The sequence below is a fragment of the Haliotis asinina genome, chromosome 3 (assembly GCF_037392515.1).
Source record: "Haliotis asinina isolate JCU_RB_2024 chromosome 3, JCU_Hal_asi_v2, whole genome shotgun sequence".
NCBI lineage: Eukaryota > Metazoa > Mollusca > Gastropoda > Lepetellida > Haliotidae > Haliotis > Haliotis asinina.
In genome coordinates, this window is record NC_090282.1 from 6,991,371 (window position 1) to 7,113,266 (window position 121,896).

General features: G+C 40.9%; 5 protein-coding genes across 5 annotated transcripts; 2 read left to right on the forward strand and 3 right to left on the reverse strand.

The window, feature by feature from the left end:
* Nucleotides 1-8,434: 8,434 nt before the first annotated feature.
* Nucleotides 8,435-20,565, reverse strand: LOC137277385 (methyl-CpG-binding domain protein 2-like). Its single transcript, XM_067809090.1, has 6 exons — nt 20,233-20,565; nt 17,451-17,608; nt 16,093-16,235; nt 14,165-14,258; nt 10,328-10,574; nt 8,435-9,731 (listed from the first exon to the last, which is right to left on the reverse strand). The coding sequence occupies exons 1-6, from the start codon at nt 20,346-20,348 to the stop codon at nt 9,728-9,730; spliced, it is 762 nt and encodes a 253-aa protein (XP_067665191.1). The 5' UTR covers nt 20,349-20,565; the 3' UTR covers nt 8,435-9,727.
* Nucleotides 20,543-29,989, forward strand: LOC137277386 (telomere repeats-binding bouquet formation protein 2-like). The gene is made up of 11 exons (XM_067809091.1): nt 20,543-20,641; nt 20,816-20,948; nt 21,379-21,460; nt 22,152-22,291; nt 22,472-22,527; nt 22,709-22,760; nt 22,862-22,914; nt 24,236-24,296; nt 24,529-24,566; nt 25,241-25,331; nt 28,729-29,989. Exons 2-11 carry the CDS (start codon nt 20,855-20,857, stop codon nt 28,821-28,823), a joined length of 762 nt encoding a protein of 253 aa, XP_067665192.1. The 5' UTR covers nt 20,543-20,641; nt 20,816-20,854; the 3' UTR covers nt 28,824-29,989.
* A 10,042-nt stretch (nt 29,990-40,031) lies between these two features.
* Nucleotides 40,032-61,179, reverse strand: LOC137277387 (uncharacterized). Its single transcript, XM_067809093.1, has 3 exons — nt 60,886-61,179; nt 44,992-45,152; nt 40,032-44,098 (listed from the first exon to the last, which is right to left on the reverse strand). The coding sequence occupies exons 1-3, from the start codon at nt 60,932-60,934 to the stop codon at nt 40,814-40,816; spliced, it is 3,495 nt and encodes a 1,164-aa protein (XP_067665194.1). The 5' UTR covers nt 60,935-61,179; the 3' UTR covers nt 40,032-40,813.
* Nucleotides 61,180-68,690: 7,511 nt separating this feature from the next.
* On the forward strand, nt 68,691-72,153 carry LOC137279177 (uncharacterized; the record flags this gene model as incomplete). Its single annotated transcript, XM_067811665.1, has 3 exons — nt 68,691-68,790; nt 70,094-70,385; nt 71,905-72,153. Coding segments are annotated over 3 exons (633 nt in total), but the record flags the coding sequence as incomplete, so codon positions are not given.
* A 3,427-nt stretch (nt 72,154-75,580) lies between these two features.
* On the reverse strand, nt 75,581-120,863 carry LOC137277405 (tyrosine-protein kinase JAK2-like). The gene is made up of 17 exons (XM_067809114.1): nt 120,556-120,863; nt 112,421-113,316; nt 112,047-112,154; nt 110,709-110,872; nt 103,980-104,269; nt 102,513-102,653; nt 101,650-101,756; nt 99,758-99,973; nt 98,446-98,597; nt 89,513-89,663; nt 88,133-88,316; nt 87,322-87,438; nt 81,648-81,724; nt 80,011-80,218; nt 79,392-79,513; nt 78,777-78,946; nt 75,581-78,168 (listed from the first exon to the last, which is right to left on the reverse strand). The coding sequence occupies exons 2-17, from the start codon at nt 113,312-113,314 to the stop codon at nt 77,838-77,840; spliced, it is 3,432 nt and encodes a 1,143-aa protein (XP_067665215.1). The 5' UTR covers nt 113,315-113,316; nt 120,556-120,863; the 3' UTR covers nt 75,581-77,837.
* Nucleotides 120,864-121,896: the final 1,033 nt, after the last annotated feature.

The following is a 121,896-nucleotide window of genomic DNA, read 5'->3' on the forward strand; positions in this document are numbered from 1 at the left end:
TCCTTAATTTCCTAAAGTCACAAACATCGGAAGCTTGCCGAGGAAACTTTACTTTTATCAAAGAGTGTTGATGCAACTGATTACAGTAGACACGAGGGTGAGATTCTATTCGTGCCATTATTATACTATGTTTACCACACTCTTGCCTAAATATCGGTAATTCTCTCGCCCACGCTCGGGAAATACCAACATGTAGGCACTCGTGTCGTACACAAAATATGACATGGGCATTTATGTTATACCCTTTACATACAATGAGGAAATTGTGGCGAGTCGTAATACAATGAAAGCAAATGAGTCTTCAGCTGTCGTTTGAAACAATGAAAGTCAAATGCTGTTTTAATGGTGATAGGGAGAGAGTTTCAGAGTAGAGGGACAGAAAAGGGTTTCGTTTAAAACGTTTGCAGTTTGAAACAAGGCACAGCGTGTAAGTTCAGATCATGAGAATCTTTCTGGAGTATAACGGGTAAAAAGTTCTTGTTGGAATTTCTCGACATTCGGTATTGAAGCATTTCTGCACAAAACATATTAAGTTATGGCCAATTCTTGATTTAACAGGAAGCCTGTGCAGGCTTTTCATGACAGGTGTTATGTGGGAGAGCTTAGAAGTTCTGCTTATGATTTTGCTGCATTTGGGACATTTTGTTATTCTGAATACCAAAAAGGAGGTTATTGAAATAATCAAGTCTTCCTATAACACGTCTCTAAACAAGATTGTGTGCTGCATCATGGGTGATAAGGAGACGTACCGTATTCTGCCAATAGCTCACAGATGGAAAAATATATTCCGATGAGTTGATAAACGTGGATGTCCATCGCCAGTTGTGAGTCAACTAAAGTCCGAGTCCACTAGTTCTATCCTTACGTCTGCTATAAAAACTGTAATGTTTTTGCATTGTGCCTGGATCAAACAACCATGACTTTAATTTTGTAAACTTTCACTTTAGTGTGTTGTTTGTCATGTTTGTTAGTTATATCCGCGACATCGGTCGTGTGTGCTCTGAAAAGAAGTGGACCAAGTACAGATCCCGGAGGTACACAACAAAGGACCAAGGTGGTTCGTGATTGGTATGGATGTCAGGAGGATCGCAATTTTCTGTGCAAAGGTTGCTCCTCTAGGTACACAAGAAACTTAGGTTGTGTGATATTTCAGTGTGTGTCAACACTATACCCGTTCTCGTGGGTCTCACCAACGCCAAGCTGACATGATGTGATGTAAATGTGCCACTGATGAATGTGCCGTTAAACTCACGCAATCGTGTATTATATTTTGTTCACATGTGTACACATTGGTGCTATGAAAGAAGTGTGCGATGCAATGGTAAAAGTATTTTTCTCCGTATATGAAATGTTTAAATGATATTCTTCGAGCGAATGAGAGAGTTTAGTTTTACGCCGCACTCAGCAATATTCAAGCTATATTGCGACAATCTGTAAGTAATCGAACAGACAATCCAGTGATGAACATAATGAGCACAAATGTTCATAAACGGGAACTGACGACATGTGTCAACCAAGTCAGCGACCCTGACCACCCGATCCCGTTAGTCGCCTCTTGCGACACGCATGGGTTACTGAAGGGTTACTGACATTCTAATATTCTTCGGGTACCAGGTGGAAGATATGCTTATCTGAGCAGTTCCGGCCTAATGACCCCGGTGCGATGATACCAGTTTCGTGATAACGTCTCTTAATGGTCTTTACATATTAAGTATTGATGAGTGTGCGTGCGTATGAATTTCCGTGGAATGTCGCCCTAGACAACCGTGTCCTTAAGTCCCAGTGTTATAATGGAGCACTGAGTGGCAGCCTCCGAGTGAGAGTCCACGTCGGTATCAGTGCCCAGAGTGCAGGGCAGCTATGGCGATTCTCATGACGTACTGGCTGACAGATACATGTATTCCGACCAGGGACCAGTAACCGCAAGCAGAAAATCCAGATGAATCATGTCACAGATGAAGGATTACAAACGCATCTCCAATTGTTTAAGCGTCCTCAGCACCTGTTTGTGTGATGGGTGGGTTTATTCTTCCGGCACAAATGTAAAACAAAATTGAAACAGGTGTTGATTGTGACTTACATCTTGTGTACGTTTTTCCAGCATGTAGACGACGTGTGCCCTGACATGGAAATCAATAGTAGAGTGCCAGGTGTCTTTCTTTTGAAAGTCATTATACCTGTGATTTATTTTGCTCTTATATACCTTTGATAGTTCGACAAATATACCACCATAGGAAAAAAAACCAAATGTGGATGTTTCAGCTGTAATGTGGAGCCTGGCCAGGACATAGATGCATACAGAACCCCAAACATCATCCGACCAAACGTTTTGCCAAATTTATTTCATCTTAATTTTAGTTATGTTTTCATTTTTTATATGTTAGTTAGACCTGGTTCGTAGCCAGTGTTCAAGAAAATTTGGTTCCAGATCCTGTATTTGATACAAATAACATGTCGTCAAATCGGGACGAGGTTCTTGTGCGTATTTAATGAAAATGACAATGCACGTGCATCCCGATGTGTCATCCCTGTAAGAAAAGCCTCCAATCATGCACCGAATCCTTCACTGTTCGACAGTAACGGCATGCCAAGATCATCAAGGGAACAGAGGGACCAAGCTTTAGGGAGACGGAATGCTGGCCAGAATGCAAAACATGTTGAAAATCATTTTTCTATTCATGTTCGAACAATATACAGCTTGCGGCAAGGGGTCCAAGCCACTGGACGCACAGCCGACCGGGTGGAGGACCACCTGTGATAATGTTGAGATAATATCGGCAGATTGTCCGTCATCACCTACAAAATCGTCTCGCTAGGGCTAAGGAAACTGCACGGACAGCCATCGGCAATCACCAGAGACCAATCAACGCCGACACGGTGAAAAGGCGTTTGAGACAGGGAAACGTCAGATGTCGCAGTCCTTACCGGGGTCCGATGCTCGCTGTACGACATCGTCGTGCTCGTCTCCACACATCATCGGAATTGGTGTCGACGAAAGCCGGTACTGCGTTTCGACGGCTGATGGCAGAGTGGGAGTGCGGCGACGACGCGGGGAGCGTTTTGTAGATGATAGTGTCCTGGAAAGAGAATCGTTGGGAGGTCCTAGCATAATGACGTGGGGTGCTATTGCTCTCAATCACAAACCAGGCCAAATGGTGTTCCAGAATATTGGCCCTGGTGGAGGAAATGATGTGACATCTTGCCCGCTACATTGATTAAGCCTGAGGCCCTTCGTCGTGCCACATTTTGGTCGTCATGGAAACCACGTCTTCAAGCAAGACAACACGCGTGAGCAACTAGAGACCTTGACTTCAATGGCCTGCCTTCAGTCCCGACATGAACCCGACAGAACACTTGTGGGGCGAGATTCAGAGGAGGCTCATTCATGTGCGACCCAGGCCGATAACTGCAGCTGAACTCTCCCAGTTGTATCACCGAGTCTGGGCACAAGTTCCTATGACCTTCATCAACCGTTTCATCCACACCATGTACAGACGATGCAACCTTCAAGGAGGCCATACACTGACTTTCGGATCGCACTGTCGCACCACCTGTCGTCATGTTGCAATTGCAACTGACGTCTGTAAGTATTGATGATCAAACATATCAATTTTGAAATCTTTCGGACAATTATTATGTTATTTACATGCGTTTGAATTAAACTGATTAACAGTTTCAAAACGGGAGAGACGGTTTCAGTGCTTCAGTGTCCACAGTATACCTCAAAGTAAATAACATAGATAAGGTATTGGAAAGTGTATGGCATTTATTGTTAGAATATTGGTAATTTTACCGTTGTCCGCATTCAAGAGGTTTATCTCACAAATAACAGCACATCCCTAAATATGCTTGTATAATACCCATGTTTTGGCGATAGAACTGTCATCCATGTTTGAAGAAAAATAAACGGATAATCTGCGATTAAAACGACACTGGAGTTTCCTCTTGTCTCCAAGTATATATTCTTGTACACGCAATGTACAAGAAGTGGACGATTTCTAGGAGAACTGAATTTTTTTTTTTAAAAAAAAAAAAAAAAGCTCTTTATTGACGATTTGTAGTTCTTGTCCCAGAACCTAAAATCAAGAAGCACTTCTTACACTTCTGGACTGAAAGTAGCCTGATAACTTGGCATTCTATGACGTAAAATACCGAGTTTCTATCACAGTAATGTCACAGACTGTACTGCCTCACATTCACTGCATTTATCATTAATTATCGAATGATCCTAAAATCATTTCTTGTAGTTCATGCTAGTACGGTTAATAATTTGCCATGACAAAGGAATAAGAAATCCACTATGAACCATCAAAACCGGGAACAGTGTCTCGCGATGTCGAGAATATCGAGAAGGATGAGAGTGTTGCTTAATGTCTTTTGATACTGCGGACTGCTTGTGCTTATGTCATATATAGTTTTCAGCTATTTACATAAAATGTTACAACACTTATTATTTGGAAGTCCATGTGTGATCATCATTATGTACAATAATGTGTAGTTCACAACCATCATCAAAACCACCATGAACATTGACTACATTGTCTTCTGATAATATTTTTTTTGTACGGACTACGTGAGTGAAGCATTGAGAATGAGGTTTTACACTATCTATTTGTATGTGTTCCATATCGAGAGTAAATGATATTGTGTCTTGCAATGACTTGAAGGTACTCATTAACAAATGTTTACATTCTTTAAGACTGACTGGGTGAGTTAGTTTTACGCCGCTTTTAGCAATATCAATATCACAAGAACGTGATCGTGAGAACTGTGAACGTGAGAACTGTACATGATGCACCCAAATTGCCCTTTGAGTTCACAAAGAAATCATTATCTTATGACTTGTTCATTTGGACTTATTTCAAAGACCACATTGTGGTACTTTAGGGTTTTTTATCTTGATGTTTTACTGAATTTCATTATCAAATGACTTTCATTACAAATTATGATAAAATTATGTCTGTGTTATTGTTAGATTTATTCAAGTAAATTATATAGAAAATTAATGCAAGAAGGCATTATGTGTTCTCTAGGAAGATAAGAATCTTTAATATCACAAATTTTGGGGATAGATGGAAGTGTCAGATCTATCTTTGAAAACACAAAATGGCAAGGGATATGGGATAATGATTCTATTCGTTTAGTTCCCGGTAGTGATGTACTTGACTACAGTGAATCTGTCCTCAAATTATCAAATAGTCTCATATATAGTGAATGGGGTAGGCATCCTGCCATTATTACAAGCTGTAAGACCTTTGGAATGTGGCAGGTCACATAAGCAACACATAAGCAACGGTCGTGTCATATATAAAAACAACAGTCATGTCACATATAAGCAAGTCATGTCACATGTAAGCAACAGTCATGTCACACATAAACAACAGTCAATGTATATGCAGCAGTCATGTCACAGATGAGCAACAGTAATGTCACATACATGCAACAGCAGTGTCACACATTCAACAGTCATGTCACACATATGCAACACTCATGTCACATACATGTATGTGCAACATACATGTCACATGGCCTTGACATCATACGCAGCTGAAATGAGTGTGTCTTTGATTTATTACAAAACTAAGAAAGTCATTCATTAATTTCCATAGAAATTCTCCTTTCCCTCACCAAGCTCTTCAAATAGTACTATGCTCCAGTTTCCACCTTTGCAACATCGAATTTTATAAAGTAGAGAATCTGGCATGCAAAGTGATGATCCATTCAGCATAATATTTGCGTTTACAAACCCCCAAAAGTAAGAGAAAATGCTATTAGTGTTGAGGTTTGCTGCAAAATGGATCAAGCAAAGTGTTACTGTTATCTTTGATTCTGTCACATACAGTGTCAGTGAAAGATCCGGTTGCCACAGTGACGACCCCATGAAACATTATTTCGTACCACAATATTTATTTTGGCAACACTTGGTTTAATATAATAGTGACTCTCAGCCCTGGACTATTGTAATTGGTCTTTTTTGTGTTGACATACCAACAATTTATGAGGAAATATTCAAGTTTTGTCCGTATTTGCTACAAAACTGACGTGACCTTGATTTTGACCTTGAAGGTGTTTACGTTTATGCGCACATGATTATCACATAGAACAGGATATCATTAACAGCAGTAAACATTCTGGAAAAGCAATATTTTGTTACATAAAGGGATGATATAAGGCATTCTGTGGTACAATTAAAAATGCATGGTAACCATGGCTTACACTCTGAATGGTACATGCCCTAACAATTACAAGAATGAAATGTACTTTGTCAGAAAGCTCAGTCTTTGAGATGTCTTATGATACCATATACATCGTTCTCTGTGCAGTCCATACTAAGCAGTTAATAGGTTAAAAATGGAATTTCAAGCAAGAATAGCAACAAAGGGGGTTACTGTCACACTGACCTTGTTGTTTTGCATAGTTCGGTGGAGCCGTACTTGGATCATCACATGCATTCTCAAAAATCATAAAATCACCATTTCTAATGAAGATATATTTTTTTATATATAGCTGTCATGCTTTCTGAAAAATAGCATGGTTACCACCAAAATGACATTGCCTGACACATTCAAGCATGGCAACGTTGGTTTTGGAAAACTTGAGATTCAATGCTTTCCAGCAGTACCACATCCATCTTCTATTTTTTTATAATACATAAATAATACATATATATATATACATTATAAAAGGGTGTAAATAAATATGGATGGAAACATCAGCAAGTTTCCACCCTTGATAAACACGTCAAACAGATTGACGTAAACTACGTAAGATCCTTGAAATACAAAAGCTAAACGAACTATACGTATGTACCAAAGGCGATATGTTCTTAGTTCACCAAGATACTGTCACTAAATGCAGATTGTTAAGTTAGCTGCACTTGTTAGCTGCGACTGTTGTTCAAACTGCTCTATTGACAGGTATTATCCATTTGATCTGTAACAATTATGTGAGCAGGGTCGTGGGTAGTCTAGGGGACAGGTGCATGCAAACTTCACATGCAATATCTAGACAGTAAACTGAATGTAATAATAATACAACCATTGTATATTAATGCTTTGACTGAACAAAACATGCGTTTTGCATGTATACATGTCTAAACACATAACACTCCAATATATGGCCAACTTGTGCACAGTTAGTGCATAAGGAACACCCTCTAGACAAACACACGTAGTGTTGGTAAGGAGTGGGGTGTGTAAGATTTAACTCAGATGGAGATCGCATTACTAACATGTTCATGAGAAACTCCAATGGGATGAGTAATATCAAACAAGCTTGACATGGACCACTAGGTCCGTAATAGACAGCTCTGGTTGGATGACCTACGTGAGCCATATTTGCCCTCGTCTAGTCATCATCATGGTTACATGTCAAACATATCACGGAATGCCAGCGAGTAAAGTGAGTGAGTGAGTTTAGTTTTACGTCGCACTCAGCAATATTACAGCTATATGGCGACGGTCTGTAAATAATCGAGTCTGGACCAGACAATCAAGTGATCAACAACATGAGCATCGATCTGCGCAATTGGGAACCGATGACATGTGTCAACCAAGTCAGCTAGTCTGACCACCCGATCCCGTTAGTCGCCTCTTACGACAAGCATAGTCACCTTTTATGGCAAGCATGGGTTGCTGAAGGCCTATTCTACCCCGGGACCGCCAGCGAGTAAAGATTTTTAAGCCCAACCAAATCAGTCATGTGTATTCACACAGTAGCTATCACGAAAAAAACCAAACCCAGACAGATTAAGTTTGAATTTCAGGTTAAACTAGAAATAATTTATTGCTGTCGAACCAATTACAAAACGTGTATATTTTCCAACAAAAACTGCTTCTCTTCAAACTTAGAACTATGTCTTTTGGAGGGACCCGTTGCTCCCTCTGCATGAAGGCCGGTAGTTGTGACTTCCAAATAGGTTTACACATAAAAAGTCACAAGGACAACAGGAAAGTGCAAACCTGCCAGCGTTATTTTGAACATTTCTACGTGGAGTGATTGCCAATAGCGTAATAAGATCATGTACATGGAGTGTGTGTGTTCCACCCAGCTGTAATGCAACAGCGACTGGCTTATCAATGAATTTCAATGCTTCATGAATAGTAATACAGCAGGGATCTAACAACAAGCTCACACTGTAGTCTTGGGATTATATCCTCAGTGCATTGTGCCTTGAACAACTGAATAAAGTGTCATGTTGTTGCTTGTAACATATGCTGCTGTCCTAATTTTGTACCACTGGCCATGGCTAACCCTGAATATGTATGATTGTTGTGTGATTTGTGTGTGATTGTTTTGTAATGCCACACTCTGCACCAGTCCAGGTGTGAATCCATGTCATGAAAGTAACTCTCAGCTACAGTCAAGAACATGAAAGGTTTCCATGGCTTTATTTAAAATCATCATGGATGCTAACATTGAATAGGCACAAACAAAGACCATATTTTCAAGTTTTATTCATATTTTTGGTACAGTCGCAGGTAGATCATCTACACACTAAACTACAAACATCTACAAACATAATATAGTAAATGTCTTAACACTGAAACATCACATAACTTGACGACACTGTACAGTTGACTGAGAATGAACTTGTCTCACTGAAAGGACACTCACTATCACTATATACTACTCAAAACAAGTTCTAGAACACCCAAAATTAAATGGCTGTGTTGCAATACCCATATGAAACATCAGGTATTCCTTAACTTCTTGTGAGTAGCATATCTTACCAGTAACTATGGTTACACCTCATTTACTCCTCATTGTATTTCTACCATCCTGGTATTATAGCTGGGCATATTCAGGTTATCAACCTACTGTAGTCACAATCACATATTAAAATCCCATTACCAAATAACTGGCACTCAATCTGTACATAAAAATAATATTACTAAACTGTTAAGGTAGGCATTTTAAAGCAGATTATTCAAATTTTCAGTACAAACCAGTGTCGCCAGTGACTCCTTAAACAAAGTGTTGAAATAGTCAATCATCTCTCCAGCATGTGTATCACACAGATGACATTATGTCATGTATACTGTTGTACCCCCAGCGTGCTGATGTACATTTATACTGCGTCCCAGTCCCACAGACAATGAGCAACAGTAAATTAAACACTAAACTGATCCAGGGTTATGGAATGCAAACACAGCACATTGCTGATGGTGAGCATGACATCATGAAACATGTTGATGAAATATAAATAGGTACCCTTTTCTGATGCTCTTACACAACACTGTGGATCAGCTGGAAGCTCAATGCCCAAAAGTGTATTGATTCTGGTAACAAGGAAATGATGAAGGATGGGTGACTATGATGGTGATAATTCCTTGGAAAAACAATTATTCAAACCATTAGAAGGTCACACCGAACAATTAGCACTTGATCAATAGCCAAAGTATGCATTATGTTCAATGTATCTTCTGGGTTAGTTCAATATTCCTGGTTTCACTGGTATCACCATCTCAACTGGTACCTTATATGGTATTTGCCATGGTTGAACATGCTGAAAGCAGTTGATGTACTGTATACCAGATGAAAGCCTTCAGCATCTCAACTCATGACAAAGACATGCTTGTGTTGCAGAGCTAGATCACTGGAAATATTACCGAGATGAAGATGAAGATGAAGAAAACATCTGTCTGTCATTCAGCCCATACATGCAATGGTCCTATGCATGATGAAATCAGTAACATAATGAATGAGTCCATGGTGAATCTACAGATTACCTGGAAAAGTAAACAACAGTGACTGATTACAAAGTTAAATATGTGAACGATTCTACTTAGAACAGTATCTTTAATCTCTTATAGTGACTGAGAACCTTTGTACCACCTGCCTCACTCTGACAGAGACGATTCAAACCCCAGATCGAACACAGTCAGTTATGAACCAGTACTATACATAGAAAGTGGAAACCCAAATATAGTTTGTGTTTAGGAGACAAGCACTGGCTGTCCAGCATCAATTTCAGAAATTAAGCATTATGTAAGTAGTATCACTAATAGTGTTCAAACCCATCATGCAAGGTGAGAAGCATTACCTATCCAGCATCATTTTCAGAAACGAAGTAGTATCTAAGTAATATCTCTCCAATTCATCAAGCATTACCCCTAATACGAGGAGACAAGTATTACCTATCCAGCATCAATTTCAGAAAGGAAGTAGTATCTAAGTAGTATCTCTCCAATTCATCAAGCATTACCCCTAATACGAGGAGACAAGTATTACCTATCCAGCATCATTTTCAGAAACGAAGTAGTATCTAAGTAGTATCTCTCCAATTCATCAAGCATTACCCATAATACAAGGTAAGAAGCATTACCTGTCTAGCATCATGACGTCCTGCAGCTTCCTGCGAGCATCATTGACACGAGCCTCTTGGCGACGTATATCCTCCTCATGGATCACCATTTGCTGGATGTGTGGCTGTGAGGTGTCAATGTTCACACCGGGGTTCTTCTGCATGGCTGACTTGCTGGCATTCTGTCCTGTGATAGGGACACTGCTCAGGTGGAGGGCTGCAGAAATACTCTGGAACACATTCTCTGTTGTCATCTCCGGCCCACAGCCTGAAAAAAGAGAGGAATCCAGTACTTTAATAATGCAAGAGACACCTGCAGAAACCTGTGCATCTGTATCCAGGGATGACGATGGTTACAGTGAGAGAGAAAAGAGAAATTGAGTGTGGGGGTTTGGGGGGAGGGAGTGGGTGTGGTGGGTAGGTAGGTGTGTCATAGGGACTCAGGTTTAGACGAGTCATGAGAATGACCACATCATGACCAAATCCAGGGGGGAAGTCTCATCCCTGCACATCTGGTCCAATGATAACCAAACTTACTGTGTTCATATCAGGGATGAGAATGGGCATGAGAGAAAAGGAATAGGAAAATGGGCTGGGCATCTTTGGGTTCTCGTCAAATGAAACAATACAACATACAGATCATTAATGACACCAGCACAATCAAATACACAGAATTCCGTGGATTTGTAGAAAAGTCTCATCCCTGTCACTTTTTCTCACCTGTTATCCAGAATACTGAGCTATTTGTTAGGGTGAGTGAGTGAGTTTGGTTTTTATGCCGTTTATTTCCAATATTGCAGCAACAACGCGATGGGGTACACCTGAAATGGGCTTCATACATTGGGGAATTGAGCCTGGGTCTTCAACGTCATGATCTAATGCCTTAACCACTTGACTACCGTTCCTTAATTTTAGAAGAAGACACATGAAACAGGAAGGGGGAATGAGAACTTCCTGACAAGTAGACAACATAACATGCAAACCATCCATCCTTCTGAGACGTAGGGGAAGGATGGCAATACATGGATGCACAACTTCTTTGTAGTTTGTTCATCTATATATTGTGATCCTTCCTTACTGCCCCTACTTCCACATGCCTTGTAAAAAATTCCTCTGAAGAAGGACTCATTCCTGATAGTTAAATGTATGCATTATAACTCAGCTCACACAAACATGTCTAGCTGTACTCAGCGCAGGTCTTGACTATTATCACTTCACTTGACATGAATAGAAGTAAGTGAGTGAGTGAGTGAGTGAGTGAGTGAGTGAGTGAGTGAGAGTGAGTGAGTGAGTGAGTGAGTGAGTGAGTGAGTGAGTGAGTGAGTGAGTGAGACTGAGTTAGTTTAGTTTTACGCCGCACTCAGCAATATTCCAGCTATATGGTGGCGGTCTGTAAATAACCAGACAGTCCTCAAATATAGTTCATGAAACAGTACTGGAAACTGGATAAGGATTAAGTTGCATTACCTTTCAAACTAAAAGTGCACTTTATTTAAATGTATAAGGTGATTAATGAATTAATTAAAATAATAGGGATAAGAAGCATGATAAGACTGTAGATAATATTCTATGAAAGCACAATTGTGAGTGAGTGAGTGAGAGTGAATGAGTGAGTGAGTGACTTTAGTTTTACGCCGCACTCAGCAATATTCCAGGTATATGGTTGCGGGCTGTAAATAATTGAGTCTGGACCAGACAATCCAGTGATCAACAACATAAGCATCAATCTGCGCAACTGAGAACCCATGACATGTGTCAACCAAGTCAGTGAGCCTGACCACCCGATCCCGTTAGTTGCCAAGCACAGTTGCTTTTTATGGCAAGCACGGGTTGCTGAAAGCCTATTCTACCCTGGAACAGAATACCTGAAGACACATTCAATCCAGTCATTGCAATCATAAATCTCGAGTCCAAAAGTGTCTACAAAGGAATGGGATCATACTCAGCTATCAACAATATTCTGGTTATATTAGTGAGGACTAACCACTGATTCCTGGAACCATTTGTGATCAAAACAAATCATGTTGTATGAGCCTAATCAAACCTAGAAGCCCAATGGCTGTGAAGCAACTGAGGACCTTGCAGTATCCAAATTTGCCATGTCAACCTGACATGGAATCTACATTATATATACCTGACATGGAACCCACACAATGTCTACTTTACATGGAATGCACACAATGTCTACCTGATTTGGAATCCACAATATCTGCCTGACCTAGAATCTACAATGTCTACTTGACATGGAACGCATACAATGTCAACCTGACCTGGAATCCACACAATGTCTACCTGACATGGAATAGACACAATGTCTACCTGACATAGAATCCAGAATATTTAACTATCATAGAGTACAATTCTCACCCGATTTAGTGTTGGAAAAAGTATGAACACCATACCTTTTTGATATGAAAGGATAGTAACGAAAGGTGTCTGCATGCGATTAGCAGAGGCCATGACCTTTTCAATTACTCAAGGGCAGCTAATCTTAGTTTTTACGCAAGATGGGAGTGGTTTCCCTTCGCAGATTATGCTGTTGCCGTAAAATCTGCCACACACAAATACAATGCATGTTTTGTTGTGACAGAACAGATGTCCACATATTTCTTTTCGGTTAATGATTTTGTCTTAGTTTATCACTGAAATAATCTACAGTTGTATAACATACAAAATTATGTTTTTTCCTACTTGAAAAAATTGAATTTGACGAGAGACAAGAGTTTTAATCTATGCATTTTAAATATAATGCAAGTATTCTTCAAACGGGAAAAATATACATGCTGGAGTATGTGAAATTTGCGTAAAACATTTTTTTAACAAAACGAAAAAACAATTATCAACAAAATAGCATTAAGTAATTAATATACTGTGGATGAGCATTCAACAACACATACAACACACACGAAATAAAAACATTTTCATATTTCCCTGTCATGAATTTTTCACAACACTCCCATAGTCATGCCACACTTTCATATCTTTACAAATCTAATGCTTGTGGAATATATTTGGGATTTACTCCAAATAACACCGACCTGATGCCAAACTATGTTCAACGGACAGCCACTGACAAATCATGATACATTTAGGTGTTATATCATAAGGAAATTTTATGTATGTGTTATCTTTTAATTTCATGATTATTAGGTCAATAACTCAAGACCCAATTTGTTCATGTATTTGTATTTCAATATTTGCATAAAACATGATATTTCTGTGATTGCAGTATCATATTTTTAGTTAAAAAAAAAATGAGAGAATAACCCCTGAGGTACGTGTACGAGTCATTATACATGTTACCTTCCACATTATCGCTTCCTTCTTCAACGCTATCATTTCCTTCAAAGATTTGTGGGTTGGGTTTTTTGGGGTTGTTTGTATGCAGTAACCAGTTCCACGTTTTACTTGCGCACTTGAAGACAACTGTAGACAGGAGTTGAGTTTAAGAAATGCTCTGTGCAAGTGGGCCCTGGAATCCACACACTATCTACCTGACATTGAACTGACACACTCTGTACCTGACATGGAATCCACACAATATCTACCTGACATGGAATCCACACAATATCTACCTGACATGGACTCCACACAATGTCTACTGTCATGGAACCCACACAGTGTCTAGCTGACATGGAATCCACACAATGGCTACCTGTCATGGACTCCACACAATGTCTACTGTCATGGAACCCACACAGTGTCTAGCTGACATGGAATCCACACAATGTCTACCTGTCATGGAACCCACACAGTGTCTAGCTGACATGGAATCCACACAATGTCCACCTGTCATGGAACCCTCACAATGTCTACCTGACATGGAATACACACAGGGTCTATCTGACCTATACTGACCTTGCATATTCTTTGGCAGGTCCATGCTGAGATTGTCACTCTCTTCCACAAGATCACAGGCAGGTTGGGTCTGAAGGCGTTTTTCCCAGAACAGCTGAAAATAAGTAGTAATTTTGCATGTATACATGAAATATTGCACTGAGGTTGCAGACATTTTTATGTTTTTGGAAATGACAGTTTTCAAGCTCTGTACCTCAGCATCTTGTGATGGTTGTGCCACATGTGTCTACCTTGACTTGCAAAGTCAATAAATTTAGAGGTCCACACTTGCAAAGAGAGGGTCCTGTAAAGTATGGAAGCAGTGTCGTGCAGTGAACTGTCAGATAATCACTACAGAGCCTGGAATGAATCAACGGTGGGGGAAATAACTGACACAGGTATATCCTCTATGTAGGTACAATTTTGGTATTTCTGTGAATGGGTTTTCTGAGTCTTTTCTCTAAATTTGTGTCTACTGGATGCAAATTTGTCTTGCGCAAAACCCTGGTCAACGTATCACCGGGGTTACACTGGGATGTTGTCTCAGCCGATGTGTCAGTGTTTTGAGGCTGTTGATATGTCATTGACATGCTAACAGGGTGCAGCTAATATGTCAGTGGGTAAATTGGTCTTTGATATGTTAACTTGCTGTTCCTTTTAATTTTTAAAAACGGAAAAGGAAACCCAAGTTCTGTGGATGGTCAGGTTGTTTACTGCAATGAGAGCAACGTTTTGATATCTACATGAATACAGTCTAAAATGCCTCTCAAGGAAACTGAGGTTTTGTCTTCATTACGCATATCTCATGCTAGACCTTCACAAAAACACTTTTAATGTCCATGGATATGTCCTTTCAAATGAAATACTTACATAGTAGTCATGATATTCATAATCTCATTCAAATGAATCCAAACCACAGGGCCTAGTATGGCTTAGGAGTGTTAGAAAGACATATGAGTGTATAGACACTTCCCTAGGACTACAAGAAAGGAAGGGGATATAACGACCAATTGGAGGGATGGTTTCTTTGTTACATCCCTTTCCCTTTTCATAGTAATAGAGTAGGTTCTGTACACCTATTTGTCTTTCTAACAATGTTTCCAAGCCCTTGTGATCCATACTACTGTTTCTCTTCCAGACATGCATTAGCAAGTGAAGTTATCTCCCTTAGTTTGACACTGGTGGTTTAATGAAGCTTCCTGAGGCAAGGGAGTTAACTGTAAATAGTCAGCCAAACTACAATCTTGTGGCCTGAAATGGGCACCATCAGTGGCGGGCAAACTTATGTTTGTCAGAATTTGCTTCAAACAAAATGGTGGCACCTGGTTCGATTAATTATCAAGACATATTTTCCAATTAAAATGGTTATTTTTACGCAGAATACATCAAATCATTTGAGCATCCAGATAAAGACATGACAATATATGTCAATGTTCAGTTGGAAGTTCACAAGTTCTGCAAATCTTATCATAAACTGAAAATTTGCACATCAGTGGCCATGTTGTTTATGTTCAGTTCACTCCCTTGCCGCGGGAAAATAGGTTGTCAAGTTCAATTACTGCACAAAGTATCCAAAAGGAAATCAATATACTGACTCAGGCAGTCTTTGTTTTCAGTACATGACAGAGTAACCACACATGACACATCAAACCACTGATTTCCACTCTCTTGGCAGAATAGATACCAGAAAACCTGTATTGAACTGCAGTCTTAGAAAGTAAAGATTGTATTGTCCCTGCTGGTTGGACATAGGGGTCTAAGATTGAGGACTCCACTTCCACAAGGAACATTTTAGCTATATCTTCTGATGGTAAACTCATTTCATTGATACAGATCTCAAATACACCGAATCCATCCTTATGTACCTACAGCACTAAAGGTAATAATGACAAGCAGTTTGGTCACATATCTTGCTTTATTGGCTAAAGCTTATTGTCTGCTGCCAATACCTGCTTGGGTGGGTCCTGTGGTCCATGCTTTAACTCTGTCTTGGTCTGGCTTTCTGGTCTGTTCCTGATTACTGTCACCGGTTGCTTGAAAATTGAAGCTGTCTGTCGGATTGGCAGCACCAAGCTCGCATCATGACGAAGCCCTACAAGTACAAGATTTCTACCTGGAATAAAAACTGGCTTTAATCTTCATGTTCCTCTGAAATCATTTGGTATAATACCTCAAATATATTTCATGAAAGAGTACTGAAACTGGATAAGGATTTAGTTGCATTACCTTTCAAACTAAAAGTGCACTTTATTTAAATGTATAAGATGATTAATGAATTAATTAAAATATTAGGGATAAGCATGATAAGACAGTATATATTCTATGAAAGCACAAACAAAAGTGAGTGAATGAGTGAGTGAGTTGATTTTACGCCGCACTCAGCAATATTCCAGCTATATGGTAGCGGTCTGTAAATGTTTGAGTCTGGACCAGACAATTCAGTGAGCAACAACATGAGAATCGATCTGTGCAATTGGGAACAGATGACATGTGTCAACCAAGTCAGCGAGCCTGACCACCCAATCCCATAGTCGCCTCTTATAGAGAGCATGGGTTATCAAAAGACTATTCTACCCTAGAATGTTATGGGCCAGCATAAATAAGACTGATTAGTAGGATTAATGTAATTAGTACAGGATTTCAACAGGTATTGTGTCAATACCACTATGAACAGTCCTATTGTGTTGTCTATTCTACTAAAGCATTTGTACAGACAGCAAAGAGCTTTTGTAGGATGAAGCATAAAGATATTATTAACATGCCTGCAATAGGGACAACCTGGAACTTAGTTTAAAATTCTTCCAGGTTTACCAAGTCTACTCCAACCGTTGATACATGAATTTAATTTCTCAGACAAATAAACTCTTTGACTGTCAAATTTACAAACACCAGTATCATGCAAAAGAAACTATCAATCCAAAAGAATGTTGTTTCTGTTACTTTTCCAATGAATCATCCAGTAACAATTTCAGTGATGAGCATCTGTCTCTGGATATTTGGATTGATTTTCTTCTGTCTGAGAAAGTGTTTACCAATGTAAGAATTCCATGTTGAATTCAGTTGAATAAAGGAATGAACTAACATGATTTCTGTTGACGAAAATTTAAATTGAATGGTAAATTTAAAATCAAAGTAAATACATAGTTTCCATTAATAGGTCAAGAAATTTTATATGATATCATAAATGTTGTTGAGCATATCAGCCATTGTGGTAAGTCAGTCAGGCTAGGAACTGGTAGACACTACTTTGGACTACTAAAAGATAAATGAAAACAACCCAAACCATGAAGGTGTATTTTTCACAAACCTCTGGCAAAGTCATATGATGATCCCTTCATACGCTTACTTTTGCGAACAGCACTATAGATAATCCGCCCTGTGCGGAAATCAAATGCACTCAAGTCAAGCGCATCACCAATTATACGTGCCAACTGAGGTTTGCTTCTAATCTTTTTGCCATCTGGGCTGAAATATAAAGTAAGCATGACATAATGGGAGATCAATCATGAACCAGCACATGATATATACCAGCATTAGCTAGAGATATTGGTTATTCACATCTGAATACAAAAGCTGACATATAGACTGCTATTCTTGCATCTATACCACCTGCAAAATGGAGGTTTGCCACCTAGCCTATTCATGTCAGCACTCCAGGTATGCTATAGCTTATCCCAGTCAAGAGGTTTGCCACCTAAGTCCGTTTATTTGAATATCACATTTACAAGCAAATCTATTTGAATATTACACACAATACTTGAATAGTCCTCAGATCTCAAAACCTGTTAACTACTAGTATTTTATTTTAATCAACTCCTAACTGTGTAACTTTTTCTGATCATATTCCCCAAATACAGAGATAGATTCTCTGGTCAATGGTTGGCATCAGACTCAACACTATACATTTCATGTGTCACATTGTCAGATTCAGAATGTATGAGGGGGCATTGTCGACACAGGTTATGCAGATAAGTAACCCTGTTATGCTTCTGTAGACATAAATGTACCCTAAACAACATAAAAACGTGTCAACAGGGTGGGGGTTGACATCTGGAGTTAATGATAATTGTTTGCTAAATACAAAAAGCTTTAGAACAGCTGCCATACCATGAGTATCAATATATTTTAATACATTTTGTCAATATATACAGTCAGGCCGTGTTAGTCCGGACCCCTACAATCCGATTCCCGCGATATCCGAACAATAACTAGCTGTAACCAATCTTGTTTACTATGTAAACTCCTTACCAGCTGATTCAATAATCCGGTGCTTCACTCTCCGTATCCGGACGTTAATCAACGGTAACAGATTAGCTAATTACACATAGTTTTGCTTCATTAATCCGGCGGTACATCAAAAAGGTTCGGATAATCCCTTCAAACCATGAGTCCCATTCAGTGGTATTTGTTAAGTGACACTTCCGAAGTGAAGATGTTGTTAGTTTGTGATTTTGATCAAATAGTAGGTCTCACTTTTGGTTAGTTGGAGTAATACCTGTCATGCTTACTTCCTGTATAAAACTCTGTGTCAAAATGAAATCAGCTGACGCTTGTCAATCATAATTCCAAGTCCCACCCCTAGGGGGTAAAAGATGTGAAATTACTGCCGCACAAAAAAAGAGAAATTTGACAGACAGATGCAATCACGTGTTTGACACTTTGTGACAATGCTGCCAGTCACAAAAGTGTGCCAATGTCAAACTGACCCACGTGAAAGTTAATTTCTTGCCCCCAAACACCACATCGCACATTCAGCCAATGGATGCTTGCATCATGAGAACTTTCAAGGCCCACTACAAGAAATATCTCGTCAAACATTTCATCCAGTGTGCCGACCAGCCACAGACGCTTAATCTCCGAGAAGCACTGAGAAAACTGCCTGGTCCGAAGTTAAAAGTTCCACTATTCAGAACTGTTACCGTCATGTAGATTTCTTTCACAAGTGAGTTTTGTTACGTGTATGTATAATATATCCAGACATGATTGCATGCATTGATTGGTTATTATATGAATATTCAAGTTGTTATGTCTACAAGTGAGTGAGTGAGTGAGTTTGGTTTACGCCGCTTTTAGCATTATTCCAGCAATATCACGGCAGGGGACACCAGAAAAATGGGCCTCACACATTGTACCCATGTGGGGAATCGCACCCGGGTCTTCGGCGCGACGAGCGAACGCTTTAACCACTAGGCTACCCCACCGCCCCTTGTTATGTCTACAAACTCTAATAAAGTCTTTTGAAACTAACAATGTATACGCTTGTATGTTTATGCACTGCCATGTCAAAAGGAAGTAACTGTAGTTGTGTTCATAAAAGTTTGTTTCAGTAGTCCGTACGTTTCACTATCAAAACGTTTTTGATGAGAAACAGAAGTGTCCGGATTAACGCGGCCTGACTGTACATATTTAACACATATATATTGTCAATATATACAATGAGCGTCACATAACATTGTTGCCAATTATTCAGAAATTGAGAGCATGTACAGTGAGTGAATGAGTGAGTGAGTGAGTTTAGTTTTACACTACACTCAGCAAAATTCCAGCTATATGGTAGCAGTCTGTAAATAATCGAGTCTGGACCAGACAATCCAGAGATCAACAACACGATCTGCGCAATTGGGATCCGATGACATGTGTCAACCAAGTCAGTCAGTCTGACCACCTGATCCTGTTAGTCGCCTCTTATCACTAATCACAGGTCAGAGCATGTACAGAGGGCATCTGTGTTACTGAATAGACTGTTGATTGAACATTATCACTGAATTTCAGTTAGCAGCAAATGACGACACGATTCTATGCAAGACCTCCATCTTGTTTATCATCAATGGTCATAGGCGCCATGCATTTTTACACTTCAACTAGGCTATATGGCTGTGTATTTACAATGTGATAATATAGGAATAAAAAGTATACAACTACTCCCCGTGGCCCAATTTGTTACTGAATACAATTCACTGAATTTCATCTAAATGTACGGGCTAATAACGCTGACAGGTACAGATGCTCAGAATAGCAAAGAACGAAAACTGAGGGTATTACAATGAACCTTGACCGCTTGAGTAATTTCAGCGCTATGCGATAGCTACCTATAGTAATACACGTCTGTTTTGCCAGCTGAAAGCCCAGATTTACGGACAACCTCCTCTCTTTTCCATCCTGCTGGAAGGCCACCAGTTTCAGGAACTCTTCTCTTCGGTTCCATTGTTCGTCACTGAAAACCGGAAATAACCATCGAACACCTGCCTGGCGGAACTATTTTAACACTGTATAGTTCGTAAAATACCGTCTTTTGAAACATTTTTAAAGAGCTTAAAACTAAATATAACGTTAGGATTCATTACAACAATGTTATAGTCACTTAGACACACACTGGTGATAGTGACTCGTGATTTACTTAAATATACATTCTTCCGCCACACGGAAGTAAACACAGAAGGCGTCTGCTCGCGGTATTTTTGAATACGTTATTGATAATATCGTTACCATGTGGTCCAGGTACACATATATCGATAAGGCATTCACTTTGTACTTTACATATATTTCGTTATGTGATATTCAGTAATTTGGCCGTTTCACTGGAACCAGGCATTAGATTTTATGCTACTGACACAGAATCTGTCCTGTTTTCGATCGTTGTGCGTTGGCTCTCAAGTCAAAGTGTATTCCCAGTTACAGAGTTGCCTGACATACACCACCTGTCAACGTCTGATGCGCCAGTTGGGAGGGCCAGTTGATATCATGTTTCATGGAAAGACAGCTTGGTTTTCTTCGAGTGTGCCCACGAAGAGAATTCGACTTTGGAGTAAGTGTAAAGAATTCTCTCACAAATGTAGCGATGCAGGACAGGGGGTCCTGATTATAATAACTGGAGGTGTTCTACTTTTAGAAGTCAGTGGTTTTGTGGATTCTAGATTTATGCCACTTTAAATAGCTCAGTTACTATTATCAGCAAAGGTATTATTGCGGCAAGAGTAAAAACCTAACAAACCTCTATGCATTAACCTGCGACCTTGTATTTACAATGCTTATGCTGTTTTATTACTGAACAATATACCCTCTCAGGACCCTCAACTATTATTCTCAGATGTTGTCTCTTTGGAGTGCCTGTGTTTTGTCATTGACATGAATGGACAATTTTAAACTCCCAGTTTGTAACATTTTTTTCCACCAGATATTACTCTTTAATGAACATTTACCTAGAAAATGTCTGAGAAATATGTGTATTATTTCAGAGCAGCATGATGGAAAAGAAGTTTCTTTTGAAAAGGCACAATTTGTGTTCAGTGATGAATGCCAGGTTGCTGATACAAGAAAGTAAGTGAATAAAACATTATGATTTAAGCTATGTACAATTCTTGAATCTGTTTTATAATAATGATACTTCATATCAGTGTTTGCCTTAGACATGAAACTTTAGGAGTCATTATGACTCCCTGGTGTCATGGGAGTCGTGGACATGTTTTTTGGAAGTCAACTTCAGTATGGAAAAATTGTGCTTCAAATATGCATGTAATCTGCGTCAAGGCAAACACTGTGCACAAGCCTGCTCATACCGGTCCTGACTCAATTTGTTCAAGAATCTGATTGCCATGTTAGTTGAATTCAAAAGGACATTGATGGCTACTGCCCATCCTTTATTCCTGTATAGTTGTATAAACATGCTGAACATATTTCACAGATCATAATGAGATATGCAAAACTCTTTCCTGAAAGTGACATCATAACATTTACTGTAGCATGTGTGTGTTTCCTTTTGATACATTGTCTTAAAATCAGTAGTAAAGTTCCAAATATCAGTGACACAGAAACACTGATAGGTGTCAGTGTTTATTGATACATTAAACTGTTGACTATATATCAACATGAAACTAAGCATTCCTTTTCTGATGTTATAAAGGTTTTGTTCTGCCTTTTTGACAATGGATAGATAATCATGTATTTCAATCTCTACTGAAGAGAGCATTCATATTTCTGATATTCCTACTTCGTGGTACTGTTTGAACAGGTTGTATGACAGCAGTGCCTACATCAATGAGCATCTGGCCATTTTTCACTCTTCCTACATCTCAGAGTGTGTCAAGAAGGAAGACATGAAGAAGGTGGTTTTGGGAGACTACTTTCTGCCACCTCTTGAAGTAATGGAAGGTAACTATCACATACCCAGTGTTTTGACATGTCCAAATTCCAATATATCTTGTGTTCTAACATAGAAACCAGATAGAAACTGTACAATAAACACTTGTTCATAGTGAATATTATCTTACTAACCACTACATTATAAATATTAGCAGCATGTTAAGGATTGTTTGGTTTCATTATTTTCAGTAATCCGAGGCCAAACCAAATTAGCATGGGAAAACCATTCAGCAGAGCATCTTGAGGTGAGGTGCATCGCATTCCTCCATTTTTAAACAGAATGCCACAATATATTACATTTAATATCCAGAAACAAATATTTTTGGTGCAGTGATTGTTTTCATATCTCTAAAGTTTCAACAGAATATCATTAATGTTCTGTATTCTTATTTGTTAAATCTGTCTGTACGTGTCTGTCTCTTCCAGGACTCAGATGAAGAATCGGTCTCTGAGGCAAGAGAGGGAGATCAATTGACAGGTACATGTAGGTCTTGGCTCATCATTGCACATGTTAGTGAAGCAAGGAATGCATGCTTTATTGAGATATCACTGACTGAACTAAATGTGTTATTTTTTCAGGTCCAGCACGTGCCAGTTCATCAAAATCAAGCAAGTCAATAGCTGATGCACAGGTGAGTAGACAAAGCACTCTCAGGTGATTCTCCATCAGGCAGTCTCTGAATATTTTCATTTTGAATCTGTTTTATTGTGAACCCATATTTCTTTTCAATTCCGAAAGGTACTAAAACTAATGAAAGTTGAGATGTGCACCGATGTTGTCTGAAAAAGACAGTTTGGTCATTTCCTTGTCGTACAGAGCTGCAATAAAATGACACAGGTGTAAGTGGATTTCAGAGGGTAATTTGAGTGTGTAATGTTACTTACATTAAATATATCATTTTCATGGTTTGGAGGATAGTGTGTCTGGAGTGTTGAAGGTCAGTGATTCTCTGTCTGCATTACACCTAAAGATGTTGAAAGAGTTGGTACCTTGCTCAATACTCAAATAGGATAAAGCAAGGACTAGTTGACTGAGAGTTAGTGCACTGTGTCTGATTGGTGGAATGCCTTTCATACTGTAGCATGGTATTGTCGTGAATTAACACTATAAACTGGCAACAGTCCAGCCCAGTAGTACAACACACAGAGACATACTTCTCACCATGTAAGTGTAATAATGTTGAGGACTATTTAGAAGCCATTCAACTTAACTAATTTCCGCAAAATATATTATGTCAAGAAAAACACAAAGGACTGAAAATCTGAAAGATGATACACTTCACGGTAAAAAATGTTTTCTTGAAAAATATACAAACGACCCATGTATCTTGTACAGCAAACAACACAAATATAATGCTTTTTTCTGGTTCACATTGTTTAGTCTCATCATATACTTTCTTGTTCTAGTGAGTGAGTGAGTGAGTTTAGTTTTACGCCACACTCAGCAATATCCCAGCTATATGGCGGCGGTCTGTAAATAATCGAATCTGGACCAGACAATCCAGTGACCAACAACATGAGCATCGATCTGCACAACTGGGAACTGATGACATGTGTCAACCAAGTCAGCAAGCCTGACCACCCAATCCCGTTAGTCGCCTCTTTCTTATTCTAATCTTAATGTAGCAATACCCTCTAAAACCAATTTATTGGTCTCAGTTTGATTGTATGAAGATTTATTCATATTTACATGGGTAAATTACAGCGTAAAAGAAGCAAAAATTATGAATATTGGTTCAAGTCCCAGATGCATCCAGGTTGAAGTTTACATTTGTGAGCACCACACCCATTCTCATGTCTCAGACCTTTATCATTTCACACTAATCTGCAACATGAGGACTGAAATATTTTTCAAAGTGCCATGAAGACCAACTCACACAGTCACTCAATATTACGCTTGCATTTGGTGGCTGTCTGATCTTTCATTATGTAACCCATTTCATTATGTTTCAGATGAATACAGCTGATGAAAGCTCTCTAGAGGCAAACAGTAGACATTATTCAAAGCCTGAAAGTAAGTCAGAAGTGCACTATCCATTTGAAACATTAACAAATTTCAGTCATTGGATAATAAAATAAAATTGTTTTATAGTAGTTCTTCCAAACTTTCAGAAATCTGAAATCAAATTTAAAATGTAATATTGATGACCAAACAGATTACTTTAAGAAACACATTTGGACACCATGTACAGTCATGTAATAAAATGTATACTTTCACCACATAGGGTAAACCCTCTTTGTTTCAGGTAGCTTGAGAGGAAATGCAAGTCAGGCAAGTGACAAGGTAATTCATATACTCAGTGTTTCTACTCCTTTTCAGTAATCATGCTTGGTATGCAAACAGATTATTTGAAGTAAAAAATGTCAGTTATGGCAAATTCTTGTTGACAGGAAAACACCAGGCTCTCAAGATGTGACCGAGTAGTAATAATTGATGAGTAAATTTGAAACAGGTTTGATGATATATATATTACTGAAATGAAGTTGTAAAGTTACTGTGTTACAGTTACCTCCCTTGGAGTGAAGACCTTGCCATTCTTGTATATAAAGTTTGTAGTGCCTTGTGCTAATGGTCCCAGTGTATTTGTTCATGCCTTAATGTGGGACAGTATTCATAAGAAAATATCACTTGACTTTAATAATGAAGTCATTGTAATTGTGTACATTTCTAGTCATTCACTCATGTGTTGTGAAATTTGACCATATTTGTAGAGTTAATTCTTGAAACTACTTCATATTTTTACTATCAATTAGCCTTGATTTCAATATATTGTGGTGGCTCATAAACATGTCTAAATGCAAAGAGTCAGAAAAGTAGATGAACAAGAATGATAATTATGTTGACTGTCAAGTCTTTGAAGCGTTGTCCTGATTATCGTAAGCATTTTGAACAGAGATCACAAGCTTTGATACTGAGTAGATATGGTATTCAGTTGTTCTTTTAAAATTTTGTTGCAGTCACTAAATGACAACTCAACTCAAAGGAGGAGTCCAAGACAAATTTCGAAAAAGTCAAGTTCAGCAAACATGGGAAATAGCAATGAACTAAGTGAGCATTCCATAAATAGAAAAACAAAACATCACACGTGAATCTAATGGTCAAAAGTTACATCTCTAACCGGTTTAAGTGACTTTCACACTTACAATGAATGGTATCCTCTGAAAATGCAGATGTGTTAAAAGAACACTCGTTATGACTGGTTGCATCTGTGATTAGTAGGCTGTACCCTTGTTTAAGAAAAATGGTATCACCCATGTAAAGTGTTTTGACAATGTAGCAAGTGATCCTTTAATTCATCAATGTTTATTTAATAAATAATATTTAAAAGTTGTAAAATAATTTTCATCCTCGTGATATGATAAAAATAATATTTTACCAGAAAGATGGGATACATTTTCTAAAGATTTATTAAATCCTACATCACATGATGATCAGGAGTGGGATTCTTATATCAGAAACTGTATTACCAAACATAGTCATGAACATTGTACTGATTGGATACATGATGAACTGTCGTATGATATGACAACTGCAGAAATTATATCTTGGTAGATGATGCTAAACTGAATAAATCACCAGGAGATGATGGTATCCCAACAGAATCTTTAAAGAAAACTAAGGATATGATTGCACCTTACTTTGCTTTATGTTTTTCATAAGTACTGTGGTCATTTCCCACCTATATACCTATAAAAAGTTAACAAACCTGGTAACTATAGGACCATATTGTTATTGAACACTTTGTGTTAATTATTTACATCTATCATTAGCAAGATAATCCTTGGAGTCTTTGAATGGCATTTAGAAGTGATACACATAAAGACACAATTTTATGGAAGACAACTTCTTTATTGTGAAGAGTCACGATGTTTCGATTGACGTTTCACCTGATGAAGAAGTAAGAATATATAGTGACACACAATGAAAACGCAGAACCCATTTCATACTAGGAAAAAAATGACAAACCGTATCATTTGCAAACAAGTTTTAATACAGTCATACAAAAAATTTATTTGTCTTTCCTTTGCATGTTAAGAGGATGACAAGTTGCACACTGATGACGTAACCCGTCAAGTTTAACACACAGACCCCTTTATCAAAGTCAGTAGCAAGTATGAGACCCTTGAGATTGTAAGCAAGCACGGAGTCGTTGTGGCATGGACTGGCACAAACTTGATGCTTGAGGAATGTTCTGCCACTCCTGCTGTAGAGCAAGGGCCAATCGTTTGGTTGACGTTGACATTGATGGACGCGACGTCCAAGTTCATCCCACAAATGTTCAAAGGGATTTAAATCTGGTGAAACAGCTGGCCATCGAAGGACTTGTATCTGTGCTTGTTAGAGAAAGTCTCTGGTAAGACGCGCAGTGTTGGGACGGGCATTATCTTGCATTAATATCAAGGGCATTTGCTGATATCCATGGTTGTTCAGAAGCGGTTGAAGAACAGGCCTTAAAATCCTGTCGACATAACGCTGTGCTGTCAGTGTACCTAATCACAATCAGATGGCTCCGAAATCTGGCATTGATTGTAGCCCAAACCATTGCACTTCCTCTACCAAAGCGATTTCTCTCAATAACACATCCATCTAGATAACGTTCGTGTTGCCGTCTGTATACACATCGACGTCCGTCGGCAAAGGATAGACAGAACCTTGACTCATCAGAGTAGACACACTGGTTGAAGAATCTGGGTGGCATAAGGCGATGTTGTTGAGCCAACTGCAGTCTGGCAGCCCGATGACGTGTCATGATGTTTCCACGGTGTGGCCTAGGACATCTCATATCCACAACTCGCAGACGTCTTATCACTTGCCGTCCGTTACGTCCTGCTGTGGTACGAGCTGTGTTTGCTGCTGTCTGAAAGCGGTTCCGTTGATGTGCTCGTCGGAAGTGTCGGTCTTGACGTGGTGTCGTAACCGGAAGTCGGCCTAGTCGTGGACGGTCACAAACACTTCCTGTTTGCTGATGACATTGCTGGAGTCTGTGGACAGTCGATGGATGCACTTCCGAGAGGCAGGCAACCTAGCTCTGTGATGTTCCAGCCAACAGCATCCCAGTGGCTTGATTCCTCTGTGGTTCGTTGAGCCGTGGCATTTTGTGACTGGTAGTGAAACAATCAAATCATGATGCCTTTTATGCGTCCAAAACTCCACTTTGCTCATGCATCATTTACATGTCACGGTAACCATGCACCCCGTAAGATCCAAGAAAACTGCCAGAGTTGTGTTTTGTCGAATTATCCCGTTGCCAGGAACATTAAATGGGTTCAAACCCAAATCTTATGGTTTCATTTGGCGACCTTACATCAAGTTATCTAAGTGTGATAACTGAATTCATTATGTAAAATAATTTTGAAAATGACCAAACGGGTTTTGCGTTTTCATTGTGTGTCAGTATACTTTGAAACGTCGTGACTCTTCACAATAAAGAAGTTGTCATCCATGAAACTTGTGTCTTTAAGATAATCCTTTGTCAAGAATTAGAGTGTAATTGGTGAATACCAAGAGGGGTTTAGAAAACATCATTAAACAGTTGACAGTATATTCATTCTTCAATTGATTGTTTCAAGACAGGGTTAACCTAAATGAATTACTTTATCTTCTTTAAGAAATGGTGTCCATGGAAACTATTTTGTGTTCTTCAACATCAGTATGCTGTAGTTGTTGGCGAAGGGAGAAAACTATCAGAATATTTTGATTGTTCCACTTAGTCCCTGTTCTCCATATTTATCAAAGTGTGGACCAGACCATTCATTAACTTGGGGTGACCAGTCTGGCCCAGTTAGTTGTGTGCTGTTTTTATCTGTGTTTTGGGAGGTCTGTGTTATGGGAGTGAATCCAATGAATGCATCCTTGAAATCTCCAGGGTTTGTACTTCTTTAAACCTACATGAAACCCAAGATCCATGAATGGGGTTTTCACAACCTTAAATTACCTGCCCTTATTATCATTAACATATTCTGGCCACATAAACATCTACATAATGGGAAAGGACAAGTGGAGGGAGGTAACATGTATATTCTAGGGACTAAATGCACCAACACTTTAATGGACAATGAAGACGTTGTGTCCATAATAATGATTTCTGAGGGCTTTCCTTTGAATTTCAGTCAGTTTTATTTTTTGTTGTAATTTTGAATATCTCACAAACTCAGACACAATCAGGGACTGTTGTTTTGAATATTGCCATCTGTGCGCTGAGACTGGTTTGTAACTCGCTTTGTGATTGGTACACTACACCTAGCAGAACCATTAGTAGCCACTGGGAGGATACTGTGAATGGGATGTATACAGTTATTATTGCATATCACGTACACTTCATGCTATTAGTGTTTCTAGTGCATGTGGGTGCTATATGGTCTCCCAAAGAGGTATGTTTTATTGTCATTTACCAGAATAAGACCTCATCTGCTCCATTCCATAAGTGCAATACTTTCCTTTTCAGATGTAGTGCATATTGACAATCTGCCAAAGGTGACAGGTGCTCTGGAGCCGTTTTATCCGGGTCAGAATGGATGTGTTGTTTTCATGAAGCCATGATGAAAATGAGACGCATCTTACATCCAGATTAGGAATCTGAATAATCATGACAATCTTGATTACTGAAATGTTTAGATTGTAAGCAAACACATTTTAAAGGTGTAAATGAGTTTGAGCAGTAAAATACGATTTATTGATATATTTCCATGCATGTTTTCTTCCAGGAAAGTTGACTTTCTGTAAGGGTATGTAATGTAATGTATCTCCAGTTTTTTATGTTTTATGTATGTTTGTCTGCTTACTTCAACACAGCATCTCAAGGGGTATCCTAAGTAAACCCTAGAACTGCAAAAATCATTTAAGTGACTTTGCTTTCATCAGGATTGTTACCAACTGTTATCATTTCATTAGAACATACAATACTTTTGGATGAAATCTAATACTCAGGATTCATTTGCATGATAGATAACGTTCATGAGTTTGTCTAGAGAATTCAGTTTCAAGCCCTTAACATTTCCATTTTGTTAAGCGTAACAAAATGTGAAATGTCCGTCCTCTCATGAGTTGAGCTTGATCTCACTTTTAAAAATGTGGAGTGTACAGACTTGGGGCACAGCACTCATCTGACTGGCATATATCACAATGCATCGCCACAGTGAAATGCTATTACTCAGTCATGTTACCAGTCAAATATAATGATCGGGGGAAAATGTTGTGGTAAGCAAATCATAGTTATAGCATTGATAACATCCATTTTTGTTATGTTGAGTCTCATGGCAGGGTTCATGTGGACTGAGGGATTGCATTTGTTGTTTTGCACAACATGGTTGTCACCTTCATGTGGATTAATCTTCACTTTGGGCAGATTCATTATTCTCTCTGGTGCTTTATATTTCATGTAAGTTTGGATGTCAAGGCTGAGAAACATAACAACAGATCAGCAGATTTTTTATTGAAGGAAAGTGACGAGATAAAAATGAACTGTCAATTTATATATTTTATTCCATTTCATTACATCACAATGTCAAAACTATGAGAGATTACTTGTTTGCTATGAAATATCAGATCAGTTTAATTAAACAGGCTTCTTGTACCTTATACTTTGGCTTGATGTGAGAAACATGTCCATTTTCAAAGAGTCAAAGCTGCTTAGTATTGCATCACTCATGATTCATATTATTGTTTGTATACGTGTTTGTCATTAAATGTTTTGCATTATTTAGTGATATAGATTTTATGAGTGTAATCATTTGCTCCATAAAGGCATTTCAAAGAGAGACAGGCAATGTTAATTAAGCTTTAACCCAGTTTGACAGTCCAGACTGACTGTCAGCAGCTTATCTTTAACACACTGACTGCCTCTCGTGAGTATACTGATAGTATTGATTCTGGTAAGGGCAAATTCGACCAGAATTGACACAAGTGTACAGTCCATTTGTGTCAAAATCTCTCCAATGAATTGCACTCTAACTCCAAAACAATAATCGTAAATGACTCAAACTAATGCCAAAGTAAATAGGAACAACACACCAATTCTTCAGAATTTTGTTATAACTTTTGTCAACATAATATAGCAATTGTTTAACAAACCATGATTAGTTTCATTTGATCCTGCAAGATTGGATCACTATCTGTCGACTCTGGAAAAACGTTAGTAAAACCCACTCAAGCACATCCATTCGTCGTGCTAATGACGTTAGTGCCAAATCAGATTTTCCATGTGCAGTCGATTACGTGATTTTCACAACGAAGTTTTCTTTAGTTGCACGTGTGCATTGGCCTCAAGAATTGAAAAAACACTTTTAAACCACAGTTCTAACAGTACTTTAAACGCCACAATTGTCAAATGTGCAACGAGAATGTGCCGTTGGCATGTTGCAAGTGGGAAGATCCGTTGTTGACATTGAAAGAGCAATGGGATGCAGCCGTCATGAAAAGTATGACTTGCGAGGTCGTCTACAACAAACTGGCACCACTTCTGATCGCCAAGGCGTGATGTCACGAGCAGAAGACCATCAAATCATCCTTTGAGACCAACGTGACAGATTTCTGCCGGCTACATGAGATGTTTAGAGATCGACTGTCCTCACAGACCATTCGAAATTGGTTGCGGGCTGCCAATCTCCATTCGAATTTTTATTCTTGCTACTTGACATTCTGTATACCCATGTTTTGGAACGGCAGTGTAGCCTAATGGAACTGATTGTGGCACTGTCACACTGTATCGAGTACATCGCACAGATCTCAGCAATACAATAATAACAATTGGACCAACTTACCATCTCTTGTTCTTCCATAGTGCCCTGAAGAAAGAATGTGAAGTTTCTTTTTTGACTTGATATACCAGGCAGCAGACATGCTGAGGCCAACATTGCATCTTGTGAGGAGTTGATGTTCCAAGTGTGATACTGAATGAATATTGCTGAGGAATGCATGAAATCTCATTCACCTCATCACAAAATGTCATGACCAGATTGTCAACACATTATTTAGGGCTAGCAGGTTATGAGGAAAATAACAAATTTGGAGAGAAAATAACTGGTCCATTTAGATTTTCACTTCATTTCCAGAGACATGGACCTGTTACCATCTCTAAGTGTCAACTACACCTAGTTTCATTTTCTAGTAGATGTAAATCCAAAAGGGAACTTCTCGCATGTGTCATGGCATTATATCATTCCACTTGCACATAGTAAATGTGAGGTCAGACATGGGGTGGGAACTTCTTTAGCGACTCGGAAATGAAAGTTATGAAAGAAATTATGTTGGCTGCAACAAACATTGTAACCGACCTTAGTACAAATTGTATGAGCTTAATATAATATGTCACTTATGAACATGGAGAGCTTACTTGCATCAAGGAAATCATAAATTGTAATATTTCATACTTGTTTTTCTGCAAGATATCAACTGTAGCAGTGTTCGCATTAATACAGAGACCTGCAATTTTTCTACAAAAATATATTAATCAAAACAAGCAAAAAATATTGTGCGTGTTTTGGACGCATAAATTCTGATCTACTTAATTTTAAAAAGTACCTTAAAACAGCAACATATCAGAAAAACCATTGAATTTTGAAATGATTCAGGATTGTAATGGAAATTGGGACTACATAATTATAATTTCATTTCTGCACACACTCCTACAAAACCTACTGCAAACACTGTACTCATCAAGGATAATGCACAAGTAAATGGACACTTATTGCAATTACAAAAAGGTGAAGCTGGCAAATATTATTATTTATAAGTTATCTGATATGATAGCTGCTTAACACTGCGCTCAGCAATATTCAAATAAGGTATTTGAAAGATATTGTTCACTTGAAGACATCTAACCTACAACAAACTGTATACTGTGATGCAAAATGCAGGCCAAAAGTTTGAATAAATAAATGAAAATGAAAGTGAATAGAAATATGCTACTTGGAAATGTCATGAAGTACATTCATAATACAGTAGAAGCTTTAACCTGGTGCTGCCATGTTTGTGCTGCACACATTTCTTCCTACATCACATGCATTTTCTGTTATTATACTTCTGTAGCTGGTATGTTCATAATGCAGGAGCTCACAATTTGCAGAACGTCTTGTTAACAAAGTGTCAGTCACACTAATGAAAAATACCTCATTAAACAGAATCTGACACATTCATATAAACCTTTATGACAGCCTTGATAGCTGAGTGACCCTTGACCCCAAATAATAGTGATAGGTGATTGACAACATAGCTTCGGGCAACGTCTATAACAATGTAAGTGACAACAAAACATGATATTGGGAATAGTGTTTATTACAATGTATGTTGGAGATATAACAATTGTTTACATAACAAGGTATGTGTATCAGCTGTTTACCCGAGTTAAAAAGCTTCAGTCAGAATATAACAAACAGCCTTATATATCTCACTAAAATGGCTCTAACAAAAGCAACCGAGGCTGAACCAAAGAGATCTACATGGACTCACTGTGCTCATACTGCAGGATCACACAGATGTTTCTTTGTTTAGGAATGGACAGTTCTGTTGTCTATACTGATCCTTAATCAGGTTTCAAGTGTCTAGTCAAGATGGGAACTGATAATAAGACCAACATGGACCTGTGTACACCAAAACTGATCACTGGCCATAGTCAAAATGCCTCACTCCATACCAGCGTATTTCCTTTACGTTATCATTTTGGAAAAATTCATGTTGAGATTGAAATGTAAAACATGTGATTGTGTTCAGAGAAATAAATCTCAAATCAACCTGAAAATATTTACTTTTCAGGTGATAATGAGTAGCAAGAGAACAAGACAAAACATTTGATTATTTACTCTTGAGGTGGTCTTTGATTGTAATCTGATTCCTGCAGTACAAATTCAGATTGAGATTCACTAGTTAGGGACCTTGTTCTTATCCAAAATCATGATGGCAAAAGAGTGAAATGAGGCATATGTTTGTAAATACGGATACTGTGATGATAGCTTAAAGCCAAATGTCAAAAACATCCAGAACAATGCATTGTGAAAATAATTAGACAAGATCCCTGCAAGTATGGTGATGTCTCTAGTGTAGCCAGCACCATAAGATCATATTAAAGCATGTATACTACTTCTATCACAGATAACAGAGAAATGTTTACACAAATATCAGCTAAACATATATAACAAATGTTCATAATGACTATTTTACAAGTATAAAATAGATTACAAAATGAAACTAAAATCCATAAGAAAGTAAAAAAACATATAGTTTTTATATGCCAGGATAAACAAGTATGCTGTTTTACACCTAACTATTGTATATACAAGCAGTGATACCTTGTGACCAACTGATACTGATAAATCAGGGCAGCAAAGTAAAATTACATACATCATCCTTGACATTATTGTTTCAGAGTACAAAAATGATACTGTCAATTATGGTGCTAAATTCCACATAAATAACAGTGCATAAAGCCGGGCTGTGAAACAGCTGTGGCAGAGTCATATAATCATGTTCAGAGTGATAATTATATAGACAGAAAAGGTAAGTTTGGAAGAAAGAATGGAACTTAGCAGATTCCAATTAATGAATGCTTCAGATAAACCACAAATGCCAATGTTACAGCAATGTAACAGGTACACTATCATGAGGAAAGTGTATAAAGTTGCATGTCAGATTAGTGAGTATTTCAAAACCAACTTCATTCCCAATTCAGGACTCATACCATAATTATTCTATAAAAATGTTCACCATAATTGTAAGTTTTGGGTAATTCAAGAAATCATGAACTAAATTCAACATGTTCATACTTTAAACAATGAAAAATTTTCAAACATTTTTTTGTTCATTACAACACACTTATCATTAGATAATTTTGGGACATCTTAACCATCAGAAAAAATGTAAAACGGAATGTTTCTGATTTTGTTCTTTAAGTAATTATGGTATGGTTCATCAATTTAGTGAGATGATGTTTCCACATCAGCAAGAAATGTATTCATTTGCAAGGGAAGACAAGTGAAAGGCAAACAATATGAGTGACATCTTGTTACTGTATGTCACAAAGTTTCTGGGCTACAATATACAATAAACAAGAACTTGTCATCCATATTATTTTCCTTTCACTTCCAATTCAACTTCTGAATGCCTGTCAAGAATCTCAAGGGAAAACAAAATGATAATAGGAAGTGTTTAGAAACAGAGTAAAACCTATGTGACCTTTAACAATATTGATGTGATTACTGTGTAGCCTCTTATGTCACCAACCTCAAGGCCAATATGTACATAAATGTACTTGCTGTGTGGGTTCTGACATCATTGACCTAAAGGCCACTATGTACATAGACATGATTACTGTGCAGCCACTATGTCACCGACCCAGTATGTATATAGATGTACTTGCTGTGTGGGTTCTGACATCATTGACCTAAAGGCCACTATGTACATAGACATGATTACTGTGCAGCCACTATGTCACCGACCCAGTATGTATATAGATGTACTTGCTGTGTGGGTTCTGACATCATCGACCTGAAGGCCACTATGTACATAGACATGATTACTGTGCAGCCACTATGTCACCGACCCAGTATGTATATAGATGTACTTGCTGTGTGGGTTCTGATATCATCGACCTGAAGGCCACTATGTACATAGACATGATTACTGTGCAGCCACTATGTCACCGACCCAGTATGTATATAGATGTACTTGCTGTGTGGGTTCTGATATCATCGACCTAAAGGCCACTATGTACATAGACATGATTACTGTGCAGCCACTATGTCACCGACCCAGTATGTATATAGATGTACTTGCTGTGTGGGTTCTGACATCATTGACCTAAAGGCCACTATGTACATAGACATGATTACTGTGCAGCCACTATGTCACCGACCCAGTATGTATATAGATGTACTTGCTGTGTGGGTTCTGACATCATCGACCTGAAGGCCACTATGTACATAGATGTGCCTGCTGTCTTGCCTCTAATGTTGGCAGCCTGAAGGCCACAATGGCCATAGATGTGCCTACTATGTGGAAGCCTGTAGAACTAGGGAGAACTATTGACAACCATAAACATCTGGTTACCTTCCACCGGGAATGCTAGTAAACTTTGTGATTCCTTAAACTCAGTTCTAAACACAAATATGCCTTCTACTCTGGAAGCCAACCAACATGGATAATCCAAACTGTATACACTTCTAAATATACCGAAGCTTTGATACAACCTTGCAACAAGTTAATAACACAAAATGCATATTTCAGGAACTAACATTGTCACATTTGTTCCTCCTCAGTACACTGAATGTACACCATCCATGACATAAGAGTTGGAGAGGAAGAGGAGTGGCACAATCATCGGATCATTATGCCCAGTTTTATTCCTGTATAGGTTTAGCGTAGGCTTGAGGCCTATTCACAGTTTTCACTGTCATATGATGGAAATATTGCTAACAGAGGCCCTCACAAATTACATATTTAATTCTTATGACTGGAACGCATCAGATCATTACAATATATGTAATAACTTTGTACAAAAGCATATCACAATGATCATGGTGTTCACATATATTCATATCATCTCAGTTCTAATTGAGAAATGACATTCTTCCACATCCCATTACACACCAGCGTACATGTCAGCCCGTGACTTTGCATCCTGAGAGAGCCTGTCAGACATGAAGTGATCCAGTAACTACTCAGACCAACAAAAAAATCAATTGCAGACTTAACTACTGCACCAAGAGCTCTCTGCCAATACACTACCACAGAATCAAATAATGATTTTCTCCATGTTCTGGTTGGTAGCTTCATTTCAAACAGGTTCCAGCATGAGCATAGGACAGTGGGACAGAATAAATACAATTGTCTTAAGTGAGAAGTAATGAATTATGTTTTCTGTGAATATCAATGGAACCTACCACAGAAGTCGTACACGCTGCCTTTTCACGCCTATAGATAAAGTTGTCTGAAAGAAGTGGTCAAAGGGTTTAGCTATGATTACAATGATGCTTCTGTAAGGTGAAATTCTTAAAGTCATCATATATGTATCTATCCCCAGGCCATACAATAAATACCAGATTTTACAAGCTGACCTTTCACATCCTGAAATTTTGTGTACCTGTTCGTGACATGAAACAAGGATCCCTGAATTTATCTATATATCTTGCTCACATGACACAACATGCATGTGGCACATTTCCACACAAGCTCGTAGCAAACATGGTTTTGATTGATAATTCAATGTCAAGGACAAAAGTGTAAACCTGAATTTACATGATCACAAGAGATAACAAGTACATAAATCACCACTAATTACTTTCTCCAGCAATTAACATACTGCTTCTCAAAGGATATGATCCATTCTGGGTTGCAAAATAAATGATCAGCACATTTTCACAAAGACGGGTTTAGAGATCGCAGAAGTCTTCTAAGCCATGAACCTCTCTATGCCAGCACAATCATGCCCAGTCAAGCATGGACAATTCTTTCGTCATGACACCTTCAAAGGGACATGCTGAATTATTCATGATTTTGAAAAAAAATAATGAGTATTTCATGATTTTGAGGAGTTTATATTGACATAGATAGCAAGCCTGGAAGCAGACAATGATCACAGCTGCGTCAGTGTAAGGCAGGTAGTGTGTTGCATTTACCAACATGCATGCCTAGACTACTTCACAGAAGTATCAATGTGCAACTCTGAATTTGTATGTGTGAGGTTAGAATATCCAAGGTATAGTCTTCACTGGTATCCTGGTATCCTCATGTTTTATTTTTTGCATAGATGAAAAAATATTCAATTGATATATAACATCTTTTCGCACATATTTTTGATAAAACAAATACATGTATTTCAAGAGTGCCATTTCAAAAGGCTTGCCTCAAATTAACCCTGCTAACTTAGATTCTAAACTTCTCAGTTTTGGAATATTCACGAACAAATGTGATAGACTAGTCTCTACACGTCTAAACTTAATATTTAAAATAGCAATAAAAATGAATACACTAGACATAACATTTGATTGACAGTCACCTGTCACTGTTTATGACAATGTTAAGATCAACTAACATGTATACCTGAGACATCAGTGATCAACCACAAGATCATGAATAATGCCCTGGACTGGAGACATAGAGATTCCTGTCAAATGTATTCAGCTACTTCAACAAAACAAATGTTACAAGCCTGGACTAATATTTAAGTGGTCACATATGAGAGCAGATAACATCCATACAGAACCATATTTTAGTCCTTGAAACGGAAATACTCCATACATGCAACTGACCTTGCAAGAGGAGATTGCATATGTCAATAATAGACTGATAATGGTGGCAGGAACAGAGACATGACATTTGAATTGGCTGAGGCAAGTGTAAGCACTCACATTTATGTGAAGGCAGTATCACAACAACAGATACATCTGAGATGTGTATCATTGACATTCTGTGTGTGCAACAGCAATATCCATAACATTAAATCAATAATCACTTGGCAATATTAAAAAAGTAGCTTTACAAGGATTGGGCCACTGTAAATTCTTCTTAAGAATCTCATATGTTGTTACCAAGGAATATTTGTGTGTAGTATTGGTACAGTAATATGCGTGTTCAGTGAGGAAGTCATTATTGCTGAATCTGTCAGTTAGAACCTGTAAGGAAAACACTACATGTAACCAGGACCATTTTTGACTGACTGCGCTCATGACCAATAAGAAAATGTGAAAAATAAATAAAAAAATGTCATTTATCACTTTTATTAAAAACTATCCATCTCCACTCAAAAACATTTTGAACAGTTCCCTAAATAAATGTAATCAAGCACAGGCAGGATTCAGACATCTTCGCACTACTCACTTGTCTTACCTGAATGTAAGAAAGGTTTCAAATGTGTAAGATAAATGATGTGCAACCTTGGTGTATCTCAAGCAATGTTTTCTTTAAACTCTAACTTGTGAGGACCTTGTCTAACCTGTTTGTTGCTTTCTTGCCTCCATGTACGTCGGCCAAGACATGCTGAGCCTAGACCAGTATGTTGAGAGGGATAGGATGCCATGCAGAGGTTAATTTCATAGTCTGCTGGTCAAGCCCTCAACACAACTGTTGTTTAGTCCACATACTATCAAAGTGTTACCTTGTATCCAGTGTCGGAATATAATTAATACAGAGCTGAAGCATAGTTGAACAGAACCAAACACCTCCGTCAAAAGCCCCTTTGGACAAATGCCCCATAGCGAGAAAATACAAGACAGAAGCCCCACATGAAATTCTCTCAAGGTGGTCTTGAGTAGGGTGTGGGCTTAATTAAGACACATAAGAGTTGTTTTGTTTTCAAGGATGGTTGTGAGGAAGAAAGATTAATAAATATAGTTAGTGTTAAGAGGGTCTTCTGATTGTTTCATTCAATTAAATGTTCAGTGTTAAAAAGATCTGCTCAATGGGCAATGTCAAGACTGTGAACTCTGTTGTAATTGGTGACTTTGAGATGGCCACCTTGAGAGCAGTTAAGTCTGTATTTGGGAATCATGTGAAGACCCAATGTTGTTTCTACCATTTTACCCAGAGCAGCTGGTGGAAAATACAAGAAATGGAACTTGTCACACTGTACAAGGAGAACAACCACACACTGTAAGATTAGGGTAAGATGCAATAAAGACTGTATTAAGAATATATGATGTGACAAGTATTAGTAACAGGTTTGATCTGGCAAGTAGTGCTGCTCAGAAAATGTGTGTTCAAATGCTACATTCATTTTTTATATTACAATATAGATATATCTTGAGTTAAACCTGAATGGTTTTCGTAATATTATCTGGGGCTTTTGTCATGTTAACAAAAGCACACATGTTTGATCATCGGGTTGCACTCAAAGGCACCAGTTTTTGCTGTATGTAGCTGCATGCTGTATGTAGCTGCATGCTGTATGTAGCTGCACCCCTTAGCATCGCAGGTTGCCATGTTGGTTTAAACTCAGTTAACCAACAGTCACGGTTCAACAAAGCGAGCATTGTCCTATGACATTCACAAGTGTATATGAACACATGTGATTTACTATCTACCTAGCACTGATATCACTTTGATTAGGGTTCTTGGCACCACCCTATAAGCCAAAACCAAAGAAGTAACCATTTACAGTCTGCATTCCTCTGAGACTGTCAAACACTGCCACACTGTGATATAAATACCACAGAAGGTCACAATAAATCATACGATTTCATCCCAAACCAACTCACTTCTCACAAATCACTGCCTCACAACACCCAGCTGCTCTTAACTACCAACAGGTGGAGCAACTTACTAAATACGCCCCTTTACTTGATACATATATTCCTACCATATTTGAAAGTAAATGTTCACAAATGCCCTCAAAGGTTGTCATGAGAACAGGATAGCTCTGTGCATGGATTTGCAGCCTATGTGATCGTAACAGCACGTACAAATTCATCTGTAAAAACTGGCTTGATATTCTATATGCCATCCCTCATTTCAAACTAATCAGTCTGTTTCCTGTGACACTATCAAAGACAGGTTCCCCTTCCAGTTTAAATGTGAACGTGTAACTGATGTGACATCCTGTGTGTAAGGCAGGGCAGTCAGCCTGGTCCCCTTCTGTATGAAGTGTCCTACCCTGCTGATTAGCTCTACTACATCCCATATGTCAGTGTCAGACTTCACCACCTAACCATGCATCATCTACATCCAAGCCCAGTTTAAAAGCGGTCTACATCATACACTTGTATTCACATGATGGTTTTAGCTGACTCATCTTCTGTACACAAGAATGGCTACATGGGGATCTATAAATTAGTTCTTTTAATCATATTCCCTACCATTTATGATGCTATGATATCTTAAAGACTACAAGATCATGATTCTTCATTTGAAGATTCACATGCATCTATATTCCATGTGAGATAATGATTTGTTAACAATACAGAAATGTTCTAGCAATATAACAGCAGCTTCTACATAACTGAGTTCGGGTCAGGTCAGATGTACCGATGGTTCATGCTTTCAACAACTGTCCTCACAAACAAGTCCTAGAGAGTGACCACCAAATAAGTTCCATGTTATGACAAGCCGTGCATGTGATATATTCTAACCACTCTGATCATAGAAGTCATGGTCATAGCTCACATTTCACCAACAATCCTTTGTTGTGGGTGAACAGATCAGCACATATCACTGTTGAAACAATAGACATATGGTGCAAGGTTTAACATATGATGTCACTTTTGTAGAGTTTCACATCTGCACACCTGAGTTTCTCGAATCAGTTTGGTTTCATAACGACATGTCTCTGTAGCAGTAAATTCATCCACAGCACCATCCAGTGAAAAAGTTGTCTACAATGTTTGGCCAGAACGATAGTGGAGCCAGTCTTCTCACTTTACAGCTCACATCTGAGATCTGTGGGCTTTCCAGCATTGAATTATCTAAAGAATATCAGAGGTTGGAACTAGTCCTGTAATTGTCTACATTGTACCCACATAACCAACAGCCCTTTGGGTATCCCCATTGATTTGTTACATGTGACATCAGCTGTTATTGTTGACATTATGTCTTCACATACAATGCTTCTAGTACCCTGTTCCTTCTGACAACTCAGGGAGGCTCTGGTCCTCATACCAAATCTTCTCATGGATGAAGATGGTTGATATGACTCTCTCAATAGCCACCAAGGTCATGATGCACAGACAAAGACAGTGGTTGTCTATTGCTAAGTTATACTCTGGGTCAAGAGTGGCCGCAGTGCCGAAGCTGATAGCTGCCTCCTCAAACAGTCCTAGTTCCATCAATGCATAGCCTAACACTGACCACATGAACGGAATGTCTGAATCATACACATCCTTCATGAGCTGGATGATCCACTTCTCAGCAAGTTTTGGTTGCCGTAGCATCACATGTGACAAGACAAGGATGTATTTGCCAAGGCATCTGGAGGGCATCACAACCTCCTCTTGTGCATCAACCTCATCCTGCAGAGGTTCTGGCAAGGTAACCTTCTCCAAACCTCCAAAGACAATATCATCAGACTTTCTCTGAGCCTTGAGAGCATCCTCCAAGTACATGATGGCATCCTCATAGTTTCCTTGACTGTATAGGAAGTTGGCATACTTGACACAAACACTCTGGTTCATGTTGATAGCTATAGCATCTTGGAAGTACTGTTCAGCCTTCAGAATAAGCTCCAACTCCTGCTCTATGGATTCACAGATGCAGGCCTTTACATAACACATTGTGGCTAGGTTGCCCAACATTGAACACAGTTCAGGACCTACTTCTCCACCATGCAGTTCTTTGCTTATCTCTATACTTTCTTTATATGAGTCAATTGCTTTGTCCACATCCCCAGCAAAGGAATGCATCTGCCCCAGCTGGTACAGAGTTGAGACAAGATCCCCCTTGATGTCCTCTCCCAGGACATCCTGGATGTCCCGTGCTTGTTCCAGATAGTGCACAGCATTCTGATACTGGTTCATGCTAATGTGGGCATCAGCAGATCGACTGAGGAGCTGGTTGTGAAGAGCCATGTCATCTGAAGATGTGGTCATCTCATCCGTAGTCTCAGGCTCTGATAATTGCATGTTCTCATGGTTTCCAAAGTCAAGAGCTTCATTGTAGTATGTCAGAGCAGTCTTGTAGTCATACTGTGCAAAGTAGCAGTCACCCAGAATCTGGAGGATTCTCATACATTGCCTCTTTTCACCATTCTTGCTCTCTTGCATTAATGCTCGGCCTATATTCAGATATTTAATAGCCTTGTGTTGCAAATTTAAAACATTATAAGAGTTACCCAGTATATAGAGATTTTGACAAATCAACCAAAACTTTTCCTTTTTCAACTCAGGAATTTTCTCACCATACATATTCCAAAACACTTCAAAAGCCTGGTAGCACATAGATACGCACTTGTGATATGACTTCATCTTGTAGTAACAAATGCCCAAGAGGGAGTGAAGAAGTCCTTGGAAGAAAGTTTCAGATTCTACTCTGTAAGAGTATTGTGCCTGTCTGATCATCCTGTAGGCCAGTTCAAACACAGAGGCAGCCCTTGGATACACATGAAGCATGAAAGTAGATACACCTAACATACACAGCACATGAGCATTCTGTAACACAGTGTCTTTACCATGAGCACTGGATGATCTCAAGTACCCCATGGATCTCTCATATGAATCTAAAGAATCATTATAGTTTTTTACCACAAAGTGACAGTCCCCAAGCTTCCTGAGAGCCTTTGCCAGGTACTCGATGTTAGACTCATCATTGTTCTCTAGAACCATCAGAGCTTCTGTGTAGCAGGTGATGGCCTCATTGATGCTGTTCATGTCCTCAGCTGATACTGTTTCATCTGACTTTTTGCTTTCAGGACTTGAGTCAGCACTATCAGATTCATCTGATGCTTCTTTCTCAAAGAACTCACTCATGGCAGCGATGATATGCTTATGCAAAGCATCTTCATGAAGAACTTTGGCAACGTGGGCATTGCCCAGATCAATGAGAACAAGGGCCACTTCGCGGTGAGCATCACGTTCTTGGAGATCCCGAAATATCTGCAGAGCCCTCTCCAGGTGAACCATGCCCTTTGAAGCATCTCCTTGGCGAAGACACAGAATGCCTATGTTCTGTAGTAACTGGGCACTGAACCTAAGAAGTCGGACTGTTCCATCCTGAATGTCATCTACAATCTGAAGAATCTCCTCACACAACATTTCAGCCTTCTGGTACTCGTCTTCATGCAGCAGCTTTGCAACAACTTTATGGAACACTTTGGCAATGACCAGCTTGATTGGTTGCTCTTGAAGTGGGGACACAAAATCTTTCTTAACAATTGGTTCTGGTAATATTGCTTCCTGAGATGTGGCTCCGAGGACATCATTGTCCTCTGAAGGTTCAGTAGCTAGCTGCAAGATTCCACTAATTTCACAGTTCTTCCTTTCTTCAAGAAAAAAGTCCCAACCATTTTTGTCAACATCACTGGCTGCTAGTTCATAACTTAGTGAATGTTCCTTCACAGCAGTGTCAACTTTTGCTTCAGTGTCTACATCGACATGGTCACTGTACTCTGCATCACTGCCGTCTGTTAAAGTATCAAGGCTTAGTCTCTGAGAAGAACTTCTGTCAAAGTCCAACAAGGAGCCTCGGAAGTGCAACACTTCATCTAAAATCTCTTGAACATTTTTATTATACAATCGTCTCTTGCAATATAATTGTAGTCTTTTGAACCAATTTGCATTCCCAATAGACATGGCTTCACTGAGAGGAGCTTCATGCAGACTCTCCAAGCTGAAAGACTGTGTCAGGAAGCCAGACTGATATGGTTTGATGCCCAAACCAAGTAAACTGGAAAGTGGAAACTTTGTTGATGTAGTAGGTGTGAGAGATCCCATAACATTCTGGGTATGATAAGGATCCACAACCCTCCAGTTTTCCCGGAGCCAGTTGTGGATGGTTCTGGCTAGCACATCTTCAAGGCCCCGCACTCTGTTTATTGCCCAGTCCCGCTTTGACTGGTACCAGTCCATCCATTGGTTGTCTTGTTCCAAGTCTATCTCAGTAATACACATCTCTATTGTCTCTTGCAACAAGGTTGTAGCATGAACACACAGCCACTGCCACTCTAATGGACTCTGTCGGCTAGTCCGACTTCTCCTGGTACAGGTTTCAGCAAGACCAATAAAAATTTCAATCTTGGATCGGTAGTTCTCCTCCGGTGTGTCTTCCAGTCTCTGGTATGCCTTGAGGAAGAGCCTCTCGGCCTCCACAAGGTTCAGAGACTCCAGCTGTGCCAGGGCCTTGTCCAGGACTTCCCTTGTATTCAGGCCCTGTTCCTTGTCCTCTTCCATCTCGGCCTCTACAACCTGCAAAAAGAGGCACATCTATGAATGCACTGTACTCCACATCACAATACACATTATACACATGTTACTAGTTACACATGTTCGACACTATCTGCTTTTGTGCCTGACAGAAATATCACAGTCACTGTAGTTGAAATAGAAACATTGCTACCATGTACAGAGTCATGCTACCTCTAATACCAACCACACAAAGAATATTATGTAGCCTCATATAAGAATGTTGAGTTTTGATTGGTCCACATAAAATACCATGTACATCCATCACAATCCGCCAGCGGGAGTATACGACTTTAATACTCCTGCTGCAAAAGGCATATACTCCCACTACACCTAGGTGACGACACGACAAGTGAGAAAATTGTGCATCGACAAGCCTTTAGTAACGTGCATTGCACTGAGGTCAAACGATCAGCTGGTGTCAACATGGCAGCAAGTCGATTCGATGCGTGTTGTTTTGATTTAGTGAAAACATTCAGCTAGATAAATGCGCTATCACAACGTGTCGAGGGAAATACGGGGTTTTATCAGTCCCGAATAAGGTTGTATTCCCTGAACTGGAGTAAGGTTGTATTACAGCAGAATACAACTTTACTCGGGACTGATAAAACCCCATATTTCCCTCGACACGATGTGATAATTTATATTCTTGCCTACGATTTTGGTCATCCCTACAGTCTGAGATTGCTAATCAGCAATACAAATGAGTTTGTTTTGATAAATGTAACTTTATCACAGACATATAACTAATTTTAATTCATTAGTTAAAATATGTAACCCAAATGACAGAGTGTAAGCTGTGACCTTATAGATCTTATACAAGTGTCTAACACTGACTAGTCTGATATGACACACAGAACTGCTCCAGCAAATGGAAACAGTTACTTAAACCTCACCTTCTCCACATCATCCTTGGCTGCATTTTCCCGAGTATCATCCTGTTGTATCTTCTCCTCTCCACCACCACCAGTGCCGCCAGACTTGATGGCATCCAACACAGACTCCAGTGAACGACCACCAGTCAGGATAAAACCTGATAGATCATTCTCCTTCCAACCTGAAACACAAGGAAAAGTCATGAGGAACAAACCAACAAAAGATAGGATTCACAACTACCTCAGCATTCAGAGGCACATGACACCTCAGTAAATGAGGCACACAACCACCTTAATACAAGAGTGAGTTAGTGACTTGAGTTTTACAACTCACCAATATTCCAGCAACATGACATCAGTCTGTTAGTAATCAAGTTTTGACCAGACAATCCAGTGATCTATATCATAAGCATAGATCTGCACAATTGGGAACCGATGATATGTTTCAACCATTAATTTAGTCTGTGAGCCTGATCACATGATCACTTCATCCCATTAGTCACCTCTTATGACAAGCATGGGTTACTGAAGACCAGTTACCTTCATGGGTAAAAGACAGGAGACACAAACCCAATTAATGACATGATTCACACCACCTCAAGCCATGAGAGACTAACACCGGAAGAAATGGACACAACCACCTGATGACATAAGGAACATAACCAGATCTGTGAATGTAGGACAAATGTATTTCAGGACATAGGGGTCACAGTCACCCGAAGACATGCAGGATCAGGATTACGGAAACCATGTAAACAGGACAGCATGAGGTACCTTAATTCATGAGGAAAACCCCTACTTCTGCCGGTCACTGACACTGACAAGACAATTCATATATTACATCTGCACGACAAGGTAAAGCTGAGGCATGTTTGTATCAAGTCTGACAAGCACAAGACTTTCACAATCTACTTTTCATTGCAACCTACCTAACAGGATGGAGGGCTACGTGTGCCACACACACTCCACAGGCATTACAAGCATTTCGCTAGCTACAGGCAAGACTTCCAAATGCCTTATGGTTGGCAATGAATAAATTTCTACAATTTTTGCCTTCATCTCCAAGTGTGCATGACAGTATAGAAAACAAAAATTGTCCTTTCATAAGATTTGATAAAAAAAGTAGCTCAGCATGAAATTTTGAAATTGGTATTATCTCTGCAGGGATTTTGAGGTAGCTGTTAGTTGCTACAATCTAACATGGCATAACTGTGTTCACCCAGCTTACACCACTGCAACTAATTGTGTTTACCCAAGCACACATCACCATGACTTATTGTCTACCCCATCTACATATTGCTGCAACATATTGCGTTTACCCCAGCGCATGTCACTGTAATTTATTGTGTTTACCCAGCATGTTACTGTAGCTTGTTGTCTTCATCCTAACACATGTTGCTGTAACTTTATTCAAGCACACATCGATGTAGCATATTGCATACCCCAGGTAACTTCTTATATTTACACAAGCACATGTCCCTGTTACTTATTGTGTCTACCCATGCATACTGTGTTTACCCCAGCAATGTCATTGTAACTTATTCAGTTTAGCCCAGTACATACTGATGTAACATATTCCATTTACCCTAGCATGGGGCATGGTGGGCGAGCTGGTTAAGGCGCCAGGCTAGTGATCCAGCGAGGATCCAGCTCACCTGTGACCAGGTGTAAAAACCTTGGAGTCATCTTTGTGTGCAGACTCTTTCAGTGTTGTCACAACCCCCAGTACACAACACTGTGTCTGTTGGTATATGACCAGATGGTGGCCACATGAACACGTGCAAACACCCAGTTGTGGGTACAGCAACTATGTGTCCCAGTCCACCCAGCTGTGAATGGGTACCCCGTTGAGATGAGAGAGCCTCAATAAACTTGGTGCGCCAAGTGGCAGAAAGAGCTGTATACTCCCCAAGGAGTTGAGATTGAAATATGATGTGCTGTTGAGATTGACATCCAGTGATCGAGGGAAAAATGCCAGCGCCTTGAGCATGCACTAGTGAGTGGACATATGCTATATAAACATCCTATACCTAGCAATGTCGTTGTAACTTATTCAGTTTAGTCCAGTACTAATGATGTAACATATTCCTTTACTCCAGCCATTGTCACTATAACTTATTGTGTCTACACTCGCACATATCGCTGTAACTTGTTGTTTAACCGAACATGTCACTGTAACCCCCCCCCAGATGTCACTGTAACTTATTGTCTAACCTAGATGTCACTGTAAGTACTATGTTTACCCAAGTGAGTATGTGGGAAGGTGTGATGTGAACTCTGCCCTGGATGCCGAGGTGCGTCTACATAACGTGAGTGTGCTCCCAGCAGTCAGCTCATGTTCCAACAAGCTGCAACCCATGTCTGCCCCAACCTGTCAGCCTGTCTCCCTGCAGCTCCACTTTTCTCATTCCTTCAAATCTGTTATCTTAGCTATATGTGAAACCCTCAGTCATGGTTATTGTTTGTTTTTATGCTTGAAACATATTTATTCATGAAGTCATGAATGGATTGGTCAGCAAGCTCCGAGGAACTTAATTGAAGGCCATTCCCATAAACAAATACGAATACAAGTAAATGCAGAAACAGAGGGAACATTGTCTTCTTTATCAGCAGTCAAGATAAGGATACTGCATGCACATTGATTTATTTGTTTGACAGTCAAAAATAGTATTTGTGAAACATCAAATCAATCAGATCTTATGGTGTAATCATGAATAGATTTTGATAATTTGTGTAGATCACTGCTGGTGAGGGATGTTTTTATCACTACTAAAATATATTAATTCTCCTGAAATGTTTCGTATTCTCCAGTTTGATATTTTCGAAAGCTGTAAATACCTGCTAAAGCAGGTACACTCAGCTGGGTAGAGTAGGGGTCACTTCATATTCTTGTGCATGATACATACTACAACAAACAGTGAAACCAATCACTCTTGACACTATTTATATACCGGTAGGCGTTTTGACTAACTCAAGTCAGTGAAATACTCCAATCTGATAGACAGGGTGATAGAACATTCCAAATGTATCTAACAGGTGTTTCTTCCGGTACTGGTGTAAACCAACTTGTGAGTAAATCATTTAGGAAAATAACGTAAAGCAGTTCAATCTAAACAGGCCTTTACAACCAAGTTTCTGGAGGAATTGCATTGGAACTACATAGTATGTAATTACATCTTAAAACATCACTTATTTCAAGATTGATATCACACAATAAAGACCTTACAATCCTGTATACTATATTAGGAGATGGAAATATGCATTACGCTCACCAAAGACTTACATGATAACATTTCTATTCGTAATATATAATATAAATGATAAAGTAACATGCACTGCAAATAGTCTCTACTTCTGTGACAAAGTCATTAGAAAATAGTAGGCCAATATCTGCCTGAAGGGGCACTGACCTGCACAGAACACGCCCCACTTGACCCCAGCCACTCTCACCTTACACAAACCATATAGATCATGCAGATTACACAGCAATATAAATGTGATTATCTACTGTGGCTAACAAAGAAATGAAGTGTTCTGACAACACTTGCCCCTGACACAAGAGACAGCAGATTGAGTTACAGACTGTAAACCCTGTGCAAACACTCACCTACACAAGGCCAGATAATGCAGTCAACAATCCCTACATGCCAGTAACTCAATTATATTCCCATCAATGTATACAAACCAAGGGACAGTCGTCAATGTTTGGGTTTATGTTTGGCAAAACAGGAGACAAAAAGGTGCTATAAGAACAAAACTTTCTGTGAGGCAGATGCAAAAATTCATATTCTGAAGACATTAACAATGATAAAGGATGGTGACAAATCTCTGTCCAATGTAACCCAGTAAGTATCTACAATGTTTTCAATGTGAATTTCACTCATTTCATATTTTCATATCATGGCATGTGTATTCATCTTGGGTCATGAAAGTTAGAATCTCGTAATAAATTCAAGCATTTAAGCACATAACAAGGAGCTCCCTGATTAGCTCACGTGGCTGCATGTGACTGTTAATAGTCTCATGTGACATCAGCTGGAAGTTAAACACTAACTTTTAGATCGATCATTTTGACAATCTAATGATCAATCATGAAAATTCAACAAATTCCCAACACTAACTTTTAGTCAAAATGATGTGATAGGGATGAAGTGCTCAAAGGTATTTATGATAATACAATCAATATATCAACACCTAACATAGCTGAGGATGTATCACCATGGACACCAATCAAGGGCTTCACACTTATACATACCTGTAGAATTACATCTAAGTTTGTGGCATGACTAGTTCACAAGACAACCCCCAATACAAACATTAACAACCACTATCTCAGGTTTATTAAACACTTTTTACAGTAAATGTCACAATGTTATACACAGCCCAAGTCTGAAGCATAAAAACAATGTTTTTGCATGGTAGATTTTAACTGAAATGCTGCAACTGTATATTTCATCACCAATCAATGTAAAAGCTCAGCTCTGCTCAAAAGCATCTGTATTGTAGACCTTATGCCCACCAAGAACTTGGCACAATATTTGAGCTCCATAAATCTTGGTAAAGAAAACAATTCTCTGCTAATCTGTATCCTTCACAACATATTTAGGAGATTAAGCATATTTTAAGTACAGATCTTTTCCTCCATTATGTTTATGGAGAATTCGTCTAGTATCAGCAAGAGAACTTAATGCGTTCAGTTAAAGTGTTCAAGTCTTGGTGGAAGTCGACATTCAGCATTATCACTTATGACTGATACAAAATTTCTAATAGACAAAAACAGTGACAGATATCAACAACACCATACATCATTAATTACTGAGATCAAGCAGCTGGCCAATGGTTGAAGCACAGCAAACATGTAACAGAGATTCTAGGTGTTATGAACTGTAACTGTATAAAAGATTTAGGTACAGTCCAACCTGTTGAGTTGAATCACTAGGGATCAAGTAATAAATTTGACATATCGATATACTCATGACACAGGTACGTCTATGAGGGAAGAAAAAAGATGATCGAACATCGTTTCAAAATATAGCACAGCAGTACATCAGGTGACACAGATAATGAAAACATATAGTGTATAAATATGGACTCATTTGAGTACCAGCACAATGAAATACAAAATAGATGTGCCGCTTAAAGTACATGAACAAAATCTATCGGCAATAGACAGACATACATGGCACTAATGTGCCTTTTGAACTCAGGGGTCAATGACGGGAGGGTGTGAGCCATGCTGATTTGTTCACTGGATCAGTTACCTACTTCTCATTGACTGACTTCAGCTCATGTATATAAGACTGCTGTTGTTTGAATCTCATGGGACCGAATTTCGTTCTCAAGTCATCGTGTGTATTTATGAGACGAATTTGTGTAACGGGAAATCAAATGATGATAACTGTAACAGGAAATGGTCGGGACCAACATGTACATGCATTATACTGGAGATGCCGGCATTTTACTCATCGGAATTTCACTGTATTATAGAGCACAGCTGAATGAGGGATTCTAGGTGTTATAGATTATAGCTGTACAAAAAATTCTAGGTGGTATATTACCAGTAGATAATAGCTGTGTGAGGGATTTAGGTGCTCTAGATTACAGTCCTATGGGGATTCTAGGTGATATAAATTATAGCCCTATGGGGGATTCTAGGTGACATAAATCATAGTTCTATGGGGGATTCTAGGTGATATAGACTATAGCCCTATGGGGGATTCTAGGTGATATAAATTATAGTCCTATGGGGGATTCTAGGTGATATAGACTATAGCCCTATGGGGGATTCTAGGTGACATAAATCATAGTTCTATGGGGGATTCTAGGTGATATAGACTATAGCCCTATGGGGAATTCTAGGTGATATAGATTATAGCCCTATGGGGGATTCTAGGTATATAGATTATAGCCCTATGGGGGATTCTAGGTGATATAACTTATAGCCTTATGGGGGATTCTTGGTGATATAACTTATAGCCTTATGGGGGATTCTAGGTGATATAGATTTTAGCCCTATGATTGATTTAGGTGTTATAGATCACAGCTGTATGATGGATTTTAGATGTTATAGATTATAACTGTATAAGGGATTCTAGGTATTATATACTTTTGAAAGATGATTGGTGTGTGGCATGTAAAATTGTAAAACAAACAACTAGAAACAAACACTAACAAATGTCAAAACTAATGTTCTAAGTGATTTCTTGACCTTCTTGAAAAAACATCAAAATCAAGAATAGAAACCCATGCACAAGTATGGGGCTACTGCGTTGTGCACGTGCATATCATGCGTTGTGTTTAGGAATGGTAACAGAGGGAAATGGTGGTGCGTTTGTAAAATGTCTGTCCTTGAAATGTTTGTTAACATTTACACTTATGAAGAGCATAGATTACAGCTGTATGAGGGATTCCAGGGGTAAAGGATTAGAGCCCAATGCATGATTCTAGGTGTTATAGATTACAGCTGTATGAGGGATTCCAGGGGTAAAGGATTAGAGCCCAATGCATGATTCTAGGTGTTATAGATTACAGCTGTATGAGGGATTCCAGGTATAAAGGATTAGAGCCCAATGCATGATTCTAGGTGTTATAGATTACAGCTGTATGAGGGATTCCAGGTATAAAGGATTAGAGCCCAATGCATGATTCTAGGTGTTATAGATTACAGCTGTATGAGGGATTCCAGGGGTAAAGGATTAGAGCCCAATGCATGATTCTAGGTGTTATAGATTACAGCTGTATGAGGGATTCCAGGGGTAAAGGATTAGAGCCCAATGCATGATTCTAGGTGTTATAGATTATAGCTGTGTGAGGGATTCCAGGTATAAAGGATTAGAGGCCAATGCATGATTCTAGGTGTTATAGATTATAGCTGTGTGAGGGATTCCAGGTATAAAGGATTAGAGCCCAATGCATGATTCTAGGTGTTATAGATTATAGCTGTGTGAGGGATTCCAGGTATAAAGGATTAGAGCCCAATGCATGATTCTAGGTGTTATAGATTATAGCTGTGTGACGTATTCTACATGTTATAGATTATACTTGTGTGAGGGGACTATAGTTGTATAATAACTGGGTGAAGGGCTATAGTTGGGGGAGGATTTGTAGAGGTTTCTGATTATAGTTGTGTGATTTATGAGAACTGTTAAGGCCTGTCATAGAGGGTGTGAACATGTACTTCAGCTCACATACTTCTTGTGATGTATGAATGCATGGTGTCTCGGGGACATGTTCTACACCCTGCTATATACTAATGTTGCACTGGCTGTTTGATGAGATATTACAACACTGTTTGAGAGCCATAAGTAAAGATGTACTGCTATATTCCGTATACTGCCGTTATCAAAACTGTGAGCTCTTTGCCTTTAAGGTCACATGCAACGTAAAAGGAAACTTTGCAGATTCCAATACAATTTGGTACGTACTTACTGAAACAAACCATCAAATATGCCAATATGCCAATTCAACCTACAAACAATTCGAAAAAACGATTCACTAATTTTCCTCCTGTGCTGGGGAGAACAAGTGGTTTTAAAAGCTATGCTGCACTGTGCTCATGACGTATGCACTGTGAATAGGTTCGCAGAGCTTGAAACAAAATGCCTGCCCAGAGGAGCATGAGGTCATGAGCAGTAGCCTAATCTTGGTTGTGTACACAGACAAGTAAATAATCTACTCATTACATAAGAAAAAATGTTGATTGTGATAAGCAGACTCTGTCACACAGAAAACACAATGCCCAATTTATTGACACCTATATGTCTTCCTGTCTGCTAAATGGACCTTCAGCAACCCATGCTTGCCATAAGATGGGACTAACGGGATCAGGTGGTCAGGTTCACTGACTTGGTTGACACATGTCATCGGTTCCCGACTGCGCAAATTGATGCTCATGCTGTTGATCACTGGATTGTCTGGTCCAGACTCAATTATTTACAGACCACTACCATATAGCTGGAATATTGCTGAGTGCGGTGTAAAACTAAACTCACTCACTGCTAAATGGCAATATGCAATGCACAATTTCAATTACTGACCACATGCAATCAGAGTGAGTGAGTGAGTTTAGTTTTACGTCGCACTTAGCAATATTCCAGCTATATGGCGACGGTCTGTAAATAATCGAGTCTGGACCAGACAATCCAGTGATCAATAACATGAGCATCGATCTGCGCAATGGGGAACCGATGACATGTGTCAACCAAGTCAGCTAGTCTGACCACCCGATCCCGTTAGTCGCCTCTTACGACAAGCATAGTCACCTTTTATGGCAAGCATGGAATTAACACATCAGGTTTAAAAGCCATAAACAAAGAACCAGTTTAGCTTATCAGCAAATGAACCAAAGGCCAATGAAAAGGCTTCATTACACTTGAGTGCACACCCACAGGTTCTGACTGGGTTTGGTATCACGGCTGATTCGTTTTGAGGGAGGTTAACCCAAGCACAAAATATTGCACTTTTGATTTACGATTATATGGTTATGATTTTGTTTACTTGTTTTTCTTAGTTAGCAATGCATTTTATACATCATGAATAAGTGATAACTGTGTTTTAAACATGTTTGATTTTTTGGTTGCATGTGACCTTCAACTAACACAGCTATATGCAGTGCCCTGGCATTTCACTGTACCGGATGCCTGCTTTGATTACCTCAGACATCCAAACTCTCACTCCCATATATTATGCTGGAGAGACTAGACCATGATCGACAGACAGGTGACACCCAGTATACGCCAGCCCCTGAAACACTAAGCATTCAAGCCGCTGAAACGCTGTAATCCAGTCCCTGGTACCCTATGTAATCCAGCCCCTGAAACACCATGTATTCAGTTTGCTGAAATGCTGTAATCCAGCGCCTGATACCCTCTGCAATCCAGTCCCTGGTAACCCGTGTAATCCATGAGAGCTCATCTAATACCACTGTTTCTATTCTTTAAAATAGAACAAAAAAGGTCTGCTATCAATTCACACTTCACTTCATCGTTAGCTATGGCCACATTTGTTGAAGGCCATATTATACTGGCGGACACATAATAGAACACTCATCCTTGAAGTAACAGAAACTTCATACATCTTCAGCCAAGACTTTATGTTTTCAGGTCATATTACAAATCTACAGTGGAAAAAACATTCTTTTATCCTTGCTTACAGCAACTTGATTAAAATGGTAATCAAGCTGCAAGTTGTGGGTAAACTTTTTTATGGAGGTGGGCTGGTGTAAGAATGTTTCTGAACTACAGCTCCCCACATGCCAGCTGTGTTGTGTCGACCTGGGCTAGAAATATGGCTGCCTGGCAACCAGAGCATGACGCCATCCAGGGGACGTCACAGCAGGCTGCAGACAATATACGAGTCATTATGACACCTTCGTACACAGATGAAACATACTGGTTCTAATGTCAAACTGTTAGGACCTAAGTTCTGAAAAAAATTGTGTCATTAAAATGTCTGTCATGATCTGTGCACAAACTATCCAAATGGTTGTGTTGATGTTCATATAGGTCTAACTCTTCCCAACAAAGGGGAGTACTCTGTTCATACAGACATATTACTGACACCATAGTCACATGTGAAAGGTCTATGGGCTGCGTATGAATAGTGTCAACAAGTCGGCTGAGCTGAAAGGATTAGTTGTATCAGTGACCATTGACAAAGTCGGGTCTAACTCAAAGGTGATATTCACTAGCCCACATAACCCTTTCAACAATGTATTACTTCAGCCAACAGTACTGGAAACAAATTGGTTAAAGGAGTTTTGTTCCGCAACAAGTCCCTGGCCTCATTCTACAAAATGATCGTACTGCTAAGATGATCGCAACTCCTAAAGTCACCATGTAGAATGTGGCCCTTCTTTGTGGGGATGTGTCATTCTCCGAAATCACAAAATATGGTGCCACAATGTCACATTGTGAGGTCAGGTGTTTATAACATCTGAAGTGAAGTGAGGTCGTTTTCTGGTGCGTGTGCATGTGCGTGCATGCATGGGTGTGTGGGTTGAGTGCATCAGGAGTTGCGTGACTATGTCTACCATTCCCAACAACACTGCCAGTGTTACCTTGCTAGTCTGACAACTTCCTGCTGAACACTCCTTGCAATATGCCCTAAATGTAGACTGGCTGACAAGGTAACAAATACACCTTAGCTAAAGTAAATCACATCTGTTTCTTGTTATAGTTTAACAGTGAGTTTAAGACCAAAAAAATGATATAAAAACACAATATTACAAAAAAAACCTGTACATGAATGCAGTCAGTTAGTGTTCTAAAGGCAATTCCCCTTTCTTACAAATAGCACAACTTGTAAGACTGGAGATCTTTATACTTTTTTTCTCATTGTTTCTAATTTCCTCTAACTTCAAATATTACCTTCTTGGGCACTAGTTTTACATTTTCACTATAACTATCACTGATTACCCTTACAGAAATAACCCCCAGTGGTGACATGTCAACATTTTGAAGATACATTTTAGCATGTAACCTGATAGCAACTACCTTAACTACTACAAAGAAGGGGAGAACTAACATTACACTGGGTCATCAGTCAATGGCATCAAGACACTGTGAGTTACCTACACCTCAGTGCACCAGTGAATCGTCCTATAAACATCTGACGTAACACTAGCTATTTGATTCTCCAGCCTTGAGGCTAGATGGTTGATTACTTCCTGAGTGAAATCAATAAGAAATCTGAACTGTTGGATCACATTATAAAACATACGCTCATCGTTTCAGGCAATTCCAGGGTTTCTGATCCTGTGCATGTCCAGCTGTCATCTGACACAGACTGCCATGAATATTGTTCAGCACTAGTATGACTGTTCAGCACTAGTATGACTGTTCAGCACTAGTACAATGTGTGGAAGTACAATGGGTTGGTGGAAAATGATCATAACAATGGAAGGATCAGTGTTAAGCCAGATATTTGTCAATTACCAAGCAAAAGAATTACCAGTTGTAGCAAATGAACATTGCATGGTGAGCTGAAACAACTCCATTTACTAAACAATGACTGTACATCTTTTCATATTTAAAAAATGAAACACAACAGTACAGGTGCTGATTGGGTTACATATGACATCACGGGAACCATGGTGTCTGTATATACATGTCACAATGAAATATGCATACTGAACAATTAACCTTATGAAGACAAACTGTCTGATTAAAGGGTGGCAAGTGGGTTGATCAGGTTACAATGACACGGCAGAAGGAAGGTCTCCTTGTTCCTGTGGACAGGGCAGACCTAGCAGTGAATCTGAACTAACATTCACCAGTCTGATGGGATCAAGGTTCTTACTGTGCATTCCCTGGGAAATAAATACTGACCTATAGGAACACACTTGGACTAAATGAATCACTATCACCATGGCAACATCATTCCCTGAGAAACATGATTTTCAGAGGACTACAAATTTAGAATTTTATGAGATAGGAAGACCTGCAGCTCTGTTGAAGCATTTATATAACAAGGCAAGGTGCAGTTACTCACGCCAACATGATGCCTGCACACCAGAGTCTGACATGGACAGATTGATTTTTTCAAATGCCGAGGCAGAAACCATTGGTAAATGATGGGATGACAGAGCATCTCGACCAACACAAACCTGCCAGAGGAAATACTGGGGCACGACGTGGGGCACCGTCATTGACACACTTGGGTTGAATAAAGAGCTTTACTTGCTATGGATATCACTAACATTTTGAAAACAAACCTGATGCAAGGCACAAACATAAGCTTGCCCTGACCACAACCATCTGTTCCGTTAAGACCTCGAAGGAATCTTTAGTGGACAGCTTTGCTCAGTTCTGTTTCCTCTGTTACCACAATGTTAAACATTAACAGCCACCTCCACCATGACATCACTACCCTACAGCAACATTGTACAACAACTATGCACATGTACATACACTGTCCTCATTGCTGTGTGATATCATATTTACATGGATAATGAATTACATAAGCTATAGTATACTGTGTCATATTTCCTGCTAAAAACATTAAAGACACCAATTACTCAACCAGATACCCACTGGGCAAACAATACTGAGGTTTAGAGGCACCATGTGGCGATGGGATGTCACAATATGTAAGGAAACCAGCAAAGAATAACAAAACTGTGAAATATTACACACTTTACACAGAACTAGCTACACAAAGTACAAGAGACAGACCCAATAAAATGTGCATCCTGATAATTCACTTGGGTTCAATGGCAAGTTTTTCAAAGCATGTAATCAATAGAACTAAATAGTAATAAAATTATGCAAAATCTCAAAGTTTGACTATGACATTGCTATCAAGCGGTGGGCGAGCTGTCTAAGGCGCCAGGCTACTAATCCATGGGAGCTTGGAGGTGCCGGGATCGAGCCAGATGAAGAGTTGTATGCTCCCCAGGGAGTTGAGATTGAAAATACGATGTGCCATTGTCATGGACATCCAATGATCGAGGGGGAAAAGCGCCCTTGAGCCGCTGAACTAAATGAACATCAGCGCTATACAAATATCTAGTTGTATTGTATTGTAAGATCATGGCTGTCCAAATTTTGAGTAAAATGAGAAATTTGACATTTTCAGAAATACATGTTTTCTGGGATGGGGAGGGTATGTCTTAGAAATTCAGGAATTATGTTACTTATCCTTTTGTTAGAGAAACCTTTGTGGTACAAATTCTGAACACATAGCCTAATCTCAATATTCTATGGGGATTAACTCCCAACGTTCCATGTTTTCATCATCTATGTTAAATCATGTAGCTGGCACTGGATGGGACCTAACATCTGTAACATGCTGGCACTGGATGGGACCTGACATCTGTAACATGCTGGCACTGGATGGGACCTGACATCTGTAACATGCTGGCACTGGATGGGACCTAACATCTGTAACATGCTGGCACTGGATGGGACCTGACATCTGTAACATGCTGGCACTGGATGGGACCTGACATCTGTAACATGCTGGCACTGGATGGGACCTGACGTCTGTAACATGCTGGCACTGGATGGGACCCGACATCTGTAACATGCTGGCGGTGGATGGGACCTGACATCTGTAACATGCTGGCACTGGATGGGACCTGACATCTGTAACATGCTGGCACTGGATGGGACCTGACATCTGTAACATGCTGGCACTGGATGGGACCTGACATCTGTAACATGCCGGCACTGGATGGGACCTGACATCTGTAACATGCTGGCACTGGATGGGACCTGACATCTGTAACATGCCGGCACTGGATGGGACCTGACATCTGTAACATGCCGGCACTGGATGGGACCTGACATCTGTAACATGCCGGCACTGGATGGGACCTGACATCTGTAACATGCTGGCACTGGATGGGACCTGACATCTGTAACATGCCGGCACTGGATGGGACCTGACATCTGTAACATGCTGGCAGTGGATGGGACCTGACATCTGTAACATGCTGGCACTGGATGGGACCTGACATCTGTAACATGCTGACTTCTGCATTACCTGCCACAGTGGTGTTGGACAACTGTTCTTCCAGTGGCTGAAGGAATGAGCATCAATCAATACCACTGGGACACAATGGGACAAAATCCGCCATGTCACCAACCTGACAACCTGATCCACTTAGTTTATTCAAACATGAAAATGTCAATACGAATTATTATGAGGATACTTTTTCATATGTTCCTTCTTCACTATTCCCAAAGGTCTCCATTAAACAAAGCTATCTGGGAGACAAAATCATACAATCATACTGAACCTATATTCAATTTTCTTATAAGATAAGAAGAGCTGTTACAGCCCCAAACCATTTGAACAGTCACTGTGGGTGACAGCACCTACTGAATATGCTAAAAGCTCCAGACACAAGTATCAGAGGGACTAGTTACATGTACTTCCACTGCAGTCTTACATTTACCCTTGTGGTGCTGTATGAGAGTAGGAACAGAGATATTCAGAGTATGTGAGTGCTGAGGAGCTAAAGCCCCAAAGGACACACTAAGAAATACATCTTTTTGTTGCACCTTGTGACAGTGATCACCTTAATGAAGGGACCTACATTTCTGAATTACACTTGCTTACTATACTGTGCATAGTGGAATGCCACCTTCCCTGAGAAATACCGACTCCAACTTCAACTTGAACACAAGCAGAATTTCTGCAACTGTGCAGTACTAGAGGTGTTTTATAATAACCTACAAGAACAGACGAAGGCAATTACAACATTTCATCAAAGCTTCAAGTCATAAAGTACCATCATGTACCTCCACACTTTCACAATGATGCAGAAAAGTCTTCATACCAAGCAATTACCTAAGTCTCCAGATTGTATAACTTCCAGGATGACCTTGAACTTTCATCAAAATCATCAACTCAATATGTATCAGAATTTGTGGAGATACATGCAAACATATAGTTCCATGCCTGTACAGGCAACTGATTCTGTAACTGACCATGACATAACCACAATGAGTTTACAAAACCTGTCCACTGCTACACCCAATTTTGTGGACATTCCATTACAGGCGAAACACATTCAAAAAGTTAGACCTATATAATTAGCTAATAAGAAGACAATGTTAGACAACCAAAATGTACCTGTCTTGAACTTTACTGCTCCAGTGTGATTTTCACTTCAGAAAATCCTTTACAAAATATTCTCTCTTCAAATCTGAACAATCGCACACCCTTACTAGCTATAAGATGGCCTGACTGTGGGATTATTTGCCACTGGTCATGTCAGCTTGAAATACTCAGCAACTAATATGTCATGTGTTTGGGAAACAGATCCAGTCAGAGCATGTACAATTTCTTTCTATGTATATCCATATTTTCTGTATGTAAACAATAGCAACAGACACTGTGTACTGAGACATACAAAGCAAGAAGTGATTTTTAACTATTTATAAAAAATATACTCCATACCAAAATCAACATGTCTGCAAAATATAATGTGTATACAAAAGCTACAAAGTTGAGTGTGTTGTAACAGCTATGGTAAGGACAGTGTCACTGCGAGTGTAGAGACAAATATACATTGATCTACAGCAGCTGACATCTTGTGTCTGTCTTTAATAAAATCGTTTGAACTGTGTACATCTCACAGTAACACATAAGAACGTCTAGACACCTCATCAGTGTCTTATGACCCATGGAAATACACCATCATCCTTCCATGTCTTTGGTGTGAGAGGTTACATTACAGATAGGCAGACAGTTCAAGGTATGAATGGCCACAGGATATCTAGCACACAGATATTTCAAAAGCTGACATCACTCAGACCTATAACAAACCAGCAAGGGTTTTGAATTATCAAATAATATTAGCTGAGCATAATGTAAGCAAGTGCTCAAAATGCTTACACACATCTGTTCATTTGTAAATCCTATATACAGCCTAAGGAGAGGGCACTTGTTGGCTTTCAGTTAAGTCATGAAGTCTCGCCTTGGTCATGCATGAGAGACTTAATTCATAGTTCACACCAACAGAACCATTGACCTGGAAACCCAGTGATTACATTGACCTGAAATATTTTCATCTCGTACCATCTGATACGTATATATTGCACTAGTCAATAATAATTTGCATGAAAAGTTACACCGGTTGTTCTGTTGCTTTCTGTGTTCATGAAAATAACGTTTCTTTCTGGCTAATTAAGCACGGCCAGGAACGGTCATCGACGATCAGAGAGCACTTAACGATTCGCTGCGTATTCCTCCTTAATAACCACTGTCAACATATCTGTATACAAAACATCCCAGTTAGGATGTTACTGGTTGTATCCAATCTATCAATACGGGATTGTGATCTAACAAGATCGATACATGGTAAGGTTCTCTGTCCTCGATGTATGCGGGCATGCGCCTAACATAGGGGGTTCATCGGCTGATTTATATGCAGAAAAAGATCAAAGTCGCCGCTAATATACATACCTGTGTCAGGTGTAGTACGAAACAACTCCCCAGGCCGACGTGTTGTCATTTCGGACACATTTGCACTTAAAAATCACTAGATTTTGAGCTCAGGTGTTCCTCTGTTCAATGTTTCACATGGGTTAGATTTACACAAGCAACACACTAAAGTCTGCTGGTCATGTTGGTGGATATGGGCCACAGAAATCCAACCGCTCCTTGATACCATCCCACAGTACAATGTAAGCTCTTCACATATACTCCCACATACAGCGATTTCCACTCTTCGTAATGTCAACATTTGAATCGGCCTGTTCTACTTGTCAGACCAACCTTGGCGAGGTCGGAGGTACCTGCACCTTCGGTAACCCTCGGCACTTTACGTCGCCGGGATGGAATCAGTGAGACTGCGTTTTGGGGGACTGAACATATCAGTGTTTATTTGAACTAACGCATTTCTAGCTCGCCCCTCGGGTCTAAAATATTAAATGCTAAAGTCACATAATTAGATTTTGTTCACAAATGTGTACATGCAGCGTTTGGAAATCAGAGTGTATTATGTCGAAATTCTACTATTCCCAGATTAAATTCAGAAATGCTAAGGGATAGTTCATTATTTACTTGATTTCGATTGTGATTTATGACGATCATTTTAAGGGGCAAAGCCATTTTGTTCCGGGGAGGTTGAGGGTCAGAATGTTGTCAATAAAAATAATCATAAAATATTCTTAAAAATAACGGTCGGGTAATTGATTTTGTATATGACAAGCATGGGAGGCACTGACTTTATACTTATATTGTTGGTGGGTGTTGTTCACATTGTCTATGATACTCCATGAAAATCACAGTCAGAGAGAGAACGGGGAGATTGTGTGTGCGGTGTGAGAGAGAGAGTGTGTGTCTCGATGGGGGGATGATGGACATGGACAGTATTTCCGGTAAATGTGAGAGGCAATCGACGAACATTGACGTTCATTTTTTTCCCCTCTGAGAAGCCCGAACACGAGCACTGTTGTGAGCAGGCCGATGATAGGCATTTATCGCCATGATTCTGGGATTCAAACCTACGATCAGCAAATCTGTTCAGGGTTATTGAATGTCGACTTTTTACACCAGGAAAATATACTCCACTTGGCGACTGGACAAAAATCTTCAATACCGGTTAACATTTCGGTGGTTCATGTCGCCCAAACGCAACATGGTTGAGCTCGGCGTGACCTGTCTGTCGCTTCACCTGCAATGCGGAATGTAAAGATACAAGGGAGAGCACTCGTAACTGTTATGTCGGATTGAGAATGATGGATGCGAATTCAAAATAAAAATTTGAAAAATCAAATCTGTGATGAATAAAAGACTATTGGTTAAGTTACTGTTATTAAATCGCTTAGCACATACGAAAGATATTTGGATAATATTTCAGTCTCATAATAAAAAAAATATTATTCAGATGTATGAACAGGCGGAATGGACCTTAGGTAATCGGTTAATGTAAACTACGGACTTGCCTAGTTCGTGTATTTCAGCCTTACAGTACATGGCTGGGATTATGTCAGAGAAAAGTATACTTCAACGCCTTTATGTTATGAACACCGACATTTTTCAGTTTGGATTGACTGAGTTCTCGTTCGGTTTTTAATGTGATGTTTTTAGTACTAAACATTTGTTTAACTCAGTTTTCATTCAGGTGCACATGATCAGAATGTAGGATCGTTGTGGCTATCAACATCAGGGTTCTTACGGACCTACAGTAGCTTCAGCTCGAAACGTGTATACAGTAAATGTTGCATTCGTTTAGAGATAGTGGAACTACTCATTGTTCCTACCCTCTTTAGCGGCATATATTATAATCTTGCGATTTTTCACGTACGTCCATGTGTAACGCGTCTCCCAATAGAGCTGGATGGTGATAGGCTTTGGAAACAGACGAGGATATTTAGACATGTCACCACGCTAGCTGCACAAACACATGGATATAAATAATTGTGAATAACGTTTTCTTAGTCACGGTAGTCGTGTGATATTCAGGTTAATGAAATGTTACAAACATGCACAATTTTACTGTATTTGGAGACATTATACGGTGTACTCTGTTACAAGATGAACATAACCAAGAATGGTAAACAACGTTTGAGATGAGACTTGTATTCATATTCTTACGAATATACGTACATGTAATAATCAATATGAATTATGTAAAAATTACACAACACACACTAATACAGGCAGTTTACATATCTATTATGGCACAGTATAACAATTCTTACAACTGAACATGAACTTTACAAAACATTGATTGAGTATCAGGGATCCATTCACAAGGATGTCTTACTAACAACCAGTAACGTGGCGTCAACCAGTAACGTATCTTTTACCTCCAAGGACAATCGATACGCACTCGCTCTTCGCACCCTCCCACCGCTCTCCTACCTCTTTCACACTCCTTCATCCCCCCCACCCTCCACCACTCTCCCCCCCTCTCTCTCTCTATCTGCCTCTCTCTCCCACTCTCTCTGTGTCTCTCTGTTCTTCATTAAGCTGACATTGTAATTATCATGAAACTGTGCTGATACGACATCCACGGAAGTGTAACTCTGTAACACTGGGTTGAACATGTCTTGGTGAGAAACGCCTAAAATCCTCTATTTGTTTTTATTTCAGCAAATAACCCAGGCAACACTACTGCATGAGTAACGGGTGTTTGCATGGATAGGAGATATACCCAGTTTACGTTGAATGCGCCATATAAGTTGTCCATGACGATGTGGGCGTGTAATGGGCTTTTGGTATAAGCTGAACAAGCTAAACTATTCCACGTAAAAAGTATTATAGAATAATCCCCTTCGGGAGATGAAACTTCGTGTAAAATGTAACGCCGTGCAGGTGTGCCTCATGTTGATCAAATTTCATGTAGTATATGAAGCTGTACAGGACCGCAGGTGCGTCTCCAGTGTATTAAACCTCGTGCAGTATATAGAGCTGTGCAGGTGTGTCTCCTGTGTATTAAACCTCGTGCAGTATATAGAGCTGTACAGGTGTGTCTCCTGTGTATTAAACCTCGTGCAGTGTATAGAACTGTGCAGGTGTGTCTCCTGTGTATTAAACCTCGTGCAGTATATAGAGCCGTACAGGTGTGTCTCCTTTTTATCAAACCTCGTGCAGTATATAGAGCTGTACAGGTGCGTCTCCTGTGTATTAAACCTCGTGCAGTATATAGAGCTGTGCAGGTGTGTCTCCTGTGTATTAAACCTCGTGCAGTATATAGAGCTGTACAGGTGTGTCTCCTGTGTATTAAACCTCGTGCAGTATATAGAACTGTGCAGGTGTGTCTCCTGTGTATTAAACCTCGTGCAGTATATAGAGCCGTACAGGTGTGTCTCCTTTTTATCAAACCTCGTGCAGTATATAGAGCTGTACAGGTGTGCCTCCTTTTCATCAAACCTCGTGCAGTATATAGAGCTGTGCAGGTGCTTCTCCTGTGTATTAAACCTCGTGCAGTATATAGAGCTGTGCAGGTGTGTCGCCTTTTCATCAAACCTCGTGCAGTATATAGAACTGTACAGGCGTGTGTCCTGTGTATTAAACCTCGTGCAGTATATAGAGCTGTGCAGGTGTGTCTCCTTTTTATCAAACCTCGTGCAGTATATAGAGCTGTGCAGGTGTGTCTCCTGTGTATTAAACCTCGTGCAGTATATAGAGCTGTGCAGGTGTGTCGCCTTTTCATCAAACCTCGTGCAGTATATAGAACTGTGCAGGTGGGTCTCCTGTGTATTAAACCTCGTGCAGTATATAGAGCTTTGCAGGTGTGTCTCCTGCGTATCAAACCTCGTGCAGTATATAGAGCTGTGCAGGTGTGTCTCCTTTTTATCAAACCTCGTGCAGTATATAGAGCTGTGCATGTGCGTCTCCTGTGTATTAAACCTCGTGCAGTATATAGAACTGTGCAGGTGTGTCTCCTGTGTATTAAACCTCGTGCAGTATATAGAGCTGTACAGGTGTGTCTCCTTTTTATCAAACCTCGTGCAGTATATAGAGCTGTGCAGGTGCGTCTCCTTTTTATCAAACCTCGTGCAGTATATAGAGCTTTGCAGGTGTGTCTCCTTTTTATCAAACCTCGTGCAGTATATAGAGTTGTGCAGGCGTGTGTCCTTTTTATGAAACCTCGTGTGGGTTGTAGAGATGTACAGATGTGTATCCTGCCTCATTCTCAAAAAGCTGTATTAGTCCCTGTGTTTAGAGATGCATATTTCTTGGTTTTAAAACCTATTAATTATGCAGGGCAATCTCGTCTCCTTGTTTTACATTTAACTTTCATTTTAACCTGTGCTATTTGCTTCTCCACGAGCAGTTGCAACGCTACACAGAGTATATCCTCCGTGTGTCAACTTTCTGCCACGGAAGTAGATGTGAGCAGTGAGACAGTGGCACGCTTGTGCGGAAACATATCATGGATATGTTTGTGACGCTGAACTCAACTGAAATAACTTGAACACTTCAGAAGCACTGGTAGTAGTAGGAGGAACAGCCGTAGTCGTAGTAGTATTGATGGTGGTGGTGGTGGTTGTAGTAGTAATGGTGGTAGTATTTTACAATTGTACTTCCTATCCATGGTAAAACAATTATACCTTTAACTACACTATGGGTCACACGCAGTGTATATATATTAACACCATTCGTTATTTACGGGACGTAAGATTGTGATTGCACGAGGGTTATTACACACAGACAGTGGTGAGAGTTACCCAACAGTGCCGGTTTCCAGGAATTAGCGGCCAGACAATGCCCACTGTATAAAACCTTGGCCATGATCTTCTGCATGTTAGCCGCTCCGATGAATCGCTTCTCTTGCTGCTCTGCCGTGCATGTCACTTAGACCTATGTTAGGTCACAACTATACAATCAGAGGATATTGGGTAACGATATACGACTTGCCCTTTAATTCCTTAGTGTATGGTGCGGTATATAACCGGACACAAGTGTAACAACTGCCACTTTACTGATGTATCCAAGGAAGGACTTGTGTCCCACAGTACATACTCTCGTACCGGTATTACGGGTCCACGGAGAGTCAGAACAAGTAGTTGTCGCTGTACAAGAATGTTTGAGGTATTTTTAATTCTTTTGGTGTGAATATTATCCTACTTTTAATGACAGGCTGAGCGGGTTGATTCAGTGCCGGCTAGCCACCAAGACCTGTTTGACGAGTGATGATCCTCGCGTCCTTGTCTGTTGGCGGCGGATCTGAGCTCAAACAGAAACTTGTGGTCGTTGGCTATTTTTATAATCCAATTTTAAATTTGTACCTAATAGTCGACAACGGTTCTTTTCATGACGTCATGTTTGTTCCCAAGCAACCGTGTATTTGAAAAGTAGACTACGTAAACAACTGATGCTATGTTTTCCTTTTCTATGGGATTCAAAAGCTTTTTCAAGTTGTGACTGCTCGCTGAATAGGCATGAATATGTGTATTTGTGTGAATAAGAATGTTCAACCGACCACACTCAAATACATGTTGGAACATTGGTCTGTTCTTTAACGCCACACTCAGCAACATTCCAGCTATATGGCGGTATGTTGGAACATTGGTCTGTTGTTTAACCCCACACTCAGTAACACTCCAGCTATATGGCGGTATGTTGGAACAATTCTTGTATCTAACAGTTTTGCACAGCCCTTATATAGATAAACATAAACACCCATCACACTGACAATAGGGTAATGTATTTGTACATACAATACGTGTCACGATGTCGGTTTACAATATTGCCGGATAGCTGTCCTCTTCAGCCGCACCAGGATCCGAGGACTCTACATTAGACTATCACATACACCCTTAACCTGTTTTACACCACGATAAGCTCTCTTACAGCATATCACCGCGACCATTTGGGCATCCAGTGTAGTGGGTGATAGCATGAGCGAGGATCATCCTCGTCAAAGTGTGACGACATACAGTGGAGGTAGTGACATGGTGTCTCATGTTAGTCTGCACTTAAATGGCAGGCATGTTTATTTGGATAAATTCTGATACGACATCCTGACTCCACCATAGAATGTGGTTTGGTCGCACCATACGTTCACCGAAGTGGTAAACGGATGCCAGGTGTATCACTGTGGGAGTTTCCTTGTCTATAGAGGTTCCATTATAATGTTCCTTCCCCAGTAGATTTTATATGGCGTTGCCTGGTGAAACATTATTTCTATCAAAATTAATGCATGCTGTTTCATGACCTGGTGAATGGAAGCTAGTGAATATTGTGTGAGTAAACTGTGACACAGCCGGTGTCTCAACAATACCATGCCCCGACATCTGTGTTAGTGGTAGGCACAGGCGGCACATGAAATGCACGTGTCGACGTCACAGAATGTGTGCTTTGTACAATACAACACGGATATTTGATGTAGATCTACAACGACCATAATATACACGTATGTAAATAAACAAGTCCTCTATAAGTACATGACTACAGCTCTTACAGGCATGGGACATTTGATGAGGAATTTCTGATACGAGAAATAAAATAAAATAAATAATGCTAATAAAGATAAAAAAAAATGATATTATATTTGGTTTCGGTAAAGCTGCTCTGTCACTATAACATCATGTTATTTTGAGGGGTGTGCTATGCTGATAATGAGGGGCGATTGAATGATGGAGGGTTTCACACGGGGATTCGTTTGCCACTGTTCAAGTTATCGACTGAACCGACTTCTACAATGAACTCTGTGTTTATTTAATGTCTCTGTCTTATGGCCCAGTTGTTTTTTAAACATATCTCAATGCACCAGGGCAGCAAAAGGATCAACAGTATTTTCTTTTGTCTACATTCAAGTTTCCAGACAAGTACGTTGTAGTACATTTGTCCCTTTTATTACTGGACACCTCTATGCTGAAATTGTGCTGAACGCGCGGTATTTCATGCCCCGCTGTCTTCAGTGTATAACTAATTATTCTGCTTTGCTTGCCTTTTCTGTTCCGTGAAATTATGAAAACAGTAATGCACAACATGCGTTTTCTGTAACTTGTGTCAAGAATCTGCGCATTTATCAGCTGTAACTTGTGTCAATAATCTGCGCATTTATCATTTGTAACTTGTGTCAAGAATCTGCGCATATATCATTTGTAACTTGTGTCAAGAATCTGCGCATGTATCAGCTGTAACTTGTGTCAATAATCTACTTACTTCTCAGCTGTAACTTGAGTCAATAATATACCTATTTAACTTGAGTTTCCCTGACTGCATATATTCACGATATCGGAGAGGTCACACTCTAACATTATCCCGCCGTGTGCATCTGTCTGTGCCCATGGTCTTCCTTGCCTTTATCTATCTCGGAATCTATGCAGGTGACCCATGACATGCACGTCCCACCCAGATCTCCATGGTTCGCTTGATATGAACCTCATCGAAAGCAATGAACAATGGAACAATTGTCTTGATGCTGAGAGGAAATTACTGAAAATACATCATCCAGACTAACCTACGTACCTATCCTGATGTTTAAAGCCAGAACAGAGGCGTTTGTAATACATACGAGGTACTAGTTTCATATATTAGTCCCTTACACCCAGTTGTGTTGAACCTTGTTTCGATTTGTGGAAGTCGCGGTGGCTGAGTGGGGTGGAAGTTGCGGTGGCTGAGCGGGCCAGGCGGCTGACTTTGTGTGCTGGCGATTAGGTGCCTGACTCTGAGGGTGCGGGTTCGAATTCGATGGAGCTCCAATAAGTATTAGAATTTGTACTTTACAAAGAAAGTGTAATCCCAAATATGACATATGTTACGTTTGACCACTTTCTAAATGGCATTGTGTAATCATAACCTTGTTTCAGCCCAGGGCAGCAGCTGATGCCTCCATGTATCCAAATGTCGGGTCGGAAGAGGACGTCAGTGCCGAGACCATCACACAGGCATTGGTAGACCGAGCAGGTGAGTCTCGCCCTGGGAGCGAGTGAATAAGTTAGGTAAATGTCACTTTCCTATATCACGCAGCGTCATGTTACAGTATGACGAACGAGCGACGCCGGTAGCAAACGTTTGACTCTGTCATAAAACGCAGCGACGACCCGGGTTTTGGGGTTTCTATAATAATCACTGAGTAGCCCTTCTGCTGATGCTGAGAAATCTTAAAGTAAAGGACGTTTGTAGCATGTGGTCTGGGACTGTCGGAAATAGAAAAAAAAACTTTTTTTGTATTATTTGTCTCTACAATTTATGTAGTTGATATGCGAAAGTGTAACATATCTGTTAAAATAAGTTCGGCCTAACTAGAGTTCCAGTGGTAGAGGGATATGAAACGGGAAAAAGACCTTACTGGGGAGAGATTAGTGCATGCAGAAATGAGCAATGAGTATTTTTCTAAAGTTCAAAGCATCTTATTTTCTAACAGACCATGACCTCATGCAAATTAGTGTTCGCTGATATTGTATTACAAAGGGGACTTTTTAAATGCAATTTCAATTGTGAAATTAGATTTATATTTATTATAAAGGATAGCTGAAGAAAAATACTAACTTTCCTTCTTTCATGCTGAAAAAAAATAATGATAATGATAATCCCACACGGGAATTAAAGTAGGGAAGTACACGGCGTGTCCTAACATATGTAACAATATCCAGTCCTGTCGAGTTTTCGGTGGTCATGCCACCTATATATTTTGAATCATTTAATACGATGCTTTTCTATGGGTGTCAGGTATCATACTCTTTTCCATATCTTAACATGAACGTCATGAAAGAAAGGGACGAAAGACGTTAATCAGTAAATGAGATAAAAGCGATAAACCTCCAGTAGGAGGCGCATACATTTCATGCCAGGTAAGTCGACTTCCCCTCGTCATACCTGACTGAACGCCCTAACTGCCATCTCTTGTCTGATCTATTGCATTTCATATTTCAACTAGTCATGTTTTTATGTTTTGTTACGAGTAAACATGCTTTTCTGGATATCCTCTTACGCATTCCACTGAATGTCCAGTTAAGCTAAAGTGAGTTATTTTGCAGTTGTGTAAATTTGAGAGATACAGAGTAACAGTCTAAACACGTTTTTCACTATTTCCGACAGTACTTTAATAGTAACATCCATACCTCTCGGGTCATCGGAATGAACACATGCGGCAGCAGGCCCTTGTCATCTCTGGTCTACTTGAAATACTTAGTTTATCTAAAGTAAAACTGCTTGAGGAACTTTGTTGACCAGATTTGAAATGTATGTCATATTTTGCTTTTCATAGAATCAAGGCTATCCAATGGACGTCGCACGCGAGCGTCATCATGTTACCCTCCCAACAGGATAATAGACGTGGACCTGGGTTCTCCATCATGTAACCGTAGAGACATGGTCAAGTCTGCCCAGCCAGCCCGGATAGCCGTCACTGACCACTTGCCCAACAGCTCCGGAAGGCCGGGAGGGTTTGACGCCCTGACTCGAACGTCGGTGCCCGTGCCGCATCTGTTTGATGAAATGACGGACGAAAGGGAGTTTAGTAGAGTTGACATCAGCCAGTGGGAAAACCAGGTTAAAAAGTACGTCATTTAGCTGGCGTAAATGAAGTAACCAGGGAACGAGTGAGGGAGGGAAAGAGGGAGGAAGACTTAACGCCACTGGGAAAAGTGCTATAGATGCCCGACGTTAGGTAACTGTGGAAGAAAAGCCATACGTGATACAGGTCCTTGTTTGGCCACACTAAGCAGTCTTCTACCTATATGTCGGCGATGAAACATACGTTATGTTTGGGATTACACAGAGAATACAGATTCTAATTTAGCAGATTTGAGTGTTGAGTCCATTCCGGCATTCGAACCCACATTCACAGAGCCAGACACCCAATAGCCTGTACACAACATAAAATAACATAACATAACATAACATATTTTAGCAGAACATAACATATTTTACATTTGACCACTTTCTGAATGGTATTGTGTATTCACAGATTTCGACATGAGAGCCATGCCAAGTTACTCTTATCAGAGGGGTACACTAAGTCCGAAAACTACACTACCAATTGTCCGGAATCCCGGAATCGACGTAACCCCCAAAGAGTACTAGAATCTGTACTTTACTGAGAAGTGTAATAAGAAATATAACGTATGTTGTAGGTGTCGGCGAACTGAAGATGGTTGTGTCTGTACTTCCCTATTTAATATTATAAGTTTCCCACCATCGTTGTACAACAACCAGTCAACCATGTAGCCGAGTCTCGCCATTTGTGCGTCTCTCACGACCTAAACTCCCCATGGGCTAGCGCAGTTTGTGGATGTAACAGATTGTGAAATCAGTCGTTTCGTGAAATGACTCAAATTTCAGTCATTTCGTTAAAATGACTATGAGGGTCATCCATCTCGCGTCATTTTGTGTAACAGCAGTCAATATACTCGGTCATTTCAGGAAAATTTAATTCTTCTATACCGAGTGGATACATCCTGGTTCCCGGGCCTCAATATTAATGAGACCCCCGGGAACCAGGATGGAGTGGATAGGGCTTTGTGGGGTGTGGGCTGATCTGGACACAAGTGTTACACAAACACGTGTACATGCGTAAAAGTCACGCTGTAGTGCAATAGTCACGCTGAAGTCACTGCCACAATAATTTTGACGAAAGTGATGTTGAAATGATGCGATTCACGTTTGTAGATTTAGTTATTTATTGAAATTTCATGAAATGACAGAAACATATTGATTGTTGTACAGAACAACGCGAAATGGCCGACCCTCATGGTCATTTCATGAACTGACAGAATTTTTTCATTTCACGAAATGACTGATTTCACAATCTGACAGTGACGTATATATTCATAATGTGCCTCAAAACCGCAATCGGCGCGAATGTGAGATTCAAACCGAAGATCAGCACATCAGATCTAAATGACACAACTTCGCATGTCATTGTTGACCATATTGATACTGAAAGGCATTTCAGACAGCAACATTAGCTATTTGCTTTCTTCTTAAGCACTGGTCAAGTGTATCCTACATACTGGCCCAACTTTTTCAACTGTCATTTCAACTGTCTTCCTGATATAGCTTTTTTTATGTGTTCAGAGTGGTTCCGAGACGTCCTGTATTTGCCCTGACATACGACTCCGGACCTGCAAACCTATACGGCTGGGACATCAACGACGACTTCATCACCGACTCCAAGTGTCACTTCTATCACAGTAAGAAGCATCAACGTGATCGCAACTTCGTCATCAACCCGGAATGGGTGTCTGAGAGTGTGTCTCTGAAAAGTGGACCGAAAGCCTACAGGACATGTCCAATCAGATATGGTTGGTGCTCCTGAGGACGAGATCTTATGAGGACTGGATCCCAAACCCCCATCCGAACAATAATGTATGAGTTCATCAAACCCATCATTTCTTTCAGAAGACCGTGTAAAACAGTGAGCTCTCGTGGGTGACGACAACATGATGGTGGCTCACGCCGACCACCATTTCTATTGTTGATTTAGTGTTCCCTGTAGACTATGACATTTACCATGTCCAACACAGGTGTGGGTGTTACCGTTGTGGGGAACTGTTACTACCCCGATAACAGGCCACATATCGCCTATTTGAAAACCGTCTTTTGGTCCCTTGCACAGCAAAGGGCCAAGTCAGAATGCTTTGACATATATTTACAAATAAACAAGAGTTTGAGATACTAGTATCTGATGATCTTTTTCAGGAAGGTCATCACTTCCGTGTGGGTGTTGTTTCATGCCAATCAAGTGGTTGATATTGTGATGGCCATCACGAAGATTGAGAAATTATTTTTTTTCCAGTTAAATTGCAAAATTCATAAGATACAAAAGCTTGTAAATGATTAGTCATTACGAGATATCTTTTTATGTATTTTCCTTTTGTAATTTTTATAGTTAATGGCAGTGCAGAAATTATTACCATAATTATCATGTAATTAGTTTTGCGAGTATATACTAATATTATTGGCAACCTCGTTTTCACGTAATTCAGTGTTTTGAAATCTCTTTTTGGTAAGAAATCTGTCAAAGATCGTAGCATGTTGTTTTAAGCATTATAATGTATTGCCATTCGTAAAATATCATAAGCTATTGCCATCACATTACGCTATTGGTTTAGAACACAGTTGTACTTTGTAAGAGTCAATGTCAACAACGTCGCCTGTCAAAACGATCTTGTTTACATTTTCAAGCACTTTTGAATTGACCACACTTTTTTATATTTCCTTGTTCTAAGCATCCAGTTTCGAAAACTGACTATCAGATATGGATTAATCTTACCTTGTCCTTCGACAAACTGTGACATAATCCCTGTGACACTTGTTAATTAACCATTCTTTGGTGAATTTGTGATCTGGGCCGAGCTAGACGTGTTTCGGTGACGCCCGCCATTTTAACTTTGTGACAGCCAGCCTATGTCGCAATGGGGTTACCGCTACTTTTGACTCAGATTAGTGTTTTGCATTATAAGTTTACGTAATCTTGTGAATTACGAACAGATGAACCCAGAATTGTATTTGATGATATGTCAACGGGAACTATGTGGTTCCCACTGTTGTATTCATACGCGATGTTCAGCATCATTATTTATGAACATGTTTTCTATAAATACGACTTCCAGTGCTACTGTCAAATTGTATGAGCGACTGAGTCATGTTGTTAAACATCGTATGTGTCAGATAAGCCCCAATTGCCTCCTGACATCTGTAGTCTTCCTCTTTGAATTGTCCATCATAGTTCCCAGTCGACGTCGCTCGCTGTTATTGCGTTCCCCTGAGCAGGCAGTAAGGACGTAGCAGGACGTAGAGAGACGCAATAGTTGATCTCATGATATTGGAGGGCATTTAATGAATTAATTACGTGTAATTAATTGGTGGGTAAAAATAGTCATTTTCGTATCAGATTACCTTCTGAGGTAATGCGTCTTCCCTTTTATTTCAGTGGTTTCATGTTGTGAAAGTAGATCCCTCAAAAGAATAAGGACGTAACGGGACGTAATATCTCGTGATTTGATTGGTCTAGAACTGACATGTGACCATTTTCTCGCACCTATAAATACGATGCGATCCAGTTTGGGTCATTCTGGCTTCGGCAGTCTACATGTCAGTCTCAAACTAAGGGCAGATAATTCAGCCCGAAAGTTCCCCTTGTCCTTACAATTATAATAGCTGATGCTATAAATAGACTGCACTTTTCGAACACAGACACAAATTATTATCTTAATAACCATCGAGTTATTCAGATTACCAAATAATTAAGCCATCACTATAGCTACATAACAGTGACTACCACTGAAGCCATAGGTCATACTTTTATTGCCTTAACACTGGTCCATGCACATAAACCTTAAGCTTGAGAGGGATCTACTTAGTGAAAAAGAGCATTGTGCTGAACTACATTTAAACCCATGAATAAAAAGCTATTTATTCAATGAAAAGAAGTGTTTGACTCTTCCTGAAAACAAGACTGACAAGGTTTATTGAGAGTTTGAGTCCCGGCCGCCACAATATTAAAACTAAGGCTATAGGGGTCATGCCAGGAAACAATAAAAGTCACCGAGCCTGACCACCAGATTCATGTGTCCTCTTGAGACAAGGACGTGCTGTTGGAGTACTGTCATCCATCTGGAACCACATCCTGATCCCCCGTGGAAAACGTATGCTCCTTCTTGGCCAATGGCACCAAAGTTATGACAAAGTCTTGCTCACGGTTACCTTCCCAGTTCTCTTTTGGAAAAAGCAATTAGCAAATATTTTGATTATGGAATATTAATCAATGTGTTTTCCCACGAGACGCCATCTATATTGCGACAAACGCGAAAACGTTGTTAACATATGTCTAGATTAACAAAGTCGGGGTCAGAATGGATGAGGTTGTCTGCCCGGCTACATGGTTCAAACGGTCCAAGAAAACATGGTTCGTGGTTCGTGCGGTGCACATGAAGTGTTTAAGTAACAAATCTGCTGAAACCTACAGCAGATGTACAGTAGTGATGTGGCTTGCAACCCCTGGTCGCGGTGGGTGAGCTAGCTGGGGCGCCAGGCCAGTGATCTAGTGAGGTTGAGGCGTCAGGATCGAGCCCACCTGTGACCGGGTGAAAAAACCTTGGAGTCAACTTTGTGTGTTGACTCTTTCAGTATTCCTTGTACAGCACACAACTCTATGCACTTAAAAAACCCACGAGTCCGTTGGTATATGACCACATGGTGGCCACATGAATACATGCAAACACTTTAGTTGCAAGTACAGCAACGTGCAGTAAACTTGGAAGTAGACTAGGCGTCCCTTTCCAGCCAGCTGTGGACTAGGTACCTCATTCAGATGAGAGAACCACAACAAACTCAGTGCGCCTAGTGGAAGGAAGAGCTATGTACTCACCAAGGAGTTGAAATTGCTAATACCATACAATGAGATTGACATCCAGTTATCAAGGGAAACAAATGCCAGCACCTAGAGCAAGCACTAGCTGCATGGATATATGCACTATGTAAATGTCTATTTATGAGGAAATGCTTATTTATTTTATGAACACTGGATAAAGCATACAACTCAGCAAGGACAACTTTCAGTACTGCAGAGGACCGCTCTGCTTGTGACTCCTTCCTCTCCCTGAGTGAGTGAGTGAGTGAGTGAGTTAGCATGAGGAGATAATGAGTCCCACTACCAGTACACATTTTTCTATCTGCAGTATTATGGAACACTAGGCACTATTTCTGTAAAACAAGGCATAAGTTGTGACATAAAAAGAAACGATCAGAGACAGTTTTCACAAGAGTAATGTTTATTAGCTCAAATATATATAGCACCAGCAATGCTAATCCTCATCTCCATCCTAGCACTTGAACCACAGTCACTGATGTGACAAAAGAACACATCCCTTTGAAGCTAAATGTAATTACAATCAACTATGTCATATTTCACTGAAAAATGGTGATACAGGCATCTCAAATTTCTCATCACTTGATTTCTGAATTTTAAAAGCAGAATAACTGGATACATAATAACTACCTGTTGAATAGTTTGACACATTTAACAGACAGCTTGTCAGTTTAGTCGTGCACGAGCGTTGCAGGTTGTTGTTCACTATGTAACCATGAACATCTGATCAGTATGTCCTCCTCCCTACTCACAGAACTAAAACACATGTTTTGAAACCATGATTAAATTGACATTAATGTTGATTTAAAATGAACTTACAATTCTTATTTATTTCATAACTTTCATTGTTGGGATGAGAAGGTGGAAATCATCAATTTATTAAGTAGATGCTTTGTACTTTGATTTGCCATCTAAAGTGCATGTCACACAGATGCAATGACCTCCGTATATAAACTCTAGAGTTTTGAAATCTTTGAAACTGGAATAAAATGATATATTTTAAGAGGACATATAATATATATCATAACCTTAAACCAGCCACAAATAATAACTCCATAGAAAATACAGACAGAGAATAAATAATACCGACAAAAGTACTAAGGTTAAGTACCAAAAAGGTTAGAGGCTGTAATTTTGCATCAACTCTTTGTTCATATGCTGATACGTAAGATGAGAGTTATCTTTGCAATAAATTACATATTCTCTGATGGCAAAGTAAGGCAAATTATCTCCCAGTTAAGTTGACAAAAATGCAAGGCAACGAAAAAATAAACAATTCTAGTCTTGTGAGTGCATATGTGAGTTGAAATTTAAGGTAACACTGGCATGATGTCAGCCACATACTGACATAGCCACATCCTTCTCTTGTGAACATGCATTAACAAGGACCTGATGGGCTCCTTGTTAAAACAAGCATGTTATCACCTGATGGGTTCTCCAAAAAACATGGATGATGTGCTATGACTCTGCCCCAATGGGGACTTGTGATATGCAGAGATTCACAGGAAGCACCTGCATGAAGTGGAAACCCAGCCGCAGAGTATTCACCTCAGACAAACCAGAAACAATTCCATCATACCACATTCAACAAGTTACAGATACATGCAATCATTATATTTGGATGGACCAATGTTGAAAACTTAACATTACTAACAAACAACAACTACATAATCATATTTAACAGTAAATATTTACACAGCATATATCTAACTTCAAAACAGTTTACAATACACATGGCATGTATACTATCAAATTTCTTCATCAGATGTCTCACTTACACAGATGTGACCTTAAGTCTTAAATGAAAACAAACTGAGAGCTGGACACCGGACACTTGCCAAATATCTACACACGAGAACAATCTAAAAAGGATGAGTTAGCTTAACGGCAGTACAACAACTCTCGACAATCTGACATTCAGACAGGTTGAGTCAGGTGACAACAGTTCATGGTTTCTGATTGATCAGAAGCTCTCAACAATAAAACATTCAGACAGTATGAGTTTGGTGATAAAACAATTTTATACTGCCCTCTTTAGAACGATGAACTGATAACATATTTTGTCATCACTGATAACCTTTAAACTGAGGTGAGACACCTTGAATCATTAAAAATCAACTTTAGCGTACACAACAAGTACAAACAAGCTGTGAGCAAGTGACGCAGGATGAAAAGATTCAAGGACATGACAAAACTCAACACATAATAACAAAAAGCAATATCACAAATCAAGTTCCTTTTGTTTCACACTAGGCCCTGATGCCACAATCAGAACCCTTGCCAACTTTCCACTCTCTCTTAAATACTTACAAGGATACAAGGAATGAACTGAATAAACCGTGTGATAATCTGTCTTCCATATCTACACAAATTATGCTGCTTATCGAGAAGTCAGATGAATTAGTGAAGATTCCTGTTTTTCCGAGGGCAGTTCTCCAGATAACATGTTACCACCTCTGTCACCTTACCCCATTCCCTGTTGTAAGATGGAAGACAGAAGATGGTCTCAACACAGTATGTGCCTCTTGGTACCAGTAACATGAGCACCATGGAAACTATCCACTACTTCACACAATGTACAGAATGTAAGAAATGATGCACAAACCTTATGACAGATTTTGCATAAATCCAATTTTACTTATGCCAGCCTTCTGCCTGAGTCTTCACAATTTCTTCGCAGTTCATACACCATTTTCACAATTTCGTCAAAATCTGGCCTTAAGTCTGGATCAAACTGCCAGCACTTGTCTTTCATTAACTGGTAGAACCCATCAACACAGTGAGACGGCTCTTGCAATCTCTTTTGTCTCTGCATATTTACGAACAGCTCTTGCATTATAATCTTCTCATCACTTTCCACCAGGTGAGGCTTCTTTCCCAGGCTGAAGATCTCCCACAAGAGGATACCATAGCTCCACACATCACCCTTGGTGCTGAACCGACGTTGACTGAGAGCCTCAGGGGAACACCTGAGGTACACAGAGTGAGTGAGTGAGTGAGTGAGTGAGTGAGTGAGTGAGCAAGCGAGATTGGCTTAAAGTTGCTTAAATCAGTACACTAGTTTATCTACAGGTAAACAGGTAGCAGATCATTGCTGTGAGACCAATTATCATAGATATGGCGCTAACAACGAAATGAGAACAATAACTGGAACATCTCAGATTCAAACCGAGTGTAGGCAGGCACAAGCACACCACAGAAACTGCCCATATGGGCACAATGTGTGAAGCCCATTTCTGTGACCCCCACTGTGTATAACAGACACCTCCCAATGTACAGGCAATGTGTGTAACAAATACCTACCAATGTACCAGCAATGAGTGTAACAGACACCTACCAATGTACAGGCAATGTGTGTAACAGACGCCTACCAATGTACAGGCAAAGCGTGTAACAGATGCCTACCGATGCACAGGCAATGTGTGTAAACAGATACCTACCAATGTACAGGCAATGCGTGTAACAGATGCCTACCAATGTACAGGCAATGTGTGTAACAGATGCCTACCAATGTACAGGCAATGTGTGTAACAGATGCCTACCAATGCACAGGCAATGTGTGTAAACAGATACCTACCAATGTACAGGCAATGGTTTTTCCATTGATCCCTTGTAGTAGTCCTTGTCTCTGAGAAGCCGTGACAAACCGAAGTCAGTAATTTTAGGTGTCTTGTCCTGGGTCAGGAGGATGTTGCGGGCAGCCAGATCTCGGTGAACAATCTTCATAGAATGGAGATACTGCATGCCCTGCAAGTGATAATAATGTCATCAAGGTATGCATGAAAAGTTAAACTGGCCCTAATCAAGTGAACATTTTCATCATTTACCTCCAAACTGCCAAACTGCCATGTACATGACAGCATCAGTGAGTACATGTCACCTATTCTAGGCTAGATATAATGGCTACAATTACAGTAATGATAACAACAAATATTGCCCACTATTTTTATTCACCAGGTGCATTGTCTTGAGGAAAGCTTCAAATGTTAATGTTTAAGGTCTTGAACATTGTGAAGCAATTTCTAAGACGTTATGTAACTCCCAGTAAAATGTTGTTGTGTTGAAATTCTTAGTTTCAAGTGTGATACTAGGCTACCCCACTGCTCCAAAATAGAAGCATGCTTGATAGAGATGCAAGTTCAAATACTAGTAACAGCTCCCAAATCAAGTTGTATCTCCTACAAAGTCTTACCTCTGCAATACCTACAGTAAAGTTGCAAAGGGTTATGGGGTTGGGATGACCATTCCTCAATGTATGAAGATAAGAACTAAGTGCTCCGCGTTCCACAAACTCCATCACCAGCAGCTGCTTGGCTACATACACAACAGGCAATACATCAGATGTACTGTTCTGAAGAAATCAGGACTACACAGTATTGTAGAACACATGTATTCCCAGACTTATACACATTTAGACATGGAACTAGAACCGATGTTTCATATACAATGCAGTGTGTTTGATTGAAAACCGATTACACAACCTTACCTGCAAACCCAAACTAGATAACTCTTATCAAGTTTATCAAGGAATGCATTTGTACCTTGTATGTATCTCTGCAGATACAATCAGCCTTGTACAGTGCACCTCATCTAAATAGGATCAATAATTTGGTTACTAGCCCAAACAATCAAAATGGGGTTCACTTGCATCAAGTCACAGCCTTACTGCACAGCCTAACTGTAAATCATCTGCATGGAGCTAATTCAGAAGCTTGTACATTCCATAATCTTGACACCTTTTTGTACCTCCACCTTCTTTGTATCAGAGTTGGTACATACCAAAAATGTGTGACAGTTGAAAATGTACTTACGTGAGCTACAAACTCCTTCTACGCGCACAATATTTTTGTGGCACAGCTTAGATGCAATCTGAATTTCTTGCATGAAATCCAATTTGTCGCTTGCAGAGTAAAATTTCTTTATTTCCTTGACAGCCACAAATTTAAAGTTTAGTGGCTTCTGTCCCTTATTGCAGGTTTTCTCATACAACTTGGCCTTCCTCACCAAGCCATAGTAACCCTGTTGGTGTAGAGATCAGTCAGTCACATTGCAAGTTCAAGACCAAGACACGGAAAGGCAAGCCTGTCAGGTGGCACATCAAAATGGCATACCGTCATACCGTCTGAAAACCCTTATTATGTTTCAAATAAACATATATATTTATCGACAGAATTAGAATTATAAACTATTTTTCTCAATTTCAATGAAAAAGAAAAATATTCTCGGACATGTTCTATAGCAACGGGTCCACATCAAAGGTGTCAAAGAGCAAAGTAATGACGTTTCAAGGAAAGAAATAAACAAATTAAATGACAACTAAGTTCCATAAGGTGATCATTTTGTTCGTAACCTGTTATTTCCAAGGAAAGATCACTCTGAATTTTGAAAGATGGCTACTCCTAGCAATATATAATACAACATGAAAGTTACTTTATGTAAGTTTCTTATGTCGTATACAAATATCATTTACAAGATGATTTTATAATCAAGATAATAATAATATTATTAATAATGAAAATCAATATGTACAAAGAAACTTTTTTGACTCAATTTGTAACTACTCGCATCTTTCCATGAATTACGTTATTCGTCATGTCCGGAAAAAATGTATTTGACTCATTCCACATGTTACTATGAGTGGTTTGATACGTTTGCCATGAGTCTTCTTGTAGGTCATGGACAAAGGTGAATAGTCATGAATATTAAAACAGATTAAAGTGAAAAAGCATCATTAGAAACCAATTTCTATGCAATAAAATCTCTTCTTACAAGTGAAAGACAATCCTGTTACTCAGTGTTGTTCATACAAAACACTAAAAAAATAGGTATTTCCCGCTGATGTTTGGATATCACCTAGTACTAATTTTCAGATTAGGTAAAAATGAAAATATAAAAGAAAAAGGTAAAGGGATATTGTGACAAGTTACAAATGGAAATCAGAGTCTCTTGGAACTCGGTGTCATGCCTGTAAAAGCTTCTGGTTGACAGGAGTTGAAACAGCTGAACCATGAGTTATAATTTCACAATATACTGCCATACACACTGCAATACCTCCACACATATCACAATAGAAATAATTTGGCCATATCAAACTTAAGTATTAACAATAGTTCCTGCTTAAAACCACACACAGCAATATCCCAGGTAAAACAAAACCTTCCAGGTTTACAAAAAGCATGTCAGTTACGATTTGGATGTCAAGCTAAAAATGTTCAATGAGAATCATGCAAGGAAAGGGAAACTCTTCTTTAGGTACAGGAGCTGAGTTTTTTTACATGGTTCAGTACGTAATAGATTCTACTTATCATTTGAAGCTGAATATAGATTAATGAAAGTAAAGCAGCTACACCTGTGCTCGTTATCACATTACAGTAAGAGTTAAGGAGGCATACTTCTTGTTTTCAGAACATGGACAGATGACAAGCAGATAAGGCAAAAGACCACTTACGGTACCCAGCTTCCCTTTAGCAGTTTCATCAACTTCAAGGCGATCAGAGTGGATGACTGTGTCACTATTGTCCGCAACTGAAGTATGGAGGATACATACATTAACACCTTCAAAGTCACTCCAAAACAAACCTATCGGAAAGAGATCAGTTTATTCATCCTAGTTGAGCTGTAAAGACTGAAATGAGGCAGACATAGGACATCCACCACCTAAAATCTTAAACACTGAACAGGATACAGATTGACTGTCTCACAAACCATCACATGTGATCAGGGACGATCTGTATGATCACTGTGGTCTACAGCCGTATGGTCACTGTGGTCTCCTACAGCTGTATGGTCACTGTGGTCTACAGCTGTATGGTCACCGTGGTCTCCTACAGCCGTATGGTCACTGTGGTCTACAGCCGTATGGTCACTGTTGTCTCCTACAGCTGTATGGTCACTGTGGTCTACAGCTGTATGGTAACCGTGGTCTCCTACAGCCGTATGGTCACTGTGGTCTACAGCCGTATGGTCACTGTGGTCTACAGCTGTATGGTCACTGTGGTCTACAGCCGTATGGTCACTGTGGTCTCCTACAGCTGTATGGTCACTGTGGTCTAAAGTTGTATGGTCACTGTGACCTACAGATGTACAATTGCTATTGCCTGCAACAACTGGATGATCACTGTGGTCTCCTACAACTGGATGATCACTGTGGTCTCCTACGCCTGGACGATCACTGTGGTCTCCTATAGCTGTATGGTCACTGTGGTCTAAAGTTGTATGGTCACTGTGACCTACAGATGTACAATTGCTATTGCCTGCAACAACTGGATGATCACTGTGGTCTCCTACAACTGGATGATCACTGTGGTCTCCTACGCCTGGACGATCACTGTGGTCTCCTATAGCTGTATGGTCACTGTGGTCTAAAGTTGTATGGTCACTGTGACCTACAGATGTACAATTGCTATTGCCTGCAACAACTGGACGATCACTGTGGTCTACTACAACTGGATGATCACTGTGGTCTCCTACGCCTGGACGATCACTGTGGCCTCGTACAGCTGTATGATCACTGTGGCCTCCTACACCTTTATGATTACTGTGACCTCCTGCAGATGTACGATCACTGTGACCTCCTACAGCTGTACGATCACTGTGACCTCATACAGCTATGCCATCACTGTGGTCTCCTACACCTGTACGATCACTGTGGCCTCTTACAGTCGGATGATCACTGTGGCCTCTTACAGCTGTATGATCACTGTGGCCTCCTACAGATGTACGATCACTGTGACCTCCTGCAGATGTACGATCACTGTGGCCTCCTATGCCTGGATGATCACTGTGGCCTCCTACAGCTGGATGATCACTGTGACCTCCTGCAGATGTATGATCACTGTGGTCTCCTACAGCTGTACGATCACAGTGGTCTAGTACAACTGGATGATCACTGTGGCCTCCTACAGCTGTACGGTCACTGTGACCTCCTACAGTTGGATGATCACTGTGGCCTCCTACAGCTGTATGATCACTGTGGCCTCCTACAGCTGTACGGTCACTGTGACCTCCTACAGTTGGATGATCACTGTGGCCTCCTACAGCTGTATGATAACTGTGGCATCCTACAGCTGTACGGTCACTGTGACCTCCTACAGTTGGATGATCACTGTGGCCTCCTACAGCTGTATGATCACTGTGACCTCCTACAGTTGGATGATCACTGTGACCTCCTACAGCTGGATGCTCACTGTGGCCTCCTACAGCTGTACGATCACTGTGACCTCCTGCATATGTACGATCACTGTGACCTCCTACAGCTGGATGCTCACTGTGATCTCCTGCAGATGTATGATCACTGTGGCTTACTACAGCTGTACGATCACTGTGGCCTGCTACAGCTGGATGATCACTGTGGCCTGCAGATGTATGATCACTGTGACCTCCTGCAGATGTACGATCACTGTGGCTTACTACAGCTGTACGATCACTGTGGCCTCCTACACCTGTACGATCACTGTGACCTCCTACAGCTGTCTGATCACTGTGGCCTACTACAGCTGGATGCTCACTGTGGCCTCCTACAGCTGTACGATCACTGTGACCTCCTGCATATGTACGATCACTGTGACCTCCTACAGCTGGATGCTCACTGTGATCTCCTGCAGATGTATGATCACTGTGGCTTACTACAGCTGTACGATCACTGTGGCCTGCTACAGCTGGATGATCACTGTGGCCTGCAGATGTATGATCACTGTGACCTCCTGCAGATGTACGATCACTGTGGCTTACTACAGCTGTACGATCACTGTGGCCTCCTACACCTGTACGATCACTGTGACCTCCTACAGCTGTACAATCACTGTGGCCTCCTACAGCCGCACGATCACTGTGACCTCCTACAGATGTACGATCACTGTGGCCTCCTACAACTGGATGATCACTGTGACCTCCTACAACTGTTTGATCATTGTGACCTCTGTGGTGATCAATATAAGATGTTTTGGTCCAACACCAGTCCTGGCAATATACTGAATTAGATTACATTCACTTATAAGTCTCTTAAGCTCGTAGAAAAACAAAACAATACAAGAACAAACACTTTTGATGGCTTATATTTTAGAACCTTCTGTTTCATTGGCGTTTTAGTTGTTGTTGAATAATAAGAAATGTATAATGATGCTTTACGGATGACAGCTTGACATACTAATGAAGCTACGACACTGAAACCATTCCACATTATATCAAAATAAGATTCATACAACATGAAATACACAGGAAGTTCTTTACCTGTAGGAGACTGTCTGAAAACCAGCGATTAGTTTCACACGTGAAGCTTCACATGCGAAACTAATCGCCAGTTTGAGGACTTTCTACTACTTAAAACTAAGTTCGACTACTTGTTCGTGAGCATCTAATGTCAATGTTACTTTCAAATGCTTGCCATAGTCTGGCAACATTTATGCACCTCGCCAAAATGCAGCTGAAGAAGATGAAAACTATGGGAGTGTTAATCTCCATGAAAACTGATAACGGCACGTGGATCATTCAGTTTTGTTGGGTTCATAATGGACACCACTGATTCGAATATGGAGATTTTTATCTCGCAAAACATTTTTTTTTAAACTTCAGAAGTTGTAATCAATTCGGACTTTGAAGATTTACTTAATACCACTACTTCAGAACCACAGGACACCCCATGTTTTGATAAGTGTTGACGACATTTCGTATGGTTCAGATGATTTTTGGTTTGAAGCAAGTCAGGCTATTGAAGAAAAAATATATGATAATGAATTGTCTAACAAACCTAAACAACATGGGCCCCTTCTGCAGAAGCAACTGCAGCCATTTGTTCTGGAAACAGTTACTGATGAAAACAGATGCCGTTTTGCGGAACCTTTGACAGATTCTGACTTCAGAAAGTTGTGTAATTCATCTTATTCTAGAAATACTGAAAACAAAAGTATGTGGGCTGTCAGACTCTATCAGGCGTGGGTAGACGAGAGGAAAACAAGAGAAGGTCCAAGTGTTTGTGACTTAAATTCAAACATTTCGGAATTAGCTGTGAATGAAGTTGAATTGAACAACCCATTAATGTATTTTGCGACGGAGGGCAGGAATTGGAAGGTCGAAGAATATCGGGGCAATACACTGTATGAGGTTATTGCCTCACTTCAATACTTTATTCATCAGAATGGAATTCAAATAAACTTTTACCAATCTCCCTTATTCTCCGGACATAGGACTGTTTTGGACGCCAAAATGAAATCTCTAGCGCGACAGGTAACTGGGATTGTCAAGATGACAGGATGTGTTGTGGAAAAAGGGAATTTACGGGCAGGAGACCCCTCATAAACTCATAGACACTCCGGTGGATCTGATTGGTTTGAACTGCGCTTTAAGAGCTGGTGATGAACACAGAAATCTTAGGTTGGGACCGAATTCACAGTTCTACCAGACCAATACGAAGATGGGTGTAAAACTCTTAGGTACACTAAGGATGTTAACAAAACTAACAGAGGAGGAATAAAACACAGGCCCATGCAAAAGAAATCAATAAGCATATCTGTCAACAGGGAGTGATCTGAGAGATGCCTAATACGTCTCTTCAAAAAGTACATGTCACTTCAGTGAGTGTGAAATAGTTTTACTATGTTGGATGTGAGTATTTTAGTTTTACGTCTCGCTTTCACTCCTAATATTTGGTATACACAAAAAGGCATGAAATGTGCAACTGTCAGAAATTATATTTTTGTCACGGTTTATAATATTGGAAATACTGTTACAATGAACTGACATTATTGTAAACTGTCACTGAATGGGCAAGATGGTATCAATATTACAATTCCTATTTCTTTTTTAGGCCAAGAGATGGCAAGTGTTCTGCTTTCCATCTCCGACCACTCAGGTTTGTGAAAGATGACACATGGTATGCTGACTGTCCTGTTGGTAAACATCTTTTAAGAGGAACAGTCGTGCGAATATGCAAACTTCCTGGGTTTGCAGGATTCTACTCCAACCACTCTCTGAGCGATACACGTAACTATGACGCCAGTGTAGACGAACAGCTTATTGCAGAAAGGACGGGGCATAAATCTGTAGCCATTAGGAGTTACAAGGTGTGTATAGTTATTCTTTGTCATAAACTCGCCCCCAAACGACGTTCGACATCAATAGTTTTTTTACCGAAACATAATGTACCTACTTTAAAATGTAGTTTGTCGACTCAAATGTTCCATATTTCAATTTTTTCGGCCAAGTCCTTGAGGATATTGATTTGTAAATGTCAATTTTGTTTAACTTGTCGCCTAAATTTCAGATAGTAGACTGGTAGACTTACTCCAGCTTACATTTACTAGAAGGTCCTTAAGATTAGATCAGGATAATATGCTGCTGTGAATAATGTTAACGTTTTCACAACGCAGAGAACATCATTGGAGATGGAGGCCAGGGTTGATGACATAATACAGAGGAAACGATGATCTGTCACAGCAGCAGCTACAGTCACATCCACGACATCGTCGCCCACGTTCTCAGTCTCCGCCGCTCCAGCCACCATTGAGCCTGCCACTGAACATGCCACTGTAGGCCAGATGGAACTTCTCTGCGAGATCTTCAGCTAGTTTTGAAAGATTATGTGACATTGTCTTTTAAATTTTGAATGAAAATGTAATGGTATTTGTCTTCTCATTGATGTTATTTTTCTGAACCATTGTCGTAATGTTTGCCTTTGACAACCAACTGAATGAGGAATTGTGGAAAATGGTTAGATACCATTTTTCAACCAACCAAAAGTTGGTTACTGAATGACGTCATGCTGTCTCCACCTGCTGTATTTCTGCGATCAGTTTTGGTAACATGAGAACGTTGCATACTATGGATCAGAGACAGCTCTGCTTACCATCAGAGCATACACATGGCTATGGGAGAGTAGACTTCAGTTACAAACTACAGGAACCTTTCCCTTGGTTTGTTTATCTAATGGCTTTTTCAGTTAACATGAACATTCACACTTTTGCGACTAACATTCACATAACTTAGCTTTAAACAAGCAAATTTCATGACCTCTGTTTTAGAGGAAATAAGATATTTTCTTGCCTTAATGAGTTGGTAATGAACTGGGACATAATGACACACATAGAACCATCAATGATCTCATTGACAGGCCTGTCAATGAAGCTTACCCAGGAAACTCTCCTCTGGTCCTTGTTCTGGACGGCTTTGCTCCTTCCAATCCTTTGCCAGTTTCTCCCATATGGGGATGTCTGGGTCTGGCTCCTGGTCCCGGACTTGGTCACACACTAGACACAATCACGTCATTACAATGTCATACACTTGACACAACAACATGTCATTACAATGTCATACATTTGACACAACATGTCATTACAATGTCATACATTTGACACAACATGTCATTACAATGTTATACACCTGACTGTATACGGTCCTACTTACAACATCTCTGCCATGAACATACATATGGTCCTACTGACAATATCTCTGCCATGAACATACATATGGTCCTGCTGACAACATCTCTGCCATGAACATACATATGGTCCCACTGACAATATCTCTGCCATGAACATACATATGGTCATACTGACAACATCTCTGCCATGAACATACATATGGTCTTACTGACAACATCTATGCCATGAACATACATATGGTCCTACTGACAACATCTCTGCCATGAACATACATATGGTCCTACTGACAACATCTCTGCCATGAACATACATATGGTCATACTGACAACATCTCTGCCATGAACATACATACGGTCCTACTTACAACATCTCTGCCATGAACATACATATGGTCCTACTTACAATATCTCTGCCATGAACATACATATGGTCTTACTTACAATATCTCTGCCATGAACATACATATGGTCCTACTTGCAACATTCCTGCCTTGAACATACATAAGGTGCTACTTGCAAGATGCAGCCCTGAACATACTGATGACAAAAATTATACATACATTCATAAACTTTCCTGGAGATATCCTTCACGGATGGTCTGTTTTCAGGGTCTGTATCCCAACACAGTTCAATGTACTTCCAGATCCCATTCTTGCACTCACATGTAGGGTCATCTTCCGTGGCGATCACAGACTCAGGACGAGGGGGGCGATTGCCCTCCTTGAAAAAGTCAACATAAGTTTTCTAAAAAGAGAAAAATATTTTGATATTAAGACTAAGTGAATCATATTAACACATACTGCCACAATCACACAAAACAATGAATCTGTACTGAATGTCACATTCACAAGTAACAGAAGTTGATAGCCATAAACTTGCTCTCTATTGTACTTCCCAACTTCAAAAATGCCACTGAAAGAGGTGACAAAATGCTGGTTCATAATCTGAATTTATAATAATATTTGAAATAAATATTGGTTTACTCTAGCACCTTCTCTCAGTAAGTTTGTAACTTAGTCCCAGTTAGAAAACTCTACCTGGATTCCCTCAAGCCAGAAGTTCACCAGGAGGCAAAGGATGGGGTAATGGGGACTACTTCACCTGGATTTCCCCAGCCTAGAAGTTCAGCAGGGAGCAAAGTATCGGGTACTGGGGATGTACCTTGCCTGGATTTCTCCAGCCCAGACGTTCACCAGAAGTCAAATCATAGGGAAATAGGATGCACTTTGCCTGGATTACCTCAGCCCTAAAGTTCAACCGGAAGCAAATCATGGGGTACTGGGGATGTACCTTGCCTGGATTCCCTCAGCCCAGACATTCACCAGGAGTCAAAGCATGGGGAACTAGGATGTACTTTGTCTGGATTCCCTCAGCCCAGAGGTTCAGCGGTAGTCAAAGCATGGGGAACTAGGATGTACTTTGCCTGGATTCCCTCAGCCCAGAGGTTCAGCAGTAGTCAAATCATGGGGAACTAGGATGTACTTTGCCTGGATTCCCTCAGCCCAGACATAAACCAGGAGTCAAATCATGGGGAACTAGGATGTATTTTGCCTGGATTCCCTCAGCCCAGAGGTTCAGCAGTAGTCAAATCATGGGGAACTAGGATGTACTTTGCCTGGATTCCCTCAGCCCAGACATAAACCAGGAGTCAAATCATGGGGAACTAGGATGTACTTTGCCTGGATTCCCTCAGCCCAGAGGTTCAGCAGTAGTCAAAGCATGGGGTATTGGGGATGCGCTTTGCCTGGATTCCTTCAGCCCAGAGGTTCAGCAAGAGGTAAGGCAAAAGGTATTGGGAATGCAGGTGCCTGGATTCCCTCAGCCAAGGAGTTTAGCAGGAGGCAAAGCATATGGTATTGAGGACATACTCTGTGTAGAATCTGCACAGAGACACATGGAGTCCATACTGGGATATACTTTGCCCATGGAAGGCAGCTTACCCATGTTGCATCTATTGGGAGGTCAATGGCCGTATTTGGATGGGTGCCCTTTGCTAGCATCTCCCACCATGTCATCGCAAAGGAGTAAATCTCAGATGCCACATCAAGTTTCTTGAGATTGTCAAATCTCTCAACAGCAACCCACGGAAGTCTGCAAGAAAGGGACTGGTTACAGCAAATCAAAGTTTAAATTTAAAACACACATTATATAAAGAGAATGAACAAAACAAAATTTTGTGAAGAGTTTTCTAAGTTTTTTAAGTTTTGAATCTGAATTTGTGACTTATATAACTGACACACATTAAGATTCAGTGTTTGCAAATGCATATGCCAAGGGATGAACAAAACGTTTATAAATTTACAACAAGCATTGTCACTATGGTGATATAATCCTCTGCCACAAATTATCAACACAAACTTAAAAAGTAATGAAAGTGAAGCTAGTAATATAAGATGAAGTTAAATGTCAACAAAATCATGACTTGTCACCCTGTCTTGATAACTTGCTCTGTAGTTGTTCAAACACACAAACATTTTCAACACATACATGAATGTCTCAGTGCATGAAATTTGTAAAAGTAGTAATATATAAATTGCTTATTGAAAAACATGCAAGGGAAGTCTTGAAAGTCTATGAAGAAAATTCAGTGTACCTTTCTTGAGATATCTTGTTGATGATCCTAACATGCAGTACGTTATGCTGAAAGCTTCAGTGTCAATGTGACCTTGAAATTTAAGTGAAGGTCATCTAAATCGATTGGACCTTGCATCTTCTCTAAATGAAGCTTGGTGTTGAATATGAGAAAAATCCAGTAAACAGTTCTTGAGATACCTTACAGACAAGTTTAACATGCAGCTTAAGAGGCTGAAATCTTCAAAGTGTCGCCGTGTGAAAGTCACCAAAATTGCCTGGGAGCAGCACTTTCCATAGATAAAACTTGGTACTGAATATGAGAAAAAGCCAGTGAACGGTTCTTGAGATATCTCACTGACAAGGGTAAAACGTTAGAGTCCCTTTGTTACCTTGAAATGGTCAAGGTTATCAACCCAGACTGGGACCTTTCTTATACAGTGATGAACCTAGGTCCAAACTATGAAATAAATCTAGTCAGTGGTTCTAAAAATGAGTCAAAAATGTATCTCCCAGAGTAATATATAATTTGGGGCCAACAATTCTGCAGTAAGTATAACTCTGAACCAGTTTTGGATTCTTACAAGGAGTGAACATTATGCTAGATTTGTGTACTACTACATAAACAGTATACATGACACATCCTTGTTTATTCCAGTGGATTGTACACAACTAGAGCAGTGTCAGCTAACTGGAAACCTTCTTCTGAATGTGTTTCTCATCACAGCAACTATTGCGATGTGCCTACTTACAGAATTTAGACTTAAGGAAGACTGACACCTGCAGCAAGTTTACGACTGAATAATGAAAATATAACGAGATAATGTGCATAATGTGCATGTAATTCACACACATCATGCATACATTAACCTTCTTCATACGAAGATAAAATATTTGGTGGTAAATACATTTCTATTCACAAATGTCTCATCAAGTCTTTTTTGTAAACATTGTATACATGTCATGACAACCAGGAACATTTACAACTTCTTTCTACAGGAGAATTTTTTATGTTAGTAGTTACTTCATACATCACTGAAAATGGTCAACGAGAGTTAAACATTAAAGGTCACATGCAACTCCAAAATCAAACATAATTGAAACGCAGTTATCACTTATTCATGAAATAATGCACTGCTGATTAAGAAAAAACAAATAAACAAAATTACAAGCATATAATCACAAATCAAAAGTGCAATATTTTGTACTTGTGTTCACCTCTGTCGAAACGAAGCAGACGCGATACCAAACCCAGTCAGAGCCAGTGGGTAAGCACTTAAGAGTCATGAAACTTTTTTCATTGGCCACTGGTTCATTTGCACTTCAAGTGGGTCATTGTTTATGGCCTATAAGCCTGATAGGTGTTAATTGCATGTGGTCAGTGATTGAAGTTGTGCATTGCATATTGTCATTAGCAGACAGAGTTTTTTTTATGTAATGAGTAGATTATTATTAAAATCTAAATATTTTAGATATTTAAATACTTACCTTACCATAGGTCTTATGCATATTACCTCAAGCTTCGCTAGTAGAGATCAGACAGACGTTGATTCGCCATTCCCTGAATGGCTACCTCGTATAATCTACGGATGTAGTCACGGAAGTGACGTGATCTCCCTACTCGCGGGAAAGCGAGCCATCCCAAAATTCACTTTTACTGGCAGCAGGAAAGAAAGGTCCGATGAGTCCAAAGTGGGGAGGAGCATCCAGCGTTGGGAGGGAGTCACCGCCCTATGGTAAGGTAAGTATTTAAATATCTAAAATATTTAGATTTTAATAAATTTTTAACTTACCTTACCATAGGTCTTATGCATATGGCTTCGACAGAGAGGACGGTGGTGTGGACTCCGGAGGACCTTCACATCTTCAGCAGACCAAGCACATGCACAGGAGACCCGGGAGACCAATGCCAACGTCACAGGGCAAACCTGGAAACAGGACAAAGGATAACCCAAGGGAACTCCAAAGAGAAACCGACGCACCCAGAGGGTGAGGTTAATCTTAAGACCAAAGGTAAGAACAACACAATTACCTAATGGGCGGAAGGCTGGGTGAGTTGCTGTGCAACCACCAACGGGCCAAAAGACTGAAGCCCCTCCATGTCCTCGACAGCCAAGTCCCTCAGGTAGTGTGAGGCAAAAACGGTGGACGACTTCCAAAAACAACCCTCCATAATCCGTGGCACCGTACAGTTCCTGTGGAGGGCCATAGTGGACGCCAGGGCTCTAATTTCATGGGGGTTGTTCGCCGTCGGATGGGGGAGTTTCTTGGCATCGTACGCCGCCAGGATAGTCGCACGAAGCCACAGAGCAATAGTGTTTCTATTAACTTCCCCCTTGCACGATGAAGAAAAAGGGATAAACAGTCTCTTTCGGGAATGTCTCTTCAAGGCAGACCTCTGGATGTAATATCTAAGGGCCCTGACTGGACACAGGAACTCCTCCTCCGTATCATGTCGTCCGAGGATGGTCGATAAAGGCGGGATGGAGAACCGTCTATCTGGTTGCCCGGGAAGCTGATTCTTGGCAATGAAGTCCCACAGCAATCCCAAGTGGACTCGACCATGCCTAGCTTGTTCAAAACGCACTTGTGTGACATCCAGGGCATGAATCTCACTAACTCTAGCTGCCGTAGCTAGGGCAAGTAAGAAGACCGTCTTCCTGGACAACAGCTCGAAGGAAGCATCCTCTAGGGGCTCATATGGGGAGCCTCTCAAGTGTTGCAAAACAACATTCAGATCCCAAGCTGGAGGGCGGAACTTGACCTTCTGGTCCTCCAACTTGAACGCCTTCAGCAGGGCAACCAGTTCTGGAACTTTAGAAATCTGACGATCCGTCTTGACCGCCAAGACGGAGTTCAATGCTGACAAGTAGGTACCCAACGTACTCCCTTTGAGATGCTTGGAATTACGTAGAAACATCAAAAAATTCGCCACGAACTGTGGGGAAGCTGTCATGGGATCCTGTGATCTCTGAGCACAAAAGCTTTCAAATGAGCGCCACTTGTCATCATAGAGGGATCTGGTGGATGTCCGATGAGCTCGGGTTATGGCATTCGCCACATGCAAGGAATAGCCTTTCGCCCTTAATGCCTTCTGTAAATGGTCCAGCCGTGCAGATGGAATCTCAGCGGATCTGGATGGAGTTGTTGGCTGTGCGGATGACGAAGGAGGTGTGGCCAATCTGGAAGCTGAACCGGATCTCCGCTGACGAGGCGTCGCAGATCGGGGAACCACGGTCTGGCTGGCCACCAGGGCGCGACCAAAAGCAGTCTCAGGTTCTGTGTCTGCTTGATCTTGCCAATCACTTCTGGGAGAAGAACGGGTGGTGGAAAAGCGTACGCGTCTAGACCCTCCCACGACAGAGATAGAGCGTCGACTGCCCAAGCCTGTGGATCCGGTACGGGAGACACGTAAGTTGGTAGCTGATGGTTGAAGCTGGTGGCGAAGAGGTCCACCAAGGGTCTCCCGTGGCGAAGGCAAATCTGACGAAACACGTCTGGATGAAGCATCCATTCCGTCGGTGAAGGTCTGCCTGGGCGCGACAACGCGTCTGCCAGAATGTTCTTGCAGCCGGGTATGTGTCGAACCCTGATTGTGATCCTGTTGCTGTCTAGCAGATCTGCTAACACGAACATCTGGTCTAGAAGTTGCTTGGACCTGGTCGTGCCCTGATTCCGGATAACCCAGACGACTGTGGAGTTGTCCGGCGCCACCAGGAGCTTGGTGTTGGACAAAATCGGTAGCCAGCGGCGAACTGCTAGAATGACGGCTTGCAATTCCAGGTTGTTGATGTGCCACAACCTTTCGGCGTCGGACCACAGCCCTGAGGTCGTTCGGCCCGCCAGATGGGCGCCCCACCCTAGTAGAGACGCATCCACGAACAACTCGTGGTCGTGACTGGAGTCTTCCAAACAGACGCCGACGCAGACATTCGATTCTACCATCCACCACCGGAGATACTGATGTAGATGTGGAGGTAGAAGAACCCGTGACTTGAGGTCGTTCATCTGGATGAATGGTGACAGAAACCTCTGTAAGGGCCGTAGCATAAGGCGCCCTCTGAGAGTAAGATCCTGCGCCGATGTCAAAAGACCCAACAGAGACTGCCACTCTCTGAGGGTCATGGGTTGAGAGAGACCTCGATCCGCAAACGCCAGAATCTTTAGCCATCGATCTGGAGGGACCCTGACAAGATTGTCTTTTGTTAAAAATAATCCCCCGATGAAGGTCAGTTCTTGAGTTGGTTCCAGATGTGACTTGTTGGTGTTGACCATCCAACCCAGTTGATGCAGCAGGCGGGTGGAGAAGTCCAAGTGTTTGCGTAGCAGTAGAGGACTGCCGTGGTTGAGAAGGCAGTCGTCTATGTATGGATCGAAGTCCACTCCCCTTAGATGAAGAAACCTGGTAACCGGAAGCGTGATGCGTGTGAAAAGCCACGGGGCCGTAGAAATGCCAAACGGAAGCACCCTCCACTGGTAATGTATTCCGTTGAAGACGAACCTCAGGTACTTCCTGTGACGCGGATGTATGGGAACATGTAGGTAAGCGTCCTGTAGGTCCAGACTGGCTAGCCAAGCCCCGGGAGACAATTTGGCTCGAATCTGCTCTAGGGACGTCATTCGGAAATGAGGAGGGTCGGCCAGATACTGTCTGTTGAAGACCGCCATGTTGTGAATCATGCGCATCTTGTCGGAATCTTTCTTTGGCACCAGGAAGATGGGTGAGTAGAACCCCGGGGAGCGGTGGGGTTCCAGCACTGTCTCTATGGCTCTCTTGGATAACAGAATGTCGATATTGGACTCTAGGAGAGCTAGTTGGTGTTGAGGATATATCCGCGACTGGGGAGTAGATGTCAGCGGTGGAGTCTCGACCAATGGTAGTTTGTAGCCGGACTTCAGAATCTTGCTTACAAACGGATCCTCTAGGAATGACCAGTTGGGCCAGAAGATCCCTAGTCTCCCACCTACTGGAGTCGGATGGACAGGTACGACTGGGGGTGGGAGGTCCCAGTCGGAGACATCCACGGCTTCAGCGACCAGAGTAGGGGCGCTTGCCTCTGCCTCGCCCTGGCATCGAGGGGGTGTCCCGGCTGCGCTCCTGGGGCTTCCGCTGAGTGTCATTATCCTTGGTGCGGCCCCGTCCCCTCCCAAAGGAGGAGCGGATGGATTCCCTCCTGGGAATATAGCGCTTCTTTCCACTTCCTCTGGCTCTGCCACGAAAGGCAGAACCAAGCGCCTCAAAGGTAGACAGCGCGACTTCAGTGTTCGTTAATTCCACGTGCGACTTGTAAATATCTGGAATCTTGTCGGCGAACAGAAACTTGGAAGTGAAGGGAGCCCGAAGTAATTGGCGCTTAAATTCCTCCTGCCAATTACATGTATCCAGGAAGCCGGAGCGGCGAACCGAAGTTGTCATAGCCAACGCTGCACGTAAGTGACCGAGTAAGTCATGAAGAACTTTGCCCTGCCACTGGAAGATCGTCGTGAGATGATCCACCCTGGAGGCGTTGTCTTCTGATAGGTCTGCTGCAGCCGCTGAAGTAGCTGAGGCTAACGCCGAAATGGGTTTAAGCATACGCTTGAGTTCCGTGTCAATAGCTGCTAATTTGGAGTCCTGCACTTTATAAGCTGAGAGTGAAGAACTTGACAAGCGCTTGAGTGAGTCGTCCTGGGCTGCACCATTATCTGTGAAGTCTAGGCTGTGGATCTTGTAATCCGACTTCCTTGACTTAGACGCCTTGATCGTAGGATTCAGAGACAGCTTGGCAAAATCCTCGTCCAGGAGAGACACTGCCTCCGCCACCATAGGATGAGGTGGAATTAGTAGTTCCGGGGACAAACGGATGGACGCCGGATTATTAGGATCGACTGACGGAGAAGGACAGTCAGGTAACCTGTCAGCAATCCACTCAAACACTGCCGATAGTGGTAGATAGGTGCCATCATCCTCGCCTACACCTGCCTCTTCTTCATAGTCAGGGCTGAAGTGTTGCTCCTCCAAATCTTCCCAAGAGACTGAAGTCGATTCCCGCCGCTGGGTGGAAGAGGTAGAAGGCGTCCGAGTAGAAGAATCCTTCAGTGAAACTCGCGAGGCCTCTGGTGAACGTGAACGCCGGGTTCTGGAAGAGCGCCGAGGAGATCTGGATCGCGAACGGAAGCGCCGTCGTCTAGGAGAGCGTGAGCATGAGCGCGAGCGCCGGCGCCGACTACGGTGAGGAGAACGGGAGCGCCGATTCCTCGGAGATCTGGACCATGATCTGCGTCTCGAGCGCTCAGCTTCTAAGCGCCGAGCGCGCTCCTCGTCTAGCTGACGTTGTAGCACCTCTTCTCTAGATAGCGTGTGAGAGATCCTGGGGATCCGGTAAGGCGCTGGCGGAGGCACAGGAGCCGGCGTCTGAACAAGCGCTGGCGTAGGTATAGGTGCTGGTATTGGAACCAGTGAAGGTGTCCCCATCAAGGCTGTAGACGCTGACGTGGGCATAGGCGCTGACGTAGGTGTCGGTGCTGGCATGGGCGTAGGCGTTGACGTTGAAATTAGTTCGGGAATCAAGGCAGGCGCTGACATGGGCGCTGGCACAGTAGCTGAGGTCGGCGCTGGCTCTCTAGTAGAAGTGCTGGGCGTCAGGAGAGACCGTAATAGCCTCTGAACTTCTGGGTGCGCTAAGGCGTCCGGACGGGATAAGTCAACAAAGGCGTCCGAGCGAAGTGGCTCCGGAGACGATCGAACCGGCGTCGTAGATGAGCGCTCCAAACCAGACGTCGGCGTTGGTGCTGTAAAGGTAGGCAGCTCCGGGTCGTCCTGTAAAGAACCTAAAGAAGAAGCTGGGGAAGACATTCTCCTCTTCCGCTGAGTAAACCTCTTTCTACGGACAGCTAAAAAGGTCTTGAAATCTGCCACAGAAAGACTAGTACAATGCTGACAGCGGCTGTCAAGGGAACAGGTCTGCAATGCACAATCCGGACACCAGGGGTGGGGATCCTTGGCTGACTTCTGCCCCTTGCAGACAGTACAAAACTGCCGAGTCATACACAGTTAACTGCAACAGATAAAAACATACCCGAAGCGTGAAATAAAACAATAACGCTAGAGGTAGAAACGAAAAACACCCCTACATAAAAAATGCAGCAAAAGCGCACCCCCAACCTAAAGTGGGTACGCCTGTAAGCTCGCGACAGCGACGGCTAGCAACCAACATGGCTACCTGTGAAACATGCCACGTGGGACAAAAAAACACATGAAAAACGGCAAAAATCGGGAGGAAATACCATACAAAATAGCAGAACAGATGGAGGAAGTATTCCTGACGGAATAAAGAACCTCCAAGGCCGCCATGACACCTCACAAACAACGCAGGAAAACCCACATCGAAGTGAGAAAAAAAAGAAACATTTACAACACGAGGTAGCAAGGTAAGTGAAGTTAAATTCAATTTAACTAACCACACACCTAGGGAAACAAGACATACCTACCTGTTGAACGACAACTTTATTCAACACAATAGAAAACTCCGAGCGAAACAAACACGTCTGATCAGACGAACGCTAGAATTAAAAGTGAATTTTGGGATGGCTCGCTTTCCCGCGAGTAGGGAGATCACGTCACTTCCGTGACTACATCCGTAGATTATACGAGGTAGCCATTCAGGGAATGGCGAATCAACGTCTGTCTGATCTCTACTAGCGAAGCTTGAGGTAATATGCATAAGACCTATGGTAAGGTAAGTTAAAAATTTTGCTTGTTTGTGAGCACAACCAAGATGCATAAATCCCTTAATTGTATTGATATAAATGAAACCCTATTATATGAAACTACTCACTTTCACATTTGATTACCTTAAGTCAACCTTCTTGACAACAGTGCATGCGAACAAAATTTCAAACAATCAGATGGACTCATTGTAATGTGAGGTATATCATCGTGGGTTTCTGTAGAATTCATGTACCTTTCTGGGGTTGGATTATCTTGTTTACTTGTTTATTTCTACATTTCACTGTCGTTTCATTTTGTAACCTGCTTTGCTTAGCCTTGTGTGTAACAACTTGTTTTCTTAGATGGTTCTGTCGAAATCGCTTGTAGGCACAACAGTTATGGAATCTTATGTTATCTGCTTTATCATGCAAAATCATTTGCGTCGTGATTAAAATACATATTTTACGACAAGTAGGAAGCAAGTCTTTGAAGGGCATTTAGAAGTGAAATACATAAGAATGAATGAATGTTAGCATTTATCATATTTTCATGCAGAGAGAACTTTGGTGGGATAGCTGTTCAGTAATATTCAACTGTTCACTGTTCACTGACCTCTCTCTGTTTTGTTCATCACTGATAGCATTGCTGACATAATGAGCTTCCATCCCCGGGTCACTGATCCTCACAAGCAGGTCAACTGCTGTCACGTTCATCACCAAAATGTTCCGACACCGCAGGTTGCCATGAAAGATACGCTTCTCTTCCTGGAAACATGCCAAGTGAGTGTACTGTGTAAAGTACATCTCTGCATAGAAAGAGACCCTTGTGTAAGGCGCCTCCCAACCAACAGACTTTCGAAATCAAAGCTAATTTAAATACCTTATCTACAACCTACCCTGTGACTATTACATATCCCTACATTTGTCATAAAAATATGTTTGTGTCCCAATGTTTCTTTATACAATGATTGGTCACTTAGACCTGCACCTATTGAAACAACCCTGAATGGACTGATTTTACTCATATTTCTGATTCTGTTGGTTATCACAATAGTCAGTAGGCATCTGATAAGGGTCGCTATGAAAATGCAATTTCATCTGGTTACAGTTTTTGCCAACCAACCAAGAATATTCAGGATCGTCAGCACGTGATTGTGTATATGACAAGAGCCTTAAACCCAAGTCCCCCACAACTAAGAATATTCAGGACTGTCAGCAAGTGGCCGTGTATCTGACAAGAGCCTTAAACCCAAGCCCCCCACAACCAAGTATATTTAGGACTGTGGCAATGTATATGACAAGAGCCTTAAACCGAGTCCCCTACAGCCAGGGATTATTTAGGACTGTCAGCAGGTGGCCGTGTATCTGACAAGAGCCTTAAACTCCAAGTACCCCATAACCAAGAATATTTAGGACTGTCAGCAAGTGGCCATGCATCTGACATGAGCCTTAGACCCAAGCCCCCCCACAACCAAGAATATTTAGGACTGTCAGCAAGTGGCCGTGTATCTGACAAGAGCCTTAAACCCAAGTCCCCCACATCTAAGAATATTTAGGACTGTCAGCAAGTGGTAATGTATCTGACATGAGCCTTAGACCCAAGCCCCCCCACAACCAAGAATATTTAGGACTCAGCAAGTGGCCGTGTATCTGACAAGAGTCTTAAACCCAAGTCCCCCACAACTAAGAATATTTAGGACTGTAAGCAGGTGGCCGTGTATCTGACAAGAGCCTTAAACCCACATCCCCCACAACCAAGAATATTTAGGACTGTCAGCAGGTGGCCGTGTATCTGACAAGAGCCTTAAACCCACATCCCCCACAACCAAGAATATTTAGGACTGTCAGCAGGTGGCCGTGTATCTGACATGAGCCTTCAACCCATGTCCCCCACTACCAGGAATATTAGAATGGAGAGATCTTACCATGGCCTTGAGTCCTTGCGTCAGCTGCTCAACAACTGAGATGATCTGAGACAGACTGAACTGCCTGGGCGAGTGGCGCAGTAGGGTCAGCAGGTCACCCATGGGAGCATGCTCCAGGATGACTCGGAATGGTGGCGCCATCAACACACCATGCAGCTTTACAAATGTCTTGTGATGCTCTAACTGCATGAGTTTCCACACACCCTTCTGGAAGTCCTGGATGTGGAGAAGATAAAAACCATCAAACAGCATGAGAAACAGTGTACAGGTACAGTTGGTTGAGCTTGATCTGATCCAGTGAATACTAATGCATTGCATGGCCATGCCTGGCCATGCCTGGGTGTATTATTGTGAAGGGGTGCACATTTCTCAATAGATTTCCAACGTGTCCAAACAGCCGACACAAGGTCGCTGCTTGACATCTCAGTGTCAAGAAGTCGTCAGCAAAGTCCTAACTTTTTTTGACAAAGAAAGAGAATCGGATTGTCAAAGTAACTGACGTCTGTAAGCTGCAAAGTTACTAAACCAAACAAAGTGGCATATGACTATATGCACAGTTCAAATAAAACATGAACCGATTTATATTTTTCAGAAGTATTGTTTTCTGGGGCAAGTTCTGTAATGAATCCATGTGTGCATGTTTCGAACGAATGCAAGTGACTATTCTCTTAGACTGACTGGTACACACAACTGACTATTCTCTTAGATTGACTGGTACACACAACTGACTATTCCCTTAGGTTCACAGGTACACACAACTGACTATTCTCTTAGACTGACTGGTACATACAACTGACTATTCTCCTAAATCACAGGTACATACAACTGACTATTCTCCTAGGTCACAGGTACATACACCTGACTATTCTCTCAGGTTCACTGGTACAAAAAACTGACTATTCTCCTAAATCACAGGTACATACAACTGACTATTCTCCTTGGTCACAGGTACAAACAACTGACTTTTCTCCTAGGTCAAAGGTAAATACAACTGACTATTCTCCTAGGTCACAGGTACATACAATTGACTATTCTCTCAGGTTCACTGGTAGAAACAACTGACTATTCTCCTACGTCACTGGTACATACAACTGACTATTCTCCTAGGTCACAGGTACATACAACTGACTATTCTCCTGGGTCACTGGTACAAACAACTGACTATTCTCCCAGGTCACTGGTACAAACAACTGACTATTCTCTCAGGTTCACTGGTACAAACAACTGACTATTTTCCTAAATCACAGCTACATACAACTGACTATTCTCCTAAATCACAGGTACATACAACTGACTATTCTCCTAGGTCACAGGTACATACAACTGACTATTCTCTAAGGTTCACTGGTACAAAAAACTGACTATTCTCCTAGGTCACAGGTACAAACAACTGACTATTCTCCTTGGTCACAGGTACATACAACTGACTTTTCTCCTATGTCACTGGTACAAACAACTGACTTCTCCTAGGTCAAAGGTAAATATAACTGACTATTCTCCTAGGTCACAGGTACATACAATTGACTATTCTCTCAGGTTCACAGGTACATACAACTGACTATTCTCCTACGTCACTGGCACATACAACTGACTATTCTCCTAGGTCACAGGTACATACAATTGACTATTCTCTCAGGTTCACTGGTACAAAAAACTGACTATTATCCTTGGTCACAGGTACAAACAACTGACTATTCTTCTAGGTCAAAGGTAAATATAACTGACTATTCTCCTAGGTCACAGGTACATACAACTGACTATTCTCCTAGGTCACAGGTACATACAACTGACTACTTGCCTAGATTCACCTGAAAGATACATGATTGTTGTGTTCACAGAGACATAAAACTGACCAATCTCCATGACTTAGATGGTAAAGATGCCATACCAACCTCACTTTTGTGCCGTTCACCAAGTATGAGTTCCTTAATGGTGACTTTCTCATCCTTGTCATCATCGTACAGCATCCCCTCCGATACCTGGGTGAATTTGCCTCGCCCTGCAACACAAGGTCAGTCAAACAGTGAATGGTGGACAAGTGACACTGGTAATGTTAAACAGCATGAACAGTGTCGGCCTTGGTTTGATTCGTATTTCTGGTGTGTCGTCCTGTAATATCAATGGAATATGGCTCCAAGGATACTTTCTCATCTACACACAATCCACTCAAGACTAGTGACACCAGTATGCTAGTATTAGTACCTGTCATGTTGTGTGGAACAACGGCACACAAAGGTCACTCAGAACAACCACAAGGTCATCAGTTCAGCAGGCTCCAGTGATAAACAAGTTTCAAGAACCTGGATCTGATCTTATCTATGCATCCATACAGGGCCATTGACCAACTTGTGCTACAGACGTAGATGACACAGAGATGCATGGCCATACAGTACCGGAGATCACATGACTACCGCCCAACATTTCAGGCAATTCTTAGAACTATGGATATCATTAACACAGATATCACGCCCCAAATGCTGCCGAACAATAATACATGATCAGTTAGAGACAGGTTAGGATATCCCAAAACGCTACAGAACATATATATTATTTTAATATTAAAAGAGACAACCTTTCAATGTTTTGACTTAGCGGGCTAGGTGGATGACTTTGTGTGCTGGCCATTAGGTGCCTGACTCCAAGTGCCAAAAAAAGTCTAGAATTTGTACTTTACTCCGAAAGTGAAATCCCAAATATGACATGTGTTGAATGTGTAACATCTTCAGTATCTTTCCTTGTGACAAGCTGGACCTACCTACAACCTTGAAGTCCTCTTTAAATATGTCAACTCCAAACAGGGACGGCTCCTTCCTTGAGGTGGATGCTGTAGTCGCAGTGTTGGTGGAGCAGTAGTAGTCAATGTCATCACTGTGGTACAGCTCAGAGATGCTGCATTCTACAATGAAAACAAGTAGTTGTGTTTATCAAAATATTTGGGTATTGTTCTCAGATGTCTCTATCACATACACATGTACACAAGGAAGTAAGATGCAAGTGACCTTAAATTATCCTAATATCAAAGCAAACGGTTATCCCCTGGTACGCTAATGTTTTCTTTGCCGTTTGGGAACAAATACTGCATGACTCCTGATCCTGACAAACACATCACCCTCACCACAAAACACATACAACACAAAATACAATAAATACTAGCTTAAGATGGTACTTATACTTCTATATCTTTGGAGGTTGTGTAATTATAAAGAACTACCTTAATTCTATACTGATAATATATATTAGTTTGTGTACTAGTCCCTTAAACACCCATCATATCCATGCTACTATTGGAGATACAACAGCCATTGCTTACGTTTGATGAAGAAATACAGGCCTATGTCTCAAAGTTAGAAATTAATGGAGTGCGACCACTGCAGAATGACGAAACAGAAAACTGTCCATGATCAAATGGTTCTCGAACAAAAACATTGTAAAACTGATTTTTCAACAATTGATCTTTCTAAATTTAGTCTTACCCATGATTAGTTTAACAACTTATTTTCTTCATACAACTTCCATTAATGAGGAATATCAATTGTTAAGTACATGATTCTGAATGCAGTAAACCATGTTTGTAACAACAAGACATCTAATCAACTGACAGATAAAACAAACTTGCTTCTATTTTAGTCAAAGTGTATAGTGGAGAAGTTACTACAGTCTGAATGTTGTGTTCCTTTGGAATTCACTACAACTGTACATGTAACTTGCACCATACAGGAAACAAATGCAGTACAGCATAGGTGTGAACAGATAAGGTTTTACCCAGCTTTCAGCAATATTCCCGCAAAAATATGGTGGACACCACAAATATGTCCTCAAATGGGAACTGAAACCAGGTCTTCGACATCTGTAAGCAAACACTTTAACCACTAGGGTGCCCAACTGCCTTGCACAATATGAGAATCAGTATAGCAAGTTGTAGTCTATTGTAACTGGGACAGCAATGCAACATTAGTTTTGGAACAATGAATACTAGAGCCTTGCTTGTTTGAGTAGCATTTTAGTGGTGAGACATAGAATATTGAAATATTGAACAAACTTTATGGATAGTAACGTCTTTATATTGAGTGCCATATTTGGATACAGATTCTTAAACATTGTGAAACTGTTTGACAAAGGTACAAGAATCTGTATCGAAACGTCCGACTCATGAAACAAAAAGGCTGTTATCCACAAAGTTTGTTCAATATTAGAGAGTCTTGCTGTTTCACAACCACCTTACCAGTCTTGGGGCGGATCATATTGGCTTGTTTCCTGAAATGCATCAGAAGGTCTGCAGGTGTGCGAAAGATCAAATCTCCTGTATCTTTGAACAGTGTGAAATTCTGGTCTTGCCGATTGTAAGACAATCGCAGGTGCACTGCTGATTCCTCCTTGCGAGCCTGCTTCAATACCCAGAACTCTGTGAGACTATGAACACTCTGGTATATGAGGAAACACATCTCTCGCTGGTTGAGGTCATCATCAAAGGCAGATAACTCCTTCTGCATCTTGCTCTCTGCATCTTTTCTCCTAGCAACACAACGAAGGAGCAAAACTCAGACTTTACAACACTGGTGTGTTGAAAATGAAATGATTCATTGAGTGAGTGTGTTTGGTTTGACGCCATAGTATAAAACATGACATATCATGTTAACATTCTAAAAAGTGATATTAGTGTTAAGGTTGGTGTCACTTCCTTATTTTAACAGTAAATATATGCCAGTCACAACACACAGGTTGCACACAACAGCTTGATCAAAGTAACCTGAACAAAATGTAATTTTCTGAATTAAATTGATATTTTATACTTATCCAGACTCATGCTTAATTGCTTACTCTCCTCTCCCTGGCGAAGGCAGTGGAACACCTGAAATCCCTTGAAGTTCCCTTCTAAAAGAAGCGGATATAAAATCACACTCACCCAAGTATTACCTCCCTTTTCCCTTCACATGGTCAGCTGACTGCCATGATACTTCACTCTCTCCTGAAATCGCCTGACACAAGAATGCGAGAATTCAGCGTGTCTGTGAGGGGCGGCAGGGGGGACTTTCACCTTGAGTCAGGATAAGTATAAAATATCAATTTTACTCCGAAAAATACATATTTTTCCTTATCCTGACTCATGCTTAATTGCTTACAGAATCCGACGGAAATGGTGGTGGGTCAGACCACACTGGATTCTGCTGTCAGTTGTAAATTACGTCCAATAATTCCCCCCTAACGGGGACTTGTAACGGCAATAATGCAGTCTTATTCTTCTCATATTCATTGTAGATTTTGGAGGGCATCACATCCAGTCAAAAAATGTTTTTTTTGACTGGTACGTGATGACACTAATATATCTAGTGTCTTGTTAGTTTCTGATGCAACTAAATATCACGCTATAACAATTGAAACTAGTTGCAACCTTTCTTCATGTTCAATATCTTCATAATCAATAAAAGGTCATAATAACTTGTGCTAGTCTGTCCAAGACGTGCACATAGACTTTCCACCAAAATACTCCGCAGAGGGTCTGGCTTCCATAAGTCACGTGATAAATCGGGTGAGTTAAGTCAGCATCGTTGGGGAACTGTTAGTTGCTGAGCCAAGGCAAGTGGTCCAAACTGATAAATGCCAGTGACGTCTTCCGAGGCTATGTCTTGCAGATAATGGTTGGAGAATACTGTACTTGACTTCCAAAAACAGCCTTCCATAATAGTAGATAGCGAGCAATTACCATCTAGCGCTAGTGTAGAGGCTAGATCTCTGACTTCATGTGAGTTAGAGGCTCGTGGAGGGTCTCATCCTGCTGCCTTATACGCTGTAGGTATTACAGCTCTGATCCAGACTAAGATAGTGTTGCGGAATACTTCCATGGGTGTCTCAGTAGTTATAGGGATAAATAGGCGCTTGAACCATTGTCTTCTAGACTTGGTACATGCAATGACTATTTTCAATGCTCTCACTGGACATAATGATAAATCTTGTGTATCATACGGTCCTATGACTGAAGACAAAGCTGGTATATGGAAATGTCTATCCGGTTGACCTGGCAGTTGATTCTTTGCAATGAAATCCCATCTTAGACCTAATTTCCTGGCGACATGTGTCGAAGCTCATTTGATTAAAGTCTTGAGCATGAATTTCTGATATTCTTGCCACTGTAGCCAAGGCAAGTAAATATAGCGTCTTTTGAGTCAATATTTCAACTGAGGTTTGATCAAAAGGTTCATATGCATCCTTTGTGAGATGTTGGAGTACAATATTTAGATCCCACGCTGGAGTTCTAAATCTGTGTTGTTGATATTCCAACTTGAACGAACATGGTAAGGCAATGAGCTCTGGTACTTTAGTCAGTTTGGTCCCTGTTCCCATGGTGATGACTGAGCTGAGAGCAGCTAAGTATGTAAAATATGTACAGCCCTTCAAACCTTTGGACTGCTGTAAATAGCATAAATAACTTATTTGAGGATGAGTTGCCTTGTTCGCCGAAAATTCCTTTTTCTGGCGTATGTCTCAAACCGTTTCCACTTGTCGTCATAAAGTGTGCAAGTGGATTTCCGTAAGACTGAGATGACTGCTTTTGGTGCTCTCGCAGAATATCCACTGCATTTCAAACAAGTCTTAATACAGTCCATGCGTGAAGATGGAATACCGGTGGTTGGGTGTGCGCTTGTTTTGTGTGGGCATGAATGAGAAGATTCTTCCACTCTGGTAACTGTAGTGTTGGTTGTCCTAGCTCTTCTATAGGTGTTGGAAACCAATCTCTCGTTGGCCAGTAAGGCGCGACCAAAATCAGTTGTAACCTCTTTGTTTGTCTGATTTTCTCGATGACTTTTGGTAACAGTACTGAAGGGGAAAACGCGCATGCGTTCATTCCTTCTCAAGGAATGCTGAGAGTGTCCCTTGCCCAGGCTAAGGGATCTGGTACTGGCGACACAAAGGTTGTTTGTTTGTTGAAACTCATTGCAAATAGGTCTATTTGCGGTGATCCGAAAGTTTGATTAGTTGAAAAACTTCCCGATGCAGCATCCATTCTGTTGGAGATGGACGCAGGGGATGAGATAATGCGTCTGCCATGAAGTTGCAGGCTCCTGGTATGTGACATGCTTTTACTTGAAGATTCAGACTGTCAACTAGGTTAAACAGTTGAAACGTTAGGCGTAGCAGAGATAGTGATCTTGTTGACCCTTGTTTGTTAATGTAAAACGCTACTGTTGAGTTGTCCGTGAGGATCATTAATAACTTGTTTCCCTTGTGCTCCCTCGTTTTCCAGATGAGCTCCCCACACTTGTAGGGATGCGTCTACATGAAGGTGTTCGTTGAATACCGGCTCTAACATATAGGTTCCTGCGCAGACATTCAGTCGGCGAGTCCACCACATCAGAAAAGGCTTCAGACTGTTTGGGAGAAGAATCTGTCCTCTGTTGTTGAGATGAAGATTCAAGAATCGTTGTAAGGGGCGGCAGCTGCAGTCTATCTGGTCATATCTTGCACTGACATGAGGAGGCCTAGTAGATCCTGCCATTGTCGAAGTGTTAACGGAGAGAGTACAGCTTGCATTATCATTTCTTGAATCTTGACCCACTGGTCCTCCGGAACTACAATTTGATTCAATGTAGTGATGAAACGAATCCAGAGGAATTTGATATCCTGTTGAGGTTCCAATTCCGACTTTAGGTGATTTACTTACCAACCCAGTCGTGTTAGTAGCCTGATCGTGAAGTCTAATTGTAGTCTTGAGTTTGACTTATCATATTGATGTGCTTGTATCCCGATAAAAAGCACTGCAGAGCCCCCTGAGGTGTAGATGATTGATGATGGGCTTGGTTATCTGTGTAAATAGCCATGGGGCTGAAGATATTCCAAACGGTAGGACTGTCCATTGATAATGCTGGTTGTTGAAAAGGAAATGTAGATATTTTCTGGATTCTCGATGTATTGGGATATGCAGGTATGCATCTTGTAGATCTATGCTGGCTAGATAGTCTGCTGGTCAGATGAGGAGTCTTGGTTGAGGAAAACATACCATCTTGAAATGTTCTGGCTTCCATAGAAACTTTTTGTTGAATTCCTTCATGTTGTAAAGGAGACGGAATTTCTCTCTGGAATTCTTCTTCGGTACTAGGAAAATTGGGAAGTAAAAGCTGGGCGTTAAACTCTGTGGCTGTATTGCTTCTACTGCTCCCTTCTGCAACAGTGTTGATATAGCATCGGTCAACTTGTCTAGTTGATTGTCTGCGTAGATGATGGGAGTTGGTAGTTTTGTGAGTCGTGGTGTATCTTCCAGCGGAATCTTGTAGCTGTCTCGTAGAACATTTATGACATAGTTGTCATTGAGGATTCCCCAATTTTCCCAGTAGCGTTGAAGACGTTCACCCACTTGACAAAGTTTTATGGGAACGGCTAGGGGTGGGAGACTCCAGTCATTCTGAACCTGATCTTCAACTTTTATTTCCTCCAGTGCCCCTAGATGATCTTCATGACGTCTGAGAATGTTTATTTCCTCCATGGGGCGACGAAATGAAGAAGACCATTTCTCCCCTCTATCATTGAATTTCTTGTCCCTCGCTCTTCGAACCCTGGAAAACTTGAACTTGCTAGTGTAACGTTGATTTGTCTGTTTAAGAACAGAAGTCAAAGTGTCAATGGATTTTATCATCATAACTTCCCTTGAATTCTGAGTAACCCATCTTGCTACCTCTTCAATCCTTCCGTCTAATACCATAGGTGCAGACCATGGAGCTTGATACAAAGGCTTTGCAAAGCTCTCACTCCATGACGCGGTGGACAGGAACCCCTGCCTACGAAGTAGATTAATTCCTGCAGTGGTAGAAACTAGATGTTCAGACATTAACTGCTGATCCTTCCTCTGTGTAACGAGTGCTGACATGACCATCCTCTCTTCCTCATTTACTGGATTGCTAAACTTAGCGATGAGAGTCTCATTGATGGCTCTAGATCGAGAAAAAAGAAAGGTTTGCCTTGTAGTAGTGTCAACTTGTGCCAGTTTTCTGTCTTCCACCTTGTAAAATCTACGAGCTGGGTTGATGACTTTATAGCCTTCATCGACCTCAGGCGCTCTGATGAATGGTTCCATATTATGAAGAGGGAAATGACATATGTTAAAAAGTGGCACATGTTGTTGTTGAAACTTGGTTGCAGTCTTGAACGCTGTAGACAAAGTCTCAGGTATCATAGATACAGGAGGTATCGGCGGAAATGTTAACGTATCAATGTCATCATTCTTCATCTTGTATGTGTTGAATTTGTTGGTATCCTCAGAGGATGAAGATAGGTTTCAACCATCTGTCATCCATGATTTCCGAATCCGAAAATAAGACTTCCTCCAGTGATAATTCATGCTGATGTCTAACTTCATTCTTCCTAGAGAAAGACAAATAGATAGATGACCAATGATCCCGAAAGCGTGAGTCTAAGTCCGAAGGGGAGGATGACTGCAAACGACGTCTTCTATGCATAGGGGCGACTGAAGGAGTCCACTGAATGAGTCCATCCACGAGTGCACTCACGCGAGCACGTAACGTCACTCATCCGAGTATAGCTTGGCGTGGGTATATCCTTCTCTGTGCTGCGAACTGATGATCGGGACCTGGATCTGCTGGAGTGCATGCGTGCACGCATCTCCTCTTCATCCTCACACGTGAATGCCGGTCTAGACGAATGCTCTCGCTGATTCACAGTCAACATCGTTGACGAGTACTTTCTTCTTCAAGTCTTCATTCCATGAGGTTCATCATCTGCGTTGTAAATTGTTGCATGAAGACGCTTGCGTCGAATGCATGCAGTGCGTGCATTGACAACTGTGTTGAAGAGTTGCCTACGATGCCCATCTGAGATGTGTTCTGAGGTGTTGAAGATGCCATGCTGATGTCCTGATGGGCGTATCATTAACGGCGACTCTTCAAAGTATTGACGTGCTTCTAAGGGGACAATCTCCTTACCGAATCACTACTTTATCAGCGAGGGAGAATTCTGTGATGATCTTGCAGATGACAATTTCAACATCTTAATTTTCTTAGTCTGAGACGGTCCTGTCTCAATGGATGATCTCTTCTGAGTCTTGGGTGGGGACTTGCCCGATCCCGGACACAACTTTGGAGATACGGCTGGCTTCTCGCTGGAATGAATCCCAGCATCAACAATTAAACGGTTACCTGACTTAGACATGATATATTTAGACATGATCAATGCTAGCCGATGTTGCTTATCTCTAGCACGTCTGTCAACAGACCATAAATATAACGAGAATTCTGCTTCAGCCAATTTAATGCAAAATACACAACAAGTATGAGCAGAATATAAAGGTTTACACGTTGAGCAAAGTACGTGCTGGTCTACCGACAACAGCCATAATCTGCACTGAAAACATGATTTCATCAACTGAGACTAAGTCCTCCAGCTGCCCTCGTCGGTCGATAGGGAGAGAGAGAAGTATCATGGCAGTCAGCTGACCATGTGGAGTGAAAAGGGAAGTAATACTAGGATGAGCATGATTTTACGTCCACTTCTTTTAGAAGGGAACTTCAAGGGATTTCAGGTGTCCTACTATCTTCGCCAGGAAGAGGATATGCAAAAATAAGCATTTTGCTATTATTATGTAGTTGTACTACAGCTGACTGCTGACAAATGATTTTCAATTATTTCAATGAATGCTGAGTTAAGTGGCCTTTGAAGTTCATGCTTGTCCACTAGCCTAGGAATGGTTAAATGTGTTCAGGACCAGCACCAACCCAGAGATTGTCATCACTGAACAGCAGCACTGAAGGGCTAGAGTTCTTACCTAATTCTCAATACTTCAATTTTGCTACAAACTGAAATTGACATTGATAGACATTTCTATTCTGTCTGGACTAGCAACAGACCCTGAGGATTAGTCAGGTAAGGCTCTGATTCATTGTTTAGATTTGCCTGAAAGAAACTGAACTGCTATAATATAGTTTTAGTGTAGCCATGGTACACTTACAGCATTGGTCCAAAAGCCTTGAGTTCCCTGAGCAGAGAGAGCGAGGGGGGTTCCACAAGCACCTGTGTAGCAATGCTGTCATAGAAATTGTGCAGGAGACGACAGTACCCATCCACACAGGACACAAATGATTCTGCCATCTTGCTCTCTTTGAACCTCAGAACCTAAACAAGAGTCATCAAAACATGACAAATACCCCTAGGCCACGACATATTTGAAAGAACAAATCATCTGACAGTTACTCTTAAGTCCAACTTGATTTCGTTTTAGACTGAGTCCAAATCCATGGAAATGATGCAAAATATGACAAACATCTGCTAATAGCAACAGGCACCACTTTAGTTTATGTTTGATGTATCTACTAGATCTTGAAGAGAGATGTCAAACAGTTTTCGAGTTGTGCTACGGAAATGAAACCAATCCCTCCTGTCTGCGACTAAGTCTGAATCGCTTCCATGAAAACAAGCAAAATGTAAATGCCCCAAATCTGCAAGTAGCAAAGGTGCCACTAAAGCTTATGTTTAATACATCTGCTAAGTTTTGTTAAAGATACAGAAATGTTTTTGAGTTGTGCTCTGAAAATGAACGTCATCTCTCCCTTTTGAGACTAAGTTCAAATTGTCTCCATGGAAACCAAGAACAATACAAATGACAAAAATCTGTAAATAGCAAAAGGCACCACTTTAGGTCCTCTTTGATATATGTACCCATTTTTGTTGGAAGTGATATTGAATGTTTTTGGAGTTATGCTCTGAAAATAAAATTATTATAGATAGATGGATGGGCAGACAGATGGACGAAGAATTGACTATATTCCCCCAAATCAAACAAAATATATTTTTGATAATTAGACTCACATATTTTATTTTTACAATTTCAAAAGGCTATTGACAAATATGTCATTTACAGATGTACCACTACTTGCAAACTGTTAAACATGTTTAAGCTACAATGACCTGTAATGCAAACACAAGTGACAAGTTTAAGTGCCCATTGTTAAATATGACACAACAAATATATCACATGTGGAGCATACTTAACTGATATCATTAAAGTATTATTTGACTGGGGCAAATAAACAAGAACTTCCATCAAAGAAGCAGTTTTAGACTAGAAATGACGATTTCATCCTTTGATTTTCCTTTGAAGGTTACTATTACAATTCTGTTATTCCTAACTTCACAATTATACATAAATAAATACTGCTTTCCCATATTTATCCAAGAATACTATACCTGTAATCATTATCCTTATCTCCATTACGCAGTTATGATGCATGAATTTCAGGGCAAAAGAAAACAATATGCGTTTGAGCAACAGTGAAACTGAAATAAATACCTTTGGAGCACCATTTCTCCGTATCAGTCTAACCTCTGCCCCAAACGCTGGATCTGAAGATGTGGCAAGAACCAGATTCTCAATGTCTTCAAATCTGCATACAAATTCCTGCCAAACATCAAACAGAAATAATAATCATTAATTCTTTATACTAATTGTCAAATGTTTGTTGCAGAGAGACAATATGCCCAAAGTGAAAGCTCCAAAATATGATTTGCAAGAAAATATTTTGAATGTTTGTTTAGCCTAGATTATTCTGATCACTTGAAACATGATACATGCAATTTGTAAAATGCCAGTTAATAAAGAGCGGAACAACAGCCTGGAACCTCGGGTAGTGTAAATTTGGCCCGATCGTGAATGAAAGTACTTACTAAATGGAAGTAGATCCCCGGTGGCCGGGAACAGTATGGATCCACAACAATGTCCACCGCCTGTGTTCTGTCTGGGTTGGTTTGTATAAGCTCTATTGCCAGGTAACACTCTGATCCATATTTAGCCACTTCCTCCAGGACCCCATTCATGTATGTCTGCATGTATCGTTCCACGCCTATGTTGCCATGAGATGCTGCAAATTTCTCAACTTCCTCCTTCACACTCCGATATAAACGATAATATGGCCAGGGCCAACGGAAATTGAAACGCTCTCTCTCTGGTAAATGTTTCTTTAGACCACAAACTGTAACTCTTGGATGAACTTTGTTTGAGGACTTGTTGAGCTGATGATATGTGCTACCATGCACTGGACTGTTCTGTCCCATGGCAGAGAGTTTAGGGATGAAATACCCCATCACAACAAACCCCAAAACTTTTGGGCGTTCAAGGTCCTTGTTGTACATGCTGTGAAATCTATCGTTAACAAAGTCATCTTGGAACTGCCAGAACAAGTACTCCCATGTTTGTCGGTCTAACTTCTCAAGATCATTTAAATTTGAAGCAAAAAATCGAAACCGTATTCTGAAAAAGTACTCGTACAGCAAATCATGCCTGTTTAGTTTCTCCCTCATTGTCATCCACTGAGTGTGACTGGGGTTGATGAGGGAGAACATCGGCAATGTTAATGAAGCCATTCTGTAACCACTACTCTTGTCTTCTGTGTCCGGGGAAGACGGCAATAGGGAGGCAAGGTAGTTGGCAGCCTTCTCACAGATTTCCTCCACAGATAATGGGAGTTCTTTATCTGGGATCAGCAGGTATGGAATCCCACCATAGAAGTTAATCTTCACACCACTGCTTGGCAGAGGCAGTGAATAGTTTGTGGAACTCATAGCTTAAACAAAAGAGATGTTACTCATTTTCAGTATATACAACAGAACACTAGCAGTCACAATGTCAACTCTTACTGCCTTGTTTAACATTTTCTTTATTTCATTACTAACATTTACTACCTTATTAGTGCATGTGTGCATGTGTGCATGTGTGAGAGTTTGCATGGGTACATAATGTTAAGGTACATCTGTGGGTGCATGGGTACATGATGCTCAGGTACATGTGTGGGTGCATGGGTACTTGATGCTCTGGTACATGTGTGTGTGCATGGGTACATAATGTTAAGGTACATCTGCGGGTGCATGGGTACATGATGCTCAGGTACATGTGTGGGTGCATGGGTACTTGATGCTCAGGTACATGTGTGGGTGCATGGGTACATAATGTTAAGGTACATCTGTGGGTGCATGGGTACATAATGTTAAGGTACATCTGTGGGTGCATGGGTACATGATGCTCAGGAACATGTGTGGGTGCATGGGTACTTGATGCTCAGGTACATGTGTGGGTGCATGGGTACTTGATGCTCTGGTACATGTGTGTGTGCATGGGTACATAATGTTAAGGTACATCTGCGGGTGCATGGGTACATGATGCTCAGGTACATGTGTGGGTGCATGGGTACTTGATGCTCTGGTACATGTGTGTGTGCATGGGTACATAATGTTAAGGTACATCTGCGGGTGCATGGGTACATGATGCTCAGGTACATGTGTGGGTGCATGGGTACTTGATGCTCTGGTACATGTGTGTGTGCATGGGTACATAATGTTAAGGTACATCTGCGGGTGCATGGGTACATGATGCTCAGGTACATGTGTGGGTGCATGGGAACTTGATGCTCTGGTACATCTGTGGGTGCATGGGTACATGATGCTCAGGTACGTGTGGGTGCATGGGTACATGATGCTCAGGTACATGTGTGGGTGCATGGGTACTTGATGCTCAGGTACATGTGTGGGTGCATGGGTACATGATGCTCAGGTACATGTGTGGGTGCATGGGTACATGATGCTCAGGTACATGTGTGGGTGCATGGGTACATGATGCTCAGGTACATGTGTGGGTGCATGGGTACTTGATGCTCAGGTACATGTGTGGGTGCATGGGTACATGATGCTCAGGTACATGTGTGGGTGCATGGGTACATGATGCTCAGGTACATGTGTGGGTGCATGGGTACATGATGCTCAGGTACATGTGTGGGTGCATGGGTACTTGATGCTCAGGTACATGTGTGGGTGCATGGGTACATGATGCTCAGGTACATGTGTGGGTGCATGGGTACATGATGCTCAGGTACATGTGTGGGTGCATGGGTACATGATGCTCAGGTACATGTGTGGGTGCATGGGTACTTGATGCTCAGGTACATGTGTGGGTGCATGGGTACATGATGCTCAGGTACATGTGTGGGTGCATGGGTACATGATGCTCAGGCACATGTGTGGGTGCATGGGTACATGATGCTCAGGTACATGTGTGGGTGCATGGGTACTTGATGCTCAGGTACATGTGTGGGTGCATGGGTACATGATGCTCAGGTACATGTGTGGGTGCATGGGTACATGATGCTCAGGTACATGTGTGGGTGCATGGGTACTTGATGCTCTGAGGTACATGTGTGGGTGCATGGGTACTTGATGCTCAGGTACATGTGTGGATGCATGGGTACATGATGCTCAGGTACATGTGTGGGTGCATGGGTACATGATGCTCAGGCACATGTGTGGGTGCATGGGTACATGATGCTCAGGTACATGTGTGGGTGCATGGGTACTTGATGCTCAGGTACATGTGTGGGTGCATGGGTACATGATGCTCAGGTACATGTGTGGGTGCATGGGTACATGATGCTCAGGTACATGTGTGGGTGCATGGGTACTTGATGCTCTGAGGTACATGTGTGGGTGCATGGGTACTTGATGCTCAGGTACATGTGTGGGTGCATGGGTACTTGATGCTCAGGTACATGTGTGGGTGCATGGGTACATGATGCTCTGAGGTGTGGGTGCATGGGTACATGATGCTCTGAGGTACATCATACTACATGCGTGGGTGCATGGGTTAATTGATGCTCTGAGGTGTGGGTGCATGGGTTAATTGATGTTCTGAGGTGTGGGTGCATGGGTACATGATGCTCTGAGGTACATCATACTACATGCGTGGGTGCATGGGTACATGATGCTCAGGTACATGTGTGGGTGCATGGGTTAATTGATGCTCAGGTACATCTGTGGGTGCATGAAGTACATGATGCTCAGGTACATGTGTGGGTGCATGGGTACATGATGCTCAGGTACATGTGTGGGTGCATGGGTACTTGATGCTTAGGTACATGTGTGGGTGCATGGGTACATGATGCTCAGGTACATGTGTGGGTGCATGGGTACATGATGCTCAGGTACATGTGTGGGTGCATGGGTACTTGATGCTCAGGTACATGTGTGGGTGCATGGGTTAGTTGATGCTCAGGTACATGTGTGGGTGCATGGGTACTTGATGCTCAGGTACATGTGTGGGTGCATGGGTTAATTGATGCTCAGGTACATGTGTGGGTGCATGGGTACATGATGCTCAGGTACATGTGTGGGTGCATGGGTACTTGATGCTCAGGTACATGTGTGGGTGCATGGGTTAATTGATGCTCAGGTACATGTGTGGGTGCATGGGTACTTGATGCTCTGAGGTACATCATACTACATGTGTGGGTGCATGGGTTAATTGATGCTCAGGTACATGTGTGGGTGCATGGGTTAATTGATGCTCAGGTACATGTGTGGGTGCATGGGTACATGATGCTCAGGTACATATGTGGGTGCATGGGTACTTGATGCTCAGGTACATGTGTGGGTGCATGGGTACTTGATGCTCTGAGGTACATCATACTACATGCGTGGGTGCATGGGTTAATTGATGCTCAGGTACATGTGTGGGTGCATGGGTACTTGATGCTCAGGTACATCATAATACGTGCCTGGGTGCATGTTAGAGGGCGTACACACGTTCATTGGTGACTATGTGTATGTGTGGGTATGCAGCACTGTGGGGATGTGGGGGTGCACCTGAGCATTGATATATGTGTGAGTGGTGCATTTGAGTGTACCTCAGCATTGATCTATGTGTGAGTGATGCAGGTGCTTGAGCATTGTGGCTGTGTGTGTGCATGAGTGGGTGCTCGTGACCATGGATGTATGAGTGAGTGAGTGAGTTTAGTTTTGCGCCGCACACAGCAATATTCCAGCTATATGGTGGTGGTCTGTAAATAATCGAGTCTGGACCAGACAATCAAGTGATCAACAACATGAGCATCGAACTGCGCAATTGGGAACCAATGACATGTGTCAACCAAGTCTGCGAGCCTGACCACCAGATCCCGTTAGTCGCCTTTTACGACAAGTATAGTCGCCTTTTATGGCAAGCATGGGTTGCTGAAGGCCTATTCTACCCCGGGACCTTCACGGGTCCCGTGGATGTATGTGTGAGTGGTGCAGGTGCTTGAGGATTGTAGGGATGTGAGTGCATGCTTGTGCTTGATCATGGTGGAGGTGTGAGTGGGTGCATCTGAGCATAGATCTATGTGTGAGTGGTGCAAGTATTTGAGCATTGTGGGGATGTGATTGCTGGATTGAATACACCTGAGTGTGAGTAGTGCAGGTGCTTGGGCATGGTGGGTGTGGGTGTGGGTGTGCTTGTGTGAGTGCACCTGAGCATGGATCTATACGTGAGTGGTGCAAGTGCTTGGGCATTGTGGGTGTGGGTGTGAGTGTGCTTGTGTGGGTGCACCTGAGCGTGGATATATATATGTGAGTGGAGCAGGTGCTTGAACGTTGTGGGGGTGTGAGTGCTAGTGTGAGTGCACCTGAGCATGGATATATGTGTGAGTGGTGCAGGTATTTGAGCAGTCTAAGTAAACTTAGCCTCAGTACTTTTCGTTACAATCCACTACTGAGTCTAACAAAACCTTATGGGAGGTCGTGTCAGATAACCTTTGAGATTGTCCAATCAGAACAGGGCTTACCAAAACGTGAAAGTGGACATTTGCACATACCTTTGGAACTTTTTATCTCAAAAAGGTTTGTACCCGAATGATTCCGAATGCTATTTAACATACGATTGCTTTCCAGTGATGCACATGGTGCACGTTACAACCATAACAACAGGGACTAAACAGTCCCTGAAAATAGTGTTTCTGGCATTATTCAGGGATGTCATCTTGCGGAAATATTAGCTAATAATAACCATGCTGATGGTAATACCTAACTAGTAGCCATTGTCTGATTGGTTAAATCTGTTTAACTGTCTTGCTATTGATAGCAAGGTCGCTAAAAGGTTACCTGACGCAACCTTCTGTTAGGGTTTGTTAGACTCAGTGATGGAGGGTAACAAATAACACTGAGACTAAGTTTACTTAGACTGGGTATTTGAGCATTGTGGGGATGTGAGTGCTTGTGTGAGTGCAAACAAGCGTGGATCTGTGTGTGAGTGGTGCATGTGCTTGGGCATTGTGGGTGTGGGTGTGCTTGTGTGGGTGCACCTGAGCATAGATCTGTGTGTGAGTGGTGCAGGTGTTTGAGCATTGTGGGGGAGTGAGTGCTTGTGTGAGTGCACTTGAGTATGGATCTATGTGTGAGTGGTGGAGGTGCTTGAGCATTGTGGGTGTGGGTATGGGTGTGCTTGTGTGGATGCTCCTGAGCATGGACGTGTGAGTGATACAGGTATTTGAGCATTGTGGGGGTGGGTATGTGAGTGGCTGTACCTGAGCATGGATCAATGCATGGTGCAGGTGTTTCAGCATTGTGGGTGTGGGTGTGCTTGTGTGGGTGCAGCTGAGCATGAATATATGTGTGAGTGGTGCAGGTGCTTGAGCATTGTGGGGTGTGTGTGCTGCTGTGGGTGCACCAGAGTGTGGATCTATGTGTGAATGGTGCTGGTATGCATGAGCATTGTAGGGGTGTGAGTGTGTGTTTGTGTGGGCGCCCCCTGAGCGTGGATGTATGTGTGAGTGGTGCAAGTGCTTGAACATTGTGGGGCTGTGAGTGTGTGTTTGTGTGGGCGCCCCCTGAGCGTGGATGTATGTGTGAGTGGTGCAAGTGCTTGAACATTGTGGGGCTGTGAGTGTGTGTTTGTGTGGGTGCCCCTGAGCGTGGATGTATGTGTGAGTGGTGCAAGTGCTTGAACATTGTGGGGCTGTGTGTGTTTGTGTGGGCGCCCCCTGAGCGTGGATGTATGTGTGAGTGGTGCAAGTGCTTGAACATTGTGGGGCTGTGAGTGTGTGTGTTTGTGTGGGTGCCCCTGAGCGTGGATGTATGTGTGAGTGGTGCAAGTGCTTGAACATTGTGGGGCTGTGTGTGTTTGTGTGGGTGCACCTGAGTGTGGATGTATGTGTGAGTGGTGCAAGTGCTTGAACATTATGGGGGTCTGAGTGTGTGATTGCTTGTGGTGTGCCTTGGTGTGTATGTGTGTCAATGTGTGGATGTATGTGTGATTGTGAGTGTGTGGGTACATGTGTGGGTGTGTTTATGCATGCTTGTGTGGGTGCACTGGAGTGTGGGTGGATGTGCTTCCACCACTGATGTCTTTATCTCTAACACTCAACAAATGTCTCTTCTCCAGAGTAATTTCACTGGATAGCAGTTTCCGTCTTCTGTCAGTTGGAACAGGATCAATGTGAAGGTACGGTAAAGCTTATGTCATGTGTATTCTTGACAACAGGACATCATACTCTTGACTATCAAGGACAAGACATGACTTCTTTACAAAATATGTGAATGTTTGGGATCACAAAATGCTAAGGGCATACAAACAACCAGTTACTCAATGTCAGTGATTCACACTCTATACATGCATTGTTGCATCACAAAACATCTTTGACATTGCAGTGATTTCGTGACAAACATCCTGCCTTCAAGTAAAATAGATACTCACGTGTCACATGTCAAACAATGGATAACTGATCAAAACTCACTCAATCAGTATGTCCGCTACTCCAGATAGGCGCTTACCATGCAACACACATTTCTTGACTGTTTGAAAGGCTGAGACCACCCATCGGGCGTGGATAGCTTTCATGACACTTATCTGGAGATTAACAGCTTCGCCGACACTGACTAAACTGGTCCTTCATCAGTGCCAATTGTTTAGAGTCATTCCATTTAGTTTAATCCCTTTGAACTGCTTTAAGCTTATAGGGCCTATGCAGCAAGTGTTATTTTTAGGAAAACATCACTGATTGCAAACATGCGGAAGTACTCAACTAAATGGTGTTCAAGATTGGCGGCAAACTTTAATATGTGATTGGATTTACTTCAGGTAAAACTTTGAGGTGCAAGTAAGCTTTGAAACTGTCAAACTAAACTTTATTTTGAGAATTAGGCAAGTCGCAAAAATATTGTTACGCAAAAACGTCTGTTGGTCGCCACTAGCAAAAATATCATGACGCAAAAATCTCGTTTGATTTACAGTATATGTCCTGTATAACTATTAGTTAGCATCCAGCAGAGGGAGGGGCAAGGAATAGCCCAGAAGTGTGTAAACAATGAAGTGGAAGTTGACATCCATAACATTTTGTCTTATACATGATTAATTCAGTTACACCCTCAGAGACAAGAATGCTAGATAATTGCTGTTTAATATTACCCTAGCACTTCTCATGTAATCAACTGGTTAACGTTGCTTTGCTACAAAGACAAGATTACAATACCACATATACGGAGAAAGACAGACACACACAGAGACACACTTCAAGTTCAAAACACAGAGAGCATTAGGGAAGTGAGTTATATGGCCTTCAACTTCTATATTGTGAATGCTTCAGAGAGACAGATCGGGACACATAATGCATGTACATTTTAGAAAAGAAGATTCACCCAAAGAAGGATAAAGCATACACTCTGGAAAATTGTGTTCCCCATTATAAAGAAAGTGACATACATATAACCCTCTTCCTCACTTGTATCACTTCTACATGCCCCTCAACATGTTCACAGACCATTTATATATATGGCATATAGAAGGTAAACAACAAAGCAAACAATGCCATTCTAAATGCGTATTTTTTTATACTGTACTGTATCATGGGCAACGGTGTCTTACTTGGGGAAGAACAGGGAGATGTTTTGAGTATATATACATGCTGTACCTCTATCTACACATAGTTTTTAACTTCGTTTAATGGATCAAACAGCTTTAAGCATTGGAATAAATAAACATTCTAGAATCATGAGACAAAGAGACATACCTGGGCGTAGCTGGAGGAGACGTCAGACCCTCACTCAGACCAGAGATCACAACAGCCGGATACAGAGCTGACTGGAAATGCTATGTCCTATCTTTCCGGGAACAGTGTAATCGAGACTTTTGTCGGTGACATTTTAAGTCAATAACAGGTCAGTCTGTACAAGGAGTCTGCAGACCTCATCCTAGATATGACGTAACTGTAGACACACACTTATCGCCCCCAAACTGTTCCAGGAAATTTGACTTTCTTGGAATCTACTTTCAATTTCCTGCTTTAGGAGCGGTGTGTCAAAGGGACGTTACTCTAAACCTTTTACTGACAACTCATTAGCTGATTTCAAACCGGTCGCTTGGACGTTAGTGAGAGTTCGAATCCAGAACAACGGTATACAAAATGTACTTTTTTTGTATTATCTGTATTTTATATTTGTACTATATTTCAAGGAATGAAATTTAATAAAAGGCGAACACATTACGAAATCCTGAATTAAAGTGTTGTCTTATGACAGGATAATTTTCACCCAATGGAGAAAAAAATTGCTATCATTCTAATTTTGACTCTGTGTTCTTGATAAGAACGTTCACAGTAATTATGATAAAAATAAAAAAATAATAAACATTTCGTAAACAGTGTGTTTCAAAGCAGTTTGTACCTAAACGAATCTAGTATTCATGCTGATAATACCACAGGATGCGATACGTTATTTGTATAGTCATTAGTCACTTGAGCAAATTAAAAGTTTATTGAGTGTTTGAGTATGGGTATACTGATACTTTAGTTCTACGACTGTTTCACTGCTGTACTTTCCCCGCTACCACTACAAGACCGTTATATACGGTTATGTCGTACCGGTCAAAAGTACTCACAGAAAAGATAAAGATGGGAAATTCATTGAAACCGTCATTCGTGTGCGGTAATGGCTATTTATTTATTTATTTATTTATTTATTTATTTATTTATTTATTTATTTATTTATTTATTTATTTATTTATTTATTTATTTATTTATTTATTTATTTATTTATTTATTTATTTATTTATTTATTTATTTATTTATTTATTTATTTACGCTTGCGGAAGCGCGTAAGGAATATATAGCTGCCGACAGAGATTTTACGTGCACTTCAAATGCCGTTTGTCTCGACAATGTTTGACGGGTGAATGTGTTATTACATGTTACATAAATCAGAAACCACAAACCTAACTCACGGCTTTCACTTCTATAAGGATAACAAAACATCCAGTAATAGTGGAATAACATACCAAAGCATGAGGCAAGACACAAAGACATTTAGCAAGTGGTAAATAGAAATACTATAATTTATAAACTGTACTCTACTGA

Coding starts and splice junctions, on each gene's coding strand:
- LOC137277405 (XM_067809114.1), bottom strand. CDS start 113,314: ATGAGTTCCACAAACTATTCACTGCCTCTGCCAAGCAGTGGTGTGAAG. Junction 102,654..103,979: donor TATGATCCGCCCCAAGACTG/GTAAGGTGGTTG, acceptor TTTTCATTGTAG/AATGCAGCATCTCTGAGCTG. Junction 78,169..78,776: donor AAACCATTGCCTGTACATTG/GTAGGTATCTGT, acceptor TGTGTACCTCAG/GTGTTCCCCTGAGGCTCTCA.
- LOC137277387 (XM_067809093.1), bottom strand. CDS start 60,934: ATGACAACACGTCGGCCTGGGGAGTTGTTTCGTACTACACCTGACACA. Junction 45,153..60,885: donor TCGTACTACACCTGACACAG/GTATGTATATTA, acceptor CTTGTGTTTCAG/GTTGGAAGGAGAATGATCTA. Junction 44,099..44,991: donor CCAAGGATGATGTGGAGAAG/GTGAGGTTTAAG, acceptor CTCTTTTTGCAG/GTTGTAGAGGCCGAGATGGA.
- LOC137277386 (XM_067809091.1), top strand. CDS start 20,855: ATGCGCCAGTTGGGAGGGCCAGTTGATATCATGTTTCATGGAAAGACA. Junction 22,761..22,861: donor AGAGGGAGATCAATTGACAG/GTACATGTAGGT, acceptor TTATTTTTTCAG/GTCCAGCACGTGCCAGTTCA. Junction 24,567..25,240: donor CAAGTCAGGCAAGTGACAAG/GTAATTCATATA, acceptor ATTTTGTTGCAG/TCACTAAATGACAACTCAAC.
- LOC137277385 (XM_067809090.1), bottom strand. CDS start 20,348: ATGGAACCGAAGAGAAGAGTTCCTGAAACTGGTGGCCTTCCAGCAGGA. Junction 14,259..16,092: donor CACAGGACCCACCCAAGCAG/GTATTGGCAGCA, acceptor ACTTATTTTCAG/CTGTTCTGGGAAAAACGCCT. Junction 10,575..14,164: donor CCTGCCAAAGAATATGCAAG/GTCAGTATAGGT, acceptor CTCTTTTTTCAG/GCTGTGGGCCGGAGATGACA.